The sequence below is a fragment of the Octodon degus genome, unplaced genomic scaffold, assembly GCF_000260255.1.
Source record: "Octodon degus isolate 3935 unplaced genomic scaffold, OctDeg1.0 scaffold00037, whole genome shotgun sequence".
NCBI lineage: Eukaryota > Metazoa > Chordata > Mammalia > Rodentia > Octodontidae > Octodon > Octodon degus.
The window spans coordinates 3,394,894-3,512,611 of record NW_004524613.1 but is presented as its reverse complement, the minus strand read 5'-3'; the positions used below and the strand labels follow the sequence as shown (position 1 = coordinate 3,512,611).

Here is a 117,718-nt window from a genome sequence, read left to right as displayed (position 1 = left end):
GAAGAAGAAGAAGAAGAAGAAGAAGAAGAAGAAGAAGAAGAAGAAGAAGAAGAAGAAGAAGAAGAAGAAGAAGAAGAAGAGGAAGGGGAAGGGGAAGGGGAAGAGGAAGAGGAAGAGGAAGAGGAAGAGGAAGAGGAAGAGGGAGGAGGAAGAGCTGAGGTCCTCCGTGCTTGTGGCAAAGACCTAAACTGATATTGGAAATCATCCTTAGGAAGCAGTGTTTGAATGGAGGACTGAAGGATATGTAGGAGTTGACCAAATAAATAAAGAGGGTGAAAGAGCAACCCAGGTAGTAGGGAGGGTATGTGCAAAGCCCTTGGGGAAGAAAAGAGGGAAATAGTAACAGGAAGAGAAGACACCAGAAAGTGGCTGTATGGTGCAAGCGTGGAATGGGGCCAAACCAAGGGGTTCTGCCCCCGAAGCACTGGGAAGTTCTGATGTCAGCTGGTTCAAAGCTTGGGCTGTTGATGGAAAGTCACACAATAGGGCTGATCGGTGGATGTAGACTAGGTAAGAACTTGCTCTTTTTATCTCTGGGTAAAAAAAGACCCTACATGCCCTGGCCAGCCAAACACCCACTTCAGATCAGAAGTGGCTCATTTCATTTCAAAGGGATAGGGATGACACAGAAGATGGGGTGAGAGCCTTGAGTGTCTGAACCCGTAAACCTACACAGAGGAAGATGGTGCTTACCACTTAGCACATCACAATGTATCACTTAACAAGTGATAGGTATAGTGAGCCCTATCATGTCCTGGGCCCTGTGCTATATATACTGAAGCAGAGACAGAAGAGTAAAAGAGTAGGAATATTTTAGATAAGTGATCTGAGAAGGCCTCTCTAAGGATGGACTTCTGAGCAGAGGCCTAAAGAAAATAAAAGGGAGTGAGCCGGGGGGGGGGGCATTCCACACCTTGGAAATAGTACACGTGGAGGCCCTGAAGCCAGGCCATGCCTGACATACGGGAACTGAAAAGGGAGATGGTCTGGACTTCACGGGTCATTTTCAAGAGATCGGCTCTTATCTGAGGGTGAAGGGAAGTAGGGGAGTGATATCATCCACATTTTATTTTTTATTTTTTTTGTATTTATTTATTTTGTATTGAAGGATCTACAGGGTGTTCAGGGTCTCATTGCTAGATAGGACTTGTAGTGATCCACCTGTTTACAGCCTCCCAAGAGCTGGGATTACAGGTGCGCGCCACCACGCCCAGTCTCAATTGCCATCTCAGGGCGCCCCAGGGGGATGGGGCCAGCACAGCAGGCCTGGGGATCGAACCCCTGGCCCCTGTGCCTGCATGCAGGTACTTTAATCCACTGAACTATTCGGCCAGCCCTCAATCATTCACATTTTAAATGGATTCCTCAGGAATAACTTCTTGTGTCCTATAGCATAGTAGAGTAACTACAGTTAGCAACAGTGGATTGGGTTGCAGAGATAGCTCCACAGTGACATAAGGGCCTGCCTGACATGGGCCAGGCCCTGAGTTCAATCCCCAGTATCAGAAGAAGAGGAAGAAGAAGAATGCATTGTACATTTCAAGATAACTAAAAGAAAGAACTGTCAATGTTTTCACAGCAAAGATGGATATGCTAATTACCCTGATTTGATCATTACGTATTGTATGTGTGTTCTGAAAAATCTCATAGTATCCCAAATCTAGGTACAATCATTACGCATTGGTTAAAAATGTAAAGAAAGAAGATGCTTCTCCGTGAAATAATTGTGGAAATCGGTGCGTCTGTGTCTGTCCCCTGGTAGGTGCCATGGGCAAGGGGGCAGATATCGTCTGTCTTCTCTTTCCCTTGCATCCAGGAGTGTAATCCTAGTTGGAAGTACTTAGCCAATGAATATTGCTGAATGAATGATGAAGGGCTACTCTGCCCTGCCCTGTGGTGTACAACCCATGGGGATGACAACAGTCAACGCTCTGGGAGCCTTTACAGTATACCCAGTACTGCTCTGAGCATCTAATTAACCATGACCTGCTGCCAAGCCCATGTAGTAGAGGAAAAAGCAAACCCAGACACAGGGAGTGACTTGCCCAAGGTCACACAGCTAGAAATGGTAAAGACTGGGTGTGGATCACACCCTGGCCCCAAAGACGGACAAGCAGTCACTATGGTGGAGACTGTGGGGATCTGAAGGGGCCTAGGGGCTTCAGGAGACCACAAGACTCTGTCTTGAGGACAAGCTGGGGCCCAACAGCACCCCAGACACTTACCACATCAATGAGGCAGATGGTGGTCTCAACATCATTGGGCTGAGAGACCACGACCTCGGAGGTGGCAAACACCTTCACCAATGCCTTATCCTTCTGCAGCGTCACTGATGGCGGGTTGGGCACCTGGATCCTGATGGTGAGCGGGCGGGACTCAGGGTACTGCTGGAACACCTGCAGGTGGGCATGAGGCCAGGTGAGCAGGGCCCTTGGCAACAGGAAGTCAGAGTACTGCCAGCCAATCTCCAAACCCAGAGCCCAGGGCCTCCCTGAATAGCTTCAGAGCCAGTATTTCCAGAGTGCTATAAGCCATAGGCAAAGCCACTGGCCCGCTGTAGTACCAGGGAAGAGGATGCAACCCCCGAGCCATTTGCAGGGCTGCAGTAAGAATGAAATGTGACAGTACAGACAGAGCTCCAGGCTCAACCCTTTCCACAGGAATGCTCAGACCTGGCACTGAGCCAACTGGAGTCTCACAGGCTTCTGGCCCAGGACCAGAGTGACAGTCTTGACAACTCTTGAGATACTCTTTCTCCAAGCTACAGATGGAAGGCTCAGAGGAACATCTCAAACAAGATGTGCAAGGTTCCAGCACAAGTCTACACAACACAGAGCCCCAGCCCTTTGCCATCCTTCCTACAGTGAGAAAGCCCATGCTTCTGAGCGTCTTACTGCCATGTCCCCAAGCAAAGGCCAGGCCGCTCGTCCTGCCTGAATTTACCAGGTCTCCTGAGATCCACAGGGAAGAGAGTGGAGCCTGCCTGCTGCAGACTAAACACCAAAGCTAGTTAACAACACCAGATGACCACTTTGCCACATTTACTGATTTTTCATGTAATTGATTTTAAATTCTCATTGAATACATTGAACAAGTAGAAAGAAGCTTGTTTGGAAGGAACTTCACTATGGGCCATGCTGTAGCACCGGGCTTGGCCCTGAGACTTCATTTACGTTCCTGAATTTTTTGTACAACCTCGTGGCCAGTGTAAAACTTACAAATTCAGCCATTTCATCACTGCATGAATTTTTGTCAGATTGGCTTTCAACAAGTCAATCACTTGACAAACTGTCTTTTCCTGGGGTCATTTTCAGCACTGCCTGGGAGGCACCTGGTGTCCCAACCATCCGAAACCAGAGCAAGCAGTCTTGCTGTCTTCACAGAGACCCCTCAGCACCTTGAACTGTTGCCACAGCAATCACTATCACCGCCCCCGCCACACACACACATCCCAGAGCTGGTCAGGCCTCTCCAGGGGACCTCCCTGGCCTGGGTCCTAGGAAATGGTCTCTGTGTCTAGCCCCAACCCACTGAGGCTGACCTACAGTGGTGCCAAGGCCGGAGTCCCTGCTCTAGCCCAGCTTTGCCACTGCCTCTGGGCCTCTTTTACCCCATCTGTAAAATGAGGTCCTTGTCCCTCCTTGCCCTGTGAGAGGGGACTGTTAGAAACAAATGAAAGTGTGGACTCTAAGAAAACGTTATAAGCTGGGCTGGTGAGATGGCTCAGTGGTCTAAAGCACCTACTTAGAACAAGCTTAGCAAAGCACAGGGACCGCGGTTCAATCCCCCAGCACCACATGCCAGCCAGCCCTGTCCCCTGGTGGGCTGAGCTGGCCCCACACACACACACACACACACAAATAAATAAATAAAAATTTAAAAATAAATAAATATATTTTAAAAAAAAAAAAGAAAGAAAACGTTATAAGCTATAAAATGCAATATGTCCAGGATGTGATATAGGGGTCCCTCGACCTCCTGGAGCAGCCCCTGCTCAGCACGTAGAATCGTTGCCTGCCATTCTGCTCTCAGACACATGAGGGCGATAACAGCCACTTATTGGATTTCACTCCCTCCTTTTGAATTTGAAGCAGGAGACCAAAGGTGGAAAGAAGGCAGAAATGCCCACAACATCTCTGGCTGTGGCCACTCTGAGAATGCTTCCTGCCACAGAACCAGGGCTGGCAGCAGAAAGGCCTTTGCTCCATCTCTACGTGGCCGCTAACCAAGAAAGAGTGCACTTGTCCTTGTCTTTTTTAAAAATGTATTTGGTACAGGGTCTCACTATGCAGCTCAGACTCACAGTGATCCTCCTGTTTCCAGCCTCCCCAGCACTGGGGTTACAGGTCTTAGTCTTTTTTAAAAAAAAATTGTAATTATCAACAGTAACACAGTTTAGTTTGCCAAGCATCTGCTCTGCTCCGGACTCCAGACCCTAGACGCACAGCCACCCTGAAGAGAGTGCATGGTTGTCCCCATGTTCCAGATGAGAAATCAGAGGCTCAGTGATAGGGCCATTTGTATATGGTAATATGGCTGGGAGGTGCTGGATCTTATGCTGTCATCTCCAAAGGTCTAGTGGCACCCTTCGAAGGTCCCACACATCAGTGTGCCTGGCCCTGTGCTCTCTTCTTTTCCTGCACCCTCCCCTCCACTCTCCCAGGTCACCTGAGCCCGTGGGACTGTGTTAGCATGGTTTCCTTGACCAGTGAGGCCTCGGCCTTGGAGATGTTGGGGCTGGTGCCAAAGTCACACAGCGAAGGAGTAGCCTGGCCGTGCTTAGACCTGCGCAGTTCAGTCCACCTCCCTTCCTCCTTGGAGCCCTCCCACGTGGTGTCTGTTCTCCACACCTGTGTCACTGCGCTGGCTGGAAGCAGCGGGGAGCCACCACCCTAGTGCTGAGCATCTTCCCTTCCAGCCAGCTCAGGGGAGTGAGGCCAGAGACAATGGCGCTGCCCACCTTACCTACTCACCTTGGGAATCAGGGCCCCAAGCGTGGACGTGGTAAGCGGAGGAAGCTCATCAAACTGTGGGACAAGAACAAGGGCCATGTGAGTGCAGAGGTGCAGAGGACCAGCCATCAAACTTCCACCAGTAGGGAATCTTCTTTCCCTGAGTGGTCCTGGGGAGACTGCACCTCCCAGGGGCAGCCACAGTGTAGTCACAGAGCAGTGAGTGAAGGGGGTGCCAGCAGCTTAAGCTCACCACAGCCCTTACTGGAAGAACAAGCGGTCAGAGCTGGGTGCTTCTTCTCCACAATGTAATTCCTTGTTAAAGCAAGGTGCACATCCTCGAGTCCATTTGTACAAACCAGTGTCCACCAAACTCTTGGCTTCTGGCATGTCCCCAAGCCAATTGTACTGTTACTCACTTTGTGTTTTCTATAAATTGTCTCACTTGTTAAGAGACCATAACATCAATGCGATGTGGTGAAACATTCGCACTACCTGCTGCGTGGCTATCACTGGCTGACAAGTGCTGATCTCCCTCAATTAAAAGGGAGTGCATAACAAAGGAATAGGAGAAGAACAAACTGCGTATTGTTATCTTCAAAGCAGTTACTAATTTTGTTTTTCCATAAAATAAATTTTTTAAAAAGAGAAACGCTTAAAACTGCAAGAGGGTTAACCAAATGCTGGCACTCCATGGATATGTTCTCCTCAGTGGAATCCAAGGTTGGCATAATATGTGTGATTTCCTTCTGGAGAACTCTTTGCTCTTAAGGGAAGCAGCAAAGTTTATGGGGCAAAACATTAGGAGCAAAATGCCAGGTGGGGTGGGTAGAGGGAGGGAGGTGTGTGGATGAGTGGGTGGGCAGGCAGAGAGATGGAGAGAGGGTGGAGAGAGGGATCTGTGGATGGATGGATAGATGGATGGAGGTGCAGGTGAGCAAATGGATGGATACATGGAGGGGTAGATGCTGGGTACTGGGTAAATGATGGGTGGATGGGTGGAAGCATAGATTGGTAGGAAGATGGGCAGGTATAGGTAGGTAGGTAGGTAGGTAGGTAGGTAGGTAGGTAGGTAGATAGAGATATAGAGAAATAGATAGAAACTAGTGAATCTGGGTAAAGAATAGGTGTGCATAAGTTGTGCTATTCTGCAACTTGTCTGATGGCCTGAAAGATTTCAAAAGAATTTAGAGGGAAATGACTCGAGCCCACCTCATAGTGGTGTTATGTTTTTAATTACCTTTCTTTGTGGGTGACACTGGAGATTGGACCCAGGGCCCTCATACTGAACTTACACCCACATAGCCCTTTTTTGGGACAGGGTCTTAATAAGTGACTAAGTTGTCCCGGCTGGCCTCAAACTCCCAATCCTCCTGCCTCAATCTCCCACGTATGGGCCAGCATGCCTCACTTCTTATGTATCCTTTAATTATTTATGTACTGGGTATTCATTTTCTAAGTGGGAGGATTCTAAATGCTTTTTTGAGGTACATATAAGTGAATATATGGTAAGCTCTTTTTCAAATATGATTGAGGGCCGGGGAGATGGCTCAGTGGAATAAGCACTTCCCTGGCAAGTGCAAGGGAAACAAAAAAAAAAGATGATTGAGATAGAATCCAACAGACTTGAACAGGAGCAACACGTTTCCTGCAATGGGACAATATTCAGCATCAAGTCTGTGAGCCAAGTAGAAGCCCCTGAGCACCAGTTTTGGGCAACCAGATATGACCTACGCACCTCTGGGACCTGGACATGAGCCAATGTGGCCATCCACAGCTGTGGACTGAAGCATCAGCCAAAGCCCAGGACTCACCATGCCGTCGGTGATGTCGATGTTTAGGGCCCCTTCCTTCTGCAACATAGTCAGCACCTTGCCCAGGAAGTTAGCTGAGATGCCCAACTGAGAGTTGGTGTTGTCGCCCATGGGGGGCAGCTCTGGCATCTGTGGTCTGGGTGACATAGCAGGCCGGCCCAAGGGGTAGTCAATGAGATCTCCTCCTGCTTCCGAAACCAGAGTCTGTGGTGGCAGAGAGAAAGGGGTCACAGGGTGCAGAGAGGAGGGAAGTGAGGCTGAAATGAAACCAGAGCAAGGGTCTGGGTGCCTCCTTCTTATGGCCCCAGCTCTGCTTTGGGCTGTGATGGAAGGGTCCTCTTACACCCTCTGTGCACCCACGGCACAGCTTCTCTGCAGTGCATGCAGGCACTTCTGCAGGGCACACCCTGGCACATCCCAGCTGTCAGGGCCACAGTCCTGGTGACAGCCCACAAAGCTCTGTGGACTCTGTCCAGGGGCTGCTTAGGCCCCACTGCAGCCCCTCAGCTGGCACCTGCCCTCTGTGATACAGCCCCCAGGACTCTGTCAGTCCTCACCCCTCACCATCCCACCCTGGCCCTACTCCAAAGCTGCTCCACCCTGCCAAGAGCAAGGGTCAGCCCTCCAGAAAGCTGTCCTGAACCCAGGGTCCCATCTCTGTGATTTTGGTGCTTATACAGTACTGGATGAATCACTGTGTATTTTTTCCAGCACTCTTTGTGGCCTAATCCCTCTAGGAGCTTGGCATCCCCCAGGGCTGACTTGCCCAGTGCTACTGTCCCAGCTCACAGCCCACCCAGGCAGGGCACCTAGCAGGAACCAGCAAGGGTCTTCTCTGCAGAGCAGTGTTTGTGAGTGTGTGTGTGTGTGTGTGTGTGTGTGTGTGTGTGTGTAACGTGTGTGCCTGTGTACACAGATGTTTCTAGCCCCTAGTGGCAGGTCCTAGGGCCCTTGTCACTGATTCCAACTCATATATCTCTTCCCAAGTTCACTTTCAGTGGGTAGAAATTGACCCCATCAGCAGTGTTTATGCCATGAAAATCAGCAAATGCTGCAAATCACAATTTTAATTTTCATTGTGGAGATGCAGTTGTTAAACACATACCATTCTAGTAGGAAAAGGGCCCCGTTCCCATATTGCTGGGGCCATGCCTCCCAGGCCAAGACATGGGACTCACGTTGAGGTCCAGCTCCAGGAACTCGCCGGTCACCAACGGAAGGCTGGAGAATGTATACTGCACACTTCCCAGAATGCCCAGTGGAATCAGAGCTGTGGGCAAAAGGAGAGGTCTCAGGCTGAGCCCTTGGCTGCCCAGACACCTTCCCTCCCTGTGCCATCTTAGGCAAGAGGAAGCTGTGGGACCTCTGAGTGCACAGCCACCAGGGCAGAACCAGCTCGCACCCTCCTTCTCCAGGCCAGGTGGGATGTAAGGTGGGCGGGGGAAAATGCCTGCTGTCTGCACCACACGGGGCTCTCCTCCTAGGAGTTGCCATGTTCCCACACCCGGCCCTGAGAAGCCATTAGCCCACTGCTGCCAAGCAGGAAGGACTTACAGTCCACGAGACCCAACTGGTCATTGACGAGACCCAGCACCACATCCACGATAGGGCAGAGCTGTGGAGAGAAATGTCATGGGTCAGGTGGCCCTGAAGGAAGTCGGGAAAGGGGTGCACCCATAGCAACAAGGCAGCTCGTGTCTGATGACTGTTCTGTGCCAGGCTGTGTCCTCACCTTAGCCCCAGTGGGAGCCTCTGTCACAATTCCATTCTAAAGAGGGGAAACTGAGAGGCATAAAAGGGACATGACTTGTCACATGGCTCAGAAAAGTCTAAGCTGAAAGTTGAACCCAGAGCTGTGTGAAGCTCAGGCATCTCCCCCTCACCCTCTACCCAGCTGTCCTTCCATGTCTCCAGCCCCTTCCTGGACCCCAAGAACTTGTCCTTCTAAGTCAACTACATGGCCCTCAGGATAGAGGATAAAGGTGAGACTGTGTCCCTCCCACCTGCTCTTACCAAGTCAGGGAGCACGTTGGCCAGGACTCGGTTTACTAAGTTGTCCACAACGTTAGGGAGAAGCCTAGAAAGATAGGGACAGGCTGAGTGTAAGAAAAAATGCCCCCCAGGCAGTAAACTCCAGTTTCTCAGTTACCCAGGTAATACTTCCTGTTGCAGTTGCTACTGTCTTCTAGAGACAGCTGGTCACTGTGATGTATATTGTAAAAAGCCACCAAAGACAGCCAAGTACTCTACCTCTGTACTTCCCCTTTGCAATCAACCCCATAAGAACCTCTCTCCATGAGCTTTTGGGGCCTTTTTGTCACTTCACATTTTCTAAGTATGTTACATCAAATGTATTTCCAAGTGAAAACATGAATTTGGATTTGAAAATCTATGGGACTTCTATGTTTTGAACCCAGGGCCCAATTTTCTCTGCCCGCATTCACCATGACACAGAAATAAAGACAGGGAGAAGCCCAAGCGAAGCAGAGAGCAAGGATCCACAGGTCACACGGAGCTTTTCTGCTGCCCGGATCTTGATATGAGGAGGATGGCAGCTCTGGGCCAAGGGATTGATAAGACAGGAGTGAAAGGGGTGACAGCGACCCCAAAGAGAGGAGCTAGAGAAGTGTCCCCCATGCTGGGAGAAAGGGACTTGGCTCTGAGCTGTCCCGAACATGTGTTATCCCAGCTGCCTCCTGGGGACAGGGTGCTGGTCAGTGCATGGACACCCAAAACCCCTCTGGACAGAGGTGAGGTCTTGGTGACTTCATGGGGAACGTAGAAATGTACCTGACTAGGGATGCATTGGCAGAATGGCTGAGAAATGGCCACAGAGGGACAGACCATAGCTGAGACATGCTATGGTCTAGGTCTAGATTGTCCCAAAAGTCTCAGGTACTCTGAGGTGGGGCTGGGGACGATGATGGATCATGGGGAGCTCTACTCAGAGGTGGGTGAATCCTCTAGGGAGCTCAGTCTCTAAATGCACTGTTTGGAGGCAGGGCCTGGAAGGCTTCACTCTTGTCCTGGCTCCTCCCTCCTCTCTTCTCTGTTTATGCAGCTTTACATCGTCATCTCAACTACCAAGGAAACAAGAATGTACCTTCATGTCACAGATGGGGAAACTGGCACCCAAAGAGGGCAACAGAGTTGTCCAAAGTCACAGAGCAATGAAGAGTAAAGCTGAGCCCTAAACCCCAGGTGTCCTCCTGGTCACATGGATGAAGGCCTGGAGCTGTGTGTCATAACCACTCCCCAAGTTGGCTGAAGCCTACATCCTGGGTTCACAAGCACACCCCTTGAGTTCCCATCAGACAAGCACCAGGCCAGGGCCAGGGGAGAGTGTGGATGGTTCTGTGTGAGTCTTCACTACTCCCAGGTATCACAGCTCTGCCTGCCTTGCTCACAGGGAGAGGAGAGACACCATTCTATTTGCCAGAGACAGATGTTCCAGCATTTCCCACAGCACTCCACCACCAGCTAGACTCACCCTCGCAGCAGCTTGACTTTGATGCCCCCCAGTAGGGTGTCACACCTCTCGATGACCAGCCGTGGATAACCGGTGCGGTCCATGGTCAGCCGGACCTTGGCTGAGATGTTCACCTCCACTGAGATGTCCAGGAAACCAATGAGACTAAAGGCGACCAATGGGCCAGGAGGACAGTGAGTCACACTCCAGCCACCAGGCCTGCTGGCATCTCTGAGTTCAGGCTTAGCCCTGGCTGTCTCTGTCAGCTGCCATGCCCCCTTGCTCATCTCTAAGAAGGCTGGGAACAGAGATCTGCATAAATCTGGTTTCCAAGGTAACCATCTAATCACCTAACTTTGGAAACATGACCTCATCCTTAAGGGTTGAATGATACAGAAGCCCACCTCTGAGGCCCTCTAGGGAGCACTACTCCATGGTGGGACTCTGAGGGTGGCCACAGCCAGCTGGGAAGGGAGGTAGTCATACAGACAAGTACGGGTGAAGACACTAAGGCTCATTGACACTGGAAGTCTGGCCCAAGGTCACGCAGCTTGTAAGGGTCAGGAAGCAAACCCAGGTTCTCCCTTGACTCCAGTCACCCAACATGCTAGGCTGTCTTGACAGGGGATGTTGACTGTGGGGTGACTTCAGCTCTCCACATTATGGGTTCAGAGACCAGGTGTGGTGAGGCAGGCAACTTGCCCGAGCTCTGTGGGAATACGGTGACAAGGACACACACCTCTTCCCGCTGATGGCCACACGGGTGTACAGGTTCAGGTAAACACCCACACCAGGCAGGAGCCGCACGGACACCCGGGGCAGGGTCAGCTCCATGATGCGCAGCCTGCACGGGGTGACAGTCCTGTGACCTGAGGCACCCACTGCAGGGCCTGCAGTAGAGCCCTCCCTCATACACCACTCTGCTCCTCATCCACCCCCCCCCCCCACAACTCCAAGACTTACCATCTTTTTTTTTTTTTTTTTTGCACTGGGAATTGAACACAGAACCTTGCACTTGCCAGGCAGGTGCTTGTTCCTCTGAGCTATATCCCTGGCTTCCCCCAATTCTAAGAGACCTGCGGTTCCCAGACAGTTCATGGCATCCAAGGAGGCACTCAGGGACATCACCCAGACACCCGCTGAGCCTTTCTGCATATTTCCACACCAACACGCCATTCCCTCTGCCTATCCCTGCCCATGTGAGGCTGCCCAGGCTTCAGACTGCAGCTCAGCACCCCCTCCAGGAAGCCCCCAGCCTCTGGCGGGTGAGCTCGCTTATCCCCTAGACCTCTATGCTTGTGGTGGCTGGCAATTTTCTGCAAGCTCTGCCACCCCAGCCCACATAACCCACCAGCCCACAAGCCCCAGGGCCAACGCTACCCTGGATCTGTGCCGACAGCGTCCTTTGCATAGTACAGGCTCTACATATTTGTTGAATCAAATGACTGCAAGAAGGAGCCTGGATGTGGCTGAATATAACACACGTACACTACGTGTGGTTAATTTTAAATCCTCTGGCTTTTCTGCTTACTACATTGTTATGACCATTCTACAGCTGAGGAAACTGAGGCTGGACAAGTGGAAAAACTAACCTCGGGTCACGAACAACTACCTAAGCTACAGCTGGGCTCAGACACTGCACTGTTTCCTGCCAAGACCCCAAACTATGTAAAATTGGTCTGAGAAGTCCAGTGCCAAGGTCCCCTCCTAAAGACGCCTTCCTATTTATCAGATCATGGGGAACTTGATAGGAAACCCAGCAGACTTACCCGGTGATACCCTGCACAGTGCTGATGAGGCCACCTTCGCCGAGCAGCCCCAGGAGGCCTCCGTTTCCGAGCAGGCCTCCCTCGCCGAGGGCACCACCTCCGCCGAGCAGGCCGCCTTGGCTCCCCAGGATGCCCTCATTGGCTAGGATGCCCCCAGAGCCCAGCAAGCCGCCAGAGCCGAGCGCCCCGGTGGCCACCCCCGCGGGGATCTCCCCTGGCCGCAGCTCCCGGCGCCTGCGGACCCTGTCCTCTGCAGACCGGTACCGGTACCGGCCCGGGTGGCCGCCAGGGGCGCTCTCGTCCCCGCGCCGCAGGTCTCTGACACTGCCGTCTGACTCTAGGATCTCGCCATAGCGGTATTTGCCGCCCAGCTGAGCGGAGTTGTCATTACTCTCAATGTGACCATATTTGTAATTTCCACCAAGCTGTTTGCCATTAGTGTATTGGGGGGGACGCTCCCGGAAATGGAAGTCATTGTAGGGGACACCACCAACACCTCGGGGGAATTCAGCACTTCTGTAGTCATCGTACTTGTGCCGGCCACCACCCAAAAGGCCATGGCTACCACCCAGCAATCCACTACCACCACTGCCACCCAGCAGCCCCCCACCACTGCCACTCGCTCCATTACTCAGCAGCCCCCCGGCATTGCCACCCAGCAGCCCCCCACCAGTGCTGCTACCGCCCCCCAGTAAGCCTCCGCCCAACAGGTCACCACCACCCCCACTCCCACCACCAAGCAGGCCTCCCAGAAGACCACTGCCCCCTCCACCGCTGCTCCCCGAGCCACCAAGCAGCCCCCCCAGGAGGGGCCCGCCACCGTCAGCGCCAGCTTTACCCGTGGGCAATTCTCGCAGGGCCGAGTGAAGAGCGTTGCTCTGCTGCAGCGTGCCCGAGATGGCTGTGGGGAGGCACAGGTCAGTCAGGGGCTGCCTGTGTGGCCCAGCCTACCTCCAAGCGCCGTGTGGGCAGCCCTTGGCCCTCTCCACCCGTTCTGAGAAGGGGTAGGGCAGAAAGCCCCTCAAGGCGGGGTCACTCTCTGCTGGGCTTTGCGTGGCCTCATGTTATCTAGATTTTTACCTGTCCAGCCATGCTGAACTAGATTTCCATTGTCACTCTCCCTTTCCAAGTCCCCTACTCTTTGCAGCTTTAAAAAACACATTTTTTGACCTCTTTATGCATTATCTATTCCTGAAAAATAGGAGCAGAATGACGGTCCCTATTTGCCAAATACACTGAGGCCTGTGAGGTGCTCAGAGACCACTCAGATGGGAATGGTGGAGTTTTTACTCACATGCCAACAGGGGGAGGGCACAGGGGCAGGGCGCGGGTCCTCGTTTGCCAGATGAGAACATGATAATTGGAGGCAGGAATTACAGGTCATACATTTGAAGGCCTCCTAGACCCTAAGAACTGTGCTATTTCTCAGAAAGTTGTTTAATCCTCAGTTTAGTTCTCAGAGGTAGGGATAACTACACCCACTTTTCAGATGAGGAAACTGAGGCTCAGAGAACTCAAACCAAGAATTTAAGGTCATGGAAACAGAATTTGAATCATGGGAAATCTGATTTTAAGGCCCTGATTCTTAATCACTGCTCTCTACTGCCTAAAGAAAATGAGAATGAAGTCCCCGGAATGGTACCTGCCACACAGCAAGGGCAGCACCCTCCAGAAAGGGGAAATTGAGGCCCAAAAAGACACCCAGCCCCTCAAGGTGGATTCTGCCAGTGCGATCCTTGAGTACCTGAGTTGTTGGCCCAACCTGCCGGCCCCATGCCACCCTCACCCCATTTTGGGGTGGACTCACCCTTGCTCAGCACATCCTTGGTCACCCGGAGGACCGTGTTTGTCTCTTGGCTGCTGCTACACACGACCACCACGCACACAGCAGCTACATGCCACACCACCCACATGCTGCTGCTGCTGCTGCTGCTGCTGCTGCTGCTGCTGCTGCTGCTGCTGCTGCTGCTGCTGCTGCGGACACAGTGCACTGCATGGCTATGGCCAGGTGTGACCACCCCAGCCAGCAGAGCTAAGGACCCTCAGCCAAGTACATGTAAAAGCCCTAGAACAGCCAGGCATGGTGGCAGCTGTGTTCTCAGCTACTCAGCAGGCTGAGGCAGGAGAATTCCAAGTTTCAATTCAACCCAACCTACATAACCAGATTCTGTTTCAAACTAAAATTTGAAAAGGGCTGGGGATTTGGCTCAGTGGTGGAGCAATTGTCTACATGCATATGACCTTGAGCTGAACCCAAGTTGTGGGAAGTTAGAGGTGGAGCTGTGGTTCTTTTATTTTTTTCTGGTACCAGAGATCAAACTCAAGACCTTGCACTTGCCAGGCAGGTACTTAGGCCACTAAGCTATCTCTCCAGCCCAGAAGCACTGATTCTGAAAGCATCCTTTGATGTTTTCAAATTGCCATGAGTCTGGTGATGCAACACAGTCCCATTGCCCAGAATGTCCCATAGCACAGGTGCCTGATTATCTCCTAAGATGAAATACATAGTGTGCAGCCAGCAGAGGGAGAACAGGATAGCAAGCTGATGGCAGGCAGCGTCCAGGAGACCTTCCGGCACCCACCCACTCACCATCCACCCTTATCCACCTACCATCTCCTTCTTACTCATCCTGCCAGCCCATTCATCCTTCCATGCATCCACCGGCCTTCCTTCACAGCTTTCCATCATCCAGCCATCACCCTGAGTGCGCCCGCCCAGCTATACATCCAGCCAGCCATCTGCCATCTGCCATCTGCCATCCACTCATCTACGCGGTCTTGCAAACCCTCCAGCCAGCAAACACCTCTCTGCCTCTTTGGAAGAAATAGTTCTGTGCTGTGAGGTTCAGATCAGGCATCCTGGATCAGAGCTGACTGGGTTCTACTCCACAGGCAAGAGACTTGACCTTATTGAACCTGATCATGAACGTGCTGCCTCTAATACATGTAGGCACTCTGTGAACTCTTGCTTACCCATATGAAATGCAAAAGACTGGAGGGGTTGAGGCATGTATTGAGGAAGACTAGTTAGCCCCCCGGAAACTCACATCCCCTCCACACCCATGCCCACTTGTCCCACTCCTCATTTCCAAGCAGTCCATTCACCAGCCTCAGAGTCAGCAGAGGACAGCCACCCATCCAAGCCAAACTGAAATCATTGACTTCATTTTCTTCCATTTATGCATCTTTCTTTTTTTAATTTTATGTATTTGGTACAGGGTCTCACTACACAGCTTGGACTCATAGTGATCCTCCTGTTTTCAGCCTCCCCAGTGCTGGGATTACAGGCACGCACCACCATGCCTGGATTCTGTTGCCAGCTCAGCGTGCCCGGGGCTGGGGGGAGGGGGCATGCATTTATCAGCTTCTTCCAACTTCTTTTGAATTCTACAAAGCCTCCAGACTCCCTGATCCCATCTGCTCCCATGAAAAGCTTTAAGTCACTCATTTATACTACATTATGAAGGACTAAATATGCTCAAGAATTCTTATTTCTGGCTTCCTCACCTCACCCCAACCCTGCTGCCTAGAGAACTCTGTGCCCAGACAAGGATCACCCTCCTCAGTTACAAAGGAAGGCAGGAGAGGAGGTATTTCCCACATCAGCATGCAGGTGAGGAGTGTCAGCGAAGCCACAGAGATTGAAGGTGCTTGAGATCCCTGGGAAAGCATGTGCAGCCCTGCTGGCACCCAGAATCAGCATGACTCAGCCTTTCTGTGGAATCCCTTGAGGTTGGCCTGGTGAGGCCCGTGTGACAGGCAAGACACTCGAGCCCAGAGGGCTTGCCCTGGTGGCTCTCCAGTGGGGCTCTCTCTTCAGAACCTCACAGGCCTCGTCTCCCCTGATGGCCTGGACACAGAACAAGGAGGGGATCTTCCTTACCCCCAGCAGGTCCCAGCAGCTCAGTCCTGAGAGGTTCCACTCACCGGGCCCTCTGCTTTGGGCTCAGCCTGGTCACTATTGGCCTTATATAGCAGCTGTAGTCCGAGCCCAGACCCCAAGAGGGAAACTCCATATAATTATGAGAGATCAGAATTACCAGAAACCGGAATTCAGATTTTTTTCTACATGTCGAGCATTAAACTCCAAAACCACAAGAGTCTGTGGTTTGCAGGTAATTCCAAGAGGTATGCTCAGCCTGGGTGGTGTCACTTGAGCTGGGCTTATCAGTCCCCTGTCTGCATGTGTTCCTGGAGACCCCTGCTAAGCCTCCAGATAGATACATGTGGCTTCTAGCCCTAAAGCAGACACTGTTCATGCAAGAGGGCCTGGGGGACAAACTGGGGCTGCCAGAGACCAGATTCCAAATCAGAGGACCCAGGTTCCAGTCTTTCTCAACCCCCAGCTCACTGTGTGACCTTGAGGTATTCCCAGCCACTTCCCTTCCCTGAACCTCAGGGTATTTCCACGTGTGACATGGGTGTAGTACCTGATTTACAGGGGAATTTGAGATGGATGGATGGGAGTGGACATGGATCCAGCACCTCCACCCTGGGGCTGGCGCACAGCTGGGCTTTTTAAGACCTGCCCATCATGAAATTTTCACACACACAACAAAGTTGAAAAGTGTATGCAATGAACACACGAGCTCTTGTCAGTTCACACCCACCAGTCCCATCAGCCACTTGCATTCTGCTGCACTTGCTTAGCCACAGGCATCCACTCGTGGGTTCAGGTGAGGAGCTGGGTCCTGCCACTACACAGAGCGAGCAGAAAGTATCTGCCAAGCACTTGCCATATACCAGGTGCTGCATCTGATGTGTCTATCCCTAAGGCACCAGCTTCACAGTGCCCGTGTCCGGTGGCTATTACCATCTCATTCCACAGAGAAGCCACTGAGCCCCAATCTGACAGCTCTCCTTTGGCCAGAACTAGAGTTCAGACCTGATGCTTCTGGCCCAGTTCCCTATCCAGGCTTCTCTCACTGCAGTACTCTGAGTCGTCCTGACTGCTTAGAGCCCTCATATGAGCCCGACTGGGCTCCAAGTATGTTAGGACGTCAGCCCCCAACTGGTCCTGCTTTCTTCTTTTTTTTTTATGAGCAAAATATATTTATTAGAGAAAGAAAGCTCCTGTCCCGAGAGGGGGACAGGAGGGGGGGTGCCAAGTGGGTAATTCCCCCTGGGAAGTTGTCTCTTGCAGGGACTTTTATAGAGGAAAACCATGTGGTGAGGTGGGTCTAAGGTGGTGGAGAAGACATGGGAACTCACTTAGTTGTGGCCCTGCTTTCTAGATAGTTTTTACCTGCTGCCTGCAGTTAGAGAACCTGAGGCACAGAGAGCTTTTATTACGTGCCCAAGACCATGCAGCTAGGCTGTGACAAAGTCAGAATCTGGACCCCAAAGCCTTAGCACTCAGCCCCGGGTGTGGGCTCTAAGTCTGGCCCTTAGACTGGGGGTAACAGAAGGCAGCTGCTTGCTGACCTGGTGAGCTGACTGGTTGAGGCGGACGGGGCTGAGTGGAGGCATCCATAATGGTTCTAGGCATGTCTCCTGATCTCAGTAGCCCCTGGGTGACCCCAAACATGTGTACACTTGACCCCCTGCATGGCCAAGTCACCTTCAGGGTGAATCACCTTCTGGGAAATCTGGTTGCTCTGCCTGCCATCCCCACCAGGTCTCTCTAGAGCTCCGGACAAAGGGGCCTTTGGATGCTAAGCCCAGGTGATCTCCTTGGCGCCAGACTTTGCTAATCCTCTCAGGGTGACCAGAGCAGGCCCTTCGGGGGCTGGGGAGCCTTGCCCAGCCTTGATCTTGGGGTGCTGGCTCCTTTCCTCCTACTCACCCTTCAAAATTCAGCTCACATGGCCCTTCAGAGAAGTGTTGCAAAGTCAGAGGTGGAGAGAGGCATAGAGGGAAAGACAGGCATTGAGAGAGAAAAAGAGGGAAGAGAAGGGAAGAGGAACAGAGAAGTGGAGAGAAGCAGAGGCCAGATAGGGCAAAGAGAAGGAGGCCAGGCCACGCAGGTAAGTCTGGGACTCAACACTGCAGTGACCTGGCCCCGAGTCCCCTCACCTCCCAAAGCTCATACTTAGGCCTGGAGAGGACACTGGAGACTGAGGCTGACCCCGGGAGGAACAAACCAGTCAGCAGGTTCTGAGACTGAGGGGAGGTTTATTGAGGCCTGCCACTTTCGCAGAGGCCTGTAGTGCTCTGGGCAGGCCTGAGGTGGGTCCACACTTCCCGCTCAAATGGGGGCAGAGCTGCAGGGCACTGGGCAAGGTGGGCCAGGGGGACAGGAGGCACTTATGCTGTCACCGACACAGGCTAGAAGCCGGGAGAGAAGCTGAGGCAGAGCGGGCAGATAGCCAGAACTCGGGTAGTCGGCAGGGAGTGATGGTGGCCATGGGCGCCTCAGGATGCCACGGTGAGCACAACGGCATTCTGCAAAGAGCAGAAGTCCTCAGTTAGCTTTTGAGAGCCGAGGCCCCAAGCCCAGCCACATCCCCATATTTGAGTCACCACATGGCCCATCACTCCACCCTGCAGTCAGCACTACACCTGCAACACAGCAGGTACTCAATGAAAGTGTGGACAAGAGGATAAATGATAATGGAATAACACCAAGTGTGGGACAGGGTGCTGGCTGGAGGGTCAAATTCAAGTGCCATTTCTGGCACTAGTGCCCTGTGCGAACTTGGGCTAGAAATTTGGCCTACTCAGCCTTGGTCTTCATCTGAAAAATGGGTGCAGAGCTTCCTGCCTTGCCAAACTTCCAGAGCTGCTCCAAGATTCAAAGTCAGGCTGGTTTGAATAGTAATGTTTGTAGTGAGCAAGAAAAGCTGTCATGATCTATTTGACCACACCTGCTACAGTGCAGGTGTTTGCTACCTGTTGGCCAGGGGAACTGTGACTCTGTGAGTTAGTATGAGGTTCCATTCTATAGGCCAGACGTGTCTGAATTCAAGCAGAAAGGATTCTGGGATCAACTGGCTTGGTTTCCCAGCCACAGACAGGAATGAGTGGGAGTGTTCATGTCACGTGATTGGCATTTCTGGGTTGAGTCATTTGTGACTCTTTTAGAACATGGTACAGGAACAGACCAGAGGCTGAGGCAGAGCCCCTCACAGGGCCAAGCACAGTTCTCCAGACACAAGCCCAAGTCCCACCCAGGCCACAGCCATGTGGGAATCTCACCTCAATGATGTCCAGAACTGAATTGGAAAAATTGACATTGAGAATCTTAGGTAGGGGAATTCCAACCTCTAGGACAACTGTGACAGGGAAGGATAAAAAAAAAAAAAAAAGGATATATGAGGATTGGGATGTCAGACCCCAGGGGTCCTTGAACCCTGCTGACCCTACTCAACTGCTTTCTTTGAGCCAGTCATTTCTCTTCTTGGGGACTCACCTTCCTATTCAAAAACTCCTATTCATTTTACTATAGCCAAACAAAAAAGTCCCCTTTCTGTACTGCACCAGTGGCTCCCCTCAATCCTCCTAGGGCTCCCTCAATCCCTTGCACACTCTGAGTCTTCTATATCCTAATCGTATGTTCACAGGACATTTTCCACTGGTCTATGGGTCCTTAAGGTCAGATCAGTTCTTGGGCCTCAATTCCTGATGTGATGTAAATGCTAATCAAGGGTGTTTGGATGGAAACACTGGTGCCTCCATTCCTGCCTCTTACAAACGAAACCTTTAGAAAGTTCTAAGCCCTTCTTTAGACTCAGTGTCCCTATCAGAGCAGTGGAAAGAGGCAACAGGCTAGACAATCCCAAGTCCAGACACCTCCTGTGTTCAAGAAGAGAGCGAAGCCACCATACCATTGAGCTTGGACACATAGGCAGCCCGGAGCACACTGCGGAGCCACTCTTCCAAATGGGATACCTGTAACACAGCCCACAGAGGGGAGGGTTGGCCCACAGCAACAGCACCACTTTTTCTAGGGAAGGAGTCCAGAGACACAGGTGAGCCTCCCCCAAACTCAAAGACACAGTCCTTGACAAGCACAGGGCCCATGAGTTTGAACTGCCCACCAGGAACCCTCAATGGCTCTCTGATCTAGGCTGGCTTCACACCCGGCCCAGGAGTTCAGGAAAGGCACCTCCTAAGATCTGTGGGACAGGAAAAGGAGGGCAGTGTCTGAGAAGGAAGGAAGCATGCTCAGCTCCAGAACACTGAGCTTTGACCCTAGGTTTCTGTCAGCATAGAGATCCTTAGAATGTTCTAGAATAATGATGGTGAAACTTTTAGATAACAAGTGCAAACCAAAACCTACTCATTTATTGTAAAGTGCCAACACTGCAATTAAACCTGAATACTAAGGTTTTCATTTAGAAAAATACAACTCTACATTAACATTTCTTTAGGTTTTTTCTTTTTTTGGGTGTGTGTGTGTGTGTGTGTGTGTGTGTGTGTGTGTGTGTGTGTCTCCAGGGTCTTACTATGCAGCTCAAACTTGTAGTGTTCCTCCTGTTTTCTGCCTCTCTAGTGCTGTGATTACAGGTGTGCACCACCACGCCCAGACTCCATTGCCAGCTCAGTGTCCCCAGGGGTGGGTCTGGCACAGCATGTGGTGCCAGGGATCAAACCCTGGCCCCTGCACTTATCTAAGCAAGCGCTTAGTCCACTGAGCTATCTCATCGGTCCTCTTGTTTATTTGTTTGTTTTTAAACATTAACTTTTTTGTCTTAAAAGAAAAACACAATAGTGTGAATGTCCTAGGTTCACCACCACTGTTCTAGAACCTGTATCCATGAAACGCCTCTAGATCCTCAGCCTCTGTGAAGCAGGAACCTCAGGGCTCTGAAGGGCTCTGGAATGTTAGAACTTTCCGAGGTATAGAACTTTATTTCTTGTATGAAGTTCAGGGACTTTGTGGGGTTCTAGATGATCACAGCCTTGTGAGAACCCCAGTTGTCGGAAGATCATGATTCTCACTTTCCTGAGGTGATGGCTGTTACACATACATGCATACGTGCATTACACACACACACACACACACACACACACCTGCCCTGATGCTTGCCCGCTGTGGCTTACTGGGGCAGAGCCTGGACAAGGCAGGCTCAGCCATGGCCCAGGACCTGTCCCTGCTCCTTTCCTGCCCCACCTAAAGACCCTCCCAAGGACAAGCTCCTCCCCCACCAGAAACTTACGTCAAAAGTGTAGGCAGAGGAGGAGTCCAGCTTGCCCCTGAGCCTGACAGAGAAAACAAAGCGTGAGGGGCCTGGCCTCCACCGTGCCCCTGCTGAGAGCTGTCCTGCTCACCCAACTGCCGCTCTGCAGGACAGGGGCACAGGGATGCCAGCTCGGTTCTGCCTCCACCAGCAGGACCTGAGACTGTTTTCCTACCTATAAAGTAGACCAGGAGGGCTCTAACCTCCTCCTGAGAATCATGACCACCTCTGGCTTCATGGCCTCGGAGCCTTGGTCTGGGCCCAGCTGTTTGGCCCTCTCTCTGAGTATTTGACACAGGGTGACCTACATACAGCAGGCATGCACTAAAGGAGTAACCCAGCAACCAATCCTGGCCCAAGGGCAGGTTTGGGACCAAAGCCTGGATTCACATTCTTAGACCTTCAAAGTCTAGGGCATGAACTGCCACCAGGGGCGCCGTAGTGAGCCCAGGCAACACAGCCCCCCTCAAGGTTCTCTAGTGTCAATGGACCCATATCCTGCAGAGCTGTAGCAGTGGAAGGGAACCTGAAAGTGGGTCAGGTGAGCACTGGGTGCCTGGGGCTCAGACAGGCAGGTCTCAGAGTCTCCTGGGAAAGCCCCTGCAACTGGGACAGGTAGAGGCAGGCCTTTCTGGCAGAGGCCTGGGCCTGAAGAGGGGGCCTAAATCACAGACTGGGCTGCGCTGCATTTGCAAACTATAAAGTGTGGTGCATGCATAAGGAAGGGGCGTCATTGGCAGCAGCATCTTGGCTATCATGATTATCACATGGCCTGGTTAGCACTGGGCTGGGACTTGGGAGAAATTCCAAGTCCATATGAAAAGCGAACATCTGGCAGCACTCCAGGGGAGCCGTGCTTGTCCCCCCCCCCCCACATGCTGTGGGCGGGACCCAGTGGTAGGGGAAGCTCCAGCCGCAGTGGCCCACATTGTCCCTCCCTGGAGGGGTCAAACGAACAGGAAGATGCTGGTGAAGTCCTGGTGTTGCCATGCTCTGCCAGCAGCAGGTAACACCTGCTTTGGGGGGGCCCTAATTCTGTTCTCAGGAGCCCACATTACCGTTCCAGAGACAGGGAGAGGTGCAGCTTGGTGGCCGAGGGAGCCAGCTGGGCGTTTAGGGTCAGCACCTGGAGGGGGCAGCGAGTAGCCGTCACCCAGGCCTCTGTAGTGATGGAGACTCTGCCCTCTGTGCCCTCCACCAGCTCTCCTGGGGCACTACTGTGTCACGGTCACACTGGGCTCCAGAGCATAAGGAGCCCTTCTACAAATGTGGGGGGGCACTATGGCCGAGCTCAGGGAACACAGGATCAAGGCTCAGGGATGGTGCACAGGGACGGAGCTATGAGACACAGCGGCCAAGAGCCTAGGCTCAGGGCACAAGGGCTGGGACCCGGGAAGAGGCAGAAGCCAGCCAGAGAGGGAGCAAAGGGACCCTTGGGTCAGATGCATCCTGGGCACAGCTAGCAAGGATGCGTTGTGGGGAGCAGACTGGAGGAGGAGGCCCACCCCTATTGGTAGCTGGAGGGAGGGCTGCTGGGGCAGCTGTGCAGAGAGGCCTGGGCCCACTCTTGAGCCCACAGGAAGCAGAGTGACCCGACAGTCCTGGCCCCATCAGAGGCGCACCAAAGAATAGGCAGGAGCTGAGTGGGTGCTCGGGCTCAGCTTGGCAGAGGCAGGGGGTCTCTGGGCTGTGCTGCATGGGATCCACCCAAAAATCAGGGGCAGGTTATCCCCAGGCACCACCCAGAACCCAATCCTGGCCACTCACCTCATTCATCTGGAAGAGGGCTACAGGGGTCCCCTGAGGGGCAGGAGCCAGCACGTGGATGGTGGCTGGGATGGAGACCGTGGCCTTCTTGTTCTGCAGTGTGATGGTAGGTAGTTCCTTCACCCTCAGTGAGAGTAAGAGATGCTGGCCTGGGGGCAAGTTTCCCAGGGCCTGGGGAGAGACCAGAGCAGAGCAGGGCATTCAGGGGCAGCTTCACTGCCCCAGTATTCATCAGTCAGTCAGTCAACAAACACTTTCTGGAGCATCTAGTGGGTGTCAGGCACTGCACTAAGCACTTAGATTACAGCCTGACCCAGACAGGCCTGGCTTCCACCCCAGAAGGCTGACACTGAGCCACCGAAAGGTAGAGCCACCAAATCAGACTGCCCGTCTCACACAGAAGCAATGTCTCCCCAGGTGCACAGGCCCTGTGCGGTGCAGCCCACCTCCTGCCCATCTACCAGTGGTGCCCTCATGCTCCCTCTCCCCACCTCAGGGCCTTTGTGCCTGCTGGCCCCTCTGCTTGCCGACGCTTCCCCCAGGTGGCTGCTGCTTCCCTCCTTCACTCTTGGCTTCTGCTGGAGCAGCACCACAGCGAGGCTTTGCAGAGCACAGTGTGGAAGCGCCTGCACCCCAGTGCACCCCACTGCTCCATCCCCTGCTCTCCCAACACAGATGTGCTCACAGTCTACCTACTTACTGGTGTGCTAGCTACCACCTCCTCCAGGACAGCAGCCCCTGCGCTCAGGGGCCTTGCACCCACTTATCGTGTTTGCACCTTCTGTACTTTCAGGGGCAGGCACCTCTGAGCCAGCACAGGGCTTGGTGTGTGCCAACTACCCACTGGGTGTTTGTTGACTGGCTAAACAACTCACACAATCAGGAAGTTCTAAGTCTCATAAGACCATTGCCTTGTAGAAGCGATGAAAATCATAGAGCCTCAGAAGCTCCGAAGATAGAGGCATGGCCTCAGCACACTCGCATGACAGCATCTGGGGACATGCACCCCAAGCCCAGACACCAGGCAACAAATTCATCAAGACTGGGGATGACTAGATTCCACCTAATGGGGCCACAGAACCTGAAGCCAAGCAGACTTCCGCTGGGGCCATGTGAGCGGGCCCTGTGGGTTCCACTCAGTTGGCTCTAGGCTAACAAAGGTGTCAGTCAGGCTCCAAGGACAGGTGCTACCTCCCCGCTCTGGAGTAACCAGCCCAGCCAGCTGCCTCCACTGTCCCTCTGCCAGCCACATCTCCTGCCCCGAGTCCCTCTCCACCTTACAACTCCAACCCTCAGGAAGGTCTTCCAAGTGTCTGACTGCAGTCTCACTCTTCCCTGAGACTCTTCCACATCTTAGCCAAGGGGCTCTGAAAAGTGGAAGCCCTAACCTTGCACCTCGAGAATGCTTTGAACCAACCATCAAGGACTCACAGAGCTTTCACCCCCAAACTCAGCTGCCACCTGCTCAGTGAATGCCCGAGTTCTCTGGGCCTCTTCCCCACCTGTCAGAACCTGCTGCTACCTACAGACCTTATAGTAGTCATTTCCACTTCAGTATAAATTCAGGTTCTCATAGCTGGAGAGTGGCCGGCCTATGGTCAGTTGAATGAATAGGAAAGCAGAGGCTGGGCCCCGGGATCTCACACTATAGCCAGTTGTCCCACCTTCTGACACTCTACCTTGTCCTCCCTTATCCAAAGCCAGTGTCCAAGTCAGCTCTTGGACAGGGGCAGCTACAATCATGAGGAGCTAAGGCAGCTGGAGGGAGGGACTCCCAGTGTGGAGAGGATCTCCTGTTACTGTGCAGCTGGAGCAGATGGCTTCGGGCCAAATGACTTCCAGAGAGGTCAAACTCTGTCTTCTCCTTTCTAAGCAAACTCACCGTCAGGCCAGGACATAGTACCTTTCACACTTTAGTGTGAATTTGGTCTCAACATCCATTACAGGGGCCTGGAGAGCTGAACTGAGAAAGAAGCTGGAGTCCATCCAGGCTCACAGGGCAAGAGCGGCAGTGCCAAAGCACTCACCTCTGGCACCAAGGTTGCCAGGCTTGTGGTGGTCAGCAGAATGTTGCCAGGAACCTAAACCCAGGATCAAATGGGAGAGGGGCTTTGTGAACACAGAAACAGGACAGGTGCCCCCTCAGCACACACAGCAGTGCTGTCTGCCCTTCTCTGGCTTGCCAATCCCAGACCCCCATGCTGCAAACCCACAAATCTGATCTCATCTCCCATATTCCCAAGGACTTGACCCAGGGCCTTCACGCTGAGCTACATCTTTGGCCCTTTTCTATTTTTTTATTTTCAGACAAGGTCTTCCCAAGCTGCCAAGTTGCCCAGGCCGACCTGGAGCTCTCAATCCTCTTGCCTCAGCCTCCTGAGTGCTGGCATCACAGGTGTGTAGCCCCCCCAACCTGGCAAGCCCTTGAGAAAGTAGAGGGGACGTCAGCCATTCACACGTTAGTGTAAAAGCAAGCTCAGACTCAAGGCCTCCTCTGGTGCAAAGATGGGAAGTTGGCTTCATTCCCTTGCCAGCTCTGCTCAGGGGAATCTTGGAAGCAATTTCTGGGTGACTGAGTTGAGAAGGATTCAGAGGCTTCACTCAGGTTTAACTAACCACAGGGCCACTAAGGATTTGTGATGTTCTCCCCAAGTGCTGGGACAGGCAGCAGTGGTGTTGGCACAACAGATTTGCCCAGCTCTCTCCTGGCATGTGGCAGAGGGCCCAGTGGAGCTGATTGTATCAGTGTGACAGACTGGCACTGGCACTTCCCAGCCACAAAGGGGCAGGAGTGCCCTCTGTGCAGGCCACAGCGCCCTCTCCCCATGCCACTCACCAGCTCAGGGGTGATGTCCATGTCCAAGGCACCGCTGGTCTGCAGGACCCCAAACACAGTGTTGAAGAGATACAGTGGCACAGTCACCTGGGATGTGTGGTCCTGCTTGGGGGGCACCTTGACCGGGACACGGGGCTTGGGGAAATCAATGAGGTCACCGGCTGCACTCTTCACGATGGACTGCAGAGGCAGAAGATGGGGCACAGGGCATCGCGGGCTGCTCACTAGATGGCGAGACCCCACCTTCGCCTTCCTGGACACCCACACTGCACCCTGTGGAAGGGCGGCCCCCTCGGCGGGCACTCACATTGATATCCAGCTCTATGTACTGGTTGGAGATGAGAGGCAAGGTGGCCACAGTGAACTCCACGTACCCCAGAGAGCCAATGGGCACGAGGCCTGCATGGGAATGGGGGCAGAAAGATGCCGCGAGCCAGTTCCCAAGAGTAGCAGCCCCGCCTGCGTCACTGCAGCCTGCTGCATGCCTAGCACTGGACTCCATCTTCACTTGCTGCTGCCGTTGCCCTCCCTGTGCAGGGGAGGACACTGCGACCCAGGCAGAGGAAGTCACCAGGCCACTCTGTCCCAGAGATGCAAAGCAAGACCTCTGTTTTCCAGAGCTGGTGCCCCCCAACCATGGCCACCCACAGTCTCTATCTAACCCAGCACCTCCAATGGGGACACCAGACTCCCAGGCTCTGCCCTGCCCCTGGTTGTGCCTTGGTGCTCTTTCCAAAGCCCTTTTGTGAACTAAGGGCACCATTTCTCCAGGAGGTGCAGAGAGGTGGGCTCCTGGGCAGGGGCTGGGGGAGGAGCTTACTCAAGCTCTCAGGGCCTCTGTCTCCTCACCTGAGCAGGAAATAATGCTTTTGTCCTGTTCTGGCCGCAGCATTCAGTGAACGCCACTTGGCAACAGCCTCTGTGGAGACCTCAGCCCAGAACCTCCCCAGGGCCTCAGCGCAGCCTCCCAGGCACCATCAGGACCCACCCTGCCCCACCCCACTGGGGCACCAGGAGAAGGTGCCAAGAGGGGGGTGTGCCCCGACTTACTGAGTGTGGCCCCCAGGAGCTCATTCATCACGCCCAGCACACTGTCCACCATGGGGCACAGCTGTAGGGAGGAGACAGATGTGACAGGAAACTCAAGGGTGAGCCCTACTCAGTACAGGGGGAGCTGTGTGTCCTCTAAATGGGCTGCTCTGTGGTGCTAAGGACAGGGCAAAGCAGGATGTGGAGATGGGGGGGACATGGATGGGCTGAGGGAGCCCTGAAGCCCACTTTCCTCTGTTACACGAGCCTCAGCAGAAGACCCCAAAGGTTGCTGGGGAACAGGGAGATGGATTTCAGAGGCCAGGTGAGGCAAGACCCCCCCCCCAAGGATGTGGTGCTGCTGCAGTGACCTCGGAAATGGCAGACCCCTCCTGTGACCCTGGGTGGTCATCGGAGGCTTAGAACCAAGACTCTACGGTGTGGGGCATCCCCTCCCCTGCACCCTGAGAGCTGGGCCAGGATCCAAACTGCCATGTGCAAACTACCACCAAGTTCTCTCAACCTGGGCTGTGACGGCAGGGAGCAGACAGAGGTTTGGGCTTAGTGCAGAATCTGAGTTCCACAGCCCATCACAGTGAGACCCTAGCCAGCCCTCCCACACACACACTACATGGGGCCCTAAGAAGAAGAAAGGCCACCGTCCCTGGTCAAAGCAGTTTGCAGGAAGACAATGGAGGGCTGCTGCCACCTTGGGGGCCCCAACTTCAGAGCCTCTAGGATCAGGCAAGTTTACAAAAATGAAAGGAAGAGACTGCAGGGCTGGGGTAGGAAGGGGTGGGTGCTAAGCTACAGGAAAGAGATTCCAGCCCAGGGGAGTGGGGGTGGAGTGATTCCTCAGAGAGCCAGAAATCAGATTAAGAGAACTCAACCTCTAAATCTTGGCAATAGCTGGGAAAATAGCTCAGCGGCATAAGCCCCTGCCTGGCAAGCACAAAGTCCTGAGTTTGATCCCCAGTACCAAAAATAAAATGAAATAAGATAAAATAAATCTTGGCAATAAAATTTTTCTTATCTGGAAACCTCCTTATGTGGCACAGAACCCACTTCCGCTGGTTGTCCCAGACACCCCATTTAGGGGCTGGGGTACAGATGCAGCCACGGCCCCTCAGTGAAGTCCATAGTGGGGAGGGGACTCCCCAACCGTGGGCAGATTCTTTCCCACACTGGCATCAAGCCCAGAATAGGGCCTCCACCCCACCTTCCAGAGGCCCCCTGCCCTCTGCTCTCTGTGGAGCCCACTTGTGGCTACTCCCACCCTCCATGGAACACAGCTGCAGCCCGACCCAAGTGCAGTCTGCTTCCCCCGGTGAATCCGGACTGCCTAGGTCAGCAGCGGACACGCTGCCTTGAGCAGCTGTCAGGCAGAGTCTCCTCTCCAGGATATAGACGCGATTTTCTAGACATGATTGCTGAGCACACGGCTCCACTTAAAATCAAGAGCCAGTTTTAATTGAAAGCTAATTGAGAGGAAAACATCAGTAATAATACAAGTGGCAAAAATATAGCAGAGTGGTGAGAGACAGGTTTGTGAGCAGGGCACTTTCTGGAGCATAATTTCAGGCTACAAATCAGACAGGGAGGCCCAACAGCTGGGGGCATAAGATGGCCCTGGGCCAGAGGGGACATGCAAGCTAATCCTGCAGGCGCCAGCTTTATCCCAAACAGGGAGGGGCAAGCTGGGCCGGATCTCACTCACCAGGTTGGGCAGCACCTTGAACAGTGTCCGTTCCACGACTGTGAAGAGCGGTGCCGGCAGCAGCCTGGGCAGAGAGCAACAGGATACTGTGGCTGCCCGCAGGGCACAGCGGGTGACAGGCAGGGGGCGCATTGGGGCTCTGCATTGCTTCTGTCTCCTCCCTCAGTTAGGGCTTGCTGGGGCTCAGGGGTCTGGTTTGATCCCTGGCCCTGACTAAACCGCCCCCCAACCCTGCGGGCTTTAATTTCCCCATCTGGGCAATGCCCGCCTTGTACAGCTGCTGTGGCCAGACTGTGGGTAAGGGCAGATATGAGCCTGGTTTGTGACCTGTGCACACAGGTGTCTGTCCCCTTTTCTCCAACACCCGGGTCTAGAATGGTTCTGACTGAGCACAGGGCTCAATAAGTATGTGTTGAATGAATGAATGAATGAATGAATGAATGAATGAATGAGGAAGTGGCCTGAGGATGAAGTCCCAGTAGATGGGCTGGGACCTGTTTGGAAACTATGGGGGCACAGAGCCACTACCACGGATGACACCGTCCTGGACCCCACTCCATCCAAGAACCCTCTATCCCAGAGGAACAGGACAGAGCCACAGGAACTTAAGGAGCCCAAAGAACCTTTAGGAGGACCCCCTGTAGAGACAAGAGCCCCCCAGGGTCACCCTGCTCCCAGGAGCTGATATAGCTGTCTGGGGATCCAGTACTGCTCACAGCTGCTGGCCAGCACGGAGAGCTAGGGGAAGCCCTGGTCCTAGCCCAAGACAAGCGAATTTCCGTCCCTACCATGGGCTGTGTGACCCTGAGCCAGCCCCCTCAACCTCTCTGAGAGACATTCAACACACAGGTAGTAAGGGCCACCTTGTCATGCACAGCCCCACAGGGAAAAACAGATGTGTTTTCTGAATTAGGGAGTCTATCCTCTTCTTATACAAATAGGGGACCTGGAAGGGAGAGGATCACTCTGGGGTCACAGAGACAGGGCCCTGAAGTGCTAAGAGCTGAGATTTCAGCAGATGGGTGGGGCTCCAGGCCAGCTCTGCGTACACCCCGGAGTCTGGTCTGCCTCAGGACAGAGACTGAAGGGAGGTCAGGCTCCGCCTTGCCGAGGCCCAGCCAGTCCAGAGCAGCAATGACACAGACTCACCCCGAAAGGAGGCTGATGTGGCCCAGCAGCGTGCTGCAGCGCTTGAGGACCAGGGTGGGCGTCCCTCGTGAGCTCATGCCCAGCCCCACCCGCGACGACACGTTCACCTCGGCAGCCAGCTGCAGGAGGCCCCCCAGGGGCCTGCAAGGTGAGAAGTTGGGGTGTGGCCGGGCTGCCAGACCCCACCCCCCGGGCCACGCCCACCTATCCCGCAGGTCCTGAGGAGGGGCTGGTGGAGCAGCCTTGCCAGCGGTGGGCCCCACCTGACTCTCACTATAGCCCCCACCCTGCCTACCTGTCCCTGAGCCTTTTTCCCATCCCCTCTGGTGAGCTGGGTAGTGGACCAGCCTGGAGATCAGGGGGCCGGGGTGGAGGTCCCCAGGAAGGATGAGGGAGAAGGATCCAGGGTGTGTTTGTAGGGTAAAAAGAAACTCAGGGTGTGGGGTCATGGACAGAAGGGTGGGTTCTCAGGGTGTACTCACCCTGAGCCATGCAGCCCGACCTTGGTGTGAAGGTTCAGCTGCACCCCGAACCCTGGGAGCAGCTTCAGGGACACCTCTGGCAGTGTGAGCTCCTCAATCTTCACACTGAGATGGGGAGGAGGCGGGACTGCTCACTGTCACAGTTTCTCACCCCCACCGGGACCTGGACCATCTGGGCACACTCCCTGTCCCACCTCAAACCCGTGAGACACCTGTGGGCCCTGGGGCCCGTTACTTTCCCTCCCTGGACCTCAGTGTCCTCACCAGCGGAGTGGGGCAGTGCTGGTACCTGCGTCCAAGGGAGGCGACACAGCTGCTACCCTTCCATGGCCTCAGCTTTGGTTTGGATTGTGACCTTGAGGCTGCTCCCACTGCACTTCCAGGGCACCCCCACACGGGCAGCCAAGGCTTCTCAGGCCAGCTGCACACGGTCCAGTGCTCTCTGCTGAGCTTTCCTCATCTCCTACTGTCAGCCAGGGCACCCCTCCTTGAGGAAACCGTCCTTCCTAGCTCCTGGCCTCAGGCAGAGGCCCTCTATTCTGCCTCTATCACTGCCTAAACCTGGGATGTTGTCATTGTCAGCCTCTGCCACACACTGGGAGTGTTTTGGGGCAAGGATAATGTGAGGTTGACATCTTAGACCCCAACTTCACCCACCAGGGGGAGTTCTATGATGCAAATAATTGTATGAGAGAGAGACAGAGAGAGCCTTGGCACACAGTTCAAGTTGGTCTTACACTCACTATGCAGCCCAGGCCAGTCTTGAACTTGCAGCAATCTTCCTGCCTCAGCCTTCCAAGTGCTGGGATTATAGGCATGCACCACCACACCTGGCTCTAACTCTAACAATTCTAATAGCATTTGTTGAGCATGTACTGTGTCTGTTTGACATAAATTAACTCATTTTCTTGGCAGCATCCCCCTGCACAGCTGCTAAGAGTGCAAACAATCAAAGCCCAAGAATTCAGGTCCTAGCTCTGCCACTGATTGACTGTGCTCCTGGGCAAGTTACACTGCTGCTGTCTCGGCTTCTGGCTTTGTACAACAGAGCTACTCCACACATGTGTACTGTTTTGAGAGGTAGACACACATTCTCCTTTTTCTTCTCCAGCACCCCATTTCTACCTACCATTCCCCGATAGCCTGTTTTTCCTTCTTTTCTTCTTTCTTTTTTTTCCTTCAAGTACTGGAGACTGAAACCAGCCCTTTCCACTGAGCTATGTTCCCCAACCTTTTTTTTTTTGAGACAGTCCTCCTAAATTGCTTGTTGCCCAGGCTGGGTGTAAACTGCCCCACTCCACTGCAAGTGCTAGGATGACAGGTGTGTAGCACAGAGCCTAGCTGGGCCTGGCCTTTGACCTTCCTCTGACTCACCACCAGCTTCAGCCAGGCCATGTAGTCCATGCTTCATCACGGACCAGGATCTGCTCCCAGCCCAGCTGCATGGGCCTGGATGGGACACCACCCTGGCTTTAATTTGCTCAGCAGCTAAGTACAGGAGTAACTATCCCACCCTGGCTTCAGCGGGACAATACACTGGCAATGTTTAGGCTGGTGTCAGATACATGGAAACCTGGGGTGGGAGATCGTTAGGTACAATTATAGGTTGTTATGTGGTTTCTTTCATTCATTAAAAAATTATTTGGGGCACCTATTATATATTATAGCCTATTCTTGGTATGAGAACACTGCAATGGACAATGAAGATAAAAATCCTGGGGTTTATAACCTACCTGGGGGAACAGACATGAGATGGGAAAATGCATGGGGTGCAGGAGAGTGATATGGTGGGGGCTGGGGATCAGAGGGCCAGCTGGTGGGGCAGCAGTAGCGGCATCCCACTCAGGGCCCTGCAGGGACTCACCCAGAGAGCTCCTCCATGATACCAAAGACCCCTCCAGTGCCCAGAAGGCCACCTCCTCCGAGCAGCCCCTTGGAGCCCAGCAGACCCTGGTTTAATGATGTCACTGTGCCCAGCACGTTCTGCAGGATCGGCCCCCCAACCAGCGAGTTCTGGATGGCTGCAGAGGGTGAGAGTAGGAAGGTACTGGAAACTCCTACCCAGTTGCAGGGCCCTGGCAGCTGCCCCTTTCCACTGAGCTCTAAGGAAGTTTCAAGCACTAGGGATTCAGGTCAGGCCCCTGCGCATATTAGGTGAGTGCTCTGAGCTGTGTGCTGGCCCAGGAAGTCTCCTTTTTTTGGAAATGACCCACAGGTTACAGTCAAATATCAGAAACCATGACCACCTCCTGCTTCCACTATAGGGTCATAACCTGTCTGGCACACAGGAGGTACCCAGTGCCTGGGTGGTATGAACGAGTGAATCCTGTCGGCATCCCTTCATTTTGCAGGTGGATAGACTAAGGCCCCGAGAGGGGCAGAAACTTGCCCAAAGTCACACAGTAAATCAGTCTTGGAACCAAAAGTAAAACTTGGGCTTTGGATCCTTGGCTGGCTGGGACACCAAAACGGGAAGACAAAACAAAAGAGGAGGGGGCCTCAGAGGTGTGATCAGGGTGGAGAGGACCCCTCCTTTCCCCAGGACACCAGGGGTGGCCTCCCTGAAGCCTTCATGCTCACAGCCCACTCTACTCCTCAACTGAGACTGTAGTGAGGGCCACAGGGCCTTGGAGCAGCCAGCACCAAATAAAAGGCTACACCCAGAGCCCGCGGGGCAGAGCAGGGCTCAGCAGGCCTCCTCCATGTGGCTTCTCAACCTCCTGTGAACTCCCAAGCCCCAGCACCCCCATGCAGCCTCAGCCAGATGGCCCTGTCCTGCGCAGCAGGAAGGGCAGCAAGTGCCCTCTGCACTCAGCCAGCACCAGCCCCAGGCTCCCATCACTGCTCCCAGAACCCCAGGAACATGGTGGGCTCTTCTGTCCCTCGGAGCAGACACCGCCTACCTGGCCTCACCTTTACTGAGTTCATCCTTGTCAAGCCGAGCGAGTGTTCCCACGGTCTCAAGCAGCCCCTCACACGGGGAAGCCAGGCCCCAGAGCAAAAGCAAGGACCACGGGCCCAGCATCATTGGCCACACACCTGGAAGGAGTGGGGGCAGGGACTCAGACAGGCCTCCTGCCCAAGCCTTTCTGTGCCTGCTTCCCTCTTGTTTACCTGGCGAAGCCCAAATTCAGGTTCACTCCCAGAAAAGGCCTCTCCAGCCAAGCACACAGCAGCCTCCAACATGCTCTGAGGCTCTCAAATCTTTTCTAAGCCTTTCCCTCACTGGATCCCATTTCACAGATCGGAAAACTGAGGCCAAAAGATTGGAGAGGCCTTCACGAGGCCCCAGAGCTAATCAGGGTTAAGGCCGGAATTACAGCCTGAGCCTTGCCGATCTCAATCTCTGTGTGCCTTGGTGAGCCTGTCAGGGGTATGGAGTAAAAGCTGCACTGGAGCCACACGACGATGGCAGGATGAAGGTTGGGGTTCTGGACTGGTTCCTGCCTGCTCATGAGGCCATTTCCAAAGGAGTGGCTGGCTGGAGACCCAAAACACCTAGCCTTAACGTGCCCCGCCTCTCCTGTCTGCCCCACCTCCATGCCAAGTGCTGATGGGGAGATGGGGTGGGGGATGGGAGCAAGGCTAATCATTAGTCTCACGGAACGGTTTTTCTTTATAGATGTCCCCGTCCACCTACCCTGTAATGTGCCCACCTGTCCCCTGATGTCACCCCTGCTGAAACTCTTGTCATTACCCGCCAAGTCCCCACCAGCCTCTTGGAGCACCTTGGCCTTAGGCATGCCTCAGGGCCTTTGCACATGTTCCTTCTGAAGAGAAAAATCTTCACTGCAGTCACTGGTGACTGACCCTTTTCTTTCCCTCTCCCCTTTTCCTTGTCTAGAGAAGCCAGCCAAACCTGAACAGCTCCCAGAATACGTATTTTAAATTGCTCTCACGATGCATTAATGCAGCATGTGACAGCCTCCTCGGTCCTTGCTTGCTATCGCTGCAAGCTCCCTGAGGGCCTGGGACTGTGTGGGGGAGCCCCTGTCCCCTGGCTGCATGCTGAAGAGAAGGGCTGAAACCCCACAGCCTGTGCCCTGGTTCTGGGGCAGCCCAACCATGCAGCACTTTCTCCACTTGATGCAAAGGTGCCCTGTGACACTATCTGTCCCAGCAGCAATCTCGCTTGGTCCAGTTGGCTTCCCTAAGTCTCACCTGTGTCACCTCTGAAATTTCTCATGGAAAGTGGGAAGCCAGTATGGTGCCATGGCTTTAGAGGGAAATGGGGCTCCCTAGAACCAGTGCCCCCATCCTTGGCCACCCTCCGGGTAACCCTGCCCCTCCTAGATGAATTGTCCCTGTGCCCACTACTGAGATGGCATGGCAGGAGGCCAGCTGGCCAGATGCTGGAGTCAGGACAGTCCAGGGGCTGCCTTGGGCAGCCTTACCCGCTGTTACTGCTGCTCCACAGGGGTGGGTGGGGGCTCGGCCTCCGGTCGGTTCCTCCACCATCCTGAGGCCAGGCCAGGCCCTTATATGCACACAGCAGCTCTGGGGACACAAAGGGGGCACAGCCGCCAGGAACACGTCAATGTGTCATGTCACAAGCAAATTGCGGTTTTCCCCAAGGGCTGAACTAAGCCTTCCTTCTGGGGGAGAGGGAGGAGGCTGGGGTGGGCTCTCTGGGGTGGAATCCAGGGTGTAGGGGCTGCAGACACTGCCAGCTCCCCAGAGTTCAATGGGGTGGGACCCTGTCACTCCTGTCCTGGCCCCTGTTGGGCTCACTCCAGGTTTGCAAAGCTATCCCAGGGCACAGAATCCACACTGCCTTCCCCACCTCCTCCCTGAGGCCCAGGAGGGAGAGGAAGCAGCTTGAGGTTGCTGGGCCTCTGAGCCTCTGCCACAGGGACCTGGTGGGGAGCTGGCCGTGGGCCAGAGAAAGGGACTCTGGGGGCTCATGGATGAGGCCACAAACTCTACTTCCACTTCCCACAGCGCACTGTTCCCAGCAACCCAGAGCAGGTGCTTTGCCCCCTTTCAGAGGCTGATTCAGATGACAGTAGAGAGAAATTCCTTCCTTCCTTCATTACTTATTCTACAGCAGGCATCTGTGGAGCATAGAATGCCAGATGCTGGGGACATCACAGGAAGCAAGTGACAGCACCTGCCTGGAGGACTGACTTTGCTCATGCAAAGCTGGTCAAAGTTTTCCAGACGCCACAGTTAAAAAAAAAAAAAAAAAAAATTAAAAGCCAGTAAAATTAACCTCACTAAAATAGTTTTCCTTAACTAATATATCCAGAATATTATCATCTAACACATATTCATCACAAAGTTATGGGGGCTATTCTGCTTTCTTTCTCTCAGATAACGTATACTGACTTTCTCAAATCCACTCACAGCGTTCTAAAACTGGAGCTTGCCACATTTCAGGCAGTCACCACATGAGGCCATAAGGGGGTTCGTGGTTCTAAGGGAACAAATCCCCAGAGGGCAGGGCAGCGCAGGAGCCACACTCAGCGCAGCAGCTGGGGCTGCCGGGGCCGGGCAGCCTGAGGTATCTGCTGCCAGAACCACAGTGAGGCTAGCGGGGTTATGGGGCCACCCCCGTGACCATGTAGACTCCTAGGATGCGGCTCCATTTGCCATTCCTCAGCAGGCGGCTGTCCGGGAGACTCCTCCAGAGCAGATGAAGTGCCACCTCTGTGCCCCCAGTTTCTTTGAAGTTTCCTCTCTCAGAGCTGTGACAAGCCCAGCATGCTCGTGTGTGCCCCACCATGAAGTTGACAGAGGCCTCCAGAGGTCTCCATGTGTGCCCTCTGAGTCACCCCATCCCAGCACAGTCCAGGGGTCCCTGGATGCCAGGTGCCAGCAGTACATGACATGGCGTCCATGCCATTCACCCACATGGTCCTGTGACACCCACCCTGTGCCTTCCCTGTCCAAAGACTGTGGCCTCCTAGATGTGGCTACTGACTGACCCTGCTGTGGGAGTTCCTCACCGAGTCTTTGGGGCTTTGTGTCTTGACTTTCCATTTCTCTTGGGGGAACAACTGAGAGCAGGATCACAGGATCACAGTGTCTTGCGCTCGCTGAGCTATAATAGTGACCACCACAGTGCTCCCGAACAGCCATACGAAGCCACCGCACATTCCCACTCAGATCCATGAGTCACAGCCACCTCTCCATGGCCAGGGGCCACCCACACTCCTAAGTCTGACACCTAGCATTTATTGAGCACTGACTGTGTGACACGGGATATGTGACTGCAACAGCAAACCCGGGGCCATTGGTACTGAGGTTACGTCCTGCTTCCACTGGAGGAGGCGGGGCTCGGGAGGGTGACTCTGTGCCCACAGCCTGGCTGCCGCCTGACTCAGCCTCTGAAGGGAGGAAAACACTAGCAAGCTTCCAAGTTCCCGCCAGACCCCACCCCCAGGGGACTCCAGCCCCTCCCACTCTCCAGGTACCCCCACCACCCCACACATCAAAGCCCAATCAGAATCGGATGTGTGCGAGGGAAGAACCTCATTCAAATCCATGATCCTGGGCCCCCACTGTGGCAACCCTGACTCCATAAGTCGGTGCAGGGACCAGGATAAGCACATTTCCCAGCCTCCAGGGCTACATGATGCGCGGCTATGGCAGTGAATGTGGTGATGGTGACAAGAGCCAGGAAGGGATAGAGCAGAGGACAGAAACATTGCCCTTATTGAATTCTGATGTCATAAATTGGCTTCAAATTCTACCCCATCACTCACTATCAAGTATCAAGTAACTTAGCTCCTAGAGCCACAGTTTCCTTATCTACAAAATGGGCTAACATTGAAGGTGCCACCCTCACTTGGTCCCACTGTGTGGACAAGTATCCTGGGTATCAAGGGAAAGGTGCTAGGGAGCTTTAGATGATGGCAATGCCTCACGAGGCCTTCCTGGGGTGCTGAGTGGAGTCCGGGCAGGAGGTAGAAGGGCAGGGCAGATGTGGCTTGTGGACTCAGGTGTGGGGAGTATCATGTGGGCAGCGTGGGAGGTCCTCAGAGGCTGACAGCTGTGGACCTGACTGCTCCTGGCTTGCCCCATGCCCTTAAAGGATGACAATGCGTTGGCAGCAGGCTGTGGCCCTGGGCAGGTGGGACTCAAGCCCAGCTCCACCCGCATCTGATACTCGTGGGCAGCTCCTCTTCATTATCTAGGATTGAGGAGTCCTGCAAAGTGAGCAGCACCCAGCAGGACAAGGAGTGGGGACACAGGAAGAGGGCTCCCTAGCCCCTACTTCCTGTCCAGGGAGAATCTTGAATAACGGGCCACCCAGACAATGTTGGAGGTCAGGGTGGGGAAACAGATCCAGAGAGGGTCTGTAGTTTGTCTAAGCTGCACTGTGTCCAGGGTCTGGTGAGAACCCAGGCCTTCCCACCCCGAGCCTTGATTTCCCCACCTGTACACAGCTGTAGAAGGTGGCAGAATGGCCTGGGTGGCTATGAGGCTGCCATTAGACACACAGGGCGGAAGTGTGGGGCCAAGGTGGGGGCAGCAGGGTGTCTCCCTGGGGCCTGGGGTCAGATGTCGCCACCCACAGATTACCCAGGCATCTGTACCTCTCAGACCTGCCTCAAGGCTGCCACTGTCCCCTAGCTAGAGAGATGACAGGTGATGGAATTAGGGCCAAAAGACAGCGATAAGGAGCAGCTCTGGCATCCGGACCTCCTCGTTGTGTCATGGGCCTGTGCCAGGCTGGGATGGAGTCCAAAGGCCAGGGCCTCATGGGCCTTGGGGAACCCTGGTCCCCTGCCCAGGCCTATGGCCACACCACAGACACACTCACTCACACCCAGACCCTGCATCCAGACCCTGCCACAGAGACGCAGACAACGACACAAATGCACAGTGTGGACACACAGACGCACGGTCACCACCGCCCCCACCGCAGCTTCCATGCTGGAGCAGCAGCCAACCCCAGGGATCCTGATGTGCTCTTTTCTCAAAGTTATTGGATCTACCTTTTTTTTTTTTTTTTCCTTTTCTTATTTCTTTCTGTTCTAGCAAGTAGCACAGATTTTCAGGATCTACTTAAATTATTTTTAACTTAGTTATGTTAAATATGCATTCACTTTAAAATGGATCAATTTAAGAATATTAGAGCTGGGACATACTCAGGGGTAGAGCGCCTGCCTGGCATGTGTTGGGTTCCATCCGCAAAAGCACACCCTCCCCGCAAAAAAGTGAAGCCAGGAGATGAAGGAGATGAAGGGAGCAGATGCAGTAAATGTCAAGCTCTGATCCCCCCACGAGGTGGGGCAAGGGAACGCCCTCAGGCTGCTCCCCGGCGCATGCTCACTATGTGCACGCACGTGATGTCTCACGGCCACTGTGACGGAAACCCCTGCGGCCATCCTTCTCAGCCTCTGGCTGGAGACCTCCTGTGCTAGGTCTGTCTGTGGGCCAGGCACCATGCTCAGCATTCTGAATTATTCCATTTCTTCAGCCAGCCCTGCTGAAGTCAGTATTGACAATATCCCTTTGTACAGGTGAGGAAAGTGAGGTTTGTGTCAAGAAAGTGACTCACCTGCCACCCTCAGCAGCTGCAGCCGGATGGCAGAGCTGAGATTTGAACCCAGCAGGCTGGCTCCAGAGCCCAAGTTCCAATCCCGCCTCTGCCTTCAATTTGCCAGATGGCCTTAAGCCTACACCTCTCTAAGCCTCAGTCCCCTCATCAGCAAAAGAGGGACAGTCCTTGACTCCTCAGCTGTTGTGAGCATAAAGGGAGGAGACAGGCAGAAAGCTCTGTGGGGACACAGGTTCCCTATGAATGTAGTGTCCTCTATCAACTTGGTGGCAGAGAGCTAAAGCAGGAAAAGCTTTGCCCTTGCTAAGGCATGTGAACTTGGACAAGGCCACTGACCCCTGGGCTTCAGGGTCCTGTCATCTGTGTGGGTGACAGGAGACTACAGGTGAGCTGGATGGTATAGGGCATGGGCATGCTCCAGCCCACCCCAAGGCTGTCAACAGCTGTCCTCACACCCCAAATGAGTTTGGACCTCAAACCCACTAAAGAGGAGGAAAAGCCACACATCAGCTTGCAACAAAAGAGACTAAAGCATGGATTCTGTAAGGGCTTTTCTCCAGTTTATTGCTAAGCCCCAACCCAATCCTGTCCCACTCTCTCCTCTTCACAAGAAGTGGGGTCAGGGCCAAGCCGCAGGCTCTCATCGGGCAGCTCCACTACAGGGTGTAGGGTAGGAGGTGTGCAGGCAGGGAGTCCTGTGTGGTCAGGCCTCCTTCAAGTCCAGCACCAGGGCATTCTGGCAGGAGAAAAAGGGCCAAGTAGAGGGGGTTGGCAACCATGACAAGGCCACCCAGGCACAGGGAAAAGGCAGAGCTGGATCCACGCTCAGGAGATAGAAACCAGCACAGTGATTACACCAAGGTTGAAGTAGACTCCCTTGTGACCCTAGAGTGGGCCCTTCCTTTCTCTGGGCCTCAATTTTCCCACCTGTTAAGGGAGGGCACCCAACCCTACCTCCTGGATTAGAGGGATGGGATGGGGGAAACATACATTTAATACTCCATGCTCAAACCTAGGTCTGCAATGAGAAGCCTGTGTTTATGGAACACTTACTAGCTTCCTGGGGTGATTTATCTTAGTGAATCATAGCCACAGCTCTGTGAAGTCAATGCTCATATTTTCATTCCCACTTTAGGCACAAAGGGAGGCATAGAGAGGGGTCAAGCAATTGCCCAACATGGCAGATCAAGAGCATAGCAGAATTTCTGGGGAATCCGTAGCCAAGAAAGGTCTCCAGATTTTGGGGGATAGGATCTTGCTCCCGGGGTTGGCAAGATTATATTGATGATCACTGGCTCTCCCCAGTACCATTCCCTTTAGATGGAGGGAAGTGAGTTCTTGCTCGTCACCCATTGGCTGAAAGGGTGATTGACATGTCCTCCCAGCCCCGTCCCTCACCTCTATTATGTCCAGTTCGGCCAGGTCATAGTTGATAGCTAGAAGATCTGGGAGTGGGAGCCCCACTTGGAATACATCTGAGAAATACAGAAAGCATCATCGTACCCTGACTGTTCTGCAGTTGATTAAGAAGCTTCCTAGACCAGACAGGAAATAGTACAGTGATCAATTTATGTCTGCCAACTGCATAAACAAGGATGTACACATCTGCCATGTACTTACTCCCAGGTCAAAATCTCACTTGACATAAGGTCAAGGGTTGGAGTCTGATATGTGGGGTGGGCCTTTGCCTCTGGGCAGGTGATAGTAATACTGTACTTGTCTCAAAGATCAATGATAGCCATCCAGTCACTCCCTTTGGCTTCCTTCATCTGCACTCAGCAACTGGGCATTGAGACCACTCAGCGGGTCTCCCTTCTTGCTTAAGATGCTTCTTGCGCTGGTAAAATGAAGCCTCACCATTGACCACTGGGGTGTAGGCCTCTTGGAGATAATCCGTGATGAAGTTAGTTAATTCGTTTTCCTAGGGGAGAGAAAGAAAGAAAACATACACATGCCATTGCGCAAGCCATTGAATCCAGTAAATCTAATCCAACCCAATCCAAGGCAGTGCAATGTAATACAATACAATGCAATGAATTTATTCTGCGTCCCTCTGGCTAGGCCTGGGGACCACAGCAATGGATTTTGGAGACATCAGATAGTTGTCCAGATAGCATCAAAACTGGGGCTCTGTGTGCCTCTGCTCAGTCCCTGCTCAGGGGACATGTGGGGCCTCAAGTTATGATGCAGGAGTGGGGGAGTTCAGGAGACAGAGGTGGTGTTGTAGACTAACTCCTACGCCAAGGGAAAACCCAGCAGCTGTGATCAGTTATCTGCCTACCACCTGCCTGTCTCCATTTCCCTGGCTGTGAAATTAAGGTACAGTAGCACCTATTCATGGGATTTCTGTAGGGCTTCAATACATGCAACAAGGCACAGGACCCAGCACCTGCTGGGGGCAGGTTCGGAGTTGGGCCTGAAGCTCTAGAAACAAACAAAGATAACAGGTAGGCCAACTGATGCCAGCCCAGGCTGCCACTATCCATGGCAGTGTTTCAAAAATCAATCCTAGGAGATATCTCAATTCTATCTAGAAAAGGAAACAGGGACTCAGAGAGGTTAAGGGACTTTTTCCAAGATCACAAAGCAAGTCAGGAGCCCCAAACTTCCGAATTGACTTGCTCTGTCCTCCCAACCTCTGTGCCAATGCCTCTTCCCTGGTAACACAGAGGAACCAACACAGTCTTGGTCTCAAACCAGACAGACCAGGCAACACACATAGGACACTTACGTTGAACTTGCCAACTGATGAGGATCCCCGGGACAGGCTCAGTACTCTGTGGGGAGAAATGTTGGTCAGAGCCATTATCTCTGGCCCTGGAAAAAGAGGATCTCAGCATTTCCAACTCCTCCCTGATGCAAGGGTTCCCCTTTTGGCCTTCAAGTATATGTGAGTCTCAGTTTGCCTGTCACCTCTGATGGAACACAGAGCAGTTGTCTGTCCCCTCCATTCTCTTCCCACAGCTCAAATCTCCAGCTCTCCTGGATCAGGGAGAGAGCCTGGAGCAGGAAGCTAAGTGATGCTGGCGGTGCCCTTGCTGCTCTGGGGATGCCAGCCTGGGCCAGCAGAGCCTACCTGTTCAGAGAGGTGGCCAGCTGTAGCCGGTTCTCATGCACAGAGTACTGGATCCTCAGATTGAAGTGCTGGTGTGAAGAGGAAGCAGAGAGAGAGAGCAGAGGTCCGCAGTAGGAACTCCACCTCCAAGGCAGAGCAGGAACCCTCCTCTCCATCCTGCCCCCAGACAGCGAACCCAGCAATCCCCACACTCATGGTCCAAGCTTCTGACGATTTGTGGCCAGGGCCACAGCAGCATCACCCGGTGTACCTGGCACCCCGGAGGGTACCTGCACACACTGTGGACCTTTGCCATGCTGTGACCTTCACTTGAAGTGTCCTCCATGCCCTGCCTCAACATAAGCACTTCCCCTGGCCAGCTCCTTCTCAGACTTCAACCACTCTCAGCTGTCACATGCTCTTGGAAGGCCTCTGTGATTCCTCACACTGGGTTTGTGGTCTCTCAGTCTCCCATAGTTCCCTCAGAGACCTTATTCCTGACTTTACTGCTGCTAAGAAATGATATAGGCAGGATGGAGGGAGTGAGGAAGGAAGAGCTACCTCACTGGGCCATTATGTCTGATCTGTCCAGCCACTACAGGTCCAAGGGCAGAGCCAAGGCTCAGAGAGGTGACAGTGCCCAGGTCAGGCCACACAGCTGAGATGAATTAAGAATACCCCATCTACTTTTGGGCTCTCATTGAAGCTCTCCCACCCCCACCCCACCTGGATGTCTTTGAGGCTGGGCATGAGTGGGACAGACCCTACTCACCAGCTCCAGGAGGAAGAGGGATACAGGGCGCTTGCCCCGCTGAGCAGCAAACATCTCCAGGGTGCCGTGGAGGTGCAGCAGACTCTGTCCTGACTTCATGGTGACCTTGGGGGACTTATTTATCTTGATCTGGGTCACCAAGGGCTTTGGCTTGGGATAGATCTTGGCCACCTACAGAAACCAGCAGGCTTTACTCAGGGCTTTGGACAGGGCTTCATTCAGAACCAAGAGTCCCTCATGAACAAGCTGACTTCTTGGACACAGGAAGTGTGACATACAATGGTGGGATGTGCCTCTCAAGGGACACAAGGAGAAAAACATACAATGTAACCGTCTCTGTATCAGAACAAGGAAGTAGCAACATGGAAAGGCTGAGCTGTTTCAGTGCTGGACCTTAAAGATACTTTATGGAGAAGCTAGGGTGTTTCCATTTGGGACAAGGCACGTGTGGCATTGAAAAGCTGCTTCCCAACCCCCACCCCCCCGCAGTCCCGTCCCGGTCCCGGTCCCGTGCAGTGCTCTTTGGTTAGCACTCACCACAGGGAGGAAGTCAGCCAGGGTCCCTGTGGTTTGTGGGGGCAGCTCACCAATCTGCAAAATCAAAGTCAATGCTGGGGAAGGAAGTTCCCCACGCCCACCCTAACAACCTCTCTGACTCAATGCTGTGCTCCCTCTGAAGCCCCCTCTGTCATTCCATTCTCCATTCCAACTGACCCGGACAAGGAGCTTCTGGGTAGCCCAGACCAAAGCCTACAACTTCCAGTTCCTGAAGATCTCATCATGAGGTCAAATGCTGGGAAAATATGGACACATGGAAAAGCAGGAGAGCAGAGGGCAAAACTGATAGATGCAGTGGACAAGAGGAGTGAGTGGGTGGGTTCAGGGATGGGTAGCTACAGGGACAGTGAATGAGCAGTTGAGTAAGTGAATAAATGAGAGGATGGATGGACTGGGGGAAGGAATGGCACATGGATGGATGATGGGTGGATGAATGGGTGAGTGGGTGAATGAAAGCAATGAGGAATGGATGGATGGTGAGTGGGTGAATAGGAATGATGAGCAGGAGGAAGAGGATGGGAAGATGGTGCAATGGGAGGAGGAGTGACAAACTAAAGGAATGGATGGAGGGTGGATGAGAGGCACATGGTGGATAGCAAGTGGATAAAGAGAGGCCAAACTATCAGTGATAGAGGGATACAGAGATGGAGGCTGAGGCAGATAGAATGGGTGGATGAGCAGGAGAACACATCATGAAAAGCTGGGTAGGTATACACAGGTGCGGGTGGTGAGTGGCAGGTGCACAGATCCACTTATTCAACAATATCAGGCCCTGTTCTGGGTGCTATGTGATGGCAGGAAGGGACAGGTGGGTTGCTGTTTGGGAGGACAGAACTAGGCTGCGATTCCCAAAAGCTAAACACAAGTATAATTTGAGGGATTATTTTTCCTTAGATGGATGAGTGGGTGGGTGACCATTGGGCAGAAGGAGGGGGCTGACCACGGTACAAGAGATGCAGATGAATAAGTAGTCAGATGTCTGGACAGTCGGACATGGACATGCACACAGAAGGATGGTGGATGGTGGAAGAAGTCACAATAAACCCAAGCTCAAGACCCAGAGCACAGGCTCAGGGTGTGAGTGAGACCACCTGGGGGCCTGCAGATCCTGAATAGACCCAGAACCCAGGCCAGACGTGTGAGTGAGACCGCCTGGGACTGGGGCTGCTGGGTCCTGAATCAACCCAGAGCCCAGGCCCGGTGTGTGAATGAGACCACCTGGGGCCCACTGGATTCTCATTCGACCCAGAGTACAGGCCCAGCATGAAACCCTTCAGCAGAACTCCCTGCAAAGAGGTTAGAGGCAAGACCCACCCGGCTGATTCAGAAGCAGAATTTCTTGCCAGAGTGACACAAAGGGTTTAACTCCAACAGCTGCAGCAGAAAGAAGTGGAGCACAGCAGCCAGACTCCAGCCAGATCCAAGTAACACCCATCTGGAGGAATCTGAATTTCGAAGATCCGGACCAGGTGCTAAGGTAATAACTCTAAGCTCTACACCAAAGGTCAGAATACAGTGGTTAAAAAAAAAAAAAGCCCCTAAAAAACAGTGGTATACAAAATGACAAAGAAAAGGAACAAAAGGCAGTCTCAGGCCCCAAGTCCACCCAGTACAATTGCAGAAGACACTAGCATAGAGGAAACTGGAAATCATACACCTGAAATAATAGCATTGGAAGTAAAGAAACAACTGCACAAAGGTGTAGAAGAAATCAGATCAGAAATAATTTCTGAACTAAAAAATGTAGTGATAACTATAATCAAAGAAGAACTAAGTGCTTCTAAAGAATAAGCAATATAGGAAACCCCTGAATAAGCAATATAGGAAAGAAATAGAATGTATGAAACAGATTCAAAGTGATATACAGGAAATTAAAACCTCAATCACAAGCTGGCAAAACCATTTGAATGAAAGTGAAAATAGACTTTTTAACCTTAAAGACACCATTGTAGCTAGTGAAAAAAGAAAAGATCTCTTAAAAACAACTAGGATGCAGGAAAAAATAATTCAATACCTGCAAGATGATGCAAAGATGTACAATGTGAGACTAATAGGCATCAATGAGAAGGAAAGAGTCAATACAAATGATATAAAAAGAATATGGGCAGAAGTTGGAGCAGGGAGATAGCTCAGTAGAATAAGTGCTTGTCTGGCAAACACAAGGGCCTGAGTTCAATCCCCAGTTCCGTAAAAAAAAAAAAAAAAGAATATGGGCAGAAGTAATAGCAGAAAACTTCCCAAATATGGGGCAACAATCTGACATTCAGTAACCAAAGCATATAGAACTCCAAATAACATCAACCCAATGAAAACCACACCCAGACATATAATAATCAAGATCCCAGAAATTCAGCACAGGAACAGTATACTAAAAGCCACTAAAGAAAAGAAACAGATCGCATTTAAAGGAAAACCCATCAGAATAACGGCAGATTTCTCTTCACAAACCATCAAGTCAAAAAGAGCATGGAGCAAAATACTTCAAGTCTTGCAAGAAAACAAATTCCAACCCAGGCTGATATACCCTGCAAAACTCTCTTTCAAGTATAATGGAGAAGTGAAATACTTCCATGTCAAAGAATAACTAAACAATTTCATGATGACAAAGCCAAGCCTACACAGACTACTAAATGATGTTCTAGAGAGGGAGCAAATTGATCACAGCCCCATGAATGAGAATGGAAAGAACCCACCAAATAGGGCAAACAATTAAACACAGGAGAATAAGAGGTGTACAATAGTAGTCTTTCAGTTATTCTTTTGTGTTCAGCAGCAGAATATTTCCATGAGCACACTCTACAAATGGACTTCTCTTCCACCCTATGGGTCATGATTCCATCTGAGTCTACAGGGTAGATTTCAAAGAAATAGCTATATCTCAGTCCCACAAGTGATGCCTGGCCACCAGTAACTGTCATGGTCATTATGTATGTCCACAACACACTAGAACTTTGTGCAATATCCTATCCTCAAACTGGTCATTAGAAGTGCTGGTCATTTATTTGCCATTCAGGTATTTATCTTATGTTTTACTCTTAGTACTTCTTTGCTGTCATGAAAACTTTTTCTTAGTTCAATTGTTTTGAAACATTTAATTTTTAATTAATTAGTATTTAATTTTGTGAATATTGCTTAATCTTAATTTTTGCTCTAAGATTTATACTATATCTTTGACTTACAATGTATTTAAAAGACATCCTATGATATCTTCTCCTGGTATGAGAAACGTTAAAAAGTATATTTCCATTTTCTGTTGACTTTATATTACTTCTTCCCTGTCTTTTACACACATACACACATATATATGAAAAAAAAGATGTGTATAACCCAACATAAGATTGGTACTGTTTCATAGAAATCTTCAATGACCTTTAAATAAGGGTTCATCTAATGTATCTTTTATATAGTCCTGCATAACTATCATATTAAGAGCTCTTTATTGTTCATCCAGGAGCATACTGCAACTTCTCTTGCCTTTTGAATTATGCTCTTTGTTATTTCCTATATGCTACTTCTGGAGGTATTAAAATATTTCAAGTTTGTATAACTAGAAAATCTTACTTTAAGTTTTCAAAGGTACGTTTGCTAAGTATAAAATTCAAAGAGGACAGATCTTTTCTTTCAATCCTTTAGTTAGTCTAGTTTCTTACACACTTGGTCCTTTTTTTTCTTTCTAATATGGAATAAGATGTTATTTAATTTTGTTCTTCCATAGCTAATATTTTTTATGTATATGCTTTAATGATTTTTTTTCTTTACAATAAAGTTTTGAACAATTTCATTTTTGTGTATCTTGGTATGATTTTATTTAAATTCCTTGTGCAAAAATAAATAAATAAACAAACCCTAGCCCAGACTCCTTCCAGTTCTAGTGTGTCCCACAACCCAAGACCTTGTCAGATGGATAAGCAGGCAAAGACTGTCACAAAAAGAAGAGGCAGATAGGGCAGGCCCTGGGCAGCTCACCATCTTATCCTGGATTTTCACATCCAAGGACTTCTGTAGCAGGCCCAGCTCTGCTGTGAGGAAGGCAGCTGACAAGAGTAGCTGGGATGAGCCTTCGGCATAGTCCTCGGGGAATTCCAGGGCCTCCTCGGTGTTGGCCAGAGGGATAGTTTTGCCCATTTGCTGCTGCACCAGGGGCTGTAGGCAGTCAAAAGGAAGACAGTTGGCTAAGAGGGACAGAGGCTGGGTGAGCTTAAACCAGGCCCCAAGTCAGCAGGTCACTAAATGTTAGAGCCACTGCAGGCCACTGTGGCCCTCCCAAGGTACAGTGGATACACTGAGGTCCAAGAGGACAAGGGCATCAATCACTACTTTGAGCCCTCATTTATCCAGATATGGTTTCTACTTTATTCTCAGGAGCCAGAGGAGATGGGTGGTCAACACAGGACCACTGTTCAAGCCCCACTCAGGGGAGCGGTCACAACGCAATGAGTTCTTAGGAGTTTTGTCCCCATTCTTTGATGATACATCTCACCTCACCTCCTGAGGTTCTAGAGACTTAGTTGAGGACCCTACTTTGCCCCCCAATTCACTGTGGCTGCTAGCCAAGCCCTGCCTCCCCTGAGTCCCAGAGGTCCCACATGGCTATACAATGACAGGGCACAAGTGGCAAGCCCCCCTCAGTGGGAGAAGCAATAGCCATGGGAGAGTGTGAGGATAAGGTAGGCACCATCCTCACCCCAGAAATCAGCTGGTGGACTCAAGATTCATGCTTAAAGCAGAAATCAAGAGACATTAGGAGACAGTGTCATAGAAACCTGGTCTCCAACCCCAAAACCCCTTCTACCCTCCTGCCCACCCCATCTACCCAACTAAGTGTAGAGTTCCTTACACTTAGGAACTTTAGTGAGTAAGTTCCTAAGTCCCTCAGGCCCTGGAACTTACACTAAAGTCCACCTGGACATGGCTGGCTGTTGTGGTCGGTGCGGATGCCAGAGCATATTTGACGGTGCCCATACGGCCCACAGACACAGGGTCTGTGAAGAGGAGGTTCTGCTCAGAGAGGTGCCAACCCCAGGGCAGCCCAGAGAGGCTGCACTGGCCAGCTGCTCCCTGATCCTGTGCCTCTCTGTGACCCAAGGCTTCAGCTATAGCATGGAGGCTCTGGGGTTGGGCTGGAAGTCACACTGCTCTTCAGGGACAGATCCCCACACTCTCCAAGGGTGTCACAGCCTGAACTGAGGCGGAGTGGTGGGCTACAGCATTGGCTATCTTACAGATGATCAAACCGAGGCTCAGAGGAGAGAAGGGACTTTCCAGGCCATGATGCCAGGGGCATGAACCAGGTTTATCTGTCCCAGCTACTGGGATGTGTTTTTACCCACACTAGGATGGCCTGTAAAACCCAAAATGATGGAAGCAACAGGTCCCCTTGGTAAAGGCAACTCCAGCATTGCTCCTCACAGCTGGTTTGGCTCTGCAGGGCAAGAGGCTTGGGGATACATGCAGAATGGCTGAAGTGCTTGGGACCCCAAGGATGTCAGAGGGAATACTGCATTGAGAGATGAGAAGGGAAGACCCAGAAACCCTGGGGCCTCAGGCTTTCCATCTGGGCATTGAGGCTGGACACTCAGGCCTCAGGCCTCTTCCACCCCCAAGGCTGGGCTGGGAGTTGCCACTTGAGTGGGCAGCAGGGGGTGGAATCACAGCCATCCTGCTGTCTGAACATGGGCTGGGGTGACTGGGGCAACACTCACTATTCAGGCTGGCCCATCTCTCGTTCACATACACCAGTACTGCATCGATGGCTGGACACATCTGGAAGCCAAGGAGTCACAGATTGAGAGGCCTCACTCCTCACAGATCAGTGGAGCTCCAGAGGAACAACCTCAAGAGTGTGATGGGATTGGCACTGGTAGGGAAACTGAGGTCCAAGCCACACAAAAGTCAACGCAGAGTTTGAACTAGGACCCAGATCTGACAATGGCCTGCAAAATCAGTGAGGTCTCACTCCCCAGAAGCTGATCCTCTAAGCAGGGCTGGCAAGCTGGGACATGCGAGCTGCTCTCTCCCCCAACCCTGGCTCCTGGACACCATGTAGATGAACATGCCACTTCCAGGCACTGAGCTGACACCACCTCTGAGGCCTTCTCAGCCACTATGCACCAATGAAAGCCAACAGCTAAATCCACCCAACATAAGCAGGGTCAGCCAGGCCACACTGGGCCACTCACTCACCAGGCTGGGGAGGACTTTGTGCAGGGTGCTATCCAGGAACTTGTTGATCACCTTGGGCAGCATGCTGGGCACAGGCACCGGGACGGGCAGGCAGCACACCAAGATCAGGGTGTTGGGCAGAGGACATGAAAGGCCATGATTAAGTCCCATGTCTTGGGGTGGGGAGCAGTGTGGACCAGCCCTCCTCCCAGCCACAGCGCTCTCACTTGCTTGGCAGGTTGGTCTTCACGCTGACCAGGATGATCTCACAGTCCTCACTCTTGAACATGGGGAGTCCGGTCTCCTCATCCTGCAGAAACCGGTTGGTGGCTGTGATGTTCAGGACCACGATGATCTCCATGTTCCCTCCCGTGAAGCTGGAGATCGAGGCAGGCGGGCATCATGGGCATCTCTGCCACTCTCCCTACCCCTCTTTGCTCACAATCTCAGCATCTCTGAGAGGGGAGGAGGAGAGGGGACCACCCTCAGGCACAAAAGGGGAGAGGATCTGCCCAAGTCACACACCCACACTTTTCCCCTCTTGTTGACTGGGGGAACCCCAGCAGGAGCTTCAGTTGTGCAGCTGTCCTCTCCAACCCAAAGCCTTTCCTGATGCCTTTCTCCCTTGCTCAGCGCTTCCCCTCTTCTAGACCAACTGTTCGGTCTATGGTTGTGCTCAGTCCAGTCCCCATCAAAGTGAGAACCAAGTGTGCATCATCTCAGATCCCGGTACACGGCAGAGCCACAGTGACTGTGCCCACAGGGCTGAGACATTCCCTGTCCCAGGACTCACCTCTTGCCAGTGATGGTCATGCCTGTGGCCACACACTGGAAGATGCCTACTCCAGGTACAAAGTTCAGTGTGATGACAGGTGTGATGACATCTTTGACCTTCATACTGGAAGGGCACAGGCATCACAGTGAAGAGCACTGCGCAGACAAGGTCCGGGCTCTCAGCCCCAGCCTCTGCCCCTCTGGGAGGCCTTGCCATCCCTTCCATGCCATATTACAGCCTTCTCCTGGGCACACCATGAAATTCTAACAAAAAGCCCTCATCACATGGGAGGTGAGACACGTGACTATGTGACCTTGGTCCATCCCTTCCCTCCTGGAGCCTCAGTTTCCCCATAAATAAAGTGGACTTTGCTTAGGTCAGGGCTCCTCAGCAGTAGCTAAGAGGCATTTGGGGCAGTTCAATTCTTCATCACAACAGGCCGTTCTGTCCTCTCCACAGGAGGATGTTTTATAACGTTCTGACCACAAGCTCCTGGATGCCAGAGCACTGCCCTGCGAGAGTGACAATCAAAATTGTCCCCTCGGGAGCACAGTCACCCCAGTAGAGAACCAGTTTGTACAGGCTAAGGAAGATATGGTTCATGCATCTCCACCTGCCTCTGCTGAGCTCTCAGTGGGCACTGCTAGCCGGTCCCCAGTGCCATCTCCTGCCGAGTCCCAGTGTGCCCAAACCTCCCCTGTGCAGTCCCACATGGTCCTCATAACACAGGACCAGTTTCCTCCTGTTGTTAGCTGGTAGTTGGTGCCTATCCAGCCCTACCACTGGCAATATCCTCACTTAATTCCACACAAACTCAGGGATCTCATGGTGTGTGTAGGGAGTTAGAGGCTGACTTTCCACTATCAATTCCTTCTCAAAATGACCCTGCTTATGTCCCACATGGGAGCAAGCACTTACCCAAGTCACACAGCAAAACAGCAACAGGCAGGGAAGAGATTGCAGGCCCCGGGCAGCTGTCACCCACCATCTTGGGCCTTTGCCACAGAGTCCCACCCCAATCCTATCTATCCCCTACGCCACTTCTGCTTACTTGCTCAGGCCCTTGATGGGTTTAACCCCAGGCCGCTTCTTTCCTGCCTCCGCTGCCATCTTTTCCAGGATGTGACTCTCCTCCATGGCCCTCTGGACCTCTGGGGGGACAGGATCAGAAAGACGCTTAGCTGGGCTTCCTGCTCTGCCCTGCATGGCACGAATATCTTGAGCATCCCAAGCCATTTATAATCACTGTGCCCCACTGGGCTTGGCAATGCCAGGGATCTAGAGATGGGTCATGCCCAAACCCTGCCCTTCCCTAATCTACTGGAAAGAGTCTCCAGCAGTGACTTTCACTAGTGACAAAAGCCATAACTGAGGTAAGTACAGGCAGCTATAGAAGCCACATGAAGGGTTTAAGGTCAGAAGGAAAGAGCTGGGGAAGTCTGCCAGGAAGAGGAATAGGAATTTTACCCAGGAAGAAAAGAAACAAAGGATGACCTGCTGGGCAGAAGACACAGCAAGAACAAGGCCAGGGAGGGGAAAAGCAGGAAGGGGATGGAAGAGTGAGAAACCCTTGCAGCTGGAATGTGGAGAGAACGCAGGAACCAGTTTGCAGAATGCATGCCGTGGAGGCCCTGAGCCTCAAACTAGCGCTTCAGCCCATCCCTGTGACCCAGGTCGCCCAAGCTGAGCAGTCAGGGCTCATCTGGGAGCCTGTTAAAATGCAGGTTCTGAGTAGAAAAGTATAAAAACGAAATATAAGAAGTAAAGCCATGCTGTTATGTTGAGCTGTAGGGGACTCAGGTCAACAATTTGTGACATTGCCAGTCAAGCGGAAGACCCAATACTATTATGGGCTACTGGACTCTTTTAGAATATTTTGCTGAGTTTACACACCTATAATATTCAAATAATGGATCTTAACAAAAAAAGGGTATACAGATGAATGTCCATTTTGTATCTGTGTATTCAAAGTGGTTAGGATAGATATATAGCTACATTCTCTTAATGAATAGAATGATTTGTTCTAATAGTGTTTGTAAATAGGATATCAAGTCCGCATCTTGTACAGCAATTAACCACTAAGAAGAATGTATGCAGTGTGTTAATTATTGAAACTGTCCTACCGATTTGATTTGAAACTGTCTCATTGCTATTTATCAATAAAATTATGGCAAAAAAAGATATAGATATCCTGCATAATCCAAAATCTGTTAAAATTGAAGATATACAAAAAACTACCTAGTAATAAAATCTCAGGTCATTGCAGACCCACTGGAAAAACAAACAAACAAAAAAAAAATGCAGGTTCTGGGCCTGACATCAAGTGATGCTGACTGTCCAGGGCAGGAGGTGCCAACCCCAAATGACATCCTGACAGAAACCCCTCCGATGTTCACAAGCTGATTCCCAGAAAGGGGACAAATTCTCAGCTGCACAGACAATCCTTAGTCTTGTATAACTGGATTTTACTCCATTTTTCACCAAGGTGGCGGGGGGGGGGGGAGATTAAAAAATAAATTTGTAAATTTGTAAATCCTCTTCCAGGGGATTTTAACTTCATATTTCATTTTGTCCTGCCAGGAAAAGACTGACCTTTTATGTTTATTTACATTTACGGATGGGCAAACAGCAACACAGATGGGGAGTGACTTGCTTGAGGTCATACAGCAAGTTGATGACAGAACTGGGATTTCACCTACATCTGTCACTCCCACAGCCAAGATATGGCCACCAACCCCTGAGATCAAGCCCAGGAGAGACCCCTAAAGCAGGTTTTTCAACTCTGATTCTAACTAGAGGGAGCTTTGGGCCTTAATTTCCCCTTCCACAGAATGGGAGAATTGTGGACACATTGTATGGGTTTGGTTTGAAGACTATAGGGTGCTCAAGGGCCGCAGCACAAGCACAATCTCCCTCCACAGCCTGAAAGCACCTCCTGCGGGCTCACCGTGGTTCATGATGTCCATGCCCAGCCGAATCAGCGCCCCTGGGTCAGCCCGCACTCCAGGCAGCAGGCCGAAGAGCGCCAGACACAGGATCTGCAGCATGGCTCCACCTGTGTCCAACAGCCTGGATTGGAGGCAGCCCACCAAACCTTTGTCCCCCAGTGTGTCCCAGGCCCCAAAGCAGGTGGGACCTTAGATACTATGGAGCCAGGAGCCTTTGTACTCCAGTCAGCCAGCCATTAAACATCACCATGGCCTTCTCCCAAGGAACCAAGGACCACCCACATGCAGCACAGGGCTCTGGCGTCACCCCACAGTGTGCTTTCCTCTCTGGGCCTCAGTTCCTGCATGGGCTTGATGCTATCTGACCAGCTCGCATTGCATGTTGGTAGGAGATTCGCTCAGAGCATTGCCTAGGTTCAGTGTAGAGCCACACTGGTGCGCAGGGAAGTGCCACCTGCCCAAACAGGGGCTCCCATGGCAGCAGCCACATACCAGTAGCACTGCCACCCCTCCCACACAGCCGCCTTTCCACACAGAGTCCCAAGTCTCAGTCAAAACCCCTGAAGGTCTCCTAAGACATAGTCTCACCAACAGTACAGCTGAGGCTCACACAAAGTTTTACAGCCAACAAATAGCAAACTCATTCAAGATCTCCATGAGAATCTTGAGATTCAAGGCTCCCAAGGAACTCTGGCTCCACCGCTGGTGCCAGAAAGCCCCCTCCTACTCACCGAGACCTGAAATCCTCCTGCCTAGAACCACGAGTGTGTGCTGGTTCACGCTTTAGCTGCTGAAGGGAACCAAGGAGGGGTTCATGGTGGTCTGGCCTGTCAGCCTGGAGGGCGGCCTCCCAGCTGGTCTCTGGCTGACACTGGCCTCGAGGGCCCCTGGATCCCCAAGAGTTAAGACAAGCCCCTCATAGGCCATCTGCCCCCCAGCCCCTGCCTGGGCCTGTGCCCCTCACGCACTCCATCATATGCCCACCACATGGCAGGCGGGTGGGAGTGCACCATCCTCCATACCATCCTGCCACACTTGGACCATAAAGTCTGGAGGGAAGGCAGAGGAGAAAAGATGATGCCTAAGGGACAGAGAACTCATGAAGGATTCCCCAGGAGAACACATTTAGGTAAAAAGCAGCTGAGTATAAAGAGATCACAATGGCTATTCACTGAGGGAATACAACGTCCTTTTCTGTTTTGTCCCTATCAACTGAACAAGCATCTGGGCTGGAAAATGGTGGACCTTAGCTTTTCCTGGGCTGCTGGGAACACAAGCATGTGCCCTGCGTCCTATGCTCCAGGGCAAACCTCTCTGGATGCCAACCAGAGAAGGCCTGCAGCAGTCTGTTGGGCACCCGGGGGGAATGGGCTTGTTAGGTCTCCTCCAGCCCCAGCCCACCATGGATGGGAGCGCAGTCCCCAGCTCCTCTTCTTCAGCTGGAACCCACACCAGGCTCTGGTGACTTGAGGCAGGAATCTTTGCTGTCTTAGTATAGAAAAGTGACTTAGGGCAACATGGCACTCAGGTATTTCTGGGAGAAACAGTTAATGCTGGAGGGTTTTTTTCTTGACTGTGCTTTGGCCTGAGATGTCCTTCCTTTTAGAATGCATGCCCGCCCTCTACCTGCCTGTCATCTGCACATCTTTCAAGGCCTATCTCAGCCCTGGCTCCTCCACCAGGAAGCCTCTCCCTAGACCCCTGCTGTCTATCTCTAGCCTTTGCTGTTTTCTCCTCCCCGTCCTCTGCCCGCCACATGTTCCTAGGGTCCCCAAGCAGTTACCCAGCTTAGCTCTGAGCTCCTACAAAGCAGAGCTGGGGGTTCCCTTCCTGATCCCCTCTTAGCTGCTGAACCTGTTACCTCCTTGACCTTCCCTGAGCCCAGCACACTTGGTGGTCACGGTGTCCAGAGACTGCCTGTGAGGTGAGCAGCACTGGGGGTATCAGGACAGGGATGCAAGCTCTGGCCCTGCCACCCTGTGACCTCAGGCAAGTCCCTTCCCCTCTGTGGGCCTCAATTTCCTCATCTATAAAATGACACTACTGGATGAGACTCTCTGGGGAGTCCCAGGCAGGGCACTGACCTTACCTTGACAAGCCCACGGAGTTCTGCAGCTGACTGACACCTGCCTCCAGCCCTGAAATGAGGAAACCCTTATATTCAGGAGCCTGATCAGCAGCTTGGATAATTAAGGGCTTAATAAGGGCCAGATAATTATCTAGAGGCCCGAAAAACAGGAGCCTGGTGCTCACGTGATACTTTAGTCTGTTCCAACGTAAATAGCATGGAGGACAAAGGTGTCTGGAAAGCCTGGTGGCTGCACAGGGACAGACACTGGGGAGGGGATGTGGTTGACTAGGCGGGTATCAGTGTTCATGCTGTCCCCTCTCCTAGTCCCAGCATCAACTCTGAGGCTGGGCACATCCTAGACATAATCACTCCTGTAATAAACATCTGTTGAGTACTGCTGGGTGCCAGGCCCATGCAGGGTACTGGGGGGACCATAGGGGCATAAAGCACATAAAACACTTTTGCCCACAGAGGACTCCTGGAGCCCACAGGGCAGGATGGGTACCATAGAAAACACCATCACAAAACTGCGTCATCCCTGAGGAAGTCAAGGCAGGTAGAAGCACTCAGCCAGACAGAAACAGGAAGACTGTGCTAGCATAGGAGCTGGGCAACCGTGGAGACCCTGGAGCAGGCAGGGTGTCAGTGCTGGAGGGGCAGGGAGAGCCAGCTCCCAAGACAGGGAAAAGGGTCTCCAAAGTGAAGGGTGTGACTGGACCCATGACCTGTCCCTGAAGGTCCTCTCCAAGGTCACAAGAAGGTCCTGGCCAGGCCAGAGGAAGCACAGGATATGGAAAGCATCGGTGAGGGAGAATTTCTCAAGATCTCCACCTGGGAGTCCATGAAAGTGGAGATGATTCCAGGGTCACAGGACAAGCCAGCTGCAGAGCTGGGGCTCGCTTGGGTCTTGGGATACAGAGCCCCAGCTCTGTTCCTCTGAAGCTCCTTGGAAAGCAAGCTTAGGCCACCTCAAGGGCCTTTGGTGAGCAATTCTGGGGGCACCTGCCTGAGGTCATACTGCACAGAGGAAGTCAACGGCAACAGAGTGAGAGCAGTCCTGAGGCAGCCCGGCCACCCCCACCAGAGCTGGAGTAGCCATCCACAGATAGCATCTTTTTATCCCTGCTGACACACCCCCACAGACAGGGAAGGCCTCACGGCCTCCTACTACCTACCATAAATCTACCTATGTGCTTCGGACTCCAGCCACCTGCCCTCCCCACTCTCCCTCAGCCCACACTGGGTACTGGAGAGGGGTAAGGATGGGGCATAAGCAGAGAAGATGGGAGAGACACAAAGCTCTGAGGCCCTGTTGCAGTCACTGCCCTCACAAGCCGTGTGGCCTTGAGCAACCCTCCCACTCCCTGAGCCTCCCTTTATCCTCTAATTCTGTGATGCAGGTGATAACAGCAACAACGGCTCCACTTACCATGCATTTTGGCCAGGCCTGTGGGGTTTGTCTGTTATGTGTGGCCTCTGTACTCCTCAGAACTATGGATAAAGGGCACTTGGAAGCCTTCCCCATTTTGTAGATGGAGAAACTGAGGCTTGAGCCATTTGCCCAAGGTCACACAGCAAGTGAGTGGCACAGTGGTTCTGGGTGCAAGGAATTTTGGAGCCAAGCCAAGCCCAGCAAGGTCACCCAGTGGGTTCCTGCCTGCCTCTGGGGACTCCCTTCCCCATGGACCCACAGGGCCCTTAGCACACCCTCCGGGACACTGTTTCAATCTATTCGCCTTCCAGGACTGGCGGAGGTGTCCCTCACCCCAACCTGCCCTCAAACACTGATGGCGGCCTAGTGTCAAAGCTCAGTGTCACCTTGTCTCTTCCCCTTGGGCCCTTTGGGAACCCAGCAAGGGTGCCTCCAAGTCTGACAGCCCCCTTTCCCTAGCATGAGGCTTTCCACAGGGCTTCAACACAGACCTGGGGAGGCAGCTGGCCCACCATCCACTTACTATGCTCTTGCTGTGTGCTGGGCTCTGGAAAGGGTCAGAGAGGATGTCAGGTGGCAAAGAAGCCCCAGACACCAGTACTCACAGGATGCATCTGAATAGCATTTGCATGGCCAGAGGGACTTGGAGACTGAGAAGCAAAACACTGCCAGACCCCACTGCTGTGGCCAGAGGAGCCCACGTGAGAGCTGGAGCCAGGGGGAAGGCTCTAGTGAGGACACAGCAAGGGCAAAGGCCTCAGGAGGGGGTGAGCAGGGTCATGTTCAATGTCAAGGATGGCCCACAAGGTGAACCAGTGAGATATCTGTCAATGAGCCAGACCAGGGAGGACATTTCCAGCTCTGCTCCAGTATCACTTAGCAACCAGCTGCCTCTCTGCTGGACATGTGCCCCTCGACGTGCTTTCCATGAGTGGGGCTTCACCTTTAAAGGGAGCACAATGGAAACTTTTCACAGGGGAAGGCACTGGAGGAGTGACACACAACGGTGTTACCTCTCCCACAACTCTGAAAGCTGGTTGTGAGAACATGAAGCGACACCTTCCCAGCCGTGGGCCTGGAACTCCAACTTTCTGCCATCCCACACCCTTAGCCATAGCACAGCCCCTTGCTGTCCTCTCAGAAGAGAAACCAGGAAAATACCTCCCATGTTCACCCATCCTCCCCGTTCACTCTGGAAGCCACCCACACATACCAGTGCCCAGACCCTCAGGAAGTACCCTGTGTGACCTTCACTACAGCCACCTGCAGCCCACAGAGCCAGTGCCCTCACCCCAGCCCCAGCACCAATGCCCTTTCCTGTGCTGTCAGCAGGTGACTCCAAGGGTCTCGACTGCCCAGCAACTCCAGGCCAATAGGAATGATAGCTGAATGGAAGACTGCTAGAAGAAAGGGAAGAAGGATATGGGCATGGATAGAGATGTAAAAGAAAGAAAGGATGAATGAATAGATGAAAAAGTTAATTTGTGGACTGATATATGAATGGATGTACAGATGGATGGAATAAATGGATAAATGAATGGGTGGATGGCTGAGAAATGAATGAATGGGATGAGATGGAAAGGGTGATTGGAATGGATGGATCTATGGACAGATAAATGATGATAGTAATGGTGGATAAGTAGATGAATGGGATGAGTGAACAGAGGGTTGGGATGTATGGATTTATGGATGGGATGGATGAATAGATGGATTGATGAATAGATGAATAGATGGCTAAATGAAGGTCATGAATAGATGAATGGATGGATGGGTGAATGGGTGGGATGAATATATGGACAGACTGATGAATGGAAGGTTGGTAAGATGGGTTTGAATAGATAGATGATGGATGGATGAGATGAATAAAAGAATTATGAATGGGTGGATTAATGGGATGGAGGAATGAGCAGGTAGGATGAATGAATGAATGAATGGATGGATGCAATGGATGAGTGGATGGATGGAAGAATACAATAAATTGATTAATAAAATGGATAGATGGGGTAAATGGATGGATGAGATTAATGAATGAAAATTGGTGGTGGGTAGATGGCTGGATGACAGGATTTCATAAAATGTTGAATTAATATGTTAATGAGTAGTCAGGTAGAAAGATACATTAATGACATGATGGAAAAGTGGGTGAATGTGGACATGCTTGGACAACTGGAGGGGAGAAAGCGTCATAGATGAGTATTGGTTTGAAGAAAAGAAGGAAGAAAGGAAGGACAAACAGTTGCATGAAGAGCTTGATTCGTAGGCTGGTAGATAAACAGATTACTGAACTGCTGGATGGTTGGATGGATAGTACATATGGAGTTCATACCTTTTCCTATGTTATTAACTTTCTTTTATCAGGTGGGGTGTGTCTCAGATATTTTGCATCTCTTATACGCCAGACTATATAGTTTAAGACTGATCCTATGTTAATCCCTAATAAAAGTAATACTAAGGGATTAAGCAACCAAAGGAAAGACAAAAATCACACTATTCCAAGCAAAATCAGGAGGGTAAATTATTTTTCAGTAATGAGAATCAATCTCAAGGCCCTTGCACTAAGCAACATCTCCAGTCCTTTTTATTTATTTTTATTTTCATTTTTCAAGACAGGTTCTCATTAAGTCACAGTGTTGCCCAGGCTAGGCCTAAACTTTCAGTCCTCCTGTCTCAGCCTCTTAGAGTGGCCGGCCACCATGCCCGGCCGAGAGGCTGGATTTCATGGCTAGCTCCTTCACTTTCTCGGCAACACACCTATCTCCTCCGGTCATCAGCACACTGGGCTGAATCCAGCTCCCTCAGCTTACCACACTAGAGACCTTAGGAACGGACCAGTGACATTTAGGGAGAAAGCAGCTAGTTCTACACTGGATCAAATATTTTCCTTATTGTAGGGACAAAGTGAGGCACTTTCTACTCCTGCAAGGAAACACAAAAGGGAAATGGACCCCCGGAACTAGGCAGGAAGGAAGCCTGAGCCAGGCTGAGAGATTAGCTTTGCACAGGGTAAAATCCCAATCTCTAGCTTGCCCATATTTTCCCTTTGCTATTCCCCAGGCTACCCTGTTGTGAGTGACCCACTAGGTCTATGGGGTCAGGAGTGTGTGGTGTGTGGTGCGGCCAGTGAGCAGAAGCCCAGGCAGCAATGAAAAACCATACTCATCGCCAGAGAGAAGCAAAGGTGGAGACGTTGCCCGGATGGCCCAGCCGCTCCTTGTCTCCTGGTGTGTGTGACTGAGGGACCATGTCTAAGTGAGGTTGCTGGTGAACAGCAGAGGAAAAGGACATCTTATGACTGAATTCTAGGAAGGTCACAGGCTTGGCAGCCGGCTGCCCTCCGTCCCTGAACTCTGTGCCTTCCTCTTCTTACCGGGCTTTAGTTTCTACCTTTACAGAATAGACTGTAGACCTTTCCTGCCTGGCTCACAAGAGCCTCACAAGAAGGGACATAGCACCAGGCAGGCAGGGCACTGCACCTAAAGAACAGCACCATGCCCACATCCATCGGCTCATCCCCGCTGCTCTCCAGGGTGATCTTGCAAAGACGAGCTCCCTGGGCACAAAGGTGGTCGACGCAGCGAGTGTGGGTAACGAGCATGTGCACTCATCTTCCCCCTCTCCAGGGAGAAAGAGAATATAAGGAATATACAGACAGAACTGGCCCAGGGTACACAAAGAGTTTGCTGGGTTTGGCTGGAACTTGCAGCTCAAGAGATGTTTAATGAGGAGAGAGGTCTGGATAACCTGGAGAAGCAAGCTTTTTCTTCAGGGAGCGTAGAGGTTGGAGTGGGGAGGGGAAGGAGGAAGAACAGATAAGAAAAAAGGATGAGGGGGGTGCAGGAGAGGGAGCCAGGTACTCGGTGAAGACTAGACAGCCCAGCCAGTGATGCCTGTGTCTTTGCCTCAGTTTCCCCAATGGTCTGAAGGCAGAAGGCATCTGAGCAGTGAAGCTGGCTCCCACTCGTCTCTCCCAGTGGCCTTGCATTAGCGCTGGTAGAAGAGTCCACTGGATATCACGACGTATCCCTGAAGGGCAAAAAGAACCAAAACCCAAGTCAGAGGCCTCCGAGGACAGGAGGAGCCCACTGCCCCATGGCCTGGCTCTGAGTTCATTCTGCAGTCCCTCTAGGCTCAGTTTTCTGCTTCATTACTGTGGGGAGGTTTAACAGCCAGCAGCTCCAGAGGCTGCAGAGAGGATGCAGAGAGCCCTTGGAAAGTACACTCAGCTGGGCCTCTGGGTGTGGGTGGTGTCGTCATGGCTACAGGACCAGGAGTCCAGAACCATAGGGCATCCTCCCTGAGTCCAAGTCCCCTGCACAGCCTCCCTACTTGCTACACAGCTCTGCGGAAGCATCCTAGAAGTTCGCCAATTATTCATTCATTTGATGAATCTTCACTGAGCCTCACCTACACACTAAGCCCTGTGACAGGTGCCAGGGATTCAGCAAAGAACAAGCTAGACTTAGACCCAGTCCCTGCCCATAGGAAGCTCAGTCTAGGGCTTTGTGGTACAATGGGCTGGCCATTAGCCATGGGTGAGTATGGAAATTAATTAAAGTTCAAAAAGAAATTGCAGCCCTCAGTTGCATGGGCCATGCCCCAGGTACTCCGTGGCCACACATACCTGTGGCTGCTGCTGAAGGCAAGGTACATTTCCACTAAGAACACTGTTGGACATCCCTGGTCAAGGGACCTGTGGCTTCTGGCCCTGTTGCTAGCTTTGTGAGTGCCAGCAGGTATCAACCACAAGGGGAAGTCTTAGGCAAGCTCCACCAGTTGGCCTAGGCCCTTGTGTGCTCAGGGCTCCTTCTGGTGGGAGAGGGTCCCCCCGAGGCTTTGGGACCACAGTTCTTAAGGAACCTCCCCGAGAGAAGACATGTGACATTTGCCCTTCACAGGCCTTCTGAGGGAATTTCCTCTTATTCCCTGGATAAGACAGAAAGAAGCTGCAGGGTCTCACCCTGGACTGTGTTGTGGTTGAATTTCTCACTGGGCTACAAGTTCAAATATAGGGACAATACTTTCAGAAGGTCCAGAAAACTCTTTTCACCACACAGTCCACAAGAGATTGTCTACAAGGCCAGAAAAGCCCTTCTCTCACCCACCCCAGACACCAACAGGACCATAACAGGGTACAGAGTCGTGGGACAATGGAAGATCCAAAGCCCCTGGTGCAATACTGCCTGAGGACCAGAGGAGGGAGAGAAACCTTGCCCTACAGGATCTTCAGTGTTCTGAATCTTCCATCTCATTACAATTCATGGCAGGGGCAGAGTGCACACCCAGGCCTGGTTGACCCCAACACATCACCTTGTGCCCTAGAGGTGACCCTGGCCCTGTCAATCCCAGAGGATGTCCGCTGGCCCCTCCCGAGTCTCTCACCTCATACACAAAGACCTCAGAGTTGGTGTAGTAAAGGTTAACCACACTGGGGAGGGCAATTCCCATGCCCAGGAGAGCTGCAGATGAGGACAGAGAAGTTCAGTGAGAAGTGGGAGCGAACCATCCCCCGGAGCCAGTCCTGTGCTGAGTCCTCATGGAATCCAGAAGGTAGGTGCCTTTGTTATAGTGCCCATTATACAGAAAGGAAAATTGAGGCTTGGAGAGGGAAAAGAACTTAGTAAAAATCACATGGCAGCTGTGTGCCAAATGCCCAATTGGCCAGCTAGACCCCTCGACCACCTCTTATCCTCAGAGAGATGAACAGGGGCAGAGGTAGCAAAGAGAGGATATGGGGTAAGGATGGGACAGAGGCCCGGGTTGAGGGGAGCAACACTAACCATTGAGGTGATCCAGCAGTGGCTTCTGAAACAGGGTGCCCACAAGTGTGTGTACCTGCTCCACCTTTGGCCACAGACCCAAGACAGCAAGCGGGTAGAAGAGACAAACAGTTAGGCGCACACTTAGACAGAAGGACGTACAGGCAGCAGAGCCCCAGGTGGAGGGGGCAGGCAGTACATTCCTTCTTGGGTTTAGGTGGAGTTCAGCTGTACCACAACCTGAGAGGACAACACATGCCCAGGGGAAGCCTGAGAGCTGAGGCCTGATTGGCTGACACACCATGTGAACAAAGACTAATGGACAAATCTGATTGGCTGACATACAGTCTGACCAACAGATGGACTGGTTAGCAGAGCCCTTGACCCCAGATGACCAACAGACTGAGAGGTAAAGTGTTGTGGCACATTGCCCATCAGACCAGCTTTCATATGGACACACAGTAGCCGGGGACCTAACTCCATGACATGACTAAAGGGTCAGTCCCATTGTCTAACATGTTCCACTGACCAGGGGACTTGGGCTGAGGGGTTGGGTTGCCGAGTCCCCAGGCACTGGACAGTGTGTAGGCAGGAAGACTGTGACAGGTGGATAGGCAGAAGGAAAGACCAGCTGACTGTGCCCAGCACTGGGAAGTCTGGCTATGGGGCACATGCCCACATGGCCCTGCCCGTAGGGGCCCTAGAGACTCAGCCCCACTCACATCAATGAAGCCCACATTGGAGGCAGCCACCATGAGCCGGATGTCCCTGAAAGAGAAGTGGGGGTCTCGTGCTATCACACACCAAACTGCCAGCTATGCCCTGTGACCTGGGGCAGGGAGGAGTCTTTGCACAGAGGACAGACTGAGACTACCAGGTCCTTGCTTACCCCAGCACAGACGTGACACCCCGGAGCTTCACCTTGGACACCGAGAGCTGCAGGCTCAGGTTCACTGCCTGGGCACACAAGGAGTGCAGGATCAGAGGGCACCCAACTCTACTCCACCTCACTAATAAGTGTTTGGGGAATACCTGCTAGACGCCAGGCTCAATGCAGTGTAAAGAATACAGACTAGGTTCCTGCCCTCCAAACACACCACCAGCCAGCAGGGGAGGCAAGCCATAACCAAAACAACCAGTGGAACCCTTTCAGACAGTGGGGAAGCCATGAAGGCAGAGTGACTTGGAGAGGGTTGATGAGGACATTCTCACCCAGTGGGAAGGAGTATCCAGGAAGGTTTCCCAAAGGAAGGCCACAACATTTAAGCTGAGAACTAAAAGAGGAGGAGCCAGCCATGCCAAGAACCAGGGAGAAGAGCACCAGGCAAAGGGCTCAGCATGGGCAAAGGGCCTGAGGCAGGAATGAGCTGCCCAGGTCAAGACATAGGAGGCTAGTGAGGGAGACCAATGCGCAGGGAAGGGCAGGAGTTCTCCTCTGAGAGCCAAGTCCCTACCAGCCAGCCCCTCCCAGCCAGTCCCTCCAGGCCCCTCTGCTCACCACCTCCAAGGAGAAGAGGGACTGGAAATCCGAGTTAGAGGACGTAGCCAGGACTTCCACAAAGGGCTGCAGCCGCAGTGTGGCATTGTGAGTGTGGAATGTGATCACAGGCGTAGCACCCAGATGTACCTTGAGCACCAGGGGCATGGGGTTGGGAAACTGGCGGGCCACCTGGGGTGACAGAGGGAGAGGGAGAGAAGGCTCTGCTGGACCCACTTCTGTGCGCAGTCATGTGTTGCACCATGGTGGGTGGAGGGACCGAGTGGCTGCATGCACAGCCTGTGTGTCCTTGTCCCCCTGGAGCAGACAAAGGGGCCACCACTCCCCCAGGAGAAGTTTTCTGATTTGGGCCTTGAAGGCAATAGAGACAAATGGAAAAAGTACATGCAGACAGAAGGAAGCTGGGCAGGGGCAGATTGGAGAAAGAGTGTGAGGTCTGTGCCAGCGGAGGGGCTGTCCCAGAACCCAGGGAGCAGATCTACATGCAGATGCATATGACACAGGATGCATATGACATACACAGCCCGAAGACCCCAATCCTGTATCTCAACTCCTGGAATGGCCAGCAGTTTCACCAACCTCAGGGATGAGCCGGCCAAGTGCAGAGGTGTTCAGAGGATTGTCATCGGAATTCTGAAATTAGCCCTACCACGTCAGGTTCACAGCCAGCCACCCCCGTACCAGACCACCACTTGCCCCTCACCACCAGGAATTCCTCCCCAGAGACCCCACAGTGCCCATGGCCTCATACTCTAGCTGCTCCCTTTACCACCGTTTGGCGTCTGTGGGGTCCCCTAGGACTAGGCCACAGGGTGCTCCTGTCCCACGTGACCTGGGCAGCAAGCCCAGCCTCACCAGCTCCCCTGTAACATCCAGGTTAAGGGCGCCAGCCTTCTGCAGCAGAAGCAGCACACAGTCGAACAGTTGCTGGGAGAGGCCCACGGTTGCCATGACACCCTCAGTGCCCACAGGCCAGGGTAACACGAAAGAGGCAGAATGCAGTGGCAGGACGATAGGTTGGCCCAGCAGGAAGAGGATAGCCTATGGGGAGGGACAGGAGCCCAAGAAGGGGTGGCCCCATGACCGAACCTGCCACCCCCCAAGATGCCACATGCCACATAGTCACACACCCTTGCCTACATGCCACACTGTCCCTGAAATGCAGCTCCCTAACTTTTCTGCTCCTTTAAGACTTTTCTGGGATACCACGGACCCACCTCTGGGCTCTGGGGTCCTCACCCCCTAGCTAACAGGGAAGTGCTTACGTTAACATCCAAGGCAATGTAGTCATCAGTGATGATGGGCTCGCTGACCACGGAGTAGCGAATCTGGGACTCAGGACCCACGGGGCTAAGGCCTTAATGAACCAGAATGGAGAAGAGAAGTGTCATACTTCACCATATCCACAGCACCTTGTCTATCCAGAATGCTAAACTATCTGACCATCTGGAGTAGCCAGCAGTAGGCAGGGCCTCTGAGAGCATATGCTGACGTGACAAAGTGCACACATCCAGGATCCAGCCACCACAGAGTGCTGCCTGGTGTCTCTTAGTTCAAACACAGTTCTAACAAGTGTGTGTCCTGCCTTCCCCATCTCTGGAAGGCTCGTGACCCCAGATCAGAAGGATGAAGGTCCAACTCAGGCAGAAATATGCCTAATAGAGGCAACAAGGAAGAACAGAGAAAGAGAAGCTCTCGGGCTGCTCAGGTCCTGACAAGTGACTTAGACTAGCTCACTCAATCACCCAACTCTGTGGCTCTTTCACACATGTGAACACTTGCACGCGCGCACGTGCGCGCACTCACACACACATGGAGTTTGGTGTGACACTCTGTCTTGTCCAGGGTTGTGAACCTGGCCAGTCTGATCCCAAAGCTGTGGCTCTGAACTGAGAGTGCTTGAGCTATGGAAGGTCCCACCTGGGAAGGTCGCACAGCGGAGCCTCCGTGGGAACCTGGTCCCTGGACGTGACCGGAGGCGTGGCCAGCCCAGATGCAGCCCCAGTGGCCAGCAAGAAAGCCCAGCTTAACCCCGGCTCCAGCCCCAGGCTCTGTGTGACTGGAATTACAGATGCGCGTGCGCACGCCTGACTTTGTAGATTGTGTACGCACCTGTGTGTCTGTCATCCGATACCTGTCATGCATCTATCTTACAGTGTTTGCGCAGCTTTGTAGAGTTGGTTTTATTTATATACAAAATACACAAATATGTTCACTATTTTATATGTAAGTATATAAAATATATAAGTACATATTTTTAAATACATATGCTTATCTAACTCCTTTCAGATGTCTGCTTTTCTATTGTCTCACCCAAATTTAATTTTATTTTCTCTACTCTTTTATAATTTGAAGATTATGAAAGCAACGTGGCGTGATTCCTTTCCACAGGTCAGCAGTTGTGGGGGAGGGGGCACAACCTAGGAGGATCAGGGGTCTGGTGAGAGGTCCCGGATCATGGGGGTGAGGGGACTCTGTTCATCAGAACTTGGAGAACTGAGCACTGAAGGGCTGAATTGCTCCATGACTAAAAAATAAGGAAAATTAAAATTCAACAATAATAATACATATTCATGATGAACACTTAGAAAATATTTTTAAAACGAAAAACACAGCCCAGAATCTCACATGCACTTCATGTTAAATATATTCTTTTGCAGAGGCGAACTTCTCCCCACTCCCGCCCCGACTCCCTCCTCTCATGGGAACAGAGCTACAGTTTCCTGTCCTCTTTTTTTTTTTTTTCAAGCACGTGGTTTGAGATCTTAGTGAAGAGCACAGGCTCTCAGGGCAGGCTGCCCCCAGTTTCTTCATCTGTTAATTAGGGCTAGCCATGCTGCAGCCTTAGCTGGCTTTTCTCATGGGTGTCTCACCAGGCATGCACACATGCACACTGATGCACACGCACACACATGCATACATACATGCACACACACAGAGCAAGAGCCTGGTCCTGCCTGTCCCCACAGATGGGTCCTTCCCCCAAATGTGCCCTGCAGGGAGGGACCTTGAGGCAGCACACAGAATGTGAACAATTCCAGATTCTACAATTCGATGGTGTTAAGATTCTCCAATATTAAGATTCATCATTTAAAGACTTGATATTATTTTAGCTTTTGGATGATTTGACCTAAAATATGCAGATTCTAGAATCAAAGACTTGGTTCTAGCATTTGAAGGTTCCTAGATTCCATGAATAATTATGCAGTCTGAAGAGCCCACAGTATAGATATCCTACAATTGCTCTCTCAGAGTTTGTCCTTGGCAAAGAAGGGGTTTCTGAAGAGTCCTGGGCACCCCAGCCCTGCCCACGCCTCTGGGCCCCAGTCTTACCAATCAAAGTGCCCAGGCGGATGTTGAGGTCCTGTACCAGGTTAGAGATGCACAGGCACACCTGTATAGGACAGAGGAGGCTGTGCTCAGGGGCCCACAGAACTGCATGACAGAGGCTACAGGGACCCAGTGTCCCTGCTGGCACTACAAGCCTGGCTGCCCTACTTCCTCCCCACCGAGAGAGCCTCTTAGCACCTCCTCTAGGCCCAAAGCCTGGCGAGGTCACTGTAGGCCCACAGGTATGGAGGAAAAGCTGTCACAGTGGCCACCACCAGGCTGAGCAACTGAGGCAGGGACCCTGCTGTCACAGGTTACGGAGGACCAGCTGCTTCAAGGGTGAGGCCCAGAGTGGCAGGTAGTGACTCATTGGTCACTGTGCCAGGCAGGAGAATGGAGGTTCTCTGGGCATAGAGATGATCCAGAGAGGCATCCTAAGCTCCTGCCCAGCATAACAGAAGATGAGGGCAGAGAAGAGACTGCGAGGGGACACTCACAGCCTGGGCCAGGCAAGGCCAAGGAGGGAAAAGACAGGGGCTGCCCTTCCTGCCTGCAGTCCCTTGCCCTGGAGAGGCTGTGAGGGCAGCGGGAGAGCCCAGGGAGAGGCTAGAGCAATGGGCCACCCCAAGCACAGCCTGCAGCCTGCAGGACAAGCTGCCACCCACACCCCGCCAGCCTCACTCCCCCACCTCGGTGGGAGGGAGGGAGTGGCATCCAGCAGGGTGATTTTGTCTCTGCTACTGCCCCTTCTGGGGAGGAAAGGGCGGATGGGTCAGGACAAGGAGGGAAGACCAGCTCTCCTTGGGTGGTGGCCTGAGGGACAGCATTTCTCACCAGGTCAACCACATGCAGATAACAACAGGAACTAAAAGTATCTGCAATAATTTCAGCAGCTATTGATCTAAACTCCTTTTGGATATTAGGGTCCAACCATGACCCAGGCAGCCATTGGAGGGACCCAGATTCCAGCTCTCTAGCAAAGTTGGACCAAAGGCAGCCACAGCACACAGCTGGACAGGCAGAGGGGAGATCGAGCTCAAACCCAGGCAAATCTGACCCCAGAGCTGTGCCCTTGTCAATATTGCCTTGTCACCCCTGAAAACACTAACCCTGCCCCCTAGCATGGAACCCAGGGGCTTCCCCAAGAGGACAAACCTTCCTCCCCTTTGGCCATAGGATTTCTCCAGCCTTCTCTGGACCATGGTGTCAGCCTCTTCCCTGTCCTCATGGGGAAACTGGAGCCCTCCTATTAAGAATCTTCTGTCTTTAAAAAAAGTCCCAAAGTGGGACTACCGGTAGTACAGTGGTAGAGCACATGCTTAGCATACTGAGGCCTTGGGTTAGAGCCCCAGCACTGCACACAGAAAATCCCAAGTGCCCCCCCATGACTGATACTCCAGCATTTGCTCCCATATCTCTGAGGTCAACAGTGACCCCTTCAGGGGCCACCCAGTGGAAGCGCTTTACCTTGTTGCTCAGGACGGCTTTAATGTGCTTCTGCACCAGGACCAGCAGCAAGGGGGAGGTACTGAGGAGGAGATGCACGGAGGGGTCTCAGGCCACAGCCTGCCTCTCAGCAAGCCTGCAAGGCTGGGACAGGAACCTCTGTCCTGAGCCAGGGACCCAGTGCCTCCCACCGGGATCCCACTGTGTGCCAGGTGCTGCTGGAGTTTCTATTCTCATACCTACAGAGATGGAAACTGAGTCTCAAAGAAGAGAGTCATTTGTCCCAAGGTTTGGCAGTGCCAAGAATGTGACAACTGAAGCTAGGCTCAAGAGAGACAAAAGACCTTGCAAAAGCCAGACTAGACCACAACCCTGTCATGACCACTTTGTGCCCATGAGGACGGGGCAAGAGGTAAGATTCCAGGGCTGCTTCTACTCCAGTTCTCTGTGACCCATCTAGCCATAGACCTCAGTTCCCCACTGAACAATGAGATGATCTAAATCTGCAGCACTCAGTGGTGGTCCATTCGAACCTGTGTCACTTGTTTGCTAAGATGCTGATCCAAGCAGTACCCAAGATCCCCAGTCCCCATAGAGGCAGGAGGCAGGCATCTGTGTTTTTATAGCATCAACCTGGGGCCTCCATTTCTCCTTCAATAAGTGGGAAGCCATAGGGACAGTCCACAGCTGTGGGTTGTACCTGATGATCCCAGAACACTGCAGAATGCACCCCTCTAGTGGGGCAAACTCCAGGCCTTGCACAAATATTGCATTGCTTTTTAAGACTCTGAAATGCTCAGCCTGCCCACATTTAAGAAGATGATGCAGACATAATAGACACGGTATGGGGCAATCCCAGGCAGTGGATTAGTTGGGCTGCCTGAGCTTGAATCTGGCTGACTCAAGCAAGGCACTTCACTGTTCTTTGCCTGTTTGTTCTGTAAAATGAAGGGAATACCCACACCTACTGTGCTCTAGGTAATCTCCATAAAGGGCCTGCCCAAGTGGTGCCCAGCACATAGTAGGTACTCTGAGAGTGGGGACTGCTATTAGCCTTCGTGCAGACATGAGCAACCTCCTGACACTGAGACCTTGGTCCCCACCCCACCCTGGACTCCTGGCTTCCCATCTCTGCTAGAAGGAGTAGCCTCTAAGGCTCTTACGAGCTGGTCTGACCCAACCAGGTCCCTCCCTGAAGAGGACACTCCTGGCTAGAGTACACTATCAAAGGCCAGAACAGGGGCTGTCCCTCAGGCGAGGCTGTCCTCTGTTGACTCAGCTCAGAAACAGCACCCCAAACTTGACACAAAGACCCCTACACCCCCATTCACCCACCTGTTACTGCCATTGAGCACGCTGGCCAGACTAAAGAGTGGTGAACAGGTAGAGATGCTGACCACAGGGGTCCTGATGGGACCCCGGGCCACATGGGCATCTGCTGTCAGTGTCATGGGCAGCACCAGTTCCAGAGGTTCAGGGATGCTGGAGGGGAGGGTACCACAGCCTGAGTCCCAGCAGTGCCACCCAGCAGGGCCCACCCACCATCTTGGCCAGCCTATCCCCCATTTGACACTGGAGACTGCACCCAGCATGAGACAATCCCACCTAGGTAGATCCAGGGTCCCTAACCCCACTCGGGCCCACAGATGTTACTGCAGATGGTTGTGAGCCTGGCCAGCTCTTCTATGGACATAAGATTGGTGGTCTCTGCTTCTCAGGGCTGTGCTGAGTTCCCCCAGGAAGTCCCCACATGAAGGCATTCAGCCCTGGCCTGGCCATAAGACTCAGGGTATCACGGTATCAGGCTCAAGTCCCTTAGAACACCAATTCAGAACTTAAAACTAGACATGGTTAACACCAGCTGCCTGGGGCATAAAAGTCATTCTGATAGCTGTTTGCTGAGCACCTCCTGCGTGCTGAACTTCAGCAATGATTCCCCTCACTGCCAAGTGTCATCACAAAGATATGGACACGGAGCTGAAGCAGTGAAGCCCTGCAGGCATCGAGCAGGATTTGGGAACTTGAGTCTCACAGTCTCACCTGCCTCCCAGGGTGGGGCTGAGAGGCCAGGAAGAGAGGCCGACCCCTTCCTTTTCTCTGCTCCTGGTGCACCCCTGAAACCCTTCCACTGAGAGGAGACTCACTCACCAAAAGACCTTGATGGTAAAGTTGGCTGTTGCCATCAGACGTAGCCCAAAACCAGCAATGAATTTCAGGTCGAGGTGGGGCACACGGACATCCAGAATCTGGATCCTGCAGAATAGAAATCAAGACAACAAGGGACCCTCACCCCTTTAAACCATGAAATCAATTTTGGGGTTAGCCACTGTTGATGTGACAAAGCAGGGCTCCAGACACTGGAACCAGGAGGTGCGGGAGAGGCGCTGAGCTCTCTGTCATGAGGAGCATGCAAGCCAGAGACAACCAGTGGGAAAGGAAGACAACCGGAGGGCCCTAGTCTCAGCAGGATGTGGGCGAGATGATTGTATGGATTTCTGACAGCTCCTGGCAGCAGCCTGGAAAGCTGGGAAGGTGGGCAAGAGAGACCTTAAGACCACCAAAGGCAGAAGCCCCGTTGGCAGCCCCTGTGGCATGTGACCCTCCAGGAGCAGGGAACTCCCTCCCTCCAAAGCTGCCTGTCCTGGGCCACTCCCTCTAATCTCTCCCCAGCAACCCTGACCTTCTCTTTCCTAAGTAAAAATTATTATTTTTTTCTCTGCACAGTGGTTGAGGGGGAAATTCAGATACCACAAAATGGTATAAAATATAAAGGTCACACCAAGCCCAGCCTCGGAAACCTGCAGCCTTGGGTGACACAGACCCACAACCCTCCCCGGCACACAGCCCACCCTGCTGACTGCACAACCATCCCAGATGTGCTTCATTATCTACAAATGCTGCCCTCAGTGTGGTGTGGGGGTGCTGCCAGGCCAAAAGGGCTGCAGCGACCTGAGGGTGGCAGGGCATCTGCTGGGTGCTCCAGGGGCGTAAAATGAAGTCTTTCTATTGTTACCATCATTTAAAAGGATGGATGGATGGATGGATGGATGGATGGATGGATGGATGGATGGAAGCTCTTGGGGACCCAGTGATCTGTCAGTAGGAAGTCTGTGTTCCCACATGGATGGGGACAATCAGCCCAGCCACTGGAGGTGACTGAGTACGAAACACCCTATGTCCCTATGCTTCTTAGTCTCCGTGCATTAGGGGGGAGAGGAATTAGGCTCAGGTTTGTGTCTAAGCTCAGCACCTAGCTTCTAGAGGAAGCAGCCATGGGTGTTTTGCATTCTGTAGACCCAGGAGCTATAGTCTTAGCCTCTGAAATTCACTCATTCAGAGGTGCCAGGCCTCCAACTTGGTCCTACCTCTTCAGTCTTGTAACCACTTACCTGGGGGGTGGGAGCACCTAGCATGGTGAGGGGAGGGCTCACTGCAGGAAACTGCATTCATTTGATGGCCTAGACCTGGTGTCCAGGGGCTGGGAGCAGGCCCTGCATGGACATTTACCTGGAAGGGGCATTCTTGCAAGACCTCCCCTCCTGGTGGACTAAAGCACTCACCTGGTCAGCAGGGACATTCCACCTGGCAGCAATAGCAGCTTCCCTGTACAGGGAGCACTCACCTGGTGGGCTGAAGCATCTCACCACGCCAGTCCAGCAAGGGCGGAACGATGACCTTCAGGGCCCGCTGGAGAGGGACTTTCCCAACATCCGACACTGCAGGGCCAGGCACAGTGCGGTCAGGCTGGCCTCAGGGGCACCAGAACACACTGCCCACCCTCTGTGCTGCACCCCTCCAGGAGAGGACTGCGACACAGGGAGGGATGGGCTCCCCGTGAGCCCACACAGGGAAGATGCCAGCTCCACGCAAGCCACAGTGGACAGCTCACACGACCCTCCACTCCTGCCTCTGCTCAGTCAACCCATTCCTCAGAGACAATAAAATTCTTAGCCTTCATTCCAGGCTCCCAGCAGCTGCTGTCTGCTCGGAAGCCTTCCCCAAGCCTGATGGCCAAGGCGACATCCCCTGGGAGGGGCATAGCAGCCTCCCCTGGAGGCTGAGCATGCTAGAGTACCTCAGGTTCTGGGTGCCAGACCCGCTCTACTCACTGCCTGTGTGGCTGCTCTGTGCCTCAGTTCCTATAAATGTACCATCATTGTAATGGCACCTGTCACAGCCATTGCAGAGACTGCATGATGAACGGTGTCACCGTCACTGTAGGTCTTTTATAACTGTGGGGCATCGTGCGTGGCACTCCTCATGTGCCAGGCACCTTCTGAGTGCGCTCCCTCTGCCATTAGGCCCAGCTCGCAGGGAGGGGGAACACCTGGCCAGGGGAGCTGCCTTGGGACCTGGTGCCAGGCTCTGCATCTTCAGTTTCTGCCCTCATCTGTCCCTCTGGACTCAGACACTAATAAAGGCAAGCTGAGATAAAATGAGAAACTGAGGTACCAGAAGAGAACAAGGCTTTAGGAGCAAAGAAGCTCAGACTCGCTGTGGGATGATAGGAAACCGCTGAGCCTCTGTGGGCCTCAGTTTCCCCAGTCACAGCAAAAAGGTTGTGCTCTCCGTGTTCCAAGGACCCCTCCCCAGCCTCACTATCTTCAGCTGAGCTGTGACTCACACCCAGACCTTGGAATCTATCCACAGTGCTCCCCTGGCTCAGGGCCTGAACTCAAGTGGGAAGGACCTAGGGACAGTCACCAGCACAGGCCTGGAGGCAGTGTGTGTGGTGAGGCTGCCCACTGGGTTTCCGCCAAGAACAAATACAGGCAGATGTGCCAGGGAGGACTCTCTGAGGACAAAGGAAGCCTGCATAGGACAGGCAAAGAGCAAAAGGGTGGCAGCAGGCAGTGAGCCTTGTGTCCCTGCCTGCAGGCACCGGTGTGCAGTGAGAGGAATCACTCTGTGGCACGGATCACTGGCAGCTTTCACTGTCTTCCCATCTGCCCGGATGTAGGTCCTGGACAGCTGTGTGTGCCCTGGGGGTGGACACAGCCATGGACTCAGTTGGCTGTGGCCTGGACCATTGAAAATCTCTTCTACTGTCTGGCTTGAGTCCTCAAACTGTGATCTAAATTGGATCAGGTCTTGGAGAAAATGCTCACTGATTCCTTAGATTGATCCTGCCTTGGGAGGGCCCCCAAAACTTCCCTAAAAGACGGAATCACAAGTTTGAGGCCAGGATGGACAGATTAGCAACCTAGTGATACCTACAAAACTATTTTTAAAGGTTTCAAACTGAAAAAATAAAAAAGGGCTGGGGATACAGTTCAGTACCATCCTCCAAACTAACAGCAAAGCCGTAAGACAGACACCTGGCCCCAGTGGGCCCAGGGCGAGGCTGGCTCCTGCGTGCTGAGCCCAGCAGCCTAACTCCCTGTAGCCCAGGCTTGATACACCTGCCTTTAGCCCATGTGTACAAAGACATAATACACATGGCAAGCAGCCACACCTGTGACACACATGCAGCTCACGCACACCCTTCCCCCAACACCCACACATACCGCGGGCACATCTCCACAAGGCACCAACTCTTAGGTAGACGTACACTCACAAACATCCCCACTTGGCCCATACAATGGAGGTCATGCACACAGCTGTGAGCACACACTCCGGTCATGCTTCTACCTCAAAACAACTGCTGAGCTGTAACGTGTCAGACGCTGTCTGAGAGCCAGAGATGAAAATCCAGTCACACATACACACACACACACACACACACACACAGCTCTCACACACTTGCTGGCAGCCCATCTCTTACCGTAGCTCAGTGCCGCCCTGTTGATTCGGACCACAGTGCCCGTCGAGGAGGCAGAGACTGTGGGCAGCAGCACCAGCAACAAGCCCAGCCCATGATGTACCCCAGTCATGGCTGTCTGGCCGCTGCCCCAGGATCCACAGGCTGGGGTGGAGACAAGCATCAGGGAGTCTGGCCAGCAAAATGCCCCCTCTTGGGCTGCTGATAGCCCACTCCAGCACAAAGGACTCAAGCCCTTGCAATGATCTCAGCCCTGCCCCTGTTGCTTGAACAGCCCTGTTTGTATTTCTGCACTTAGGACAAGCTCCCTCCTCTGCCTGCTTCCTCTGGAGCCATGAGGTGATCTGGTGCAGAAATGGCCCCCAAGGCCCAAAGAAGGCATAGCTTTGCCTAAGGCCACACAGCGGTGGTGCAGGCGCCAGGCCCACGCGATGTCAGACAAGGATGGTGAGACTCCCAAATAGAGATGTTGCAAGAAGGGGCCCAAGCCCATTGTGTCACCTAATGTGAGCAGTTAGTCCAGCATGACAACCAGCCTGACATCCAGCCTCCCTACATCCAGAGTGGCTCCTGTCCTCACCTCATCCTAGCCAAGTGAGGAATGGCCTGGGACTAGGCCACACCTCTGGAGCCCCAGGCCCTCCCAACACAGCCCACCCAAGCTCTTCATCCAAATCAAAGAGGGGCTACATTCCCAGAAGGAGAAGTGAGAGTCCCACGAAGAGCAGAGGCTAGGAGAGTGGCCTTTGCTTGAAGTCCCTGTGAGCCCAGGCTTGGAGGGTACCTTCCACAAGAAGCAGTGGAGGCAGCCACCCCAGAGAGGCGCCAGCCTACCCTAGCCTACCTCGAGATCTGGAGACAGGCAAATGCTCAGCCCCAGGCCAGCCCAATTCTGCACCAGGGCCAAGTGAAGGCTGCTTATGAGGCTCCCAGCGGGGTGCAGGGAGCGGCAGATCTGCGCGATGGCAAGTGTTTTCCCTGCAAACATGGTCTTTGCCAAAGTGTGCAGTTTCCTGGGTGCAATGGGGCTGCCACGTCACCAGGCCTGGCTGTCAACTACTGTGGGACCCTAGAGGGACAGCCGAGCCTCAAGGGCCAGGAGGGTGGAAGGAGAGCTCTTCCCGGGATCATCCCCACATCATCCTGCCAGGCCCAGGGGCAGCGGGTGGAGGTCCATCAAATCTAGCATCATCACACTCTCACAAAAACATGACCCTTTCAGGAGAGGCAGAGAGCTGACTAAGCCCCACTCCCATCACTGCCTGCCTCGACCCTGGCCACACACTGAGTCTTAACACAAAAGGGAACAGAGAAGTAAGTACGGATGGCCCAGTCCCCACCACTCCACACTCAGCCCTCTACAAATGTACATCCCACGGCTGCGGCTTGGGCCACCATCCTTCCCACAGAACACACTCCAGAGTCCGTCCTGGCTTTGCAGGACCTGAAGAACTGGGCCTGCAGGTGAGGCCCTTGTGCCTACATGAATGTGTGTGTTCGAGAGAAGACTGTGTGGGTGGTTACGGTTACATGTGTGCATTTGTGTGGATGGCTGGAACCAGAGGCAGATGTGTGCTTGTGTGACGGGAACCACAGCCCGGCACACTAACTTCTGGGTGCTCAGTGTGACAAGCCAATTTACACAAGCCGACATGAGTGCAATGCACCAGACTTTGTGTAGGTGTGTCTGTGCGGGCTTGGTTTGCTCTATCTGTGAGTGCAGATAGTAGGTGCATGTGTGTGCAGGAGGCTGTCCAATGGGAGTGTGTGCATGTGTACACATGCAGAGAGGGTGCTGGCCCAATTGTAGGAGGGATCTCTCTGTACCTCAGTATGATTCACCAGGGGGAGCTGCCCAAGAAGCCTCAGAGATTCCTTTCTTCCATAGCCGTCTGTGGCTCCCACTGACTCCACACCAGTCTCCAGATAACTAAGTCCAGGTCCACTTCACCTTTTAAACAGTGGGCTCAATGAATAGGAGCTCAGATAAGATATTCACCACTCTGGGAGGCTGAAGCAGGAGGATCATTAGTTCAAGCCCAATCTGGGCAAGTTAGCAGCACAGAAGTACCTTGTCTCAAAATTAAAGGGAGGGCCGGTGAGATAGCTCCACTGACTAAGCACCTGCCCAGGCAAGCGCAGGGACTGGTGTTTGATCCCTGAGACCACACGCCACATTGGCTCTGCCCCCAGGCACAATGAGCCGGCCACCAAGATGGAGCATGATGGTTCATGCCTGTAATCCCAGCACTGGGGAGGCTGAAAACAGGAGGATCACTACAAGTCTGAGCTGCAGAGTGAGACCCTGTACCAAATACATAAAAAAAGAACAAAAATCAAAATCAAAGGGGCTAGGGATATAGCTCAGTGCCAAGGCCTAGGTTCAATCCCTAGTAGCACACACCAAAAAACCCTGCAAATATTGACTAAAGTCACTCTCAGTGTTTGCACTGACATGAATACTTCCTCTAACACTTGCAGCACAAAGAATATTTTGTTGGCATCCAGGTAACACAAAGGAAGGATTCCCATCAGCCCATCCCGAGTGCCAAGCCACCTCCCCCAGCAAAGTCCAGTACTGTTTGCTGAGTACCTGGTAAGCTGGTATGCACAAAGAGCTCTGCACCCACCCTACCTACAGCCCCAAGATGAGAGTTGCGTCTGCTCAACCCCATACCTGGAGCACAGTAGGTGCTCAATACATGTTTGTTGTGTGACAAAAATGAATGAATGTACAACTGAAAAACCCTTGTCACAACTGATGGCAGAATTTGTTTCCCCTTCTCTGGATTTCTCAGGAGTCCTGAACCCACCTCCCATTAATGCTGTAACAAATAACCACCAATTTAGTGGCTCAAAACACAAACTTTTTTTTTAAGGGGATGAAGCTGGAAAAATAGCTCAGTGGTCTAAGTGCCTGCTTGACAAGGACTCAAATTCAATCCCCAGTACTGCCTGCTGTGCTGGCCCCAGAACCCAGGCGCACCATGCCAGCCACCAAAACAGGTGGAGCAAGCCTGTAATTCCAGCACTGGGAAGGCTGAGACAGGAGAATCACTATGAGTCCAAGCTGCGTACCAAGACCCTGTACCAAATAAATAAATAAATAAATATTTTTTTAATCTGATTTTAAAAACCACACAAACTTATCATCTGTCAGTCCCAGAGGTTACAAGTTCAAAGTGGGTCTTGCTGGGCTAAAATTCAAGTGGTGTCAACAGGACCACATTCCTTGCTGGAGCCTGTAGGAAAGGCTGGCTGTCTCCCACTTCTGACTCCTGGTTTGACCATCTGCCTTCAAAGCCAGCAAGGTGCCATCTCTCTGTCTCCTATTCTGCTTACAAGGACCCTTCTGATGATACTGGGCACATCTGGGTGACTGAGGATCCTCTCCCCATCTCAAGGTCAGCTGAACTCCATCTGCTACCTTCATATCCTTTGACATGTAACTTTATTTTTATTTTATTTATGTATTTGTTTATCTATTTATATATTTGATTGTTGCATGGTCTCACTATGCAGCTCAGACTTGTGGCGATCATCCTGCTGTCAGCCTCTCCAGCTCTGGGATTACAGGTGTGTGACACTACACCCGGACTCTGACCAGCTGCCCACCCTGGGGGAGGTGCGGGCACCACATGTGGTGCAGGGGATTGAACTGTGGTCCCTCTGCTTGCCTAAGCTTGCCTAAGCAGGCACTTTAGTCCACTGAGCTATCTCACCGGACCATGTCATATAACTTAATGTGCTGGTTTTGGGTGTCAACCTCTTTGGGGGAACATTATTAATCCCCTTCTCACAGGGACTTAGCCCGCAATTTTGAACAAAGACCACCAGGGGAAAAAAGTTCATTTTAGCTTCAGAAAACACCTAGAGAGCCCCACTGTGGCTCTTGTGCTTTTATTTTCCCCAGTAAGAAGTATATATTTATTAAAATAACATATGGAATGTTACTGTGTACCCCAAGATGCCCACCAGTGAAAAGCTCAGCACTGTGAAACAATTGTGTGTAACTTCGGGGGGTGCATAGAGGCGGCAAGCAGGAAATCATCTGGGGAGCAAGGCAACGCAGGCCAGAGCTGGAGCCTCAGCTCACGTCCCTGCCCCACCCCCAAGGCCTGGCATGGCTCTTCCTATTTTATGGCTTCAGTTTCTGCATCTTAAAGATAGAGAGGTAGCCACAATGGCATCCTCTGATGGGGAGCTTCTGGGGCCAGCTGAAGACAGGGTGACCTCCCTGCCCACCTACTCTGTGAGGTCACAGTGCCCATAGTTCCACCTGCTCTCAGTGAGTCCACATGTCACCCTCCAGGTGACACTCAGAGGTGGTGGCAGGAGCCACGTCCTCCTCATTGAGTCTCAGAGATCCCCACCCACATTCCTCCATCCTAGAAAAAGACATCAATGCCACGGTCCTCGAGGATCCCTGGGGACCCATTTGTCCTGCCTGAACATATGGCTTACAATACCAGGCCCAGGAGGTGAGGACAGCAGCCCCTCCCTTTGCCCAGCCCTTTACAGTTTACTAAAGGGCTCATCTTCTCTGGGAGGTAAGCCAGGGGAGCAACTATGCCGAGCAGACCAGAGATGTCCCATGGTGGCTTCCCAAAGTCTCCAGTCAGGAGATGGCAGAGTCCAGTATCCCTATGTTTCTTGCACACCTGCTGAGTGCCAGGCATGGGGCAGAGGCCAGGGAGCCGTGCAGTGCTAATGAAATATGTTTCCTGCCTTCATGGAACTCATGCTAGTGAAGGACGTGGGTACTAAACAAGAAAGCACACATCCCTGTCCCTATGTCTACAAGGGGGCCTCTGGTTGCAGGTGACAGAAATTCTAACCCAAATGATGCTCATTTCTGGGCCCCAGAATAGTGTGTGTATCCCAGGAAGGTATACAAAACAAACCATGGTAATTGCAGCTACTCAGGAGGCTGAGATTGGAGAATCAGGAATTTGAGGCCAGCGAGACAGCACTTGCCTAGCTTGTATGAGACTCTGGGTTTTATCTACAGTACTAGAAACAAACAGCCACAAGAGTGAGGGAAGAAGCTATTATAACTTGAATATGTATTTTTTAATTAATCCCTCTGTTTTTAATTAACATTTGAGAATTGTACACATTTATGGGGGACAAGTGATAATTCAGCTATTACTACAGGTAATGATCAAATCGTAATGAGCATCTCTTCATGTTGGGAAGCTTCAGCTTCCTCTCACTTACTTTGATATACATAATAACTTGCTATAAACCATTCACCTGGTTGTGCTATATATTCTTTAGGAATATTTAAATAAATATGTACATTTGGAAAGGATAAATAATGTTAGCATAAATGGGTGTTATGTCAGTCAACCTTCGGTCACTATCACAAAATATTTGAGGTAATTAACTTAGAAAGAGAAAGGGTTTATTTGGCCTCAGGGTTCTGAAGGGTCCAGTCCATGGTCAGGTGACCCTGTTGCTTTGTGTGGCAGTACAGCATGGTGAGGGTGACAGGACACAAAACTTCCTACAGCATGGTGAGAGTGAGTGGACACAGAACTTCCTCATGAGCCAGGAAGCAGAGAAAAGGGAAGAGCCTGGATTTCCACAACCCTCTTCAAGGAGAGTCCCCAGTGACCCGAGGACCCCCCACTAGCCTCTCGCACACAGGTCACAGTACTGTCCCACAGCGTCACCCTGGGAAGCAAACTTTTAACACATGGACCCTGGGGAAAGGGCACTCAACATCCACACTGTAACAGGCATATGGGTACTTTCTTAATAAATATAAACACAGAGGGGGTATAATTTGTAAAGCTTGTAGCACATTGCCACATCACAAGATGGCTGCCACAGCTTTGGTTATCAAATAGAAACATAGGTGTCTAAGGTAGGAGAGTGGGCACTGCTTTCTGATGGTCCCATTTCAGCAGTGACAGAATTGTTTCCCCAAGTCCTACACAGCCAGAGTCACCACACCCCACCCTACCTCACCCCTGCAGATGCCCCATCCTTGAAACCAGTACTCCAAGGGAATGGGTGGGCCACAACAGGCTCCAACCAATATGATGCCTTACCCCATGTGGGGTAGTAACAGGGATAAGACAAGGCATCTGCCAAAAGTAGAGGGTGGCTTTTAGGTGACATGCGCCATAGTGGCCATAGCAACCAGTCTTTTCCTCAAAAGAGGCCTGGATTTGGGACCAGCCAGAGAGATCTGTCCTTGCAGTGTTGTCCAATGTTTTATAAACCACCCTGTGGTTCTTTTTCTCCATCTGAATGTAGTGACATCACATACCCTCCAAATTTTAACATGGGATCGTGACCATGACCCTTGTCATCCTCAGGGGCAACCAGCGAAACCGGAACCCCTGCAGGGTGACAGAGGAGCCCACAGCATGCAGGAGTGAGCCAAGAGGGGGACCCTGGAGGGCTGGTGGGCAGCTCAGAAAGGGCTAACAGGCAACACAGGGGGCCCAGAAAGAGGAGGAGATGGGGTGGGGGGTCTTTGCACCAAGCCTGCTCCCCAGAGGCTGGCAGTTCCCTGACAGTCCTGTGTTCTCTGCAGATGATACCCTCCTATTGCCTGCCCGCATCAACACCCCAGCCATCAGCCTGACGCACTCCATGTTGGGATGTGTGTGTATGTATGCACTGAAGCCCCAGCTTGGCCATCGATGTGGCCCACGAAAGTGTCCAGTCTCAGGCCAGGTGGACCCAAGCCAGGCGAGGCCAGGCCTGCTGCAGGGTTTGTAGGCAGCAGCAGGCTGAGCTCTGAAGCCTTCCCATGGGATGTAGGGGTGACTTCCGGGCAGGGTCACCCTGGCAGTTGAAAGGGGAAGTAGGAAGGAACCTGGCTGTTTAAAGGAGGATTTACCTGCCAGCCCTCCTCTGCTCTGGTCCCACCCATCCATCCCTCTGTTGAGTCACTCATCAATTCACGCATCCTGGTATCTGTTGATGTCTGTCCATCTGCTCACCCCTCTCTGCTCTTCAGTCCAGTCTCTCCTCCTCCCATGCTCTCACCCATTTCCCATTCATCCGTCTTCCAGGCCAGGCAGCTATCCTCAGTCCTCCAGCCACCCATGTGTCCTTCTACTTCTGGCCATCCTGGACCCCTAATTTTCCCCTAGCTCCATGCTAGGCCCCTAGAAACGAAGCTGACAAGGACCCTGCCCTTTCCAAGCTCCCAGGGCTTTCTGTGCTCCAAGGTCACTGCTTCTGCCTATTAAGTGCCACAGCTGTGCAAGCAGTGCTCATCTGCGGGGCCTGTCCTCACTCCAGCCTGGGGCTCATGCATGGCCCGAGCTGGGGCTGTCAAGCGGGTCTCCAGCTCCAGAGTCTCCCCTAGCTCCAGGGCTGCCATGAGTCTGCACAATGGCACTCACTGCCCTCCTGTCTCCACTGCAGCCTGGTTCAACTACCTGGCCTGCTTCCTGAGAACCCAGGCCCAGCAAGTCCTGTTCAACACCTGCAGGTAAGCAGGAGGTGGGGAAACAGGACAGGGGACAGCTGGTGACCATGCAGCCCTTCATAGGCTTAGATTTTGTCTGATAGCCAGAATGGATAAGAGATTCCTAACCTGACTTTATCAGAACACGCTGTGACTCCCCTCCTCCAGTTCATCCTCCTGTGGCCTCCTCAAACCCTGCCCATGTTCCCTTTCCAAACTGCCCTCCTCTGCCTCCCCGCTGTGGGCCCACAGGGCTGGGCAGGCTGGGGCTCTCTCCCTAGCCACTGCTGTTGCTCCCAGCCCTCCACCTTTGCCTGGCCTGTGTTGGGAATGCACCCACCAGACCCAGACACAGACTGTTCATCAGTGCTGACAACAAAGCACCCAGACATCAAGAAATCTCAACAAGGGAAGGTTGCTTTACTCCTGCAGGAGGTACTGGCACATCTTAGCATGAAGTAGCAAAGCACAGCAGCAGGAACCTTTTATTTCCTAACTCATGGGAAGCAGCTGACCTTTTCCCGGTTGGCTTGTTTGAAGGTTCACAATCTGCCCGGATTGGCTACTTTAAGTGGTGCTAGGAAAAGGCCTGAAGGTTGCTGGGCAGGGCTGCCAAAGGAGGGGAGAATGGGGCATACGGGGAACTAACAGTTCCTGGCTGTTGATGCGTTATCCTCGGTGGTGTGGTGTTGCTGGAATCTAGGCTGAGCAGACATTCCCAATACCTCTAGTGTAAGGGGTGGGTGGGGGGTCAACCTAGGGTGGAGAGGAGTTTGAGATGGAGGCGCTCCAGTCTAGGTCCTTTGATAGAAGACAGGGCTGTGGCTGCTTGAAGCTGTGCTTCCAACCTAGGCCTCCAGCCCCCTCTCCCCCTCTACCTGCTCCACGCTTGTAAATTCCGTTGTGCTCCTGCACAGCTATCTGCCCCATTCCTCCAGTTAAAGTTTAAATTGTAACCTTTCCTTAATGCTCACTCTGGGTCCAGGCTTGGCTGCACCCCTCATGAGCTCCCCAAAGAGGCAGATGAGAGTGCTGGGTGTGCTGATCTGGGCATCCCGAGAAGGCGGCCACTGGGCTGGCAGGGGCCAGGGCTAGCAGGAGGATGGAGCGGGAGCCTGCAGAAGCAGCAGGGAGTGGGGGGGGGGGAGGCGCCCGCCGCTCTCCCACCGCCTGTTGACCAAGGCCTCTTGGGCTTCCAGGTGCAAGATGATCTGCCACAAGTTCATGGAGAAGACAGGTGTTCTGGTCCTCTGCGCCCTGGGTGCGTCTCCAGGGTCCTGAGCTGGGAGGGAGCACCCCGGGCCCGACCCCAGACCCATACTGAGGAGGAAAGGGCAAGGGCTCTGGCACGGACTCTGTGACCCTGGGAAGGCTCGGTCCCTCTGTGTGTTCACTTTCCCCATCTGTCTAAGGGGGGTACTGTAAGGAATAAGGAAATTGGGCTGGGGAGATAGTTCAGTGGTTCAAGCGTCTGTCAGACAAGCTCAGGGTCCTGAGTTCAATCCCTGGTACCGCAAAAAAAAAAAAGGACTAAGAAAATGATGTCCAAGAAAAAAATTTTGAAGCTAAATAACACTTTGAAAACTGTAGGGGCCAGGGAGATGGCTCAGTAGAGTAAGCACTTCCCTGGCAAGCACATGGGCCTGAGTTCAATCCCCAGTTCCACCAAAAAGAAAAAAGAAAGAAAGAAAGAAAAAGAAAACTGTAAAGCTCTACCCAAATCATTTTATGATCACTGTTACAGGTCTCTTTCTGGGTTTCTATGGCTTCTTTCTGGCCACCTCCGCTGCCACCCATGTCACCTGGGGTTGCTTCCAAGCAAAGGAAGCTGCCCCCCAGTCCACTCAAGTATGCTAGCCTTGGAGTGGGAGTGTCGGGGGGAGAACGAGAGAACCAAATTCGCCAAGGAAAAATAAGGACAAGAGAGTCCCTTCCCTGTGTTGACCTCACAACATGACTTTCTAAAATAACAACTCTACTAAGATACAATTTCTAGAAATAAAGTTTTCCCCTTTAAAGCACACAATTCAATGCGTTCACAAAGTTGTATATCCATTACTTTCACCAGTCTAAAAAGAAACCCTTTATCTGCTGGTAGTCATGTCCATATTCCTCCTAGGCAGCCACTATTTTTTCTGCCTATTTTGGACATTTCTTATATTCTTTGTGACTTCTTTCACTTAACATAATACTGTCATGATTCATGCTTGTGATAGCATGTATCATGACTTCATTCTCTTTTATGACCAAAAACACTTATGTGGGGGAAGGCGCCATCTATTCATCAACAGATATTAGGGTCGCTTGATTTTGCGTTTTGGCTATTTGTGCTATGAAAGTTCTTGTGGTTTTTGAGTGGATGTGCTTTCAACTGTCCTGGGTATTTCCCTAGGAGTAGAATTGCTGCGTCCTCATTATTTCAGGACCTGCCAAACTGTTTTCCAAAGCACCATCTCCATTCTACCATCTCACCAGGACTCTTCCTTCCCACTGTCAGTTTCTCCATGTTCTCACCACTAGGTTTTTTGTGTGTGTGGCACTGGACCTTGACTCAAACTCAGGACCTTGACTCATTCTACTGATCTAACTCCCTGACCCCACCACTACTGTTACCGTCTGTCTTTTTTTCTATAAACCATTGCAGAGGGTGTGAAGTGATATGGCCTTGTGGGTTTGATTGGAATTCCCCTAATGACTAGTGATGTTAGACATCTTGTCCTGTGCTTACTGGCCCTGTGTATACATTCATTCAGATTGTCTTATTACTAAGTATAAATAAGAATTATTTATACACTATAGATATAAGTCCCTCATCCAGACATATGATTTGTAAATATTTCCTTCTATTTTGTGAGTTGAATTCTCACTTTCTTGGTAGTGTCCTCCACAGCACAGATTTTTTAAATTTTGGTGAAGCCCAAGTAATCTATTTTTGGGGGGTTGTTTTGTTTTGTTTTTCAGTAATCTATGTTTTAGTTCATTGCTTATGCTTTTGTTATAATATTTACAAAACCATTTTCCTGACTTAGGATCATGAAAAGTCTCTCCTATGCTTTCTTCTATGAGTTTTCTACTTTAGCTCTTACATTTAGGTCCATGATTCACTTTTTACTTTTGCATATGGTGAAAGGTTGGATCCAGCTTTAACATTTGAATATGGGTACCCCATTGTTCTAGCACCATCTATAGAAAAGACTGTTTGCCTCCCAATTCTCTTGGCACCCTGTTGAAATGCAGCTCACCCTGAATGTGAGGGTTCTACCTCTGAACTCTCAGTTCTGTTCCATCTATCTGTATGCCAGTATTCCCCTGGATTAACGGATACAGCTTGTTGTCCATTTTGTAATCTGGAGTGTGAGTCTTCCAACTTTATTCTTTTCCAAGATTGCTTTGCCTATAATGGATTCCGTACATCTCCATATGAATTTCAGCAATAGAAGTCAATGGGATTTCCAGAAGGGCTGCATTGGTGTAGATGAATTTGGGCAATAGTGTCACCTTAACAATATTAAGTCTTTCAATCCATGCCATAGGCTATCTTTCCATTATTAGTGGCTATCTCAGTGTCTCCTTTAATTTCTTTCAACAGTGTTCCCTTATTTTTAAAGTACAAGTGTTGTGCTTCTTTTGTTAAATTTATTCCTAAGTATCTCATTCTTTACGAAGCTATTGGAAATAGTATTGTTTAAATGGTGTAGTATTGTTTGCTTAATTTCATTTGCAGGTTGTGCATCACCATAATATAAAAATACAATTGATTTTGTATATTAATCTTGCAACCTGCTAAATTCATTTATGAGTTATGACACTGGGAAGGTTGTCTAGTCTTCAGTATCTTAGGATTCTATGCATAAGATCATGTCATTTGCAAAAAGGGATAGTATTACTCTTTCCTTTGTGCCAGTCTTGATGCCTTTTATCTCTTTTTTCTAACTGACCTAGTTAGTACCTCCAAAATAATGTTAATTAGAAACAGCAGGAGCAGACATGCTTGTCCTGTTCCTGATCTTAACAGATAAGCATCCAGTCCTGTGCCATTATGATGCTAGCTAGAAGTGTTTCAATAGACAGCACTCATCAGGTTGAGGAAGCACTCTTCTAGTCATAGTTTGCTGAATTCTTCATTAAGAACATACAGGTTTTGGGGCCGGGGAGATGGCTCAGTGGAATAAGCGCTTCCCTGGCAAGCGCAAGGGCCTGAGTTCGATCCCTGGTTCCGCCAAAATAAATAAATAAATAAATAAATAAATAAATAAATAAATAAAACATATAGGTTTTAAAGACATTTGCATAATGGCTTCAGTAATAAGATTTCAGCCAGACTGGAGACGCTAGAATGTCACCACCCAGAAAATGCCACCCTGCCTTCTTTTCCTGGTCAATTATCCCCAGCGAGGAGGGGATGGGAGAGCGGAAGAAGGCAACTCCCATACAGCTTATGTAACCTATATCAGTGGAACACAAAGTGGATATTACTGTTGCTCCCACTTTACAGTGAAGGAAACTGGGTTAAGTAAAGTCACCCAAAGTTGCACAATGCTAGTAAGTACCAAGGCTGGGATCTGAACTCAGTTACCTTCATCCCAGAACCCAGGCTCCATATGTTAAGCAGTTCACTCTTGTTCTCATGGCTCCACAGGATTCTGGGTATTTTCTATGCACATACCATCGAAAATGGAAGTCTGGCAGGTGAGTGTGTCCTCTTCAGGTACCACAGTTGACTGCTGTCATCACAGCCAATCACCACCCCCCACCTCCTCTCTCTCCTCACATCTAGACCTCATTAGTCCCTTATTCACTGACTCATCCCTGACCCAAATCTCTGCCTTTGTCTCACTTCTCACCTACCAAATGGGCACCCATCTCTCCTACCAAATATGACTTTCAAAGACCAGCTTCAATAGTCCTTCCACTAAGATGACTCTTCTGTCATTCTCCCCCAAAGGTGGCCTTCATTTCTGAAGGCCCCCACCTAAGGCAAAGTAGTAAGAATAAGGAACACCTTTATCAATCTTATCTATCCAAAGTAGTTTTTTCATTTTTGTTTAAATAAAATGAGATCCATTTTCTTTGTGGTTTCCAGAGAGGAGGAAAGGGAAAACACATGGCCAGAGTTCCCTATTTAAGGAAGTCTCAGAAGGCCTAGAAGACATGGGGACCCAAGGGCCCTGTCTTTCCCCCTTATGAATGCCTTCACATAGTTCAAGGCCCAGCTAAAGTATCACTTGTTCCAGAAGCACCAAGACAGATAAGCCACATTCCCTCTCTCCCACATTTATGATCACAAATGCAATTCTCCGTAATCCTATCTCCCTACTCTACTGCCAACAGTTTGAAGGAAGGAAAGAGGGCTGACTCATCCAAGCAGTGTCCAGCTCCATGCCTGGCACAGGCTGCCACCATCAGTATTGGATGGCTGAGTGGCCAGCCAGATGGCTGGGTATGAACTGAAAAAGTATGCATAGGAGGACAGATGAGTGAATGGGTAGATGGATGAAGAGAGGTTGGATACAAAAGAAACAGGAATGAGGGAACTGATGTGAAGATAGATAAATATATCAATGGGAAAATGGATGAGCAAGATACTTGATAGGAGGTCAGATGGAACAGATGAGTGGATGGATGGATGGATGGATGGATGGATGGATGGATGATGGATATACAAGCTAGGGTGAATGTATGAGAGGATATATGGAAGGGGAATTGGGGGAAATAGAAAAGTAGATGGATGGGGAAGGTAGGTAGATGGGCGTGGGTGGATAAAAAGAGTAACTAGCGTTGGAGTTTGGACAATTGTGGATGACTTGATGGAAGAGTAAACAAGAAATGGAAGAATGGATAGATTTATGACTGTGGGAAAAGGGATGGATGAAGCTCTTAAATCTAGATTAGGCCACCTGATGGAGATTCCTGCCTCCTTCAACACCCTACCAGGATGACAGCATAAATAGTCCACTGCAGAGCTTGAGGTAAGAAGAATCTGCTTATTGGTTCTATCACCTAAAAGCCACAGATTATAGCAAAAAGTTACAATGTATTAATTAGGAATGCATGCTTCATAGTCAGGCCAAATTGGATTTAAATCCTAGCCCTATAGTTCCTACCCACCTAACATTATTCAAGCCTGTTTATTTCCCTAAGCCTTTGACTTATTTGTAAGAAGAGGCAAATCACCCACCTTTCTCTAGGTAATGATAGGCCTTATAAAAACTGTGAAGAGCCTTGACTAGTTCCTAGGAAATAGTCAGAGAATAGTAAATGACAGCTGTGAAGAAATATTAGCCAAGTCACCATCTGCATCCTTACAGAATTCTTGAAACCATTTGAAAGGAAAGAGCTGGCCTTGAGGATATTCTAAACAGAAAGAATGGGCCTAGGGATAGGCTAAAGACAGTGGTCTTAAGCTACCTAGTTCTGTGAGGATTGACTAGCAAAGGGTGTGACTGAGGTTAACAATAGCAAGATCACAAAGTCAGTACTTTTTTTAATCCTTCTTGAAAAGGTTGTACCAAGAGAAGGTGAGACACCACACTGGGGAAATCCAGGACCTCCGAGGTAGTGTGAACCAGCTCATGGCCAAACTCAAGGAGATGGAAGCCATGTCAGATGAGGTGAGATGCAGGCCATTCTGCCCAAATATCTAACTTCTCAGTTTGATCTGTCTTCTGTATCTTGTCTTAATCTGTCTTGATTTTGTCCCTCATTTTGATGGAGCCTATCTCCCAACAACCTTTTATGAAAGAGGTATACTTATTTTTTGACAACTTGTATGTTTAGAAACACCTTTACTTTGTACTTGATTGATAGTTTGGCTAGGTATAGAATTTTAGAAAGTTTTTAGATGCCAATAGAATACCCATCTGTGACAGGACTGAACTGGAGAGGGGGAATACAAAGGAAGGACTATTTTGTGTTTGTGTATACAGAATAGTTAGGATAGATATACAGCTACTTTCGATTGGTTCAGTGAGAGGAAGGATTTGTAGTAGTAGTGTTTGGACGAGATGTCCTGGCTGCTTCTTGTGCTGTGGATGGCCACTGAGAAGATAACAATGTGCAATGCATTAAGTATTGAAAATGTCCTGTAAAAAATTTAAAAATAAAAAAAAAGAATTTTAGAAAGTTTCTCCTGAGAATTTTGAAGGAAGCGCACCATTATATTCTAGTTTATACTATTGCTATTGAGAATTGTATTACTACTCTTATTGTTAGTCCTTTGTGTCTAATCTGTTTCTATCTTTTCCTTTTTACTCCATTGTTTTATACAGAACTCACATGGGAGTTGGGTTGGCTGAGTTTATTGAATCTGTAGGTTGATATTTTCAACAGTTTTTGCTTTCATTCTTAGCCTTTATCTTTTAAAATATTGCTTCTTCTGCATCATCTCATTTTTTCTTAGATTCTAATTATATCAGTGCTAAACCATTAAAGTGTATTTTATACGATTTCTATGCTGTTACCTGGCTCATGTATTTTTTCATCCTTTATGTCTAAGTTTTGATATCTTCTTTTGAACTTTCTTCAGGCTTGCTAATAATTTTGTATTATGTCTACGAAGTCTACTATTAATTCAAATATTGTTATTTAGTTCTAGAATACATATTTGAATTTATGGTTTTAATTCTATTGTGAAATTCTCCATCATTTTATCTATGTTATCAATCCTTTCCTTTGTTTTTATAACACATTAGTCATGGTTATTTTAAAAATCTTTGTCTTAATGACAATGTCTGGATTATCTATGATCTTCTGTTTTCTGTTTAGTTTTGTTTTTCTCTTGGGTATCAACTATATGGTTATTTGCTTTCTAATATCTGGTAATTTTTAGCATTTTTCTAGATATTGTGTATGAAAGAATTCTATATGCTTTAAGGAATTATATCTTCCCTCAAGACAGTCCCCCCTCTCTTTTTAAGAAAAATAAAGTAGGCTGACAACTTCCTTATAGACATGCATTGAGCCAATCCAGTCACAATTGTAAATTTTATGAAATTTACTCAGAGATTTTCAGTTTAGCTCCTTAGACTCTTGACCTTGCATCTGTAAAAACTCGCAAATGTTGTCAGAAGGCTGAAGGTATTTGCTGTAAATATCACCATGATGTTTTAAAGGATTGTTTAAAATGTAAACAGTTTTATTCGGACACAGATAAGGTATTTGTTTATACAATACAGTATGAAGCATGGTGTGTACTCTCTAAAAGCTAACCAGTAGTCAGATTCAAGAGAGCTAGTAGCACTCACAGAATACACACTGAGTGTGCAGTTACTGTTCATCACCACCTCAGGCAGGCCTGTTTTAAAACTAAAAACAAAAATTGCAAGTGTTTTAATATCAAGATCAGCCATAGTTTTAGTTTAAGGACTCTCAAGTTTCCAATTTTGTCTTCTAGCCTTGCATAAATGTGAACTCTCAGGCCCCAGTGGTACCTTCTCTGACAGAGGCAAACTTGGGCTCTTGTTTCTAATTATGCCTGGGGGTAGTATGCTAGGGAAAATATAGCTCTGGGTACTCTGTGTTGACTCACCATTTTTTCTAGGACAGTGCAATCTCAGTGTGCCTCAGTATGTCTGCAGCACCATATCTGGGCCCCATCCAAGACTAAGGAATCAGATATTGGGAAGCTGGGAGCAAGCAATGAGTTCCTAACATATACCATAGAGAACCACTATCCTAAGGCTTCCATCTCACACTTGTTTTGTGTTTTGTTTTGTTTTGGGACATCCTCCTTTAGATGAAGTTGATTCTTAAGCTATATGAGGATGTGATGTCTTATTCTTTCAGAAGTGCTGCACATAGTTCATTAGTCTCCTGTAGTCTTGAAATGTGGGGGACACTGGCTATGTTGGATGCTCCCTCAGTCCTCAAATTTGTCACTTTGTCCCTGTGTGATCACTAACGACCTTATTGCTTTCCCTTTCACCAACAGGAGTCTACTGCCTGGCCTAAGCCCAGATTCTGAGCTCATGCCCAGAATCATCAGATGCCCCAAGGGCTGATTAATAGAAATTGCCAGCAAATCTCAGAATAGTTCTCCTCACTTTAGAGTCTTAATCTGACTCATTTATTCCATCACTTTTTTTTTTTTTTTTTCAGAACCAGGGATTAAACTCAGGCCTTGTGCTTGCCAGGCAAGCGCTTATTCTACTGAGCCATCTCCCCAGCCCCCATCACTCCTAATGGCTTCAAAATATGATTTAATGGTGCCCTGAGTTTTTCTACCCATTGTTATTGTAAGCTTTGTGCTTACCTCATCTTACTGTGGAGCCCTACGTCTTACCTGACAACTGTCGCAAAAACATACCAATAGGCTGACTAACCTTAGAAACCATTCAGTCTGGAAACTCATGTCCCTCAGTCCTAAGAAATATTCATTAATCATATAATTAAACTAGTGGAAGGACCAGTGAGATAGCCCAGCGGACTAAGCACTGGGTTAGGCAAGCGCAGGGACTGGGTATTCAATCCCCAGAACCACATGCTGCACTGACCCCACCCATGAGCACACTGAGCCATCCACCGAGTCTGGGCATGGTGATGCGCATCTGTAATCCCAGTGCTGGGGAGGCTCAAAACAAGAGGATTACTATGAGTTCGAGCTGTGTAGTGAGACCTTATACCAAATACATAAAATAATAATAATAATAAATAAATAAACAAACTAGTGATTTTTCTCACTGGTCCTGTTTTTTTCTTTTCTCATTTTTAGGCACTTATTATTTGGGTGCTAACTCCTGAGCTAATTTGCTACTTTTTTCTCTCTTCTCCCTGTTTTCCTCTCTTTGTCTCTTCGTTCTACAGTTAAGAAAATGTTCCCAGCCTTTCTCTACCAAAACCTTGATGGTGTTTGTGCTGATGTGTTTTGAGTTCTCCAGAACTTTGAGTTTGTTCTCCTAGGCTTTCCCTTTTGTAGAATTTTGTTCTTGTTTCATAAATATGTATCTTTTCTAACTTCTCTCAGCTTTTAAAGATCATTTTCCTTTTGAAGTCTTCTTCCTCCTGCACAGGCTCACTGTAGCGTGACCCATTTTGCTTTGATTTCCTCCCTGTTAAAAACTCTCCTTGGCTGTCTGAAAAATCCTTAAAATGACTGCTCAGATAGAGCCTGCAGGGCATACCACCAATTTTTATCATAAAGGCACATATTGTGGAGGAATAATAACTACATTTATTCTTTAGATTATATCTATTGATAAATTATTCATTTTAATTTTATGAGTTTTTTTACATCAAACAATGAGTACTTAACAGGAAAAAATCAAAACAATAAAATGTTAACTTTTTAATATTTATTATTTATTTAAAATACATCAAAATTTTCAACATCAACTGGTTTTAGTCTTCGTAAAAAAAGTCTTCCCCAGTTCCGCAAAAAAAAAAAAAGTCCTCAAAAACTGGGAGAATTAAGTTCCTATATGAACTAGAATGAAAATATCAATTGAGCTCTACTAAAAAATAATCTATCTTCAATTATCACACCTAAGGCAGTCGTCACACATGACAACAGCATGTTCCACACATACGTGTTACTTACAGTGACAGTGTGTGTGTTTTGCTTTCCTGGACTTTTTGTAAGACATACTTGACATCTTGCTGGCCTTGCTGTTTTGTCAGGAGGTTCTTATATTATACAATGTGTAGTTAACAACACAGCATATCCATAACAGAGTATTAAGTTATTAATATGTATTGTGCATCTAGAATGAACATCAACATTTTCACATCAGCTATGTACTTACTTACAAAACCTAACATATAACATCAGAAATAAACTTCTATATGAACTTCAAGGAAAATACCTAGGGCTCTACAACAAGTCTTTGCTTCAGTTGTCACACCCAAGACAGTCCTCACATATGACACCTGTGTGTTCCATGCACATGTGTCTTTTTTACACTGATAGCACACAGACTTAGGTCTCCTTTCCTGTGTGGCAGGCCATTCTTGTCACCTCTGTTGTTTCCTTGTTTTGTCAGGAGCTTCCTACTCTATTTTACAACCTGCACTTAGTATAAAAATAAGATACCAATAAAGTAAAATGTCAAGTTTGTAATGAGTGGTTAGAATAGACATCAACATTTTCACATCAGCTATTTACTTGCTTACAAAACCTAAAAGGTAACATCAGAAATTAAAATCTATGTAAATGATAATGTAAGCACAAACAAACAAAAGTCTGCCACACAAATAATCTCTGCTTCAACTGTCACACCAAGGCAGGTTTGACACATGAAAAATACATGTTTCATACACAAATATGCTTACACTGATAGCGTGTTCATTTTATTTTCCTATCCTTCCTTGTAGGGCAAAGGTAACATCTTTTTTATTTTCCTTTTGTCATAGTAGGTCTTTGTGGTGCCGTGCCTGGCTATTTACCTGTTGGCTCACCAGTGTGCTCCACAATTTTTGTGTAGTTCCCCGGGCAGAAACATTTTGTTTTTCCTCTACTGTAAATGATCTCTTACAAGTTCCAATCCCAATTAGCTAAGAAAACTTCTCCATGATATTTTGCACTTGTTGTTCTCTTTGTAAACTGTGGAGAGCAGCTGAAGTTGGAAAGTAAGTACATGTGCAGGACGGAGCCAGCCCAAGGACACAGGAGCTCCTCGAAGCATGTAAACAAGCTGTTGCGGCTTGTTAACTGCTTTCTGGGTACAGAGGTTGAAATTTAAATCAACCTCTCAAGGTTGTAAATAAATGCTCTACCATTCTTGAGAAGTTCCTCTCCCTCACCTGGGAGAGAAAGGAGTTCGACCTGACCCAGCTGTTGTCTCTTGTCTATGTTTTCCTCATTGTTGCCACCATTCCTGCCCAGGGTACACTGAGAGTCCAACAGTTCCCTACAGTAAATGGTCAAATTGTTTATGCCACACTTGTTTAGGGTAAAGTAAAGCAACATTTGTGTTTCAAGTGACATCACAGTTACTGCACAACTCATGAACAACATCTACTCTGTCTTTGATTTTTTTGTTGCAAGTTACTATCTCAGGCTTCCATTTTGCCAACTTTTCCTATCCATATTTCCATCATGGTGCAATATTGACACTAAAAGTACCAGTTTGTTTTTCTTCCTCATATGAGGCCAATGTTAATCTTTCTGAAACCCAAAGATTGTACAGTTCTCTGTTTTGAAATTGCAACATTTTATTTGGAATTTCTGCTTTGTTTCTGCATATAGTTCTTATACTGGCCAACTTGTGCTTTGTTAGCAAATGTAACATCAATTGGAAACAGATAAACCCAATTATCGAATGTCACATTCTGATTACTTAGGGAAATGGGAACAACAAGTCTGTTCACACCATTTGGTTTACAACTACACAAATGGGGAAGGGGGCAGGGAGATGGCTCAGTAGAATAAGCACTTGCTTGGCCTGAGTTCAATCCCTGGTTCTGCCAAAAAAAAAAAAAAAGCCATAAAACTACATAAATAAGGACCTGGTGGCTGAGTTTCAGAACAAATTTCTAAACTAAAAGCATAATAAGTCTTATTCATATCTATAAGCACATAAATTTTAATGCCATACTTTGAAGGTTTGGGGAAAATATATTCCCTAAAACTACTGCAATCATGAAATAATGCGAGATGTTCGGTAGTCATGTATTCAGATGGTGTGTAAAGTGCTTGAAAATTACCTATAAATCTCTCAAACAATGAGTGAATAGCAGCCAGATTATTCCTTTTGTTGTTGGTGGTGGATGGTTTTGTCAGCAAACCTCAGGCAAAGAATCTCTGCAGAGTCGTCATTCTACAAACCTCAAGCCCACACCCATCTTTTTTCCATAAGTCTTTTACATCCCTGCAATTACCATGAGGAAGCCCTGCTAGGTACAGCAGACCCATGAATGCTTTCAGTTCAGTTAATGAGGTGTCATAATAAATATATCTTTGTGTATGGCTATCGATGCATATAGAACATTTTATTTGTATCTCAGAATTTGTGTATTTTGCATTGTATAGCATTTCCTCTCACAGAAAAGTTCCAACACTAACTGGCAGCTCTGGCATTCCATCCAATAGGCTCTACCTCTGCCAAGAAGATCCTCACTATATATTTCTACTAGTCAAATATGTACTCACATTGCTGTTATCTTCACCACCTGAATCCAGGAGGTCTGCATTCCTTGTATCTGTATTGATTGATTCCTGCTCCATTTCACTGCCACAGGAACTTTGGCTCACATGGACAACATCAAAGGCATTATCATCTTCTTGACCCATGCATGACTGAGCAGATGATTCACTTTCCAACTCCTCCAAAACTTTTGAATCTGTTTTTTCACGTGCCATTGTGCTGAATTGGGCTACTCTTAACAGAAAAATCAAAAGATGCCATTTTTTAAAACAAACCCTAAATACACAGAAATTTATCAAAGAGCATTTCATGGATACAACTCACCTGTTGTGTTTTGGCTGTCCTGTATCCACTTTGCCATTCATCCACCAAGTAGCCAAATGCCCAGGTGGGTTTCTCTTTTCCCCAGGCACAGCTTCTGTGAGTCACACCCACATTCCAGTTGGGGTAAAATATATGCTTACTGAAGTATGGTGTGGGTGTACATCACCCCCCGTGATGCTTAGATAAACAGTAAAAATCCCAGTTTAACACTATTGCACTTTTGGCATATACCTTGCTGTTCATCATACCAAGTGGATAAACACAAACATTACTTTCTGTATCCCCTAGGTGCAGCCACTGAGTCACACAGCCAGCTACTATTATGTTTAAGCACAAACTTAAAGTAGAAAAGTCTGAGAATGGTTACTGTAACTCAGTGTTGTGCTTAACAGGAGAATGAACAAGCTGGCTACTAGCTCTAAAAGTGTGCCAAGAGGTCAGCAACTTTGGGTTTTCCTGCTGGGCACAGTCCCTTGGGGAACACCTGATGAGGTACCTTGGGTGGGCTGACTCCCCCAAGACTAGGGAGTGGGTTGGAGGGGTCAGTGTACATGCACATCTAAATTCTACCTTCAACCCTGCCTGCCCTTCCTCAGACCAGAGATTGTCTAATCTTTGCTTTATTGAAATATACATAGAGCAAAATGCACTAGTCTTGCTTACCCTGCACAGTGAATTTTACATTATACACAACTATGTAACCCTACCCAAACCACAATCCAGGAGATTGCTAGCAGATTTCGTTGTCTCATTTCCCAGGCTCTATTCTCTCAGAATCAACCACTATTCTGACTTTTACCATTGCCTATTTCTGGATTTTTATATAAATGGAATACTATAATACTATGTTCTTATTTATGCTACACATAACATCTGAGACCCATTCACATTATTGGTAACAATAGACCGTCAATAGCTGCTTTCCATTTTATCACTGCCCAGTACTCCATTGGTGTTATATCATGGATTACCCATTCTACTAAGGATAGAAATTTGGATTGGTTCTAATTTGAGACTCTTAAAGCTACCATAAGCATTCTTGTACAAACCATCTGGTGAGCATAGATACTTAGTTCCCCTTGCGAGTGTCTATTTCTAGGGGTGGAAGTGCTAGGACATAAGGTGTGTATACATTCATTTTATTAGATGCTCCCAAGAGCAGCACATGCAAATTCTAGTTGTCTCAACTCCTTCCAAAAGTATGAATTATGTCTTTTTCATGTTCTCATTCTGGCAGGTGAGAAGCCATGCCCCACTGAGGTTTACTTTGCATTGCATTGATTGTTAACCATGCTGGATGTCTTTTCATTATTTATTGGCCATTTGGATTTCTGCCTGGAGTCTCCAGAGAAAGGGAGTTCTTAATTATGTGTATGAGTTTGTATGTGCTCTGGACACATATCCTTAGCTGGATATACATATTGTAAATATCATTTCCTATGGTTTTCCAGTCTACAGTCTGCCTTCTCCCACTCAGTGGTGATGATGAGTGAAAGCTTTCAACTTTAGTTGGTCCAATGTGTCTATCTCATGCTGCAGCTGGGAGGAGTCTAGTGCTGCACCTCTGCTGAGACTGCGTAGTCTTCAGCTAACAGGGGAGCGTGGAGGTTAGAGACTGTGCTGCCAGTTCCACCTCTTAACTATTGTGGGAACTTGCATAAGCATCCTCTGCTCAAAGGGATGATGAAGGGCTGAGTGCAACCTGTGAGGCCAAGAATAGCCCTGGTACCTAGGGACTTTGTAGACCTCTCTTACCCTCAGACAACTTCACAGCCCTGGACAGAAGACATGAGCATGGCCCCATCATATAACTGAAAAAAGACTCAGAGAGCCCAGGCATAGTGGCACATGCCTATAATCCTAGCAACAGGAGGCTGAGGTAGGAGGATGGTTGCAAGTTCAAGAACAGCCTGGGCTACGAATTAAGCTCAAGGTCAGCCTGAACTGCATAGAGAGATCCTATTTCAAAAAAGAAAGAAAGAAAGAAAAAAGAAAAAAAAAAATACCTCAGAGGTGACTCTTCCCCAAGGCTGCACAGCAGCAAGCATCCTTGTGATTGCAGAGCTGTATCCCTGACCTCAGCGACTCAAGGACAGCCAGTTGTGATGATACACAACTATAATCCTCAGTACTCTGGGAGGCGAGGCCGGAGAATCAGAAGTTTGAGCCCAGTGAAGGCGACTTAGCACTTTAAGGAGACCCTGTCTCTTAAAAAAGAAAGTGTTTTTAAAAGGCTGGGGATGGAGCTCAGTGCAAAGGCCCTGGGTTTAATCTCCAGAACCGTAACACTCACACACAAACGACTCAGGACCTCCAGATGACATCCCAGCATGGTGGCCTTGAAAGCTCACAGCAAGCCCAAGTGAGTGATTTGGCTCTGTCCCAGGAGCTTCCTCCTGCACAGCATCTGGGCCTTCTGTCCTGTGCAGGGCCAGCCACAGCAGCTGCAGGTGGGGACAGGCCTGCTAGGAAAGAGGATGCCCCACAGCCACCTGTGCCTTGCAGAGGACTCACACGAGACTGTGATCTGTACAAACATACCAGGCACAGCTTGGGTTTTCTGTCTTTTCAGCAAAAACTGGCCCAGAAGATCATGAAGATGATACACGGTGACTACATTGAAAAGCCGGACTTTGCCCTGAAATCCATAGGCAAGTGGGCTCCTCAACCCCATCTACCTATTATCTCCAGTGTCCTCAGAGGACGACACTAGCTCTGGGTGGGCCACGCCTGCTGCTGGGATGTCCCTCTTTAAGCTAGCCTCTGCTCCCAGCCAGTTTCATTTTCCCTAAAAGAGTCTGGCCCGAGGCAGGGGCAGAAGCCCAAGGCCCTCTACAGTGCCCACCTCCCCACTGCTGCCACCTCACACTATTCTCTACATCTGGGCTGAGTACACAGAGGTCACTAGGGCAGCCTTGTCCCTGTCCTGGGGGATTGTGAGACTGGCCAGAAACAAACCAGCCAGGTCAGAATGGCAGGCAGGAGCCATAAAGCAGGGCTCTGGATAGGGGACCCAGGCAGGAGGGCCTCCTGCTGGGGGACACTTGGGTTGAATTCAGAAAGGAAGGAAAATCTCTCCTGACCAAGTGGACACATGAAAAGTACTCTGGGCAGAGGCCCGCAGGAGCCAGCAAGGAGCACCGGGAAGGCAGTGAGGAGACAGATGAGTGGACAGGACAGGGGCATGCGGGGCCTCCAGGGGGAGCACCAGGCAGCACCAGCTGACCTGTGTACCCTGAGCTTAGTGGCAGGTGTAGTCAGAAGGCAGCAGCCGAATGCAAGCCCGCTCAGGCCTGGCTAAGCCCCCAAGGCCTGGCATCTCCCTTCCATGCGCCTGGTACACTTCTGGCCACAGGCACAGTGATGTGGTGCACACTCCAGGGTCACCAGCTCCAGCTGCACCTCAGGAGCGCTGCATCGCACTACCTCATTCCCGCACTCCCCCTGCACAGCACGGGCCCCAGCTAGTGCTGTTGTGGTGACCTCATTGCTCCCATTGTTCAAAGGGGACATGAGCTCTAGGGAGGGCCAGGGATTCAACCAAGCCCTGGTGAGTGAGTGAGCACCCCAGTCCATGCGGCTTCCCTCCATGCAGGTGCCACCATTGACTTCGAGCACACGTCAGCTACATACCACCATGACAAGGCTCGCTCCTACTGGAACTGGATCAGGCTGTGGAACTATGCGCAGCCCCCAGATGTGATCCTTGAGGTAGGGGACAGTGGAGGACAAGGGAAAGGGCAGGGGTGTGGCTGGTATGAGGACAGGAGCTGGCAGCAAGGCAGGGTGGAAACCAGGGTCAGAGGCCTGAGGTGGGGTCAAGAAAAGAACAGACAAATGGGGGCCACCAGTGCTGAGCCCAAGCAAGGACAGCAACAGCTTGTTTTGTGCTGGAAGGCCCCACTCAGCCCTGGAGATTCAGGACCTGGGAGCCGAGGGAGTCTTTGGGAACAGGCCCTTCATCTACGCATTTACAAAGCTCCAGGTCACCTGACTGTGGCCACACAAATGGTCATTGGCATATGGCAGAGCCAAACCTCAAAGCTGAGCAAACTGTTGCTCTGGAGTCCTGCCTCCCAGAGGAGGAAACTGAGACCCAGAGTGGAGAAGGGGTCATCCAGGTCACAGAGCAAGTACTTCTGGGCTTAGCAGATGCCAACTGAGCATATCATCCTCGTTGCCAGCCCCAAGTGGTGCAAAGTCCATGGGTGACACATCTATGGGTCCCACCCTCAGGGACCTCTAGCACTCAGGGTCAGGAGGGAGCAATGGCCTGGCAGGGACAGGGAGGCCTTCCTGTGGAGGCAGCCAGGCGTGAGCAGGGCTGTCAGATAGTTAGAAGGTAGCAAGGCCACATTGGGCATGATAAACTACTTCAGGGCACAGGGAAGGCAAGGTAGTGACAGATCTGGCCAAGGAGGGGCCAGGCCACAGACACACGGCAGGGGTAGGGTGAGGGTTCTCTGCAGCCTAATCCAGCTCCCTGAAGCCCCCGCCCCCTAGGCTGCTCCACTGGCCACTGGGCCTTTTACAGCCTCTGCTCCCTATCCAGCGAGCCCCCATCTCCCCTGTCCCAGCTCCTCCAGCAGCCCCTTGCCCCACTTCCTAAACCCCTGCTGTTTCAGGTCAGGTCTATCCACCCTCTGTCTCCAAAAAGCTCAGGATCTACTAAATGAACAAACACCTTGGCTGTGTGACCTCAGATGAATCTCTTTCCTTCTCTGCGCTTCTGCCTCCTGTTTATGGGGGAGATTGTACTAGTTCATGTTGGGCTCAGGGTTAGATGGCCTGGGTTACACTTCCCGCTCTGCATGGTCCTGAGCCTGTCTATTCTCTGCTGTTTTTAAGTTTCTCCATCTGTAAAACAGGGAAAGTAATGGTGCTTTGGAGGGTGATTGCAAGACTATGAAAAAGAGGGGTGGGATGAATGTGAGAGAATGAATGAATGAGTGAATGAATGAATAATGGTCAAGGGGCTGGAGGTTGAGAAGTCAGAGCAGGTAGGAAGCTCCCAGGAGGAGTGGACACAACCTGGTTCTGCAGAGGAGCAAGAGTGGCTCCTTGTTCTGGGGAACAAGCACAGATGGAGAACCAGACAGGTTGAGGAGCCCCTGTCACAGCCCCTATGACACCTCTTCCAGCCCAACATGACACCAGGCAACTGCTGGGCCTTCGAGGGTGACCGTGGCCAGGTGAGCATCCAACTGGCCCAGAAGGTCTACCTCTCCAATCTCACACTGCAGCACATCCCCAAGACCATCTCTCTGTCAGGCAGCCTGGACACCGCCCCCAAGGACTTCGTTGTCTATGTGAGTTGCCCGGTGGGGAGCATGCTTAGCGAGGGGACACCACATAGCATGGCAGCCCAGGACCCAGCCTTCAAGGATGGGCACAAACACCTGCTCCAGCCAGCCAGGCTCTTCAGAGCCAAGAGCCTGCAGAGACCACGGAGCTCCCATTTTGCTGAGAAGGTCCAGAGAACTGTCAGGACTTTGTGGGTAAAATGAGGTCCAGATGTCAGCAAAACATTCCAGTCCTACATGTCAATGGCAGAGTTGGGAGAGGCCCTCTGCCTCTGACTCCAAGCCCAAGGCACTTTCTGACCATTAAACTGTACGCCAATGGAACACTGTCCACAAAGTGAGGAGCTCCCCATCCCAGGTGGTGGGCAACTCTCAGCGGGAGAGGACACACACCCCTGGAGGAGGGCCTGTCCCTAAGGTCACTTCCTTGGTCGGATTTCACAGGGCATGGAGAGCTCCCCTGGGGAGGAGGTGTTCCTCGGGGCGTTCCAGTTCCAACCGGAAAACATCATCCAGATGTTCGAACTCCAGGTACCTGCACACCTGCTGTGCTACCCTGGGCCCCACTCATCCCCACAGCTGGGGGCACCAGGTGCTAATACCCATTTGACAAAGAAGCCAAGGCTCAGAGAGATGGAGCCACTGCCTGGGCCAACAACAGGACCCCAGGGAGATCTGCCCACCTCTGGAAATTCCCACATTCCCTGATCTGCCCAGGAGCCCTCTTGCTGCATTTCTCTCAGGGCCAGCAGATGTTGGACCCATCAGGTGAGGGGGGTCTATAGATGCGGAGCCCCCTTATCAGTACCTGACCCAAGGACAGGTGGGGAACTAGAGGGACTTGGGGATAGGAGTGGGATCAGTGGTGGCCGGAATGGCATGGTGGCGGTGTGCAGGCTTGAGAATTAGGCCATGACTGGCCCAAATCTCACCCTGGCAACTAATTTTGTATAGCGTTGCGGCTTTTTCTGCCTCTGAGCCTGGTTTCACCCCTGTAATTCCCGGTTGGTTGAATCCAGCAGTGAGGTCTGAAGGTCACGCCTCCCCCCTTTCTGCACCAAGTAAACACTGGCTCCATCCCTCCAGAGAGAGAAAGGAAGCCGGTGCCCCGGGTCCCATTTCATGCTCACAGCAGTCGGGAGCAGGTTTTACCACTCCCATCTGGGGGGGGTGGGGGGCTGAGGCCCAGAGGGGCGTCCCATAGCACAGGCCCCAAGGCCCGACCATTTCCCTCACCCCAGCAGGCCTGGCCTGGCCTCAGGGCCTCCTATCCCAAAGCCTGAGTACTTTTGGACTTTCTATGTGGGCCGGAGGCAGTTCTCTCGCCTCTCTCTCTGGGCCTGGGAAATGGGAGCGTTCCCTTTCACTGCCGAAGGCCCCTTGGCTGGGCAGCACGAAGGCCTGTGGGTCACGCTGGCTCTGTGTCCAATCCGATCCTCCAGAACCAGCAGCTGCAGGCCTTTGGTGCCGTCAAGGTGAAGATCTCCAGCAACTGGGGGAACCCGCGCTTCACCTGCCTGTACCGCGTACGCGTGCACGGCTCTGTGTCCCCGCCCCCCAGAGCCCTGCCCTAGAAGACTATAAAATGTATTCTTTAGCCCAGCCCACATCTGTTTGTCTGCACGCCACTGGGCGCCAAGGCACCTTCACAACAGACCAAAGGAGGTAGCATTTCACAGATGATAAGAGTGAAGGTTCCACACAATAAAGTGACATACTGGGGGCCACAGCCAGCAAAAGGTCAGACCCAGTGTCTGATTTCAGTACAAAGGACACATCTCGGTTTCAAATGGAGCTTAGCCCAGACCTGTGTGACCTCCAGCAAAACTCACCCTCCCAGGGCCTCGGTCTCCCCATCTGTACAACAGGGGCAGGATGATGGGTGTTACGCCAGATGAGGTGGCAGGTAAGAAGTCCCACGTCTGCCCTCCTCAGAGTGTTCCACCATCCTGTGACTGATTCGCTGTGTGATATTGGGTGAGACACGTGCCCTCTTGGGACATCAGTTTTTCCAGGTATGAAAGTTCCTGTTCCCCAACCTCAGTCATTCCAGTTATGTATGTGTGTCATTTTTCTCCTTTGTACTACATTTACTTGGCAGCGTAGAGAAGCACTCAGACAGCATCCTCTGTCAGTACCCCTCACCGCACCAGCATGACACACAGTAGCATGACGACACACAGACACACACACATTTGCTCTTTAGTGCGTAGACACAAGATACAGATATATGAAAGCTCCTTAGTGCATCTGCAGTCTACCTCGGTGAGTGGTGTGAGGTAGGGATCGAATTTGCATTACACGTGATTACACTGTAGCTCACAGCATGGCACCATCTGCCTTATTTGTACACACAGTTGGTGTGGCTTGCAGTCCCTCCATTTCACTGAGCGCTGCCCTCTCTGCATCCATACCAAGTTGCTTGATTTACTCTGCCAGACAGCAGGCTCCATTTGTGTTCAGCAAGTATTCTGCCTCCCAACACCTTACTGAAAGTTTTCCTATACTTTCTTTTCCAGGGAAACTTTAGAAGGAGCTTTTTGGGTTGCATTTTCAAAACACTACTGCCTGCCCAGGCTTTGAGAGATCGTATATGAGGGATGAGTACCTTGGCCAAGTCAGTGTTTCTCTTCCCAGAACTAGAACCTTCCCTCCACTTCTCAACATCCTTCTGTAAGGTGGCATCAGTTGCTTCATATGAATTCTGCGCTTCTTGCTGGATTTAATCCTGGGCATTTAAGCAATTCTAGGGCTACTATAAATGAGGTCTTTACCACTGGTGACATCTATAAAGGGCATTCCTGCTGTTTGGTATTCAGGGTGGCATTTACCCTTCCACAGTCCTCACCTTCCAGGGTTCAAGGTATTTCTCAGGAACATTCTAGGTAGACACTCCCAGAATCCTTAAATGTTACATAATCTACCATGTGTTCAAAACCATCACCCCTCTCCTCAATATAGGGATGATGCTTCCCCACAGACACTAGGAAACTGAGGCACAGGAAGATCCAGCTTCTCAAGGTCACACAGTGACCTGCGGTACAACTTTAACTAGCCCAGACACTCCAGGCCCCAAAGTGTTTCCTGGCCCACCTCCCATGTCTTCCCATGGTCATGGCAGATCCCAGAGGGTTCGGATATCTGCACTCCATGGAGCAGTGAGTAGAAGGCAGGACAGTGGCTGTGACACTGGTCCCTGCAGAGTGGGACACCCCTCCTCAGGATGCTGAGATGGGCACAGACAATGTACAGCCGTGACAGAGCCCAGCAGGTGCTCTATGAGCGAGAGTCTCGTTCCTAACAGGAGGAGCCCCACAGCACCTGGCCTGGCCCAGCCCGGGTCACCAGGCTCCCTTACCCTCTGTCTTTACCATCCCCTCATGTCCTTTGAGACCAATGCACAACCCACTGGGTGGGCACTGCAGTTCACCAGGCACTGAAGTGGCCCTCTGTACAGACACAGCAAGAGCCCCCAATTCTCCCAGAGCCCTGATCTGTCCAGCAGGCAGCAGGGGCCAGATGGATCAAGGAGACCTTGCCTCTGCACAGCAGCCTGCAGGAAAACAAAGATGCCTCCCCCTCCTATGCAGAGGCCTGGAGTGGCAGAGTGGGCCACCAGCCAGCGGGGGAACAGCTCAGCTTAGTGACCAAAACCAAACTGGAAGCTGGGTGGGTGGTGCATGCCTGTAACTCCGGTACTTGGGAGGCTGAGGCAGAAAAATTGCCTTGAGTTTGAGGCTACCCTGTTCTACACAGAGTCCACAGCCAGCCTGAACTGCATAGTGAGACCTTGTTTCAAAGAAAACCGGAGGTACAGAGTACCAAACCACCCCCAGGGCCCCAAGGTGGCACCTCTGGTAAGCCTAGTGCAACCCAGGGATTTAGCTAATCCTGCTAATCTCCAGAGCCAGCTCAGCTTACTAGGCAGGCAGGCAGGGCCTCTAATTCTCTGAGACTCAGAGACCCCAGGACTAATGGGCAGTGGGCCACAGAACTCTGAGTCCCCTGTGTCCCCTTGAAGGCAATGCCTTCTCGGTCTCAGTTTCCCCATCTGCACCAGGAGATGCTGGCCCTCACCCCTCTCTTCTGGAGGTAGCCTGGGACCCAAGTCTCAGTGTGCAACACCCTTGCTGTCTGAAGTGCAGAGTGTAACCTCCCTCATGAGGACAAGAGGAAGTACACACTGTTTGTTCAAGTCAAATCCCAGTGAACCCTGTGTGCCTGTGCCAGCAGGGAGCCCTACCATGGCCAAGATAATGGCCCTGAAGAGGCTGCTGGTCCCCTATCAGTCCTGGACACAGCAAGCCCAGCCCCAAGGCCCCCAATTAGCCCTCTCTGTGACCATGGAGTCCCTGGGGCTCACGGGAAGCTCTAGGTGGCATAGATCCTGGCCCTCACCCCACGCCCCATAGCCTCACATCTGTGGCTGCAAAGAACTTTCTGTCTTGTGCACTCTCAGGTCCTCCGCTCAGGCTCCAGGAGGGGTCCAAGCAGGGTCAGTGAATGACAGGCACTCCTGTCTCAGGATGGCATGGGGTGACCTTCCAGCCCCTTACAGGCTTTTCAGGGCATCAGCTGAGTCTGGAGTAGCCAGGGGTCTCAGACACAGAATAGTGGAGCTCCCTCTCAGGCTGCCACCCTTCCACCACCATGCCTCCAGCCAGCAGTGTGGTCACCCCACGGGCATTACCTCTGGAGGCCCCTCTGGGACAGGAGGAAAGTCCCTGGATGTCCTCTCCACCCAGCACAGATAAGCTGGCGCCACCCTGGGAGCCCTGAGACCTGAGCTGCACAAGGAGACGGGCACCAAACACGCCCCACAGCAGGTGCGCTCGCTGAGCACTCAGCCTTTGGTGGCCGTGCTGGGTGGCTGCTGGCGGGAGGTCAGGGAGGCTGGGCCGCAGGAACAGGGTTTGTAGCTGTGGGTGCTCAGGGAAGATGAGCCAGGAGGTGCCCAACCCCTATGCCATGGCACAGCTAGCTCTCTCCTGCAGCCCCCATGAGAATTTCAGGGGGACACAGCTGCTGGGCTTGGGACCCCAACCCAGGCTACTCAAGAAAGGACTTTGTGACAGTCCAGTGAGGAACTGAATCCCTTGTGCTGGCAGGTGTGCAAGCCCAGGTGGATGAGTGTGCTCAAGAGCCCAGATTCTGTGGATTTTCCACTTTCTCCTCCCCCATAAGGGGTCCTCAGTCCTAGCTACCTAAGAGTGCCACCCACCAGAAGGTGGCTCTTATTTTAATCTGACACACTAGGAAGGTCTGCCTTGCTTACCAGATTAGGTCCAGACAGGTTCAGCCACCAGCTAGTGATCATCCAGCCCCTTGTGGGGCACAGCCCAGTGGGCATCCAAGGATCATGTGGGAGAGAATCTGGCCTGCTGTCCATCCTGCTCTGACTTCCATGCTGCAGGGTAGCCTTGGACAAGTCACTTCCCCTTGCTGAGTCTCTACTCTCTTAAATTGAAGGAAAGGCTACCCAGCTCCCTGGGTGTCCTCAGGACAAACCCAGGGGCTTGAGTGTGGCACCTCCCTTGCACCTATCTCACTGCCACACATCCCGACAGCCCTACTTCCTGCACCACACTCAACTCCACTGTCTCACTGTCCCCTGTACACTTCAGGCTCTGACCTTCCTCCATGCCCACCCCATTGGGTGTGGAGCTGCTAAGAGAACTGATGGTCCCGCAGAGGCCTTGATAGGTACTTCCAGGGCCAGAGGAAGGCTCTAAAGTCAGAGGGCAGCAGAGCTAAGTAGAATGCTCCACCATGCTCCAATCTCTGCTGAGACAAAATAGCACACAAACACGGGCTGGGGAGCAGTGCCTGATGGTAAAGGAAGTAGCCACTGCCACCCATGGACAGCTGCTAGGCCTCTGGACCAGGTTGGGCTTCACCCTTCTGTAAAGCTAAATTGATTTTTCCACCATTCAGCATCCCCAACTGGTGACCCACCTTCTGCACCTTCATGGGCCTACCAAGCCCCTAACCCCAAGTACCAGCCTGTCACTTGCCAGGCAGCTGCATCCTCGAAAGGGAGCACTCTCCTTTCTGCATCCTTGCCAGGGAATGACTGGGCTCAAAGTTATAGCAGGTACCTGTGCAGGCATCTGCAGGTGCCATGCAGCCCAACCCTACCACCTGCAGGATTTCAACATTGGAGAACATTTATTTTTTTTCTCCACGATTTTGTGTGGGGGCAGAAGATAGGGAGACTTCTCCAGAGAGGCAGAGTGGCGCTATAAGGGAAGGTTCCACGTAGCCTGGGCCTGGCAGGGTGTGAGCCGAGGACCCCAGGATTCCGTGGGCTGAGGTGCCCTGCAGTACTGAAAAGGAGGTCAGGGCCTCTCTGCAAGGCCTCTCTGTCCTCTGTGCAGAGAGGACACAAGGGTGGCTTCCAGAGGCCCTGGGTGTTGCTCAAAAGAGGAGGCAGTGTCCACAGGCTCTCTGAGCTCTGCAGATGGACATGGACCCCAAGGCAAGGCTGAGACATGGGATTGGGCTATGGAAACTTGCCAGAGCTATTATAAGGGACAGAGGACCTGGGCCTCAGGGATGCAGGTAGGTTGGAGGCTGGCAGCTTGGAGGCCGAGGTCACTGTGGACACAGATGGGGAAGTGGAAGGGATGGTAGCCAGGGCCTCGGCTGGGGTGTCCACAAAGGTCCGCTTCCTGACAGTCTCCAAATTCTTCCGGATGCCAGGGGCCACCTGAAAGGCACTCTGGACCTGCTGGTCAGAGGCCCGGTTGGTCAGGAAGTCAGGTTGCTGGACAGGTGTCAGATCGTTGAAGTAAAGACACTGGTAGATCTGAGGTGAAATCTGTGGGGACAGGGCAGGCAAGAGTGTGGGGCACTATGGGAGCTGACAGCACACAGGGCCAAGAGCAGGCTTGCAGGAGAGAAGGGCCTGGAGGTCTTCCCGACAAAAGCAGCAGCCTCCAAAGCTCAGGGTTGTGCTCCCTCTCCTCCAGCTGGAGCCCCCTGAACCCCTGGGAGGTCAGCGCTATTCCCTCCTAAGAACAACGCCATGACCTGGACCAAAGCAAGCACAGGTGCAGAGAGCCGCTCCAATGTGCACACTTCTCCCATAGAGCTCTGGTGGCTAGTCAGGTGCCTGGAGGAGGAGGAGCTCCTCCTATGGACCAGACAAGCTAAGGAATAAAACCTGTAATCATGGCCTCAACTGCACCATCCCTGGCAAGCACCGAGTCCATCGCAGTCTGCTGCCAGAATTGCCTGTGCCCCAGAGCCCTGACAAAGCCCACATGCTCCTGCTCCCCTGCTGGAGGCCACATGGGAGGTGGGATCCCAGGCTCCACAGGCCCGTGCTGCTTACCTGCTGCTTCATCCAGCTGTAATTCACACTGGCAGACAGGACTCTGTGGGTCTGCAGCCTTCTCCTGGGCTTATATGCTGCTCCTACGACTTTGCTCACCTGCAGGAGCAGCAGGGGACAGTGAAGGCTGAGTGTGGGCCCCGCCCCTCCCACACTCACAGCAGCCTCACCTGCCTGCCTTTGGACACCCATTGGTTCCAACTCTCCTCGATGTCCTCCAGCGAGTACTCTCGGGCCCATGGGGACATCTGGGCCATCCTCTGCAGCCGGGTCCTGGCCTCAGCCTCCACCTCCTCCTTCCCATTTAGGAATGCCATCAGGGCCACCTGCTCCCGCTGCTGGTATGCCAGGGCCTCCGCCAGATCCCTTCTGAGAGGGGCTTTTCTTCACAACACACCCCTCACCTTCCCAGGAGGGTCTGCCTGTCCCCCAGGGATGCAACACGCTCTGCAGAGACCATCACTGAGCAAGTGTTCACTGATGTCAGCAGAACCTAGCTGTGGCTGGCCACTCTGCCCACCACCCTGTGCTTTCCTGTAGCGTGGCCTGACCCATCACTCTAGCTTGCCTGGACCTCCCCAGTGGAATATTTCAACATCCACCCCCACCCTAGGCAAACCTTGCCTCTGCCTTGTTTTCTTCCCCTCACAGGACTGTCAAAGCATATGCCACAATGGGAGCAGAGAAGCTACAAAGATTCTATTTGTGCCTAGCAAACTCCTACATATATAACCCAACTCCAAAATCTCTCCTAGAAAGTTTTCCTTACTTAAGCTCCCCAACCAGGTAGCTTGTCCTCAAAGCCATCCCCATACCTAATATCCCCAACACTATACACAGAACTACATCCATGAGTTTGTATGTCTATCTCTTAAAGGGACTATGAGGCAGAACCTGTATGTGGAGGCAAGCAGAATCTCAATCATAATCTCAATAATTGTGTGTGTGTGTGTGTGTGTGTGTGTGTGTACTAGGGGTCAAACTCAGGACCTTGCACAGCTAAGCTAGTACACTACCACTGAGCCTCACCTCCAAGTCTCAAAAAAATTTTGAATAAACCAAAATTATCGGAGACTTGGACAGAATAAGAACAGGGAGGGTGGAGAAGGAACAAGCTGCTGCCTGCCCACTCTTCCTCGTGACTCAGGGAAGTAAAACGAACGCCTGCTGCAGCGCTGGGCCATGGGCCTGGGCACGGGCTCCTCCCACCAGAAGCCTGTGGCCCTGCGGAAACGTCCTCTGGGGGCTCCGCCAATGCCCTGGCAAATCTGAATCTGGCTCAGTAGTGGGATGCTAGCTACATGCTTGGGGACTCCATTTTGTTCACTCTACAGTCTCTGCACTGAGCTGAGCAGGCTGTCTGCAGGCCCCGAGCCACAGGTGTTCCAAGGGCCCCCCAAGCTTGCCCGTGCTACTCTGTTGAGGGAGAGGCTCACAGCCTCCTATGCTGTGGCCAGAGACCACCAAGTAGGCTGTGGGAACTCACTGCAGCTCCAGGTGGGAGCCCTTGAGCACAGTGCCTGTGGAATCTGCCTTCTCCTCTAGGCTTGTGCTCTGTTCTTGACCATCCATCGTGGCATGCTGGACCTTTTTCCAAATGCTCAGGCCAAACGTCCCTGTGATTTGAGCAGACCCTGCTCAGAACAAGGACCGGCACATGCCCATCTCTGAAGCCACCACCCCTTCCCTCTACCCTCAAGAGTCAGCCAGTGACCCCTTACCTCCACCCCAAACATTTACTGAAATATTCTGTGCCCAGCATGTGCCAGGCTATAGGCTAGGTACTGAACAAATACCCAAATGAGCCAGTCCTAGGACATACTTGGCACTCAGACCTAAAGCATCCTGCCCCACATGCAGGTTGGGATGGGAAGAGTTCTATGGCAATGACCAGGGACCCTCAGCAGGCGGCAAGCAGTCAATGGGGCTCTTGGAGTGAAGGTAAGGAGAGCTCAGGCTGGTATGGAAAAGGTGCAGTGGGAGCACCGCTGCTCTGCAGTGTGTCAGGGTAGTAAACCCTTCTCCTGCTGCAGAAATTTTTTTTAACTAAAATAAGAGATTTGTTCCAAAGTCATTCTAAAGAAATCAGAGAACTACTGAAGCAAGGAAAAACCAAATGAAATAAAATCACAGTAAGCGAAGAGCCTTCCCAAGAACTGAGGTGAAGAGCTGCTTTCTTCTCTGGGGGCATCCTGGATCTGGGCATAGGCTGAGCGAGGAGGAGGCTTGACCTAGACAGAGGAAGCTACCAGGAGGAGGAGACAACAGAGCTTCTGCACTGTGGCCAGCAGGACAGGCTGAGTCCAGCGGAGTCCTCAGTGTACTGCCCGTCTGTAGGACAAAGTCCTTGCAAAGGAAGAAGCCTATGACAGACTGCTGCCCTGAGACCACTAAAGACAGAAGAGAACTGAAGAAAGTGCTCAAATGAGAAACAGGACAGCGCAGGGGCTGGGGAGGAAATGCTAGGAAATAAAGAGGATAGAAGGAAAAATGGAAGCAAAGCTTTTGTGAATAAGGAAGGGCAGAGGGGTGGGGAGGGTAGGGGAATGGGAAGAAGCAAGCTGTGTCATGCTCGGGCACAAATGCCCTATGGCAAATATGGTCAGCTTCTATACTTAACATGTACCAATTTAAAAATTTATATTTAAATTTTTAAAAAAGAATTGGAGGGCTGGCCAAATAGCTCAGTGGATTAAAGCGCAGGGGCCAGGAGTTCAATCCCCAGGCCTGCCTTGCTGGCCCCACCTCCAGGGTGCCCCAAGACAGCCATCAAGACTGGGTGTGGTGGCATGTGCCTATAATCCCAACACTTGGGATGCTAAAAATAAGAGAATCACTACAAGTCCAATCTACATGGTGAGACCCTGTAGACCCTATAGACCCTAGACATTAGAAACAGACCATTTAGGTGACTCAAATACTGGAGTCAACAGATAAAAATAACCATTAAGCCGGGTGTGGTGGTGAACACCTGTAATCTGAAGCAAGAGGACCACCCTGGGCTATAAAGAGTGTTCAAGGACAACCTGAACTGCATGAGACCTCATCTCAAAAAGACATAAGAAAAAGAAAGAGGAGGAGGAGGAGGAAGAGGAGGAAGAAGAGGAGGAGGAGGAAGGAAGGAAGGAAGGAAGGAAGGAAGGAAGGAAGGAAGGAAGGAGAAGAGGAGGAGGAGGAAGAACAACAACAACAGCAGCAACAGCAGCAACAACAACAAAAAAAAATAGTGTGAAGTAAAAAATGAAGAAAATGGACAGAAAGGCAAATTTCAACATGAAGTTGACATCTGTAGAAAAGAATGGGCATCCTAAAACTAAAGATCCAATGAGACGCTCACTGGATACACTTAATACCAGGCTGCATGCATAAGACAACTGAATTCATGAACCGAAGGCAGGTCAACAGAAAATAATCTAGCCAGGCATGGTGGCATACACCTGTAATCTCAGCTACTCAAAGTATGATACAGAATCACCACAAATTCAAGGGCAACCTGGACCACATAATGATACCTTGTCTCCAAATTTAAATACTAAAAAGGAAAGAGTAAAATAAAACACCAAGTCTAGAATATAGAGATCAGATAAAAAGAACAATGTGAGAGACGTGGGATTAGCATATGTGTAGCTGGAGTCCCACAATGAGAAAAGAAAGAGAATAGGGCAGAGGCAACACTGAAGAGGAAACACCTGAGGATTTCTCCAAACTGATGAAAGGCATTAACACATAGATCTTTTAAAAATTAGTGCACTCCTAATAGCATAAATCCAAATAAAACCACACTGGGCATATCAGAGTCAAACTGCTCAAAATCAAATGAAGCCAGAAAAAAAGGAAAATAAGCAACATATAACTTTTCAACAGAACATGTGTTATGGCTTGTGACTAGATGCCCCCCAAAGCCTCAGGCAGTCGTAGGTGGGACTTTGTGGAGATGGCTGGAGCTAGGGTGCATGATGCCAGGATCTGGGGTGCCCCACCCTAGGAGTGAGTGCTATCTGCTGCAAAATGTAAGGGGCAGAAAGAGGCTGCTGCTTCTCTTGATGCTGCTTTCCTACCTCCCTGCTTAACTGCTTTCTGTCTGCTGTGAACTGCTTCTCCTCTGTGAGGCCCCTCTGAGTATTTTTGACTCAGCAATGAGTAAAGAAAGACAATATAGAAGCAAAAAGTCAACCAAATGAACTTTTTGTTAAGTATTGAAAGAAAAACAAAAGCTGCCAGCTGGGAATTTAGTACCCAGGTTTTTCTAAAGACTTAAAATTTTAGGACAGGGCTTGGTGGTGTATGCCTGTAATCCAAGCACTCAGGAGGCTGAGGCAGAAGGACTGCTGTGAGTTTGAGGGCAGCCTGGAGTACATAGTGAACTGAAGGCCAGCCTGAACTACCCACTGAGACTCCGTCTCACAAATAAAAATTAAGACAACTAAGGGCCAGGGAGATGGCGCAGTAGAATAAGTGCTTGTCTGACAAGTACAATGGCTGAGTTCAATCCCCAGTTCCTGAAAAAAAAAAATTAAGACAAAAATCTTTGAGACAAAATCTTACGGAATTTATCAGTGACAGATAATACTATAAGAAATGAAGTTCTTTAGGATGAAGGAAATTGATTATAGGCAAGATCCTATAGTTTCAGGAATGAAAAATCAAAAGTGTCAGGTTAAGTGGATAAACAGGAGAGGAAACTGTTTAACTCAACATTAGCACTAATGTGTTACAGGAAAATACAACATAATGAAATAAAATCCTGTATCATTTCTTGAAAGATATATAATTGTTAAAGTATCCATACAAACCAAAGTGATCTATAAATACAACTCAACCCCTATCCAAGTCCCAGCGTCATTTTTTGCAGAAATAGGGAAAAATACTAAAATTCTTATGGAACCAAAAGAGACCCTGAGCTACCAAAACAATAATGAGAAATAGAATAAATCTGTAGACTTCACACTTTCTAACCTCAAAATATATTATAAAACTATAATAATCAAAGAAGTGTGGTATTGAGATAAATACAGATACCCAAACCAATATGACAACAGAGACTCAAAAAAAAAAAAAAAAGACTGGCAAGAAAAGTTAAAAACTGGGAGCCAAAAAAAATTTTGCTAAGTTTAGTGAGATAGCTCAGTGGCATAAGCACCTGCCTGGCAAGCACAAGATCCCGTGATTGATCCCCAATACTGAAAAAAAAAAAATCTGCGAAGCAAAAATAAACAATTGGCCCTTAACAAAGACCATGCAATAAGGAAAATTCCATCTCTTAAACAAACAACAACAAAAAAAAAGTGAAAAACTTATCTACACGAAAAAGAATAAAATTAGACTCCTACCCAACTGTACACAAAAAAACCCTCAAAATAGATTAAAAACTTAAACATAAAATCTAGAACTGTGACACTTCTAGAAGAAAACATAAAGGAAAATCTTCCTAACATTGGTTTTGGCAATGATCTCTTGGATATAACAAAAAAAAAAAAAAAAAAAATCAGGACTATACCAAATTAAAAGCTTAAGTAGCATAGCAAAAAGACAACTTGTAGAAGGGCCAGCCAAATAGCTCAGTGGATTAAAGCACCTGCAAGTAGGCACTGGGGCCAAAGGTTCAATCCCTAGGCCTGCTGCACTGGCCCCACCCCTGGGGCATGCTGAGATGGTGATTGAGACTAGGCATGGTGGCGCACGGCTACAATCCCAGCTCTTGGGAGGCTGTAAACAGGCAGATCACTACAAGTCTAATCTAGTAGTGAGATCCTGAATACCTTGTAGACCCTTCCCTAAAATACAGGGGAAAAAAAGACAACTTACAGAAAGGCAAGAAATATTCTGCAAATATATACCATATATCTAATAAGGGGCTAATATCCAAAATATTAACCCCTTCAACCCATTAGCCAAAATAAAAATTGACTATAAGGTAAGTGAAGGATTTGGATAGACATTTCTCCACAGAAGACATGCAAATACCCAACAGTTTTATGAAAAGATGCTCAATGTCATTAATCATCAGGTAAATGTAAAATTAAAACCACAAAGAGGTATTTGCCACACACCAACCAGAACATCTAAGAGAAATTTAAAATGTTGTGGAAATATAAAATTGTGTTGCCACTATGGAAAACACTGTAACAATTAAAAAAAAAAAAAAACTACCATATGAGCCAGCACCTTATTTATAAAAAAAGAAGAAGAAAAATAGTTGTCGAAAAGAAAAAAAGAAAGAAAGAAAGAAAGAAAGAAAGAAAGAAAGAAAGAAAGAAAGAAAGAAAAGTACCTAAAAAAAAAAAAAAAAAAAAGAAAAAAAAAATAGAGTTGTAAGGAAAAACTCCCAGGTTTTGTTGCAGAATTATCTTATAGTAGACAAAAGATGGGAATAACTTATGCGTCCACTGACAGGTGAAGAGCTAGAGATATGGTAAATATATACAATAGAATAGTATTTACCTTAAAAAGAAAGGAAGTCCTGTTATAAGGATGAACCTTGAGAACACCAGGCTAAATTTAAAGGGCCAGTCACAGACAGACAGATACCGCATAATTCTCCTTGTCTGAGCGATCTGAATTAATCAAAGTCATAGAAGCAGAAGGTGAGAAAGGTGGTTGCCAGGTGCTGCCGAGATGAGAAATGAGGAGTTTCCATTAAGGTACAGTTTTGCCCATGCAAATGAAAAAGTTCTAGAGATCAATCCATTGCACAACTAAACATGTAGAGTTAACAGCACCATACCCTTAAAATTTTAAGAGTAAGAAATTTTTCTTAAGTGTAAGAAAATTGGGGGGAGCTATAATGAAAAGAAGCAAAAACACAAGCCAAAAAATGATGAGAATGATAATATGGAATTACTTCAAAATTAAGAACTTTGGTTCATCAAAAGATATAACTCAACATAAAAAATCAGGCCACAAAAGTGGAAGGAGACATCCATATAATATTTGTAATAGCCATACTTATAAAATATAAATAAGTACAATAATTTAGGGTAAGATAATTCAATAGAAAGAATATCTGAACAAGAATTTAACAAAAGAATATAATAAGTTGATCCACAAATAGATACTCAGTCTCAATAGTCTTCAGGGTAGCTCAAGTTGAAATTACAATGGGATGTCATTACATACTCAAGAAATGGCCAAGACTTAAAGCACTGACAAGATCAAGTGCTGGCAAAATAAGGGGACAATGAAAATGCTTACATCTGGCTAATGAAATAATGCAAATTGGTAATCATTTCGAAAGATCATTTGGTAACATCTAAGACTTAATGTCTATATGTCCTGTATTTGGGAATTAATTTCTAATATATACCTAGCAGAAATGTATACATTTATTCACATGTGTATGTATGAATGTTCTTACCAGCATTTTTTGATCAAAATAGCTAGAAATAATCCCCAAACCCATTAACAATAGTACAGATAAATAATATTCATTCAACAAAGATTGAACTACTACACTCAATAAATGGATGAATTCCACAAAAAATGATTTGAGAAAGTGATACAAATGAGAACCTATCAAATGGCTCCATTTACACAAGGTTCAGGGTAATAATCTATGGATATAGAAATAAGGATAGCAGTGACTTGTGAAGAGGTGTTGACAGTGACACTCAAGGTGGGGGTGAGGACAGCCCTAAGAATGGTTTCTGTTTCTGGACATGGATGATAGCTATATGGGTATATGTACATACTTTATGGGAATTCGCCAAGCTGAATGTTTTGGCTTGTGTACTATTCTTTATGTGTAATGAAGTTTATTTTTAAAAAGAGAAAGGTGGGGCTGGAGAGATGGCTCAGTGGTCTAAAGCACCTACTTGAAACAAGCTTGGCAAAGCACAGGGACTGCGGTTCGATCCCCCAGCACCACATGCCAGCCAGCCCCGCCCCCTGGTGGGCTGAGCTGGCCACACACACACACACAATAAATAAAAATGTAATAAATAAAAAATAAATAAATAAATAATAAAAAAAATAAAAAGAGAAAGGAACAATTAATCAGGTATATGATTTTTTAAAATATACATAGGCGGGGCTGGTGAGATGGCTCAGTGGTCTAAAGCACCTACTTAGAACAAGCTTAGCAAAGCACAGGGACCACGGTTCAATCCCCCAGCACCACATGCCAGCCAGCCCCGCCCCCTGGTGGGCTGAGCTGGCCACACACACACACACACACACACACACATAAATAAATAAATAAATAAAATTTAAAAAAAAAAAATATATATATATAGGCAAACAATGTCGGGTAGGTGGATGGATGTGTGGATAGATAGTTGATTGATACTGCAGATTGCTGAATGCATGCATGGGAAGACTCACATCCTATAATACTATTAGAGCAGCAGCAGCTGCCATGGGGAGATTTGTGCCAGTGTGTGTTCCATCAGAGACAGGGCCAAGAAGGCCTAGGGGTTGGGGTGTGCTCCGGCAGGACCCATACCAACGGCATCACCAGAGAGTTTCCAAGTCTTGACATCGCGGTCCTGGCCAGCACTGATAATCAGCTGCAAGTTGTCTACATACAGGATATCTGCCACACTCTCCAGATGGCCCTTCCAGGTAATCAGGAGCGTGGGGGGAACCAGGGAAATGGTCTGGCCATTCACAACCTATAGGGGACAGTGAAGGAGAATTGCTTATAGCAAGATCACCAGACAGGCTCCTCAGCAGCCGCCCAGTACTGGAGGAAGCTCAGCCCAGGGGAAGGCTGTGGGACACGGCCCAGCCTTGCAGTCTGGACATTTCCCATGCTAATTTTCTGGGACCCTTCAGTAAGTCTCAGCACTTTTCTGGGCTCACTGGCCCCTTTAGTAAAACCATAAAACATATTCGTATATGTCTATATTGTTTATCAAGTGCCTCTAGATTATCCCACTTGAACCTCACAACCTTATAGGATATACAGGACTCACTGACTTACAGAGGAAGGAAGTCAGTCAGAAATGTTTAATAATCAGAAAAAGCCACATAGCTAGAAAGAGAAGGGACAAAAGCCCAGGTCTTCTAGTTAGACACTGGGAGAACAGGGTAAGAGGGTGGCAGGTTATATTATACTATGAGAGAATAAAAATCTACTTAATTTGAAAATTACCAGAGCCATTTTGAAATACACCAAGATTAAGGAAGGGGTATTTATTCTACTACAATAAAATATAGTAAGGCAAAATAATCCAAACCTTAAGCAACAATTAAATAGAGAACACAAGCCAGCCCAAGTATGCACAGCACTTTCATATGCAAGCATGGTAATATAAAGCATGACTCAATAAACAGTGCTAGGATACCTGAAGGACTATTAGGAGGAAATCAAATCATTATCTTATATCTTAAATACCAAAAGGGCTAACCGTGGCAGCACACATCTGTAATCCCTGCTGAGACAAGAGGATCACCAAGAGAATAAATCCACCCTGGGATACACAGTGAGTTCAAGGCCAGCCTGGACCACTTATGATTTATAGCCATCTCAGTGAGTGGTGGAGTGAGGTCCCATTAGGGTTTTGCATGCATGTCTGTCTTTCTTTCTTTCTTTCTTTCTTTCTTTCTTTCTTTCTTTCTTTCTTTCTTTTGCAGAACCAGGGCTTGAACTTAGACCCTTGCACTTGTCAGGAAGCACTTATTCTACTGAACCATCTCCCCAGCCCCTTGTATGCATTTCTCTGATAACTCACAATGTTCAATTTTGTTTCATATATTCAGCCCCATTTGCATATCTTCTTTGAAGAAATATCTATTTAGGTATTTTGCCCTTATTTTAATTGGGTTTATTGTTTTTATTATATTATGATCACTCTTCATATTAGTATATTCTAGTACTAGCCCCTTACCAGATACACAGTTTTGGGCTTGGGAGATAGCTCAGTGATCTAAGCACCTGCCTGGCAAGTGCAAGGACCTGGGTTTAATCCCTGGTACGCATGCCATGCCAGCCCCAGAACCTGCTGGCTCTGAAGCAGGGCATGGTGGTGCATGCCTGTAATCCCAGCACTGGGGAGGCTGAGACAGAAGAATCACTATGAGTCCAAGGTACATAGTAAGACCATGTACCAAATAAATAAATAT

At 50.4% G+C, this 117,718-nt stretch overlaps 6 protein-coding genes across 6 annotated transcripts in view; 1 reads left to right on the top strand and 5 right to left on the bottom strand.

Annotated features, from left to right (window-relative positions):
• Bpifb4 (BPI fold containing family B member 4) overlaps positions 1-13,917 on the bottom strand; it is a 20,676-nt gene extending 6,759 nt beyond the window's left edge. The window contains exons 1-11 of the mRNA XM_004630814.2: positions 13,812-13,917; positions 12,843-12,905; positions 12,005-12,500; positions 10,975-11,079; positions 10,257-10,400; positions 8,780-8,843; positions 8,321-8,381; positions 7,945-8,036; positions 6,767-6,970; positions 4,974-5,027; positions 2,226-2,396 (exon numbers count right to left, since the gene is read on the bottom strand). Of these exons, the coding sequence (XP_004630871.1) occupies positions 2,226-2,396; positions 4,974-5,027; positions 6,767-6,970; positions 7,945-8,036; positions 8,321-8,381; positions 8,780-8,843; positions 10,257-10,400; positions 10,975-11,079; positions 12,005-12,500; positions 12,843-12,905; positions 13,812-13,917 (1,560 nt within the window). The remainder of the gene's footprint in view (positions 1-2,225; positions 2,397-4,973; positions 5,028-6,766; positions 6,971-7,944; positions 8,037-8,320; positions 8,382-8,779; positions 8,844-10,256; positions 10,401-10,974; positions 11,080-12,004; positions 12,501-12,842; positions 12,906-13,811) is intronic.
• Positions 13,918-18,343: 4,426 nt separating this feature from the next.
• On the bottom strand, positions 18,344-33,137 carry Bpifb3 (BPI fold containing family B member 3). Its single transcript, XM_004630813.2, has 15 exons — positions 33,020-33,137; positions 31,971-32,127; positions 30,107-30,211; positions 29,625-29,765; positions 28,476-28,539; positions 26,780-26,840; positions 26,037-26,128; positions 25,730-25,909; positions 24,921-24,974; positions 22,894-23,064; positions 22,185-22,252; positions 21,106-21,148; positions 19,771-19,834; positions 19,142-19,218; positions 18,344-18,388 (listed from the first exon to the last, which is right to left on the bottom strand). Exons 1-15 carry the CDS (start codon positions 33,132-33,134, stop codon positions 18,359-18,361), a joined length of 1,422 nt encoding a protein of 473 aa, XP_004630870.1. The 5' UTR covers positions 33,135-33,137; the 3' UTR covers positions 18,344-18,358.
• A 6,181-nt stretch (positions 33,138-39,318) lies between these two features.
• On the bottom strand, positions 39,319-52,984 carry Bpifb6 (BPI fold containing family B member 6). Its single transcript, XM_004630974.1, has 15 exons — positions 52,885-52,984; positions 50,989-51,088; positions 49,956-50,060; positions 49,390-49,539; positions 49,184-49,247; positions 48,703-48,763; positions 47,891-47,982; positions 46,967-47,143; positions 42,980-43,033; positions 42,443-42,613; positions 41,692-41,759; positions 41,347-41,392; positions 40,473-40,536; positions 40,014-40,090; positions 39,319-39,351 (listed from the first exon to the last, which is right to left on the bottom strand). The coding sequence occupies exons 1-15, from the start codon at positions 52,982-52,984 to the stop codon at positions 39,319-39,321; spliced, it is 1,362 nt and encodes a 453-aa protein (XP_004631031.1).
• Positions 52,985-60,369: 7,385 nt separating this feature from the next.
• Positions 60,370-74,291, bottom strand: Bpifb2 (BPI fold containing family B member 2). The gene is made up of 15 exons (XM_004630973.1): positions 74,183-74,291; positions 72,041-72,134; positions 70,567-70,671; positions 69,754-69,900; positions 68,440-68,500; positions 66,976-67,036; positions 64,908-64,999; positions 64,498-64,683; positions 64,222-64,275; positions 63,643-63,813; positions 63,034-63,101; positions 62,867-62,912; positions 62,166-62,229; positions 61,768-61,844; positions 60,370-60,411 (listed from the first exon to the last, which is right to left on the bottom strand). The coding sequence occupies exons 1-15, from the start codon at positions 74,289-74,291 to the stop codon at positions 60,370-60,372; spliced, it is 1,377 nt and encodes a 458-aa protein (XP_004631030.1).
• A 4,212-nt stretch (positions 74,292-78,503) lies between these two features.
• Positions 78,504-101,894, top strand: Sun5 (Sad1 and UNC84 domain containing 5). The gene is made up of 13 exons (XM_004630972.2): positions 78,504-78,660; positions 80,509-80,567; positions 80,730-80,804; positions 81,572-81,638; positions 82,814-82,875; positions 86,254-86,303; positions 87,549-87,583; positions 88,117-88,225; positions 97,590-97,668; positions 98,613-98,728; positions 100,159-100,326; positions 100,765-100,851; positions 101,763-101,894. The coding sequence occupies exons 1-13, from the start codon at positions 78,584-78,586 to the stop codon at positions 101,892-101,894; spliced, it is 1,116 nt and encodes a 371-aa protein (XP_004631029.1). The 5' UTR covers positions 78,504-78,583.
• Positions 101,895-106,822: 4,928 nt separating this feature from the next.
• Positions 106,823-117,718, bottom strand: part of Efcab8 (EF-hand calcium binding domain 8) — an 81,526-nt gene continuing 70,630 nt past the window's right edge. The window contains exons 22-26 of the mRNA XM_012514651.2: positions 116,097-116,265; positions 109,143-109,272; positions 107,827-108,040; positions 107,657-107,755; positions 106,823-107,140 (exon numbers count right to left, since the gene is read on the bottom strand). Of these exons, the coding sequence (XP_012370105.2) occupies positions 106,823-107,140; positions 107,657-107,755; positions 107,827-108,040; positions 109,143-109,272; positions 116,097-116,265 (930 nt within the window). The remainder of the gene's footprint in view (positions 107,141-107,656; positions 107,756-107,826; positions 108,041-109,142; positions 109,273-116,096; positions 116,266-117,718) is intronic.

Coding starts and splice junctions, on each gene's coding strand:
- Bpifb3 (XM_004630813.2), bottom strand. CDS start 33,134: ATGATGCTGGGCCCGTGGTCCTTGCTTTTGCTCTGGGGCCTGGCTTCC. Junction 26,129..26,779: donor GCTCCTGGGGGCCACACTCA/GTAAGTCGGGGC, acceptor ATTCCCATGCAG/GCCTCGTGCCCATTGGCTCT. Junction 25,910..26,036: donor ACATAGAGCTGGATATCAAT/GTGAGTGCCCGC, acceptor CTGCCTCTGCAG/TCCATCGTGAAGAGTGCAGC.
- Bpifb6 (XM_004630974.1), bottom strand. CDS start 52,984: ATGCTGCAGATCCTGTGTCTGGCGCTCTTCGGCCTGCTGCCTGGAGTG. Junction 41,760..42,442: donor CCCTCTTCCTCCTGGAGCTG/GTGAGTAGGGTC, acceptor TCTTCACACCAG/CACTTCAATCTGAGGATCCA. Junction 40,091..40,472: donor CTACACCCCAGTGGTCAATG/GTGAGGCTTCAT, acceptor TGTATTTCTCAG/ATGTATTCCAAGTGGGGCTC.
- Bpifb2 (XM_004630973.1), bottom strand. CDS start 74,291: ATGACTGGGGTACATCATGGGCTGGGCTTGTTGCTGGTGCTGCTGCCC. Junction 70,672..72,040: donor GAGATGCTTCAGCCCACCAG/GTGAGTGCTCCC, acceptor TCTATTCTGCAG/GATCCAGATTCTGGATGTCC. Junction 62,913..63,033: donor GGTGTCACGTCTGTGCTGGG/GTAAGCAAGGAC, acceptor CTTCTCTTTCAG/GGACATCCGGCTCATGGTGG.
- Sun5 (XM_004630972.2), top strand. CDS start 78,584: ATGCCACGGTCCTCGAGGATCCCTGGGGACCCATTTGTCCTGCCTGAA. Junction 80,805..81,571: donor CTCCATGTTGGGATGTGTGT/GTATGTATGCAC, acceptor TCTCCACTGCAG/CCTGGTTCAACTACCTGGCC. Junction 100,852..101,762: donor TCCAGATGTTCGAACTCCAG/GTACCTGCACAC, acceptor CCGATCCTCCAG/AACCAGCAGCTGCAGGCCTT.